At 37.9% G+C, this 144179-nt stretch overlaps 1 protein-coding gene across 2 annotated transcripts; it reads right to left on the bottom strand.

The window, feature by feature from the left end:
- Positions 1-36063: 36063 nt before the first annotated feature.
- Positions 36064-140417, bottom strand: LIPI (lipase I). Of its 2 annotated transcripts, XM_065541127.2 has the most exons (11): positions 140165-140417; positions 120906-120956; positions 118319-118704; positions 115305-115413; positions 112782-112883; positions 103852-103941; positions 102694-102861; positions 100858-100962; positions 90256-90367; positions 82277-82453; positions 36064-36831 (listed from the first exon to the last, which is right to left on the bottom strand). In XM_065541127.2, exons 1-11 carry the CDS (start codon positions 140208-140210, stop codon positions 36744-36746), a joined length of 1434 nt encoding a protein of 477 aa, XP_065397199.1. In that variant the 5' UTR covers positions 140211-140417; the 3' UTR covers positions 36064-36743. The 2 variants fall into 2 exon arrangements, with proteins under 2 accessions (XP_065397199.1, XP_005549000.3); XM_005548943.5 differs by lacking the exon at positions 120906-120956 and having other exon boundaries at positions 140165-140321.
- Between the last annotated feature and the right edge of the window lie 3762 nt (positions 140418-144179).

The following is a 144179-nucleotide window of genomic DNA, read 5'->3' as shown; positions in this document are numbered from 1 at the left end:
TTTTTAAAATTTGATTTATGTTTAATTTTTCATTTTTTTAGAGATGGGATCTTGCTCCATTACCCAGCCTGAATGAAGTGTGGTGGCACATTCATAGCTCACTGCTGCCTCGAGCTCCTGGGCTCAAGCAATCCTCCCATTTTAGCCTTCCAAGTAGCTGGGATTACAGGCATGCACCAATACAGCCAATTGAAAAAATTTATAGAAGTGACGTCTTGCTGTGTTGCCTAGGCTGGTCTCTAACTTCTGGCCTCAAGCAATCCTGCCTCGGCCTCCCAAAGTGCTGGTATCACAGGCGTGAGCCATGGTGCCTAGACTCCCCATCTTGATAAATTAGCAAATATGGTCCAACATAAATTACAACATGACTTCAAATAAATAAAACTTATTATATAAGACATAATTAATTAGTGAATGGGTGATTATCCTCACTGCTTCAACATTTAGCAGTAGAATTTGGTCTGTTCTTAAACCTGTAAATTACAAATGGTGTTTCACAGTGGATTGCTGTAATGTTAGTGCAGTGCTCCCATCCATTAAGGCCCCCATACCCAATGCCTAAGATCATTGTGGTTAATTTTTTTTTATTTCAATAGGTTTTTGGGAGATAAATTTTTTAATTATTATTTTGGTAGGTTTTTGGGGAACAGGTGGTGTTTGGTTTCATGAATAAGTTCTTTAATTGTGATTTCTGAGATTTTTGGTGCACCCGTCACCCAAGCAGTGTACACTGTACCCAATGTGTAGTGTTTTATCCCTCACCACACCCACCCCCCAAATCCCAGCCTTTCCCCTGAGTCCCTGAAGACCATTGTATCATTCTTGTGCCTTTGCATCCTCATAGCTTAGCTCCTGCTTATGAGTGAAAACATACAATGTGTGGTGCTCCATTCCTAAGTTACTTCACTTAGAATAATGGTGTCCAGTTTCATCCAGGTTGCTGTTAATGTGTTATTTCATTCCATCTTATGGCTGAGTAGTATTCCATGATAAATATATATACCACATTTTCTTTATCCATTTATTGATTGATGGGCATTTAGGCTGGTTTCAAATTCTTGCAATTGCATATTGTGCTGCTGTAAACATGTGTGTGCAAGTATCTTTTTCATATAATGACTTCTTTTCCTCTGGGTAGATACCCAGGAATGGGATTGCTGGATCAAATGATAGATCTGCATTTAGTTCTTCCGAAATCTCCTCACTGTTTTCCATAGCTGTTGTACTAGCTTACATTCCCTCCAAAAAGTGTAAAAGTGTTCCCTTTTTACCACATCCATGCCAACTTCTATTATTTTTTGATTTTTGATTATGACCATTCTTGCAGGAGTGAGGTGGTATCGTATTGTATTGTGGTTTTGATTTGCATTTCCCTGATAATTAGTTATGCTGAGCATTTTTTCATATGTTTTTTGGCCAGTTCTATGTCTTCGTTTGAGAATTGTCTGTTAATGTCCTTAGCCCATTTTTTGATGGGATTTTTTTTCTTGCTGGTTTGTTTGAGATCCTTGCAGATTCTGGATATTAGTCCTTTAATCAGAAGTATAGATTGCAAAGATTTTCTCCCACTCTATAGGTTATCTGTTTACTCTGCTGATTATTTATTTTACTGTGCAGAAGCTTTTTAGTTTAATTAAGTCCCACCTATTTATCTTTGTTTTAAGGAATTGGCTCATGTGGTTATGGAGGCTAAGAAGTCCAAGGACCTGCAGTCAGCAAGCTGGAGACCCAGGACTGCCAATAATGGAGTTCCAGTCCAAGTCTAAAGTCCTGAGAACCAGGAAAGCTGATGGCATAAGTTGAAGTCCAAGTCTGACTTCAAAGGCGAGAGAAGATCTACATCTCAGCTCTGAAATCATCAGACAAAGAGAGTGAATTCTGTCCTCCTCTACCTTTGTGTTTTATTTGGGTTTTTAATGGATTGGATGAGGCCCACTCACAATGGAGAGGGCAACTACTTTACTAAGTCTATATATTCGAATGTTCATCTCATCAAGGAGCACCCTCACAGACACATCCAGAATGTTTAACCAAATATCAGGCAACCCAACTTGGCAAATAAAATTAACCATCATAAGGTGAAAGATGTATATGATCTGAAGAGAGACCAGGGATGCAGGGACGGTTAAACATCCACAAGTCAATAAATGTGATACACCATATAAACGGAATTAAAAACAAAAATCACATGATCATCTCAATAGATGCACAAAAAGGATTTGACAAAACCCAACATGACTTCATGCTTAAAACCCTCAGCAAAATCGACATAGAAAGCACTTGACAAAATCCAGAATCCCTTTATGATTAAAACCCTCAGCAAAATCAACATAGAAGGGACATATCTTAAGGTAATAAAAGCCATATATGACAAACCCACAGCCAACATTATACTGAATGGGGAAAAGTTGAAAGCATTTCCCCTGAGAACTGGAACACGACAATGACGACCACTTTCACCACTTCCATTCAACACAGTACTAGAAGTCCTCACCAGAGCAATCAGATAAGAGAAATAAAGGGCATCCATATCGGTAAAGAGGAAGTTGAACTGTCGCTGTTTGCTGATGACATGATTGTGTACCTAGAAAACCCTAAAGACTCATCCCAAAAGCTACCAGAACTGGTAAATGAATTCAGCAAAGTTTCAGGATACAAAATTAATGTACACAAGTCAGTGGCTCTGCTATACACTAACAGTGACCAAGGTGAGAATCAAATCAAGAACTCACCCCCTTTTACAATAGCTGCAATAAAAACCTTAGGAATATTATAATTCCTATAATTATAATAGTATATTCCTATAATTGTCAATTGCATACAATCTTTGCAGACAAAAATCTTAATTATATCTGGAATACTTAACCAAAGAGGCAAAAGACCTCTACGAGGAAAACTACAAAACACTGCTGATAGATACAAACAAATGGAAACACATCCCATGCTCACGGATAGGTAAAATCAATATTGTAAAAATACCATACTGCCAAAAGCAATCTAAAAACTCAATGCAATCCCCATCAAAGTACCAACATCAGTCTTCACAGAACTAGAAAAATTCATATGGAACCAAAAAAGACATAGAAGTGACATACCTTAAGGTAATAAAAGCCTAGAACCATAAGAGTCTGGAAAAAATTATCGTATCATGGGGTTCAATGAAAATATCAAATCATAAATATAATAATCAAATCTGAAAGTGAATCTAATTTCAAAGAACTCAGAAGACACCGTGTAGGAAGCTCCTCTGAGATAGAGACAAGGGATTATTTGATTCCTTATCTCTAGTGTCTAGAACAATGTCCAGAACACAACAGATATTCCACATGCATAGTCACATCCTATGTATGTGTATTTCTTTGCCAGCAAGGACAAGGACTAGAGGTCCTAAGCTTTGTTTGTATGGTGAGTCAGTGCCCAAATGAGCAGTAGAATCTCAGCACAGTCACCTACACACTCATTTCGATGCTCTGACCCCTTATCCCAGCTAGTCAAAGTGTGGTCTACGGTTTTGCATTTTAAGGAGATCCACGGGTGAATCTTGTGACTGTCAAAGGAAGGGAAGCACTGCCCTCGAAATATAGAAAAGATGAACTAATTTATCTAGGCAGGCTGGCTATTTATTTATTTATTTATCTTGTTGATGGGAAGATTCAAATTGACATACACAATCACCCCCATAAGGATTTCAGGTAAAAAACAAAGGTTTAGATATTAGATGTGCTTTACAATTACCACACCATTCATTTTACTACAGCATCTAGTAGCACATTTCCAATAGATTTAGATGAAAATTCCTATCTCATGAGCCTTCTGTTAGTATTTTCAACATTGGATACTCAATAAATAGTGGCCAAATTGAACCTCTTACAGGCATCTCACTCAAACTACAGTCATACTTTCCAATAGGCCCCATAAAAATCATTGTTCTGGAGCAATCTAATATATATATCCACCTCTTTAGACACTTAGGTAAGTATAATAATACAAGTTTTGTATTGTGTGTGTGTGTATTGTGTGTGTGTATGTGTGTGTGTTGTGTGTGTATGTGTGTGTGTATTTTGTGTGTGTGTGTGTGTGTTGTGTACCTTGTGGCCTCTTGCCCAGTTTCTGCAACATCTGAAGCTGATGCAAAAGTTTAATGTAAATAACGTCCAGCAATGTTAGAAATGTGGACTTTTATGTGCCCATCAGGAAAAAAAGGTGAATGTTATTGTAGAGGACATTTTCATTCTGGAAAAAATGCATACTGTTTGAATATTACTTTCATGCTTTCCACAGATATTATACACAGATATTATATTCCAAGAGCTATGTTTCAAAGTCATCAAAAACAGAAAATGCATTTTGTATTTCTAGCTGAAAATAATAACAGTAATTAACATACCTTTGGGGAAATGTGATAAGAATGTTAATGACCATCACAACTCATTAAAAGCATAAAATGTGCAAAGATTTAAACTACATGTTATTCATATGAATCTGTGTAGAAATATAGACACATTTGATAAATGCTGTTTAAAGTCTGAGTGCTTTGGTAAATGATTCAGTCATCTGTAGGTTGAAGGGATTACTTTTATCTGCCTTCATAGTGAGAATTAGATTTCTATTCTTTATAAAGCAGGTAATATAGATTTTGCATGGAGTAAATGTGTTCACTCCTTACTGTCGGAGTAACGTATTCAGTTTTCCATCATAATCAGAGGTGTGTCAATCTCTGTTGAAGGCAGAATTAAAAACCCCTTCAACATTTTTAAAATAATAGATGAAAAACATATCAAAGTCACTTTTAAAATTTGAACTGACAATCCCATATAACAGGAAAGGGACCAAGAACATCTTAAAGAAATACTTCACGATGGAAGTGATGTTTTAAGTGCAATTTCATCAAGGAGAAGTTTTTCCAAAAAGTCTTTTGACCTCAGTAAGAATCTCATTAGTTTACTCTGGTAAATAGTTTCTAGTAAGATGAGAAAGACTTGATTTTTAAAAAACAATAAAAAATTTACATTGTTTAATCTAATGTTGTGATTTCGAAAGTGCCACTTGTGCCCTTGTGTTAAGCATGTGTATTTATCCACATTTTCTTGGCTCATTCAAATGCCAGTAAAATATTTTAATATCCAGGCTCCTCAAAAACCAAATTAAGTTCTAAAAGTGAGGATTGTATGTATGCTGTGAGGTGTGCGCAGATGTATGCGTGTGATGTGTATGTATGGTGTGTGTGTGGTCTGCATGTGTAGTAAGTGCATGGGGTATGTATATGTGTGTGTGGTGTGTATTATGAGTGTCATGTATGAATACTGTGGGTGGTGCATGGTGTGTGTATGTGCTGTGTTTGTGGTGTATGTGTGCATGGTGTGTATGTGTACTATGGGTGGTGTGGTGTGTGTGTGTGATGTGTGTGTGCAGTGTGTGTGGTGTATGTGACGTGTGTGTTTGTTTTGTGTATGGTGCTGTGTGTGTGCAGTGTGTGTAGTGTTTGACATGTGTGTTGAATGCATGTGGTGTATGTATGTGATGTGTGTGTGCACAGTGTGTGGTGTGTGTATGTGATATGTGTGTTTGCTCTGTGTGTGTAGTGCTATATGTACATGTGCAGTGTGTGGGGAGTATGTGTGGGGTGTGTGATGTGTGTGTGGTGTGTGTGTGGCGCTGTACATGTGTGATGTGTGTGTAGTAGGTTCTTGTGTGTGGTGTGGTGTATGCAGTGTATGTGGTGTGTGTGTGTAGTGGGTGTGGTGTGTGTGTGGTGCTGTCTGTGCATGGTATGTGTGTAGTAGGTTCGTGTGTGTGGTGTGTGTGCAGTGTGTGTGGTGTGTGTATGTGTGTGCACATGGTGTGGCGTGTGTAGTGGGTGTGGTGTGTGTGGTGCGTGCATGTGCACATGGTGTGTTGCAGTGTGTATGGTGTCTGGGGTGTGTGCGTGTGCACATGGTGTGGTGTGTGCAGCGTGTGTGTTATGAGTGTTTCCCTTGGCATGTGGACATCAGTCTTCCAGATCAGCTCTCTCCATGTGTCTGGGAACATAAGAAACAAGTTTCTGCAATAATTGTTACACAGCTGTTCCAGAGAGGGACCGAATCTCTGCCGTGAGTGGGTATCTGCGTCATTGCAAGAGGGAGTGTGAGGTCCCGGCTTGGCTCACACCCTTCATAAGTCTAGGCAGGGTTCAGGGTTTGGAGCCTGTCTGGGCTCAGGTTCCTGCTGGATCCTCCACTGTGACCAGAGAGGGAGGGCTCTGTTTCACCACCGGGCACCTGAAGAGGACTGGTGTGCGGGAAGACCAGATAATCATAATGGTATTAATAATAGCAGTAATCATACTGTTTTATACATTATATATATCGTAAGGATTTTAACTTTTATGTAACATAATTGTTGTAAAAATTTCCCGTTTGTTTTGTGCTATTTGCCTGGTGTTGAAATGTGTAAGAATTTACATTTTAGGTACATTAGGTTTATTATTCCTTTTTATATGGTTTCTGTTTGAAATTTTGATTTTAGAAGACATTCATTCTCAAGGTCATAAAACACACACACACAGCTAATTTTCTTTTCTCTCTCTCTCTCTCTCTCTTTTACATTTAATACTGGAATTAACTTTTATGCAAGATGCGGGACCGTGATTCAATTCTATCATTTTATATTTTCAAATCATTACCCAATATTTTAATACCATAAATGGAACAATAGCTCTTGTTTTGTGGATTTAAAATGCCACCCTGTTACGAGATAAAATTGTGCTCCATTTCTGTTTTTAATTCTCTTTCATTAATGTGTTTATTTTTGTGCCATTTCAAATTTGTTTAATTTTGAATGGTAATAATAATCTTTAATATCTTATAGTACATTTTATAATATTGGCTGTCGTGTGTGTTCAATAGATCAATTTAAAATCACATTTTCTTGTTCAAAAATATTTTTCTTGGTATTTTTATTGGAATTTGAGCATATTTTTAAATGATTTACAGCAAACTAAAGAGTTAATATTATCGAGCCCTCTCATCCAGAATGTGACACACAAACTCCTCAAACCTTCTTTAATGCCATTTAGTCAAAATTAATATGTTAAATCAACATAAATTAGTATAAATGAATATAACTAGTGATTAGGAAACTTAAATGCATGTTGCTAAGAGAAGAAGCCAATCCGAAAAGTCTACGTACTATTCGATTCCAATTATATGACATTCCAGAAACGGTGAAACTGTGGGAACAGTAGAAACATCAGTGGTTGCCATGGACCGAGGGGAAGGAAGAGGCAGATACACAGAACACAGAGAATCTTTGCAGCAGTAAAACCATTCTGTATGATACTATAATGGTAGATATATACATTTGTAAAAATCTACCTTAACTTTTAATCTTTTAAATTATGGTGTTTTGTTGCTGTTGTTGTTGTTTTTCTGATGGAGTCTTGCTCTGTCACCAAGCTGGAGTGCAGGGGCATGATCTCGGCTCACTGCAACCTCTGCCTCCTGGGTTCAAGAGATTCTCCTGCCTCAGCCTCCCTAGTAGCTGGAACTACAGGTGCCCGCCACTGCGCCCGGCTAATTTTTGTATTTTTAGTAGAGATTGGGTTCAGCATCTTGGCCAGGCTGGTCTCGAACTCCTGACCTCGTGATCCACCTGCCTTAGCCTCCCAAAGTGCTGGGATTACAGGCCTGAGCCACCGTACCCGGCCATTTTTGTTTTAAAAACTGCAGACAAGCTGGGTGCAGTGGCTCAAGCCTGTAATGGCTGCACTTTGGGACACTGAAGTGGCTGGATTGCTTGAGCCCAGGAGTTCAAGACCAGCTGGGCAACATAGTGAGACCCCGTCTCTACAAAAATATATATATATATATTTAAAAAAATAGCCAGGAATAGTGCTGCATGCCTGTAGTCCCAGCTGTTCCGGAGGCTGTGGTAGAAAAATCACTTGACCCAGCAGTTTGAGGCTGCAGTGAGCTATGATCATGCCACTGCACTCTAGCCTGAGCTACAGAGCGAAACCCCATCTCAAAACAAAGAACAAAAAACCTACAAGCACCCCTCAGAGATAGTGTGGGTTTGGTTCCAGACCATTGCAATAAGGCAAATGTTACAATCAAGTTAGTTGCACAAACATTTTGTTTCCCAGTGCTTATAAAAGTTATGCTTAAACTATATTGTCGTCTAATGACTATTTAATAATTAATTAGTAATTAATAGCATTATGTCTAAAAAGTGTGCACATAACTTAAAATACCTAATTGCTAAAAAATACTAATGAATATCTGAGCCTCACCAAGTCATAATGTTTTTCTGGTGGGGATCTTGCCTCTGTATTGACGGCTGCTGACTGATCAGCGTGGGGGTTGCCGAAGGTTGGGTGCCCATGTCAATTTCTTAAACTAAAACAATGAAGTTTGTTCCTTTCACAAAAGATTTCCCTGTAGCATGTGATGCTGTTTGATCGCATTTCATCCATAGTAGAACTTCCTTCAAAACTGGAATCAACCCTGTCAAACACTGCAGCTGCTTTCTCAACCAGGTTTAGGGAATATCCTAAATCCTTTGCTGTCATTTCAGCAATGTTCATAGCATCTCCACCTGGAGTAGGTTCCATCTCAAAAAAATATTTTCTTTCCTCATTCATAAGAAGCAACTCCCCATTTGTTCAAGTTTTATCATGAGTTTACAGCAATTTCATCTCATCTTAAGGCTCTAATTCTAATTCTAGTTGTCTTGCGATTTCTACCGCATCTGCAGGAACTTCCTCCACTGACATCCTGAGCCCTCAAAGTCATCCAGGGGGGCTGGAATCAACTTCTTCCAAGCTCCTGTTAATGTTGATATTTCAGTCTCCTCCCATGAATCACAAATGTCCTTAATGGCATTTAAGGATTGCTATTAAGGACATTTGTGATTCTTGGGAGGAGGTTGAAATATCATGAAAGGATTAATGGTGAATACTTTCCAAAAGATTTTCAATTCAGTTTATCCAGGTTCAACAAAGAAATCACTGTCTATGACAGCTATCCCTTTACAAAATGCATTTATTTATTTAATAATAAGATCTGAAAGTCAAAATCACTCCTTGATCCACAGGCTGAAGGATAGATAATTGTATTAGCAGCCATGAAAATAACATTAATTTCCAAGTACATCTCCATCTAAGCTTCTGGGTAGCTGGGTGAATTGTCAATAAGCAACAATCCTTTTTTTCTTTTTTCTTTTCTTTCCTTCTTTTTTTTTTTTTCAGTCTCGCTCTGTCGCCCAGGCTGGAGTGCAGTGGCGCGATCTCAGCACGCCGCAAGCTCCACCTCCTGAGTTCACGCCATTCTTCTGCCTCAGCCTCCCGAGTAGCTGGGACTACAGGAGCCTGCCACCACGCCCGGCTAATTTTTTTGGATTTTTAGTAGAGACGGGGTTTCACCGTGTTAGCCAGGATGGTCTCGATATCCTGACCTTGTGATCCACCCGCCTCGGCCTCCCAAAGTGGTGGCGTGAGTCATCGTGCCCGGCCCATCCTTTGAAGTTTTGAAGCCAAGCGTTGACTTCTCTCTAGCGGTGACAATTCTACATCTTCACCAAGCTTAATCATTTCTAGCTCTGGACTTACTCGAGAGACGTGCAATTCCTCCTTTCATTTGAGCTCTTTGAGGCCACTGTGGTTATTGATACCCCAGCAGGTGTCGCCCTCCTCCCTCTTCTATTGAGTTCACCCACACCCAGGCGTGGGGAACGCTGCTTCCCGCACCCCACATGCCCTGCACGCCTGGGGCTCTCCCACAGGGGGCTTTCGTGAGCCAGGGAGCAAAGGCCGTCCCCCTGCTGCAGCCCAGCCAGGCTGCGCGGGCAGAAGGAATCTCCCAACCTGCCCCTGCACTCGGGGCTTTGTGTTCGGTGCCCTGGCTCCTCCGGAAGTGGAACTGTCCCACCCTCAGACTCCTCGGTGGCCTCTGTACCCCCAACAAATGACAGGAAGACCAGGACCCACAGCACAGCAGCCTGTTGGGCGCGTGCTCAGTGGGACAGCCTGGGCCAGCTCAAGCTGAGTCACAGGACCAAGGTGCGCTTGCGCCACCCACGTCCCGGCGGAATCCCTGGTGGGGCTGGAGCCCCAGGTCTCCAGGGCGGCGTGGGAACCCGAAGACGGGGCACCTCGAAGTCCGGAGTCGCGACCCCGGAGGCCTCCGAGCGTCAAGCATACATTCAAGCCATCCAGGCGCCCTCTCAACCGCTCCAGGAGACTCAGCGCTCGTCTGCACTCCCCTGCAGCCTGTTAGATGAGCTCCTGTCGACTCTAGAATTTCAGCAAAAGGGACAACCTTTGCTAGATCCGGCGCCACTGGGGAAGCTGAAGGACGTGGAACAGCCCTGCTGTCCCACCCTCAGACGCCTGGGGGACCTCCGCACCCGAACAGATGGCAGGAGATTCAGGACCCGCAGCCCGGCGGCCTTCTGGGCGCCTGCTCAATGGGACAGCCTGGGCCCGCTCAGGCTGAGTCACAGGGCCAAGATGTACTAGCGCCGCACGCGTTCCACATGAGTCCGTATTGGGGCTGGACCCAGGGGCCACGGGTCGCCAGGGCGCGTGGGAATGCGAAGTCGAGGCACATCTACCTCCGCAGCCCGTGCCCACGGAGGCCTCTGCGTGGCAGAAGCAGATGCAAGCCATTCAGGCGCCCTCCCAACTGCTCCAGGAGCCGGAGCGTTCATCTGCACTCGCATCAGCCCTGTTATATAAGCTCCTGTCGACCCCAGAATTTCAGCAAAAGGCACAACCGTTTCTAGCAACGGAGCCACTGGCAGAGCTGAAGGACGTGGAAGAGCCCGCTCCGCTGGAACCACTCCTCAGCCAGGAAGAACACCGGGCTCTGCTGGAGGAGCTTTAGGACGCGGGGTTGGGACGGGGTGGGGGCAGGGCGGTGGCCCCTCTTTCGCGGTCAATCTCTGGCTCGGTATGGAGAGGCGTCTCTTCCCTTCCAGCTTACCTGTCTAGGATTCTGAGTTCCAGGTCCGGCGAGAGACTCCATACAGAGGAGGGCTGTCATTCTTTCCTGAGCATCCCGGGGATCAGAGCCCGCCCAGGTACCCAGAGATCGGCCATCTACTGCACTTACGTGGGTCCGCAGGCAGCCGGCTAGGCTTTGGGACCAGCCCAGGCAGAGCTCTCAGCCCATCCGCGCGCACCGTTCCTCAGTGGGGTAGGAGGAGACCTCCACCCCCGGAAACACAAGCCCGGGCAGCTTCCAGGCCTGCTCTCCTTTCCGCAGCTGGACTCCTCTGCCTCCCCGCTCCACCCTCACTCGCCCACCCGTGCCCCGCCAGCCTCCTCGGAATCACGTGGAGCGTCCGGCAACTAAATGTAGACCCCGAGATCTCGCGCAAACCGTGGTTCTGCCCTTTCTAGGCGGGAGGGAAGCCGGGCAGAGATGTAGAAAGGAACGGAGACAAAGTGGGAGGGAAGGACGGAGGGAGGAAAGCACGGATGAACGGAGGGACATTGGAAGGGATGGAGGTAGGGAAAGAAAGAAAAGGAGAGGAAGAGAGGGAGGGAAGGAAGGAGAAAGGGAGGTATGGATGGAGGGAGAGAGAAGGAGGGAAGAACAGAGGGAGGGAGGGAGAGAGGGAGAGAAGGAAGAACAGAGGGAAGGATGGACAGAGGGAGAAAAGGAGCAAGAAACAGAAAGGAAGGCAGAGAGAAAGGCGGTCTTCTGCCTCCAGGACCAACAGGACCCAGCACTCCGGGAAAATGTTGGGTGCCCAGTGCGGGCTGAGTGCCCGGCTCACAGCCATGTCGGCCTGCGGGGCGCTCACTGGCCCCTCCGGATCGCCAGCCCGGGTCACTTCATCCCGGAGCGATTCAAACGAATTTCGTCTCCCAAGGAATGAGCAAAATGCCCAGAGAGCAATGAGCCGAGACTCCGGTGGTTGCCTGTTTTTCATCCACATGGTTCACAGATGACACAGCCCCACGTCGAGCCTGCAACAGAGCGCGAGGCGGATAGTTCCAGCCACACAGGAGTCGCACTCAGGCCGACTGAAGCGTGGTTTCGGGTTCCACGTTCCTTTGCCCTCTGCAAGGGGGCCTGTTGCTCGCGTGTCTCCAGCCCCCGAAAGAGTGATCATGTTGACAGTTTGTTTCCTGAGCTCTGTGGGGACCCAGAAACCTCCAGGGAAGCGTGGAAAAGCAGCACCGTGTCTTCGCTCTCCTTTCCAGTTTCCAAACCGGCCACGGTGGAGACTCCTCTTGTTGCAGGAAACAAGAATCCGTCGTCAGGCCGTGATGCCTCCATCCCCTGCCCAGGCTCCGTGCTCTCCGGGCGGCCTCCCTTTCGCAGACGCTCCAGGCCTTCCCCGGCTCTCCAGCTCCCTAGCTTCCAATACATCGGGCCGGCCCAGGACCAAGTGTGCTCCGAGGCGTCAGGGCCCAAGGGTCACGGTCCTGGGATCCCCTCGGGTCCTCCGACTTGCCGCGGAAATAATGTTTTGGATCCCTCGCCGCCCCTCCTGCAAGGCCCCCCTCTTGCCCCACCCACCCCGAGCCGCCAGGGCTGTCCGGGGACGCCCAGCTGGCCCAGCCCCGCGGGATCTTTTTCTCACAACGCCCCCACCACCGTCGCTTGTCCCCAAGAGGACCCGGCCAGTGACCAGGGGGGTGGGGAGGCTCTGCTTTGCCCCGCACTGGCACTAGAGCCGGCAGCCTGATCCCGGGAGAGAGGGGCTGTGGGACACCCAGACATACCCCACCACCACCACCACTAGCAAACCCACCCCGACACACACACAGATATACACGGGCGCACGCGCGCGGGCACACACGCACGGACACACAAAGACACAGACACGGACATATGGACACACGCGGGCACACACACACGGACACACAAACACGGACACACACGGACATACAAAGACACAGACACAGCTTGAAAGAGAGCTAGGGAGACCGGGATGGAGAGATAGAAACGGAGGGGTGGGGGTGAGAGAGAGAGAGAGAGAGAGAGAGAGAGATGGATGGAGGGGTTGAGAGAGACAGAGGGTGACAGCAGAGCGCGAGGTGGAGGGGGAAGCAGAGAAAGGGAGAGGGTGGGGGAACTGGAGAGCGAGAGCGACAGAGCCTTGCAGAGGGAGGCTCTGCTCAGGTAGACAGCGCCCCATTGAGCAGGTCGGGGTAGGGTGGAGGGTGCTTGGGCCGGGCTAGAACAGGGGGGTAGGGCCCCCCATGCGGGAAAATCAACGGAGCCCTGAGACGTGTTTTTTTCTTGGATTCGTTGGTTGTTTTGGGGGTGCCTTTCATAGGGTCCTTCCTTTGTTTGCTTCTTTCTGTCTCCTTGGTGCTGTGGGCCCCGAGATTTGTAGAGTGCGCGCGTCTGTCTGGCGGGAGCCGTGGCGCTGAGCGCTTCCACAGCCCGAGGCCTGGGTCTCTCTCTTGTCCTCGGGACTGCAGTTTACACGAAGTCGGTGGCAATGGGAAACCGGGTGCACAGGGACGGATTTCCTCGTGGCGGGCGAAGACAATATCCTTCCCCCGGAAAGCAACCCACGGGTTCTGGAGCGCAGGTCTTGGCTGGCGTCTGTGGGACCCGCTGCCCCTTCCTCCGGTTTGGACGGTTGCGGGGGCGCTGGATGAATGAATTGAATTAGGTAATTTGGGAAGATACCCTGGACGGCAGGAAACCCACGCCTGCGCCTTCGGGGTCGAGTACCTGCCGCAGCGCCCCGGCTGGAGCCGGGCTCCTTGTGGGGCTGCAGCCAGGGGGAAGAGGTGGGATGCTGCCTGGCGGTGCTGCAGCTGCGGACCCCCACGAGGAGGCTTCATCTTGACATAAATCTTTTTCTTTCTTCAGTTGATCTGTATCCTTAATTTTAGGTTAGTGGTAACTTCAGAAATTTAGAGGCACAAAATATGGTTGTCCACACTTTATAATTGCATTACCACCTCCTATTACCACCACCTTCCCCGTTCCCCCTACCCCCCAGATTAGGTCTCCCCGTTTTGCCCAGGCTGGCCTCAAACTCCTGGGCTTAAGTGATTTGCCTGCCTCGGCCTCTCAAAGTGCTGGGATCAGAGGTGTGAGCCACAATGCCCAGCCAACCACCTCCAAGTTTTGATTCAGCAGCACTGGGTCGTGGAGCTAAGGACCCACAAATTTAGAAAGGTTTTTAAATATCATAACGTTTCTGTGAGGAAACAGAATTTGGTATTAAATTTTTAGACTATTTTATAATGTTCTGTTTTTTCCATTGAGCACAGTACTAAGTAGTAATTGGAAAATCACAGCAGAAGTCATATTACTTTTTCTAATACAGAGTTCTTGGCTGTTCTCTAAGCTAAACCTTATCACCTACCTTGAGAAAAAGAAAAAGCCCCAAACTGTGAGGAGACAGGAGATAGTAGCCAAACATCCAAATAGGTGGGAGTGAACAAAGCAGATGACACAGATGAGATGTCCAAAAGTCAAGGAGAAAGCCAGATAGATCTTAAAGTGTGGTTTGGGAAGCTATGCTCCAATGGAAATGGTTTCTGAGAAGCCCTGGTTTCTTTCTCTTGCTGTCATATAGAGACAGATATCTTCTGTCCCACTCTCTTCAATTCTCTAGGACTGGACTTCCCCTTCAGCGATCATTTTTCCAGGTTACAAACAAAATCAAAGCCCTTTGCATGGCTTACAAGGGACTGGAGGACCTGGCTGCTTGCTCTTTTATTGCTTTTGAGGACATGGGGCTGTCTGTGATTTTTAAGGAACTGTATGTTAAACATTTTCTAATTTCCATTTTGAGTCTTGTCTAAAATGTGTGAGAGTAGTGGAGATATTGGGATTTGGTTTAGAAATCCCAGAAACACCACATCCAGATGTTGTATATTTTCTACTTTATAATTTCATATCCTATGAAGGTTTCAATTGTGATTCTACAGGAATTCATACTCAAAAATTTTATCAGAACACTAAGCATCTGCCCCATATAATAAAACCTAATGTTATTTTACTTCAAAATTTTAAGTTTTTTGGTATGTATTAAGGCTAATACTGTAAACACTCTGTGCCTAATTCCTAAACTGTATTATGATTTAATGTATCTACTTTCTACATTTAAAACATGTACTTTGCCATTGAGGAAGTTAGAACATTGCTGAGCATGTATTAAATTCCCATTTGCTTCCTGATTTTTAAATAGTTATCATTTTATAATTTTCTCTTGTTTAGTTTGAAGCTTACTAGGACTGTGTCATTGATATGTATGTGTGTGTGTGTGTGTATATATATATACACACACAATTATATACATAACAACATATGTCATTGATATATATGTATATGTTTTACATACTTGTATATACACACTTATGTGTATATATGTATGTATACATAACATTAATTTTTTGACCAATAAAAATTGCATAATTATGTATTGTGTACATTATGATAATTTGATAGTTATATATTATAAAATGTTTAATACAATTAAGTTGATGAACATTTATGTCACCTCACATGGTTGTTTTTTGTAGTGACAGCACTTGAAGTCTCCTACTGTTGTAGCAAATTTTAAGCATACAAAACACTGTTATTAACTACATTTTAAAGCTATACATTAGAGCCCCAAAATTTATTTATCTTATAGCTGAAAGTTTGTACTCTTTGAGCACCTTATCATTTTTTCTACCTCCAGACCTGGTCATTACCATTGTACTCTCTGCTTCTATGAATTCAGGCTTTTTAGATTCTCCATTTAAGTGAGAACACACAGCATTTGTCTTTCTGTGTCTGGCTTATTTTGCTTAGCATAATGTACCCAGATCCATTCATGTTGTTGAAAGAGCAGAATTTCATTCTTTTTTATGGGTGAATAATGTTCGGTTGTCTATTTATACCACATTTTCCTAATCCATTTGGAATCTACAGATAAGTCATTTAAAAAAAAAAATATATCCTTGACAGTTGTGAATAATGCTGCATTGAACACAGGGGTGCAGATATTTCTTCGAGATACTGATTTTATTTTGGTTATAGACAGAAGTGGAATTTCTGGATTGTACAATAGTTCTATTTTTTTTTTAAATAACCTCCATGCTAATTTCCATAATGACCCTTCCAGTTTACAACTTATTAAGACTGTACAGAAATATTTTGTCACATCCTTGTTAACACTTGTCGTATTTCTTCTTTTTGATATTAGCCATTCTCACTGCTGTAAAGTGCTATCTCATTATGATTTTGATGTGCGATTTTCTGACGAATAGTAATGTTTAGCAGCTTTCTACACAACTGTTGGCCATTTGAATATGTTTGTTAAAAATATTTAGTCTTTTGCCTATTTTTTAGTTGGATATTATTATTATTATTGTTTTGCTTCTGATTTGTGTAACTTTCTGCTATATTTTGAATACTAACCTCTTATCATATATGGTTTGCAAATATTTTATCCCATCTTAAAGATTTTCTTATTTTTTGCTGTGCACAACAGTTTGATACACTACAACTTTGTTTGGTGTTATTGCTATACTTGTGATATCATATTTAAAAAAAAAATCATTGCCAAGGCCAGTATCATGGAGGCTTTTCATACACTTTTTTAAAGATTTTCTCTTAAGGATTTATTTATTAAATTTAAGTCTTTTTTAAGTCAATTTTTGTGTCTGGCATAAGAAATGTGATCTAATTTTATTATTGTGCTTGCGAGTGTCTAGTTTTCCCAGCACCAAGTATTGAAAAGGCTACACTGTATTGCGTATTCATAGTGCCCTTGTCAAAGATTAACTTTAGATGCATAGATTTACTTCTGGGCTCTGTATTCTGTTCCACTGGTTTTCGTGTTGGTTCCTATAAACATACCATTATCTTATGTTTACTATAGTTTTGAAATGTAGTTTTAAATAATAAAGTATAATGTCCCCAGATTTCATTTTATTCCTCCTGATTGCTTTGGTCATTCAATATTTCTTATAGTTTTATGTACATTGCAGACTTTATTTTCTATTACTGTAAAAAGTGGCACAGGAATTTTGATAGGAAGTTGAATTAATCTACAGATTGCTTTGGATAATATGGCACTTAGACAATATTCTTCTAATCCATAAACATGTAATATATTTACATTTATTTGTATCTTCTTTAATTTTTTTCATCAATATCTTTTATTTTTTATTGTTAAGATCTTTCACTCACCACACTGGTTAAATTTATTGCTAAGAAGTCTACTATTTTGTTGCTGTTGTAAAAGAGATTTTTATTCTTTTTTACTGGTTTGTTGCTAGTATATAGAAACAAAACTGATATTTGTATGTTAATTGTATATTCTGCTTCTTTACTGAGTGCATTTATTAGCTTAAATGCACTATTTAAATGTACTATTTATGTTTTTATGCATAACATTATGTCATCTACAAGCAGTGACTTTTTTTCTTCTTTTCCATTTGGATCTTTTAGATTTTCTTGCTTAATTATTTGATGTAGGACTTAATTATTCTATGCAGGACTTCCAGTTCTATGTTAAAATAGGACCATTAGAATGGGCATAATATAGACTTGCATTGGTGTTTGTGCATTTGAAGGAGCAAACACCTCTTTTCATTTTTATAAACTGGTTTTGGCAGGTAAAGATCTTCATCTGTTGGGTCTCAAGGCTGATGAGATCTTTACTCGGTTTGCAGTAAAAAGGCTTGTAGCTGGGTCACAAGGTGGCTACCGAATCTGGAGTGGGTTTTACCTTTAGTGGGCTTGTTACCAGGAGCACTTGTGGTTGTGAATCCTGTCATGTTTTTGGGCAGACTGGATTGTTTCAGGGCTTTGTTCTGTGGAGCAGGCACTAGGGCAGGCTTCTGCTGTATGGTGGGCCTAATAGCAGATGGGTGAGTGTGGCTCCACTGAGTACCTAGCAGGGTTTCCCCAGGTCATCTATCAACAGGGACTTTTGAACTGTTTTGTGTGGGTCACAGGGATGATGTCCCCAGCTTTTTTCTTATTCCTCATGATTGGTTTGGCCTTTCAGCCTACTTTGTAGACTTGCATTTTCTATTATTATAAAAAGTGAGACAGGGATTATGGTACGGATTTGAGTTAACTTACAGATTGCTTTGGATAATTTGACACCTTATTAACCAAAGGCCTTGCCTTCTCAAAATGACTCTTCTCAATCTTGGGTTTTAGCAAGGTTTTATAATGCCCTGTATCCTGAAGCTCACTATATTGCCCGGGCTGTTCTTGATCTCCTGGCCTGAAGCAGTCCTCCTGCCTCAGGCTCCTGAATGGAGGAGATACTGTCATGAGCCACTGTGCCTGGCTCTCTCATAAAGTTACTTTGGTAGATGGATGGCTGACTAGTTTTTATTCCTGCAGGGGGATATAAAAGTAGGGACCCCCTATTCCACCGTCTTGATAATGTCACTGTCTCCATACATTTATTCCTTATTTTGTTCTCTTGCATGTTTTTGTGTTATTTTAGGTTCAGACATTAAGAACAATAGGCTAGAATTTATACATTGCGTAAAAAGTAAATTAGATAGCTGGTAGGTACTCTATATATATTATAATGTTCACCTGTAAGATTAAGTTTAGTGCAGGCAAAAAGGGCTCATTAAAATTTTCATCCACTTTTTTCAACCTCTACCCAAACTATAATATAATTTATGCCCCAATTTTTATTTTATCAGAGATGACAGGGTATTGTCTTTCATGATTGCTCTGAGGATTTCCAAAAGCAAATGCACCTTACAGGATGCAAGATATTGGAGACAGTAATTATAGATGACTTTTCTCAGTCTTTTTATTGTGGTAAAATTACATAGCACTCTATTTTTAAGTGTATGGTTTGATGGCATTAAGTATGTTCACACTGTCATGCTGCAATCACCGCCATCCATCTCCAGAACTTCCTGGTCTCCCCACGCTTGAAACTCAGTCTACCAAACACTAGGTCTCCTCCTGCCCCAGCTCTGGTAAGCACAACAGATTGCTTGCAAAATAGGCTTTTTCAGTAAGAGAAGGGCAAGGAGAAGAGCTCTCAAGACTGTCTTGAGATTTGAGTAAGTGTTTTAGGTTTTGATCTCTGGTTTCCAGTGTAAAGGAGCTATTGAAGACGTGGGAAGGCGAAGGTCTATGATCTCAGGAAGTGCCGGGCTGGGCAGCTTTCCCACTGTGACGGGGGCACTTGCTCTCAAACCTGCCTGAGATAATCGCGTAAGGATGGTGCTGCATTGTGACAGCTCTGAACTTTGTCTCCTTGAACGTTGCCAAGTACATAAGCTTTGGCGGTTACCGTCTAGTGTCTGTGAGAGACCTAGAGTTTGAACACTGTTGACTTTAGAACACACTCATTTTTGTAACACTCTACCTGTTCTCATCAATAGGAAATGTGCTGTGTCTTTTTTTTTTTTTTTTTTGCCTTAATATTCTGTGTTGCAATAGCAGTAGAGCAGTAGTTGCAGCGGATGCTCCTTCTGGTTTCATGGTCATTGCCAAATACAAGCTTCTGGAAACCGTGTGAACAATGAAGTGGTTTTCTGCAAAGGGCTTTTTTGAACACCTTGTTTTTTTCTGGAATATCTGTTGTGGTGTAAAACATTTTCATATTTAGGGGTTTGTAACGTGTTTTATTACTGGTTAGCTTTGAAACCCCATGTTTTTGCATGTCATGGGACTGCTTTATCCTGTTATTCTATGATATAGCTGGTTTGCAAAACTATTGGCTATTTCACTTTAAAAACCAAAGCAGCTTACAGTATGAGTGTGATTCCTGTAAGAATTTAATTATAAAATTGATTTGTGTTCAATAAACTTACTGGAATGACTAGATCAGTGGACAAAAGATAAGAACATGTTAAGTCTCTGGGCCAGGAAGGACTTCTAAATAATACACATGATACACAGTAATTTCTTAAGAAAAGATTAGATTTAGTACATAACTGTTTAAAACCTCTATATTTTCTATTATAGCCATTCCACAGTGCCCATGGGGGTGGGCTGCAGGACTGCCTATGGAATCCAAGGTCTGTGGGCACTCAGGTCCCTGGTATAAAATGGCATCATGTTTGCGTATGACATACGCACATCCTCCTGCAGACTTTGTCACGTCAGGGTTGCCCGTAACAGCTATACCATGGACATGCCATGCGAGTAGTTGTTAAACTATATTGTTTAATGAATAATAAAGTCTGAATGCTTAGTACAAACACATTAAAAAAAATTCTTGATCTATGGTTGGTTGAATCCACAGGCCTGGAACCCAGGGATAGATTACAAACTCTAGAAGCAAAACAAACAAATAAAGAACTTGAGGTCAGCAGTGACAGATGTGGGATCACACTGAATCTCATGAGTTTTGCTGTCTGTGTCACTGCAGAGTGTAAACGGGAACACTGTATAGCTTAAGGTAAAATAGGTAACAGGAAACACTACGGAATGGGCACGAAGGCGTGTCCCTCATTACCACGTGTTACAGCCAAGCGTCTGCCTCCTGGTGAACGATCTGTTCTGTGGGGAGACTAGACGTTGATGATTTCCGGATGTGTGAAGGGAAATGCCCTCCGAGAAGCATAGCTTTGGCTGGAGCACGTCAGACGAGAGTTAGCATGGCATGGAGTTTCCACAGTGCCCCTCAGGCCTGCCTCTTCTCTCCTCTCACCATCCCTGGCCCTGACTCTTACCAAGGGAGGAAATTTCAGCTCCAGCTGAGCCCCGCACAGGGCTGTGGGTCTCTAGGGCAGGTGCCACCTTCGCCTGAATAGGTTGTGGCAGACGAGGGTCTGGCCGTACTTTAACTGTGATAGATGCTTTCAAAGATCCAGCATCCCGCAAACCCAGGTGCTGAAAGTTCCTCCTCCACTATCCTGCAGGGAGAGGGGTCTTTTCCTGCTTCCCCTCAACCCGAGTTGACTTCTTGTCTGTTCTGTACACCTAGCTCTTAAGAGCAGTTGTTGTTAATCATCTAGCAGACAAACACCATAAGGTGACAGCCTGGGAGGGTAGATGGGGCTTGGAAGGTGGTTTCCTGAATAACAGGGTTCAGTTCCCTGTTTTGGCGTCATTTGACCCAAGGACCCAAATAACTGAAATATTGTCAGCAAAACACCCATGTTGTGTCTGAGTTGTTTTTTTTTTTTTTTTAAAGGAATGGGTGCAAACTTCTAACAGGGGCCTGACAAAAGAGAAAGATTTCTTCTCTGCAATGTGAAGGTCGGGGCTGGCTGGCATTTGCCATCTGTGACTAGCAGGGACCCAGGCTGCTTCCCTCCTGCCGCCCGACTCCTGCTCCTCTAGCTCCTGCCCCTGTTCCCACCAGCAGGAAGAGGAGCAGAAAGGTGCCTTTTCTCCTTTAAGGGGATGAGGTGAGAGTTGCACCTGCCATTTCGCTAGTCCCTGGGGTGATTCTCCAGCATGGGTAGGAGTTGGGTTTGGAGGCCTGAGCCCCTTGAAGCTGGGGTTGCTGTTCCCTGAGCAGCAGGAGCCTGGACTCTGGGAAGTGGGGTCAAAGGGTAGCCTTTGCTGCATCCGCAGGAGGATCCCCTCGTCCCAGTTGACATCTTCATTGCAGAAGGGGGTGTGGGCTTCCTGGTCTATTGACAAACGTTACTTTTTCTTTTTTTTTTTTTTTTTAAGCACATCGAACCCTAATTCCTTCGCCCTTTATTAAAGTGGCATTTTGTAATTCCACATGATTTCATCGTTATACTCACAGGAGAGAACGCTTCCTGCAAACCAGAAGGGTCTCTGAGATGGTTCTCAGCCCATAGTGAGTTCATTTTCCTAAGGTTAAAGACACAGCCTCAGGAGGGGTTGAGGACACACTGTGACAGCCTCAGGAGGTCCTGGACATGTGCCCAAGGTGTTTGGGGCACAACTTGGTCTTACACATTTTAGGGGGACCTGAGACATCAATATATGTGAGATGTACGTTGGTTGTGTCCAGGATGGAGGGACAGCTCGAAGCGGGGAGGGGTTTCCAGGTCACAGGTAGATCAGACAAATGCGTTTCTGGTGAACCTTTCCAGAGGAAGCCATCAGATCCGCATTTATCTCCATGTGCAGATGGTGACTTTGAGTTCTGTCCTCTGTCCATGAGGAATTTCCTTGTGGACCGGTTGTGAGGGAGGTACGTGGCTTTTTTTCCCCCCTAGTAGCTGTCTCTGTTAGGAAGAGAATGGGAGGCAGGTTTGCCCTAAGCTGTTCCCCACCTTGACGTCCCTTTAGCTTAGTGATTTTGGTGTCCTGAGATGTATTTTCAACTTCAGGCTTCTGAATACACTGGCACTCTAAACAGTGTTGTAGGAGGCATCTAACTTACTTAGAAGAAGAATCTATTTGGAAGGGCTCTTGAGCACCTTCATCTTTGAGAGAACAAAGCCTTTGTTTAGTTTGCCCCAAGGCTGTTAGGCTGCCCCAGGCTATGTGGCCTTAGAAAGCTATGCCCCTCTGAGCTCCTGCCTGTGGAATCTGGTGACTTTGAAGTTAATCCAGCAGCTACATGTTTTGGAAAGCAGATTGCCTCTTAAAGTGTTGGTGATTATGATTCTAACACTAGAATTTCAGTGTGTATTTTCCACCCTTCTTACTTTGTCTCCTCATACCCTGAGCTGCTGCTGCATTTGCCCTTAGGCTTCATTGAGGGAGGGTCAGTTCTGAGCCTTTCTTAGATATTGACCTTGAACAGACAGAATCGAGATTCAGAAAAACCCTCGAGCTCTGAGAGTGTGCTGATGTCTACGTAAGTGAGGTTCATGTGTCAAATTCAGGTTTAAGAAATACCAGTTCTAGGCTGGGCATAGTGGCTCATACTTGTAATCCCAGCACCTTGGGAGGCTGAGGTGGGCAGTTTACTTTTGAGCTCAGGAATTCAAGACAAGTCTGGGCAACATAGCAAGACCCTGACTCTACAAAAAATTAAATAGGAGTGGTGATGTGCACCTGTGGTCCCAGCTACTTGGGAAGCTGAGGCTGGAGGATCACCCAAGCCTGGCAGGTTGAGGCTGCAGTGAACCATGATAGCACCACTGTACTTATGGTGCACTGTGCCTGAGTGACAGAACAAGAACCACCACACACATACACACACAAATAATATCAATTCAGGCAGTGGCCAGTTCTGCTGGGACCACCTGTTAAGGCTACTCTGGGCCTCATGGTTTGAGAAGGGTCTGTCCAGGGGAGAGAGCGAGTGGCTTGAGGGCCTAGAAGCCAGTTCCTGTGGTTCAGCGTGACTGCGGGTGTGGAGCTGGGGGCAGGGCTCTCCAGGGCATGAGTGGGTAAATGGATGGGCTTCTAGGATGAGCCCCTGTGACTTTGCCTGGTTTACATCCGTCCAGTAAAAATCCACAGGCTCTTATTCTAGAAGCTTCTGCCGGGGCTGATGGACTGGCCTGGGGACAGAGGGTGCCCTCAGAGCCTCAGGGTACCTTCTGGTTTAGGAAGAGCACTTAGTCACTAGATCTAGGATTTATGGCACTACAGGGGACTCGTCACACTCGGAGCAGCAGCCATCTGCACTCTAGACTTGGTTCTAGGCGAAGTATTTTGGAGCCTGTTGGTACCCTGTGTTCTGTTTATCTGTAAAACAAATTAGAGTTATAACTAGTTAAAATTTATTTTTAAAATTTTGCCACAGAATATGGCTGTTGTGGTGGAGCTTGGCCAGAGACCCCCACACTCAGACGCTGCTGCGTGCTGGGCTGCAAGCGTTGCCTGCATTGGCTGCCCCTCCCGGTGCGTCTGTGTTCTTGACACGGCGCTTGTCGAGGCTTGGCCTGTGGGACTCGTGCAGCCGTTTGTCCGTGTTCCTGAGGTTCCGCAGACTTCACGGTCCCGTGGCAGAGCGTGGGGTATCTGCTTGCATCCTGATTTCCCCAAACCCCAGAACAAGCCAAGAATTCTAACACACAACTGCAGAAGGCCCCGTGGTGTGGATTTGTGGGTGACACAGCCTTTCCCCAGCTCGGCCTTCATCTCCAGAGTTGGCTTTAGGGCGATAGAAGCTTCCTTCAGACTAGGGGACCCTGAAGTTTTGGTGCTAGGAATTCGGTGACCAGCACGGATGATACCCCATTTCTCTGCATTTGTAACAATAGTTGTTAACATGACCAGAGATGTACAGAGGAAGGAAAAAGGAGGTTTTATTTTCAGAATAACAGTCTGTGCTTTGGGAAATGTAGTCTTGGGGGAACTGTAAGCACGCACCCCTCAGGAGGGGAGGAGGCCGCGGCGTTGAACCTTCCGGGGTTTGTTCACTGTGTGTGTTCGTTGGGCTCATGGAATGTCTGAATGTTTACAGGGAAAGTGGGATTTCTTCATCCGGTTCGTGGATTGTCTGAACACTTACAGGGACAGTCTAGCACACGCACAGTGAGTTAACCTGTAACATCCATGTTCGCATTGGGGTGAGCGTAACATTTGAAATGAGGTGGACTCAGCGTGTCATGTACAAACGTGAGCCATTGGGCACAGACGTTTATGCGCAGCCTCAGTCACAGCCAGGACTGGCTCAGGGTCTGCAGCTTGTGGTGGGAAAGGACACTCACAAGGCCATTCTGTCCAGTCGGGGCTGCCAGCAGGGTCCCAGGGTGGGGCTGTCTGGTCAGCCGGCGTCGAGAGTCCACCCAGGTCCCGTGGGCAGCATTCCTCTAAACCCGGCTTCTGTCTGATTGCGGAGGAGACTTCATGCTGGTTAACAAACTGTACAGGAGTTAGTGCTGTGGGGCTTTGGGGTCGACCTTCTTCCCTGTGATGCCAGTTACATTTCTCTCCGGGCCTCATCGTAGCCACAGAGAGTGCACCTCGTCTGAGAGCAGGAGGTGCCATGTTGACATAGTAATTTATTGTATTAACCTTTTTGTTACTATTTTAATAATTTTTTTTCTTTTTAAAGAGATAGGGTATTGCTGTGTTATTCAAGCTAGTCTTGAACTCCTGGCCTCAAGCAATCCTCCCACCTCGGCCTCCCAAAGTGCTGGGCTTATAGACGTGAGCCAGTGCACCCAGCCTACAGCCATGTTTTTAAAACTCAGCAGTTTAAAAATCCTACTCCTTTCTCCCCGTCAAGCAGGCTGGTTGGCCTTGTGCAAACTGGGGTGTCACGATTTTGGCCCCCCTTTTATTTTTCCCTTTGGCCTCAAGTTCTGATGAGAACAGCAGTTACAAAGTGGGCATTAGGTGATTCTTCCGTTACTAAAGCCAGGATTCTCACCAGTTAGAGATGTTTGTTCCCAGGATCCCAGAAAGCTGTTTTGAATCAAGCCTATAGCAAATAAGGAACTAAACCCTTGGTCCTCTGCTTAGTACCTGGGGAATGTGTTAGTTGCTGACACCCTTTGTTCTGTGCTCACGGGCTGCATCTCATCACAGGAAGCAGAGTCGCCCTGTGGAATAAAGCCCGGCTTGCGGTGGAACGTTGGGATGCTCTGGGCTGTCAGTCCCTTAGACAGTGGCAGACTTGGAGACTAAGCATCGCATGCAGAGTCCAGGCAACCAGAGTGCATCCACCTTAGAGACCACACAGCCGGTCGGCAAGGTAGACATCCAGGCAGATGGCCCTGACAGGCCTGCCACGCAGTGAATTAGGAATTCATTAGCAAAGAAATCAAACTCACCTGTGGGTGCCAGCTACTTGGAAGGCTGAGGCGGGAGGATTGCTTGAGCCAGAAGGTCAAGGCCGCGATGAGCCATGATTGTAATACTGCACTCCAGCCTGGGTGACAGAGCGAGACTCTGATGCAAAAAAAAAAAAAAAAAAAAAAAAAAAAAAGCCATCTACCTTACTCTTCATAGCAGGAGGGATAATTTATCAAAGTAACTGCAACAAAACTTAGATGAGTAATTTCAGTGGCTAACTGAGCTGTCCAGCCCAAGTGGCTGGCTCACAACGGAACAGAGCCAGGTGCTGCTGCAGCTGCCCTCCCACCCAACCGCTTGTAGACACTTTCTGTTTTCCCATATCTCCCTTTTGGATACGTAGCTCGCTACTTTATAGCTAAGCATCAGTTAAACAGGTTGTTTATTTTGAAAAGTAACTATTGTGTCTTTTAAGGACAGAAAATGAAGCAGGTGACAGGAGCGTGGCGACGTGAATAGATTTAGAGGAATATTTAGTACTTGGCACCACTCTGATCCCTCCTTCTTCTCTCATGCTTAATTACAGCTGCCGCCTCCTAGGACAGAACACTTTCAGCTCTGTGAGTAGGAATTAAACATGTTCTAAATCAGAAGTTTTAGTTAAGCAGTATTTTACGTGAATGCCCAGTCCCTAAGTGCTCACTGTACTGGTGTGTGGTGTAGAAGAAGGAATGGGGGCTTGGGGCCGGGTCTATGGTGTAGTGTCCTGGTTTCCATCTGTGAGATGAGGGCCATGAGATGGCGTAGAAGGTTCAGACTGTGGGATTGAATGGATCTGACCACTCCTGGGAAGCCTCGAGTCTAAATCAACTTGGGCTGGTTTTGGGGAGACGCTGGCAGCGCTGTCCTCACAGGTCACTGGGAGGGGCTCTGGCACTGTCCCCGTCAGGTGTCTCATGATCAGCCCAGCTTGCTCATCTCAGAAGCTGCTGGTAGCATTCTCGCTCCTGTTGTTTGTTGCGTGTTATTTAGGTTCTGTTCATGTGGGGACCTAGGAAGTTCCACAGTAAGAGGAGAGCTGCTGAGCCGCCTTCCTGCCTGGACGCCAGCCCCACGGAGGACCGTATCTGCTTGAGGTTGGCTTCTGCCCCTGGCCTCACCTGTGGACGCATTGATGCAGTGGTACTTTCTAAGCTCCTGGGGCACACAGCGTGGTTGTATGGATTCACAGGACACTGTGGCATCCAAGCAGTGCTCCCGGAGGAGAAGACCCTGCGGGCGCTGATGCTGGGAGCTGGCCGAGAGTCCAGCGAGTGAATGAGACTCCCTGTGACGTGCCCAGCTGCCATCTGCGCAGCCCCTCCTGACGCCAAGATGGTCGTGCGATAAACACACAAAGCGCATCTCCAGCAAAATGCTGCTGAGTGTCCACATCCAGGATATCCGCCACGGTGGCTTTTTGGTGTTAATACAATGAATGTGAGCAGCAGGTGGTCTGCGTTCTGGGTGTGTGTGACTGTGCCACTGCAGTTTTGTTCTCATGTCTTGATGAGCATGAATGGCTCCTGATGAAGGTAGGTAAAGATGCTGTGACCAGAGACTCTGCAGTATTGTAGCTTGAGGAACCAAAGAGGTGTTCTCTCTTGCAAACCCATGAGGGAGGATGTTCCAGGCTGGTGACTGCTCCATGAGGTATTCAGGGATCCATGTTCCTTCCAGACCCCTGCTCTGCATTACCAAGGACACGGCCGTCTTTGCTGTGGTTGGGGCTGGGTGATTGCCACGCTGGCGGGAGGAGGCTTAAGGTGAGAGTGGCCATGATTTACCTAATCTACATAATGGCAGGGAACTGGGCGTAAAGTGTAGCCATGGCCTGGAGGATGGATGATGGATGTTGGTGAACGACTGGCTGCACTCACCGCAGCTAGCCCAGGGATGGGAAGGACCACTGATTATGTCATTCAACGGTACCTGGTTCTTTCAGATTTGACTTCCTTATGGATTTTCTGCTGTAAAAAGGAGAGAGCTTGTGGTCCTAGGCCAAGCATCTCACTCATCTCATAACATCTTATATCCCTTTGCCAACATTTATGTCAAGTTTTAGAAGTCCTACAAACTGGCGAGCATTTCTCAATTGGGTTTAACCATTGGATTTTACATCTGTGTCTGCATCTCTATTTTACATCTGTGTGGTTATTTGACACTCTGTAGTACATTTGTAATAGGTTCTATTTGGTGGAAGTTACTTTCAACAAACTCTTGCTGCTACTTGAATTTTCAAGGTTGCAAGTAGAAAGGAGAGAATAAAAACCACATCTTCGCTAATTTTAAAATTTGTTGTTCCTCAGATCACACCAGAAGTACAAATATTACAAATTACAAAAGCAGCCAGAATCAACATTAAGAGATTTCTGGGTGATTCTGGCTAATCAGCAGTATTTGCTGAGGTGTGTGCAGCAGAGCAACACGCCAAGCAGCCCGGGACGGGCGAGAGTTGGGAAGCCAGGCTGTGACTTCAGAGGTACTGTTGTGTCAGGGAGAGGAGCTAGACGCAGAGAGGATAAATGGCCACAGGTGCGACCACCACCATCCTTGCCACGGTACGGGGGCCTTTGTGAACTGAGTTATGAACCAGGTGAAGACCGTGCAGGCATCAGAGAATCCAGGCCAGACGCGACGGGTGGAGGTTTGGCGGAGGTGAGGAGCCAGACAGCCTTGCTAATTGTGCGGTGACTCACTGCAGACAGCGCCCATCAATCACCAGACAGATGCCCTTGATCTTCAGCCCCCACAACAGCTGCCCTTATCCTGTCTGCCTCCACCTTCTGAGGCCTATAGGCGTTGCAAATGTGTGGTTTTTAAACAGATTTGGATGAGTTGCTTTCTGCACAACACACCTGGACAGACGGAGGCTGGTTCTCCACAATGGCACCAGGGACCAAGGCTCTGTCAGGTGGGACAGAGCCTCAGAGCACAGCATGAGCTCCCTGGGAGAAGACGGTGCCCGTGGGATGGAAGAAAGAAGAGGTACACCGTGCTGAGGCGTGAACTCTAGTTTGCTCTTAGACATGACACACATGCCTTCCGGAAGTTTCCAGGAAGCACTGTTAAAGCCACCAGTGTGGACGGGTCCTGAGATCAGGAGACCCAGAACATACTTGTATTTGAAATCCTTCATGTGCTGCAGTCTCTTCAAAGAGGAACACAAGTTGTGTCTAATAACGTAAAATTAATTTTTTATTAATTGCCATGGCTTTTGTGTGTGTGTGGGGGGGGGGGGGGGTAGGGCTGGTGTGTGACAGTAAAACAGCAGATGCAGTGACACAGCTGGCGGGTGTTGGTTCTGGGCCCCAGCTGGGCAGTTGTGTGAAAAGAAACTGAAAAGTCTCCACAGTGGTATGAACCGAAACACCTGGATTATGTGTTTTCATGTATTTAACATAAATGCACACATTTGTATGCTAAACACACATTTTTCTATATGTAATAAAATTCACACCTTTAAGTATTTAGCATAGAAACAGCTGTGCTCTCCCTGCCCACAACCACCGGACGTTCCGAGTGGAAACTGCGCCGCTGTGGGCTTTGTGAGTGATGAGCCATGCACAGATATGTGCTGCGTTTGCTGTGTCCGCTGACGCAAGCCCCGGTCAGTCCTGTTTCAGGTGGATGCTTTCTCTTGTAGTTACCTTCGCTTTTTCTGTTCGTAAGCTCAGTAAACTCGGACCAGTTCAGTGAACTCGGGACCAATGGTGAGAGTAGGCGTAGAGGAGCGCTGTGTCGGCAATTAAGGAAAATCTACGCCAGGCGTTGCAGGAGGAGCAGGCGTGCGGAGTTCCACTGCCTGTGTGAGCCATGACTGGTGAGGGCCTCTGGGCAGCAGCTCACCTGGGCTACTTGGAAATGCAGATTCCTGGGCACAGACCTGAGAGGCCCTGGAGTGACCACCCTCCAGGGATTCCGCCCAAACTTGGCCATCTTGTCGCTTGGCAGGTCACCCGTGCCCGGCTGTCTCATTGAGATGCCCAGCCATCGCAGTTAGCTGAGTCATCTGCACAGCTGGTGTGGGTGTGCCGATGGGTGTACGGGGCTGGCCCGTCTTCCTTTCTCCCCCTGTGAAGCATTTGAAGGCCTGTTATCCCACCCTGTTCTCTCCCTGTCCTCAGTGGGCAAGCAGGAGGTTCATTTTCACTTGCAGATGAGGAAAATTCTGATAAAGCAGCCAGGATTTTCTTCAGAAGCTTCTTTGTTCCAATCAGCTTGGATATTTTCAGTTGGAAAGACTTTTCTTCAAACACTTTGCATTCATTCTGTATGAGAAGTGCTGTAGACTTTCCTGTTGTTTCAGTAACTAGTATATGTTCTGTTGTCCATCACAAATGTATGTATTTTCACTCTGAGACACGCTGAGTCAGCCTTTGCAGTCCAGAGGGATTTCATGTGCGTTCATAAAAGCTTCCATCAGAAACCACATTCCGAATAGCTGTGGACATACAACCTGCTTGTGACTTGGGAATTGCCAAAGTCAAATTCTATCTCAATTTGAGGCTTTAGGAGCTTTAGAAATTTTGAAATTATAAAATGAAAATGTGACAAAATTAAGTGTATTTAAAACAAAAGAGATATGCTATGGGTTTTTAAGGGCTGTGATGCATTATTTGGTTATCTTTAAGGATGTCATGTTCCACCCACATTTCAAATATATGAAATAATTTAAATATAAGGTGACACTTTCAGAATATCCTGGATTTGGTCTTGATCTTCTGCCCTTGAAAATGTGATTGTCTTAAACTGTGTTTCTAGACCATCTCGTCTGAATTGCTTTGGAAGCATCTGCACGGGCAGCTTTCTGTTCTTGAGTATAGAGAGAAAGACATCATTACACTTTAAAATAGCGAAAGTCCTGTAGAGCAGTTTTTCTTAATCAGTGGTTGTATTTAAAAACAAACTCCCTAATGCTTAAACTAATGAGCTGCTATTGTTGGAAATCTTCAAGGTGTAGCAAGTTATAGAATCAGTGAAAGTGATTATTTAAAATGGAAATTGAGAGAGTACAATGCGTTCTTAGTTTTTAAAGTAAAATGCTAATAGAGAACGTTTTATTTGTAAGAATGTAAAATGTTACATCTTTGTTTAGAATTTAAGGATAGTAATTTGCTTCTGAGATCTTTGTGACTGAGATTTGAAATCTTAACTATGGTTTACCATCCATGTTTTATACATATGCACGTATACACATATATGTAAGGTAAATAAAAGGAAAATAAGCATGTATGTATTTACATTTATATACACTTCTATAACGTGTATCCTTCCAGTCACACATAGGTCTAAGCGACTATGATTTTACTTGATAACCATGAGAGGGTAATTAAACAATTTTCCTGCTGTTAGCCTTGCTTTTACATCTGACCCAGGGACCCTGCGAAGTGCGCCTCCCGCGTTCCAGGCCTCACACAACCCGTGCCAGGTTTTGGAAGCAGGAGTTTGTCTGCAGCCACTTCGGGAAGCAGGTGGCTGCCAGGATTGCCTAGAGCTCCAGGCTGTCTCCAGTCCCAGCCTCTGTGGGGTAGAAGCTGCCCCACCAGGGGCCTGGACATGGAGGTTTGGAGCCAGAGACCGCTCCTGAATGGGGGGCTCCCCTCATGGCTGGGCATATGAACCGAGGACAGGAGGCAGAACCAGCCTCCAGCCAGTGCACGGCTTCCCAGGAGTGCTTGCGGGAAGCCCCAGCCGCCCTTTTCTGGCCCCACAGCCAGCACCAAACTCTGTGAGATCCCCTTGTCCCACCCCTCAGGTTCCTAAAATGGTTAGGGTTTCCTGGGCTGAGAATTTTTAGGTCTAGGCTAAAAAGTCCTGGAACAGACTCACGGAGTTCTTTATGTAAAATGACGAGTGTGCTGGTGACTCAGAGCAGGCACTGCACTCGCACTCCAGGGTCTTTTGCACCAGATGGAAAGGAGCAAGCGTGTGGGTCACGCAGAGTCCCTGCATCCTCGCTCCAGACACTGCTCTTTGGTTTCTTAATTAAAAGCCTAAAAGCCTTGATAATGAAAATGCATTCTCCCCAGAGAGTAGTCATTGTTCCTGGGAAGGCTTTAGAGATATTCAAAAGGACTTGGGTGTTGTGATCTAAGCTCTTTCTTCTTTAGGGGACATCTCAAGCCCAGTAACACTGTGGTTCTTGCGGGCTCACACAGGGACTACCTTGATGGTCTTGGACAACATGGTCTTCCAGAATTTTCTGAATTATCTAGCAGAGGCTCTTCTTCTTTTACTTTCTCCCAAACAAATGGAGTCTTTCTGTGTGTGTGTGTGTGTGTGTGTGTTCTGAGACACACGAAAGTGAAGTGGAGTGACACAAACATCTCTGTGGCCATGACCACTAAGACTGTACTGGGTCAGACCTGAATCTAGCAGAGGGCTTGATCTCACCCAAGGCCTGCCATCAGTTTCCTGGTTACTGTGTAATACCCAACCTTGTTTTAACCTGAATTGACTCCCCCTTAGCTGAGAGAGCCAGACAGACTCCATCTTGGCTCCTTCACTTACAGCCCCTTGCCCACCCCCTTCCTCAAAGACTTAACTTGTGCAAGCAGACTCCCAGCACATCCAAGGTTGCAATTAACTAATAAGATACTGTAGCAAGCTATATCTGCAGTTCCTAAGAATTCACCCAGTTGATAGCACCCAAAGTCCCTGCGTCTGTCACCTTGTAATAGATTTAAAGCCCCTTCACCTGGAACTGTTTGCTTTCCTGTAACCATTTATCCTTTTAACTTTTGCCTGCTTTACTTCTGTAAGATTGTTTTAACTAGACTCCCCCTGCTCTCCTTTCTAAACCAAAGTATAAAAGAAAATCTAACCCCTTCTTCAGGGCCGAGAGAATTTTGAGCACTAGCCATCTCTCCACTGCCAGCTAATAAAGGATTCCTGGATTCGTCTCAGCGTGTGGTGGTTTTCTGTAACTTGCTCAGTTACAACAGCTGTCTATGTTCATTCAAGGCACTGTGGCTCTGCAATCAGCAGATGAAAAAGTCAGCCAGGCCTCGATTACTGCCTTCAGTTTAGCAAGTTTCTTTAGGCCCTAGATTGGTTCAGAGGTGCTATACAGGAGTCAGGGACTAAAATAAAAAACTTCAGAAAGCTAAGGTTTTGGCAGTGAGAATTTGGCAGAAGAGTGTGGAATAGATCTTTAAAATGGCAAAAGTTTCTAAAAAAGATTGAAACCTGATGCAAAAAACAATAGAGAAATATACAAAAGATAAATTATGTTCATGCTCATTTTATTTATTTATTTATTTACTTATTTATTTATTTTTGAGACAGGATCTTGCTCTATCAGCCTGGCTGGAGTGTAGTGGCCTGAACTCTGCTCACTGCAAGCTCTGCCTCTCGGGTTCAAGTGATTATCCCACCACAGCCTCCCTAGTAGTTAGGAATACAGCCTCATGAAATGATATCTGGCTAATTTTTTGTATTTTTAGTAGAGACGGGGTTTCGCCATGTTGGCCAGGCTTGTCTTCACCTCTTGGCCTCAAGTGGTCCGCCCACCTTGGCTGGCCTCCCAAAGTACTGAGATCAAACTGGGAGGCGGAGGTAGCAGTGAGCCAAGATCATGCCACTGTACTCCAGTCCTGGTGACAGTGCGAGACTCCATCTAAAAAAAAATATATATATATATAAAATATATATATACTATACATAATATATATATTATATATATAAAATACATTCATACAGCCAACAGACACATGAAAAAATGCTCATCACTCACCATCAGAGAAATGCAGATCAAAACCACAATGAGATACCATCTCACACCAGTTAGAATGGCCATCATTAAAAAGTCCGGAAACAACAGGTGCTGGAGAGGATGTGGAGAAATAGGAACACTTTTACACTGTTGGTGGGACTGTAAACTGGTTCAACCATTGTGGAAAACAGTGTGGCAATTCTAGAACTAGAAATACCATTTGACCCAGCCATCCTGTTACTGGGAATATACCCAAAGGATTATAAGTCATGCTGCTATAAAGACACATGCACACATATGTTTATTGCGGCACTATTCACAATAGCAAAGACTTGGAATCAACCCAAATGTCCATCAGTGACAGACTGGATTAAGAAAATGTGGCACATATACACCATGGAATACTATGCAGCCATAAAAAAGGATGAGTTCATGTCCTTTGCAGGGACATGGATGCAGCTGGAAACCATCATTTTCAGCAAACTATCGCAAGAACAGAAAACCAAACACCGCATGTTCTCACTCATAGGTGAGAATTGAACAATGAGATCACTTGGACACAGGAAGGGGAACATCACACACCGGGCCTATTGTAGGGAGGGGCAGAGGCAGGAGGAATAACATTAGGAGATATACCTAATGTAAATGAGGAGTTAATGGGTGCAGCACACCAACATGGCACGTGTATACATATGTAACAAACCTGCACTTTGTGCACATGTACCCTAGAACTTAAAGTATAATAAAAGAAAAAGTAAAATAAATAAAATACATGTTTTCAGTCATGTAATGTATATGTGTGTATTCTTTTTATATGCTATATATTATGTGTATATTATTTATAATATATAGATAAAATATACATTATATATAGAAACAGACAAAATATACATTACAAACACTCATTCACACACATGTGCCATGTGGTCTAAGATATTGCAGTGTGGCAACACGTACACATTTCACAAGTTTACGTCTTTGAGTTATTCCGGAAGACTGTTATCACCTCTGGCAAGGAAGTTTCATTAGGAGGTTAACGGGTTCTAATATACATGAAACGGTTGACTACTGCCTTGTTTGTTACCCGGAGGCCCTAAGCAATCAGGAAGACAGGAAGAAAATTTCTGCTTTTGGTAACGTTTGCAGTGCATTTCATAAGTGTCATTAATGTCACAGGGTGAGATTGAAAAGCTTCTGGGGATATATGGAAAATCAATGGGGGGCACTAGAACAGTAAAATAGCATGAGGTTGTGTGTGTGTGTGTGTGTGTGTGTGTGTGTTAAATAATGTATGAAGATTGTGAGTAGATGCCCAAGTGCTGGAGAAGAGAGAAACAGTATCTCTGTGGACTGGAGAAAGGACTGTGGAGGGAAGGGCTGCAGTGTAAACTGAAGAAACTGTTTTAATGAAAATCTGTCAGACAGTAGAGGTACAGGCAGCACTGCTTAAATCCCAAGGGAAAAAGGAGAATGTATTTTTGTGTAGAACCTGTTTCTAATACCTGAAGCACCTTCACCTACTTCCAGGTGAGCACCAACAATGGCCCCAATTCATCTTCAAGTGGATTATTATCAAAATACATCATTATGATACTAACAGGTCATGGCAGGTGTTATAAATTGTGTCCCCACAAAAATTCATATTTTAAAACCCTAACCCTTCATTCCTCAGAATGTGACTATACTTGGAGATAGGGCCCTTCAGTGGGTGATTAAGTTAAAATGAGACTGCTAGAGTGGGCCCTAATCTAATCTGACTGGTCCCCTTAAAAGAAGAGGGAATATAGACTTACTGAGACACCAGGGATGTGCATATACAGAGGAAAGACCATGTGAGGTCACAGCAAGAGGGCAGCCATCTGCAAAGAAAAAAGAAGAGCTTCATAAGCGTGTTAGTCATTGTCGCAGTGCTATAAAGAAATACCCAAGACTGGTAATTTATAAAGGAAAGAGGTTTAATTGACTCACATGAGGAGGCCTCAGGAAACTTAGAATCATGGCAGAAGGGGAAGCAGGCACCTTTTTCACAAGTGGCAGGAGACAGAAGTGTGAAGTGTGAGCACAGGAAAACTCACTTTTAAAACCATCAGATTGTATGAGACTCACTATCGCAAGAACAGTATGGGAGAAACAGCCCCCATAATGCAACCACCTCTCACCAGGTTCCTCCCTTGACACATGAGGATTACAATTCAAGATGAGATTTGGGTGGGGACATAGAACCAAACCATGTCAATAAGAAACCGAGCCTGCTGACACCTTGACTTGGACTTCTGGCCTCTAGAATTGTGGGAAAATAAATTTTTGCTGCTTAAGCCACCTAGTTTGTGGTATTTTGTTATGGCAGCTCAAGCAAACTAATTCAACGGGCAATCAAAATACAAAGGCTGTGACTGTGGTTGGCAGAGTGTTAGAAACACACATAAATCCTTGGGGTATTCAGACACAAGTGAGAGAGAGCTCAGCACTAGAATTTACTGGACTGAACACGGGAATTAGAGAATGCTAAGAACATTTAGATTATGATTTTGAATGTGATCATTTGTAAATCAAGGTAACAGATAACACACATTGAACTTAGGGGATTCACTTAACATAGGAGTTAAGAATATGGACCCAGACATCTTAGTTTTGAATTCTGGTCCTGTGCATGATTCTGGATAAGTTGCTTGGCCTCTGTCTCTTGGCTTCTGCATCTGCGGAGATAATATGGCTAACTGCATATGGTTTTCATAAGGATTAAATAAATTAATATGTATAAAGCATTTAAACAGTTCCAGGAACACAGTGATATACATAAGAGTTAGCTATCATTTTATTATTGTCATTATGAACAGACACTGCTCAAAATACTTTATTAGAAACAATTTTCACAAAAATTACTTGGGCAACTGAGATATGGTGAGATAAATTAACTTACTCAAGATCACACCATTAATAAGTAATGGAACCAGTATTTCACCCATAGGTTATTTATTGTACTCCATAGAAACAAAGCCATTATTTACAAATGACTAAAAATGATGCCAAGTAGATGATTATATAAGTGTATATGTTTACTAGGTTCACATTAATGCAAGTGATTTCTCCAAATGAAAATTTACAAATAAAATAATGTGTTCATTATTTACCTTAGTAGTAAAATAAATTTTCTGTTTAAAACAGTGAAGTATTCACTAAACTTGCCTATTTTTCAAAAGACATTTATTCATTATTAGTAAATAGTCAATGATAAGTATTAAATGAGGAAGCAGAAAAAGTAGACAGAAAAAAACAACTTTCAGAATGTATTTGGAATGCTTAACTGTATGCATTTTTTATTTTCTTTATTTTTGATTCTCAATTTTTTTTTAAGAAATAGAAATACCTGAATCTCAAATTGAACAGTGCATTATTAAAGAAAGACTGATTGCATTGTTTTGTTTACAAGTCCGTTAATTCATAAACAAGTGCATTTGATAGAAGAAGGCATCTTATGTTTTCTTTGGTGTACACGCGTTTGGATAAAGAAACACTTCCTCTCTTTCTTTAAGTACAATATTATACCTGCAAAGAGGTGGTCTGAGAAAGAGAAAAAGGGAAAGAACAAAAAAATAACTATTAGTAAAAAACAGAGTTGATGTCCTTCTCTCATAAATATTAGAATAGTCCATGCCTGTAACTAGCTAGTTCCCAAAATGTAGGGAGTTGGAACAAATCTATGGGATCATTTCCATTCTATCTCATTTGGCTGTGTAGGGATGAAATAGACATAATGCTTATAAGAAAGAAAAAAATCTGTTTCAACTTCTTTTCTCACTGCCTTATTGGAAAACTCAATTGTATGAGAAAACTTAATTGTATGAGAGGTACAGTTAGATACTGATGCAGTTGAAACTTGAACTCAACTCAGTATCCAGGCCATTCCTTCCATCATGATGGTCACCAGAAGAGAGTCAGGGTGAATCGCATAGACAAAGTTTGCCGAAGCAACTTAATCAATCCTCTTATGCCACCTAGTAAAATGGAAATAATAAGTCCTAAAGTATTCTATATCTTGGACAGATTTTATATTTAATATTTCAAGCTTCCCAAGAAGCCAAGTCACTGCAGCACTGTTCACATATTTATAATAAAATAGTAAGACAAGTGTGTTTTCTTTTTTCTACAATTGACTAAAAGCTCATGACCTTATTAGCATAGCATTGAATTATCTTCTATTCATACATATATAATAAATACATATTTTTTGAAATATTCTATATTTTACAAAGCCTCTACAAGCTTTACAAAACAGCTTAGGCAGGTACACAAGGCCTATCAATGTTAAATTTTACCAAAACCTTTGAGAAAAAATAATTTGCTGTCCTTTTACATTGTAAAAGTTCATCTAGTGTCACTGTCATGAATTTTGATATATTTTTTATCTTATGTTTAATAGTTCCTTCTCCCAGGCAATAAAAATAAAAACACTATAATTTTGTGATATATTTTGAATTACCAAGGGAAAATAATATTATATATTTATCTTTCTAATTTCAAAATGCATGTTGAATTTGTACTTCTAATGCTATGCTTACCACACATTACCAAAAATGAGCACATTACATTGATAAAGTATAAGATTGATCTAAAATAATAAAAAAGAAATCAAGTAATAAAATTTTTTTAAATTCAAATACAATCTAGTTTTCTATTTTAATCCATATATATTATATCAAAGTACAAAAAATATATAAGCTTCTTTACTTCAAAAATCTCCTTAAGGCTTTTGCTCAACCTATCACCACATCTATCCATTTAGTATTCTCTTTTTTTTGCCATTAATATAGAGGCCCCTAAATTTGACTTCATTTTTTTTATTTATTTGCTTGTTTTAAATTCATAACATTATATGTATTCATTGTGTACATGGTGTTTTGAAGAATAAATACATTGTGGAATGGTTAAATATAGTTAATTAAAATACACATTTCTTAATATAGTTATTTTGCAGCAAGAGCATTCAACACCTACTCTGCATTTTTCAGGAATATAATATTTTGCAGCACGATAAATCACGATAAATCTCTTGAACTCATTCCTTCTATCTAACTGTAATTTTCTATCCTTTGACCAACATCTCCTTAACACCTTCCCCTCCCAACTGCCCAGCCTCTGGTAACCATGATTCTACTCTCTGCTTCTATGAGATCAACTTTTTCAGATTCCACATGTGAGTGAAATCCTACAGTCTTCGTCTTTCTGTGCCTGACTTATTATACTTAACATAATGTCCTTCAGGTTCATTCATGTTGTTGCCAATGATGGGATTTCCATCTTTATTATGTCTGAATAGTATTCCAATTTATAGATCTCTATCATCTATCTGTCTCTATATAGGTGATATATATATACACACACATATATACTATATTTTTCTTACTGCTTCATCCACTATTGAAATCTTAGGTTTATTTTTTATCTTGGTTATAGTGACTAATGCTGTAATAAGCATGGAAGTGCAGATATCTCTTCAACATACTGATTTAATTTCCTTTGATATATACCCAGCAGTGGAATTGCTGAATCATATATTTATTCTATTTTTAATGTTTTTAGGAACTTCCAAACTGTTTTTCCTAACAACTATACTACTTTACATTCTCATCAGTAGTTATCAACCATTCCTTTTTTCCATGTTCTCACCAACATTTATTATAACTTTTGTCTTTATGGTAATAGCCATTCTTACAGTAGTGAGGTGATACCTCTTTGTGGTTTTAATTTGCATTTCCCTCATGGTTAGTGACATTGAACACTTTTTCATATACCTGTTGGCCAATTGTATGTCTTCTTTTGAAAAATGTCTTTTCAGATCCTTTGCCCAATTTTTAATTAGGTTATTTGTTTTCTTGATATTGAGTTGTTTGAGTTCCTTATATATCTTGGAGATTCATCTCTTATCATATATATACTTTGCAAATAATTTCTCCCATTCTGTAGATTGTCTCTTACCTCTGTTAATTATTTCCTTTGATGAGCATAAGCTTTTTAGTTTAACGTAATCCTATTTGTCTATCTTTGCATTTGTTGCCTGTGCTTTTGAGGTCATATCCAAAATATCATTGTCCAGACTGATATCAAGAAGATTTTCCCTATATTTTCTTCTAGCAAGTTTATAGTTTCAAGTCTTAGATTTTAGTCTTTAGTACATTTGGAGTTGATTTTTTTTTTTTTTTTTTTTGTATAAGGTATGACATAAAGGTCTAATTTTATTCTTTTGAATGTGGATATACAGTTTTTCCAACACCATTTATTTTTATTTTGTTTTTTTAAAGTAGTAGATTCAGGGGGTACATGTGCAGGTTTGCTACAAGAATATATTGTGTAATGATGAAGTTTAGGTTTCCTGTGTACCCAATCACCCAAATAGTGAATGTTGTACTCAGTAGGTAATTTTTTTTTTTTTTTTTTGAGACGGAGTCTCGCTCTGTCGCCCAGGCTGGGGTGCAGTGGCCGGATCTCAGCTCACTGCAAGCTCCGCCTCCCGGGTTCACGCCATTCTCCTGCCTCAGCCTCCCGAGTAGCTGGGACTACAGGCGCCCGCCACCTCGCCCGGCTAGTTTTTTGTATTTTTTTAGTAGAGACGGGGTTTCACCGTGTTAGCCAGGATGGTCTCGATCTCCTGACCTCGTGATCCGCCCGTCTCGGCCTCCCAAACTGCTGGGATTACAGGAGTGAGCCACCGCGCCCGGCCAGGAGGTAATTTTTTAATCTACATCCTTCTCCCACTGTAATCTCTTTTAGAATCCCAGTATTGATTATTTCCCCCTGTATTTCCATGTGTACCCACTCCAACACTATTTATTGAAGAGACTGTCCTTTCTCCACTGTGTGCTCTTGGAACCTTTGTTGAAAATTAATTTTTAAATGCGTGAATTTATTTCTAGGCTCTCTATTCTGTTCCATTGGTCCACATCTCTGTTTTTATGCTAGTATTATACTACTTTGGTTACTATAGCTTTCTAATATATTTTGAAGTTATTTGGTGTGATGTCTCTAGCTTTGTTCTTTTTGCTCAAGATTGCTTTAGCTATTTAAAGTATTTTGTGGTTTCATAGAAATTTTAAGATTTTTTTTTCTATTTCACTGAAGAATTTCAATGGTATTTTGATGGAGATTTCATTAAACCTGTAGATCCCTTTGGTTATTATGGACATTTTTAACAATATTAACCCCTCCAAGCTACAAACATGGGATATCTTTCATTTATTTGTGTCTTCTTCAATTTATTTCATCACTGTTTTACAGTTTTCTGTGTAAGAATTGTTAACCTTTTTGGTTAAATTTATTCCTAGGTATCTTATCATCGTATAGCTATTGTAAATATATTTGTGTTCTTGATTTATTTTTCAGATACTTTGCTATATTGCATTTTCAAAGCTATCTTTGAGAATGTTATATTAGTATTTATACATATTCATGTATTTTGTTTTTAAAAATCGAATCATACTCTTATAAAACATCATGCTTTTCTCACCAGGCAATATCTTATGAATCTTTTCATGAATATAAAGAAACATTTAAATATATAAAAAAGAAAAATTAATTCTTGTATATTGATTTTGTATTCTGCAACGTAACTTATTCCTAATATTCTTTTAAAATATTACTTGGATAAGGTTTCCAGCAATAACCAGGGAAAGGAATAGTGCCTGTTTCCACCTGCCATGTGAGAAAACCCAATTCATAGTTCACTGGATAAGGCACACAGAAGGGTCTTCTCTAAGTAGTGGGAATCATTACACCTAGACTGAGCACTTATCCAAGTTAGCTTAATAAATTTTGAAAGCAGGACCTGAAAGGTGTAACCCCAGTAACATTTTGTAGGAATACAAAATATAGAACATTCAATAAGATACATTCACAGCATCTATGATGTAATTGAGAATTACTAAGCATTGCAAAGCTGGAAAATGGACCCATATAAGGTGAAAAATCAACCAATTGAAACCAACCCAGAACTAGCACAAATGTGAGACTCAGCAGATAAATGCATTAAAACAGTTATTATACCTTTACTTCAGATGTGGAGACATGAGAGATACGAAGAGGTGAGAACTATGATGTTTGAGATGAATAATACACTTACGAGATTAAAAGCAGATTAGATATTGCAGAAATAAATCAGTGAACTTAATAACATAGCAACAGAAACTATTCAAAATAAAATGCAAAGAGAAAATAGAATTTTAAAATTAACAAAGCTATCATCACACTGTTGTACTATGAAATATTAGATATTACTTCAAGTAGCCAAAAATACTTAAAATTGGAATCCTCAAAAGGAGAAGTTGTAGAGGAACACAGAAAAAAACTTTAAAAAATGGCTGGAAATTTAGATGAAACTTGATGAAAACTATAAACCCACTGTATTATTCTGTTCTCACACTGCTATACAGAACTGCCCAAGATTGGGTAATTTATAAAGGAAGAGGTATAATTGACTCACAGTTCAGCATGGCTTGGGAGGCCTCAGGAAATTTACAATCATGGCAGAAGGCCCCTCTTCACAGGGTAGAAGGAGAGAGAATGAGTGCCCAGCAAAGGGGAAGCCACTTTAAAAACTTTCAGATCTTGGCCGGGCTCAGTGGCTCACATCTGTAATCCCAACACTTTGGGAGGCCGAGGCAGGTAGATCATGAGGTCAGCAGATTGAGACCATCCTGGCTAACACAGTGAAACCCCGTCTCTACAAAAAATACAAAAAATTAGCCAGGCGTGGTGGCATGCACCTGTAGTCCCAGCTACTTGGGAGGGTGAGGCAGGAGAATCGCTTCAACCCAGAAGGCAGAGGTTGCAGTGAGCCGAGATCACGCCACTGCACTCCAGTCTTGGCAACAGAGCAAGACTCCGTCTCAAAAAAAAAAAAAAAAAAAAGTTCTGATCTCATGAGAACTAACTACCACAGGAACAGGATGAGGGAACCACCACAGTGAATCAATTATTCAATTATCTCCACCAGGTCCCTCCCACAACATGTGGGGATTATGGGAACTACAATCAGACCCATCCAAAATGGCTACAAGCCTGCTTTGAAGATTATTGTTAAGACTAGTGGCTCGAACAAAACAAGGAACCATAGAAAAGACCCATAAAGCACAGGCCCAGGAGAAAAAGCAAGGAAAACAGGAAAAACCTGTCCCACAGACCCTGCCAGAGGAGCTAGAGACTCCACTCCCTTATGTTCCAATTTACCCTTCTCTGGCAAGGCTTAGGCAGGAAGCTGCTCCAGCAGCTGCCTCCGGAGGGTCAGACTCAGAGGAGAGTACCCCCTGCACTTCACTATATAGGGAACAGCCAGGGCCACTGCCTGATAAATCAAAGGAGGAACTCAAGGATGAGGTTGGCCTTCTCTGGTCAGGACGTGCCTGAGTCATGCAGATGCCCCTCAGAGAAACTAGATTTGGGTGGGGACATGGGCAAACCATGTCACCCACAGTTCCAAGAAAGCCAACAAACTTCAAAAAACAAGAAGTATGAAGAAAAATACAGCATGGTACGTCATAATAAAATTGCTCAAAATCAGTGACAGAGAAAAATCTTAAAACGAGCCAAGCAGGAAAGTAGATTATCTTTGGAGCAACAAAGAAAGGATAGCAACAGATTTCTCATTAGGTTCAGTGCATGGTAGAAGATGGCAAAACAACATCCTTAAAGAATTGATAGACCAACCTGACCAACATGGTAGTGAAGAAGGAATTCATGAATTTTACAAGTATAATTAGAGACAAACAAGACATTTTTACTTTTTCCTTCAAAAGCTAAGTGTAGTGTGGCAATCTCCCTGCCCCCTCCCACCCGTAGTCTAAATTAGAGAAGAATACTAACTGCCTGTTTTTCCTTCTGTGCTCAACAAGCCTTATCTGTACTTGCTAGTTGCACATTCCTTGAGGCTCAGCGAGTTCCTGCTTCACCTCCCTAGACCAGCTGCAAAGTTACAAGGTTGATACAGAAACATGGTTTCCCAGGGATGTGGAACATATAGTATAAATAAATGTAAAAGACTGATCAACTGCCTTTGTTCTCACTTCTGTAAGTACGCTTCCTGCCTCACATAGCTCCCACCCACTGACTGCTTAAAAGGTGGTTGCTTTCTTTGCCCGGGGCTCAGACTTTCCCGGATGCCAGTCCAACTGAGCCAGTGATCACCTTTTAATAAAGACCTTTCCTGAACTCTGTTGGGTCTCTCTCATCTCTGATTGTCCCACAGCATTTCTGGGGGCTCATCTGGGATTGGAGATGGCAGGTTTTTGTCTCCTTTGACTATGGGTTATAGCCCCAGGATGTGGGAGATTTGGGACTCTTGGCACCACTGGGTAAGACTTAGCCCAGAAGGAGAACAGCTCTCCCGTGTCTTAGAGTCTTCCCTTGACAACGCAAACAGAACCCACTCAGGAGTTGCAGGAGAGTCACTGGAGCAGCGCGCAGGCAGACTACTGAACCACAGTAAGGGTGGTCCCTAGGAAAGTGTGTCCCATAAGGACAGAAGGGGAGCTTGATCACCTCCCAGGGAATGACCATTTATCCAACCCAGAGCAGCTGGGGGCGGCAGGAGTGGCTTGCCAATTTGGATGAACCTCGTGTCCCCACTCACTGGAACTGGAAAAAGGGAGAAAATGAGCCAAAAGAGTGGCAAGTGCAGCAAGGTAGAGCTTCCTGGCAGGGTGACAAGAGTGGCTTGCCACTCCAACTGGGTGTGGGTGTGTGTGAACCTACCCGGGACATGAGAGAGGCTTGTTTCATCCGATGAGGAGTCCTGGGGTAGGAGTGGTGTGTGTATGTGTGTGAATGTGGGAGCCTAACTAGGCTCACCTGGGACATGGGAGAGGCTCGTTTCATCCGATGAGGAGTCCTAGGGTAGGGGAGGTGTGTGACAGTGTGTGAAAGAGATGGTCTCAGGAGAGGCCAATGTGGGGAGTGATGGAGGAGATGCAGATCTCTTAGAGCAGACTGTGTCCTCCGAAGCAAGTGTGGGATGAGCCAGACCTAGGTCACTGTGTAAGGCCAACAGGATTAGTGTCATGGCTTCACAGCTGTACTTGGGTGTGACCTGACCAAGCAGGGCCCGGACCTCCCATAATAGGACTCGGTCTGGTGAATCTGAGAGTGAAAGTGAGAGTGAAAGTGTGTTGTGAGGGAGGAAATGGAAGAAAAAGCATTGAAGCCAACTCCATTAGAATGTATGTGGAAGAACTTTAAGAAAGGCTTTGATGGTGATTATGGAATGAAGTTAACATCGCAGAGGCTAAGAACCCTTTTTGAGATTGGCCCTCTAATGTAGGGTGGCCAGCTGAGGGAACCATAGATAGGGAAATAATTGGCCGAGTGTTTTGGGTGGTCACTGGGGTCAGACAATAGCCTGGGTACCCTGATCAGTTCCCATACATAGACTCCTGGCTGTGTGTGATTCAGACCTGTCCAAAATGACTACAGGCCTGCTTTGAAGATTACTGTAAGTCTCTAAGGGCTCAAACAAAACAAGGAACCATAGAAAAGACCCACAAAGCACAGGCCCAGGAGAAAGAGCAGCAAGGAAAACAGGAAAAACCTGTTCCTCCAGGCCAGCGGAACTAGAGACTCCACCCCCTATATTTTCCAATTTATCTATCTCCGGCAAGGCTTAGGCAGAAAGCCGCTCCAGCAGCTGCCTATAGAGGGTCAGACTCAGAGGAGAATACCCCCCAAACTTCACCACGTAAGGAAGAGCCAGGGCCACTGCCCGATAAAGCAAAGGAGGAACTCCAGGATGAGGTTGCCCGTCTCTGGCCAGGACGCACTCAAGCCATGCAGATGCCCCTCAGAGAAACTAGAGGACAGATCTATCTAGATGCACAAAATGAGGTTCAAAGAGGAGAACGACTTTATGAGGAGAACAGCTTTATGTTTATTAGTCCTTCTCTACTACAGACATTTTCAACTGTAAACAGCATACTCCCTCCTATACGGAAAAACCCCAGGCTCTTATTGATCTAATGCAGTCCATCTTCTTAACTCACAACCCAACCTGGGCTGACTGCAAGCAGCTCCTTCCGTCACTGTTCAATACAGAAAAATGCTGCAGAGTAATACAAGTGGCTAATAAGTGGCTAGAAAGCAACACCCCAGTAGGCATGGCAGATGTCAAACAGTATGCACAACAGACTTTACCAGTAGAAACTGATCTAGGTTTAGACTGAAATTAGGCCCAAGGACTGCTAAACTTTCTGAGATACTGAGAGACTCTGATACAAGGAATAAAGGATGGAGGGAAAAAGGCAACAAACATTGGAAAGGTTTCAGAGGTTCATTAGAAACCAGATGAAAGCCCCAGTGAGTTCCATGGGAGGCTTTGTGAGGCTTACTAACTCTACACACCTTTTGACCCAGAAGCAGCAGGGAATCAGTGCATGGTTAATGCAGCATTTGTGTGTCAAGCACAAGATGACATTAAGCAAAGTTGCAGAGGCTGGAGGGGTTTGAAGGTATGAACATTCCCCAGCTTACCCAGGTGGCAACCCAGGTGTTTGTAAATCAAGGTGAAAAAGCAAAGTGGGAGGCCAAGTGTAGAGTGAAGGAAAAGGCAGAGTTCTTGCCCACAGCCCTGGTTGAAAGAGACGCTGGATTTGCAAGAGGATGTGAACATGTCATGGATGTGGTCACAGTAGAGGACAAGCTAGGCCAGATCAGGAGACAAGGACAGGTAAAGAAGGTCGGCCTAGACTAGAGAGAGATCAATGTGCGAGATGCAAGCAAAGAGGGCATTGGAAAGATTAATGTCCAGAGAAAGAAAAGGATAAGGGCAACAACCAGAGACAGAATGACTGGACAGAGCCTCCTTCTGCCACCGGGCAAGGCAAAGTAAGATCCAACATGGATCTAATTGGGCTAGCAGAAGCCAATGACTACCTTGAAGACTGAGACAGACCGGGCTCCATCTCATTAGGCCCCAAGAAGCATATGGTCTCAATGGTAGTAGGGGGCTGAAAAATAGACTTTATGGTAGACAGAGGTGCAGAACACTCGGTTGTGACTCAAACAATTGGGCCATTGTCAAAAGACTATGCTAATATCAGAGCCACAGGTATCACAGAAAAGACACATTTTTTCAAATCAAAGAGATGTATGACTGGAGACTGAAAAGTCCAACAGAAATTCTTATATTTGTCAAACTGCCCAGTGCCACTACTAGGAAGAGACTTACTACAAAATCTGCAGGCTCAGATCTTCTTTAGTGGAGATATGACCTTAAGCCTAAGGCAAAGAAAGGTTATGGTATTAACACAATCCCCAAAACAGGAATGGAGACTTTATGAAAGTAGTTGCCAGGAGTATGGAAAAAGATACAGTGTAGCTGAAGGAGAAAAACTCTCCACAGACTTAATTCTTAAGTTACCAGGAGTCTGGGCAGAGGACAATCCCCCAGGGCTGGCAGAAAATCAAGCACCTGTCATAGTAGAGCTACTATGAGGAACCTACCTGGTGCAGATCTGTCAGTATAACGTTCCCAAAGAGGCTAACCAAGGGATTGCAAAGCACTTAAAATGGCTCCTTGAATTTGGAATAATAGAGAGGTGTCTCTCCTCATGGAATACTCCCATATTGCTGGTGTTAAAACCTTCTACTGACTGCTGGCCTGTACAAGACTTAAGGGCAGTCAACAAGATGGTGGCTACACTGCATGCTATTATGCCTAACCTATATGCTATGCTTGGACAAGTACCTGCTAGTGCTGCTTGGTTCACATGCTTAGACATAAAAGATGTGTTCTTCTGCATCCAATTAGCCCCTGTAAGCCGAGACATTTTTGCCTTTGAGTGACAGAGAGAGACTTCCCTAAGGATTTAAAAACTCTCCAACTATCTTTGAAGAGGCACTAGCCTCACACTTAAAGGCTTTCTTGCCACCTAGCGACCGATGAGTCTTACTGCACTACATAGACGATTTGTTGCTATCCGCACCCACCAGAAAGGAATGTATCCAAGGAACAGAGAGTCTCCTTTGAGTGCTGTGGAAAGTTGGCTATAAAAATGTCCAAAGAAAAGGCACAGATCTGTGGCCAAGAAGTTCAGTACCTTGGCTTTTTCATCTCACAAGGGCAGCATGAGGTTGGGCGGGAGCAAAAGGAGACTGTAGCATTCCTCAGCCAGACACAAGGCGGCAAATTCAGGAATTCCTAGGGGCAGCTGGTTTCTGCCGCACATGGATCCCCAGCTACTGGGTCCTAGCAAAACCTTTACATGAGGCAATGAAAGGCGGGGGAAAGGAGCCCCTCCCTTGGGGAAAAGAACAGGATATGGCTTTCAAGGAAATCAAGAAAGCTTTAATCCAGGAACAAGCACTAGGGCTGCCAGACATGACAAAGCCCTTTTACCTCTATGTTCATGAAAGAAAAGGAATGGCTACAGTAGTCTTAGTGCAAACGCTGGGGTCATGGAATTGGCCGGTAGCATATTTGTCCAAGCAACTAGACTTTGTGGCTAAGGGATGGCCACCCTGTTTCAAGGCACTGGCCACCACTGCCTTGTTAGCTGAGGATGCTAACAAGCTCACATCTGGACAGAAGCTGATAATTCAGGTGCCCCACACAGTTGTCACCCTGATGGAACAGAGAGGACATCGTTGGCTCTCTAACGGTAGGATGCTGAGATACCAAGGGCTCCTATGTGAGAATCCATACATCACCTTAGAGACTGTGAATACCCTAAATCTGGCCACACTGTTACCAATAGAATATGTGGAACATGGGAAGCCCCCATTATGTGCCCCAGGGTACCACTGCTATGGAGAAACAGTGGATGAAGTCTTTTCAAGCCAGAAAGACTTAAAGGATCAACCCTTAAAAGACCCAGATGTTGAATATTCTACTGATGGAAGCAGCTTCACATCCAAGGGTGTCAGAAAGGCCAGATGTGCCATAGTCACATTAAGCTCGGTGGCCAAGGCCCGCCCCCTAGCGGTAGGAACCTCAGCACAGAAGTCATAATAGCTCTCCCAAGACTGCTACTTCTAGCAAAGGGAAAGTCAGTGAATATCTATACTGACTCAAGATATGCTTTTGCCACCTTGCATGCTCATGGAGCCATTTACAAAGAAAGAGAACTGTTGACTACTGAAGAAAAGGAAATAAAGAACAAGAAGGAAATACAGCAGGTCCTAGAGGCTGTATGGGCTCCAAAGGAAGTAGCAGTCATCCACTGTAAGGGACATCAAACAGGAGGAAGTGATGAGGCTACAGGAAACAGAAAAACAGACAAAGAAGTGAAAAGGGCTGCAATGACAGAAATAACAAAGGAAGAAGAGACTTATGCTATGCCCTTATTAGAGCCTCCCTTTGCAGAGACTCCTAACTACTCATCCAAAGAGAAGGTGTGGTTCACACAGGAAAATGGGAGTTATCAAAAAGGAGACTGGTGGAAGTTGTCAGACGGGAGGCCTGCCATTCCAGAAGCCATTGCCCCCCAATTTATAAAGCAGTTTCACCAAGGAACACACATGGGGAAGACAGCTTTAGAAATTCTCATAGGGCGATATTTCTATGTGCCATACCTAACCGCCATCACTCGAGCCATCTGTGAGCAGTGTGTTACTTGCACCCAGAATAACCTAAAGCAAGGGCCTACTCAGACCCAGGAATTCAGGAAACAGGAGCAGTGCCATGTGAAAACCTACTTGTAAACTTTACCAAGCTGCCTCAGGCTGGAGACTATGATACATGTTAGCGTTTGCACCTTTTCAGGGTGGGTCAAGGCATTCCCCACCAGGACAGAAAAGGCATGAGAAATAACCAGGATATTATTAAAAGACATTATTCCTAGATTTGGACTGCCTCTAACTTTAGGCTCAGACAACAGACCAGCGTTTGTGGCAGAAGTAGTACAGCAACGGACTCAGATGTTAAAGATTAAATGAAAACTGCATACAGCCTATCACCCACAAAGTTCTGGAAAGGTTGAGAGAATGAACCAGAAACTGAAACAACTGTTGAAGAAGTTTTGCCAAGAGACTCATTTAACGTGGGACCAGGTATTACCCATGGTCCTTCTCTGAGTCAGGTGTACCCCTACTAAATTAAACGGGTATTCACCATTCACCCTGTGAGACAGTGTACAGCCGACCACCCCCACTTACATCTCAGGTAAAAGGAAATTTAAAGGAAATTGGAGAACTGACCCTAAGAAGACAAATGCAGGCATTAGGTGAGGGAATGCAAGAAGTTCAAGGGTGCGTAAGAGAAAGAATACCTGTTAGCCTTACAGATGCAACACATCCCTTTAAACCTGGTAACTCTGAATGGGTTAAACGCTGGAATCCTACCACCCTCGGGCCCTTATGGGATGGCCCCTATATTGTAATCATGTCTCACCCTACCACTGTTAAAGTTGCAAGTATTACACCTTGAATCCATCATAGCCGACTAAAACCTGCAGCCTCAGTTCAAGATCAGTGGACGAGTCAGCAAGATCCAGATCATCCAACTGGACTGACCTTGTGGAGGAACCAAGGCACAGCAGGAAAAGATGACTGCCCTGCTCCAACCACACCAGAGGCTGGTCGATCAATGCACGGATGAAGCTTGAGGAAACGTCAAGCCCTGTGCTAGTCACACAACTAGAAGCTGACTAGTCTACACATGGCTGAAGCCTGAGGAAGTTGGTGCCAGGTAAGTAAATGTGAATTAAATTTGCAAGTGTAGTTATACTATCGCTTATACTGATTGTTTTGCTGTCATGCTATCTTTGCAATTGCTATCAAACTTGTTGCCCAGGAGGATGCCCGTGCATAGTGTAAACTTGATCACACTAGTGACAATAATGCTAAAAGGCACAGGAGGAAACCAAGATAATTGTCATCATTATATAGTGGAAGGTTGGTCTGGTAAAGGTATAACAAAAACCCTGTTATATCAAACTTATTATTAGTGTACAGGAACTCCCCTGGGGACTTGTGTTTATAAGCAAACCAGCTACTCTGTCTGTGACCCAGGTCATGGGCAACCACAAGTATGTTATGATCCAGGCCTCCTACCCTACAACTTCTGGTTTGAAATACAAATAGGGAAACCTTTGTTACCCACATATGCCAATCCTAATGACGTTGGAACTGGGAAACTCAAAAGCATAACACAGGTATTCCTTTATTCACATAAAGAATCTGTTTCTATATATTTTGATGACTGTCAGGCTGCACACCTCAGCAACCTAATCTAGGAGAAGTTTGCAAGAACTTAGGACAAGAAAGAGTCAGCACTAAGGCTGCTAAGACCATAATAGGAGAACCAGAAGAAGAATGTCCTGATTGTAACTTTCAATGGACCACACATGAGTTCAACCAACACCTATATACAGGGAGAGTAGCTCTGCTTGCCAGCCAAAAAGTAAAGATTTGTTGTGTGACTAACACATGCAACCCCCTTAATCTGACCATATTAAAGTCAAACATGCCTTTTTGGACAAAAGGACATCAAGGAGAGCTAAGCTTTGATCGAGAAAGAGCAAACCTAGGTGTTACATTGGTCATTATTAAAAAGACTCAGTGAGCTAAAGTTCAAGTCAGTCCAATGTCACGGTTCAGATTTTTCAAATCTTTCAATAAATATTTTAACCCCAAGGAGCCAAAAGTTCAGATTCCACCAATGTTAGCCAAGAACCTGTTCGCTCAGCTAGCTGAAAGTATTGCTACTAATCTTGGAGTCACCTCATGTTATGTATGTGAAGATACCAGTATAGGTAACCAATGGCCCTGGAGGCTAGAAAACTAATGCCACAAAATAACTTTACCATACTGGAATTTGTTACAAGGTTCAATGCAAACCCAAGTGTCTGGCTATTAGAAACCGCTATCATTGGAAGATGCTGCATAGCATGATAGAAAAAGACTTTCAAACTCCAGTAGGAGATACAACCTGTTTAGGTCAGCAATATTTTGAAGAGTCTAAGAACAAGATCCAGTGGAGAAGCTTCATAGATAATTCCTCTGTACCAGATTTTAATCCTCTCTCTCAGTTTCCAACGCTGAATCAGTTGTAGTATCAACTAGACACTCCAACTGTTTGGAGAGCACCAGCAGGACTATATTGGATCTGTAAGACAAAAGTCTACCAACTATTGCCCGAGAAGTGGACCAAAGCCTGTGTGTTAGGGACAATAAGACCATCCTTCTTCTTGCTCCCACTGAAACAAGGGGAAGATTTAAGTTACCCGGTCTATACTGAAGAAAGAAAAAGGACCAGAAGAAACATCTTTACTCAGATAAGTACTGTAGAAAAGATAACCACAAACATAAAGAAGGACATTAAGATAGGTAGCTGAAAAGATAACGAATGGCCTCCTGAAAGAATTATCAAATACTATGGGCCAGCTGCATGGGCCCAAGATGGATCATGAGGCTACAGCACCCCTATTTACATGTAAAACTCAATTGTAAGATTGCAAAGCAGTACTAGAGATCATAGTTAATGAGACAGCCCGAGTCTTGGATCTGTTAGCCATACAAGTCACTCAAATGAGAGATGTTTTATACCAAAATAGGCTAGCATTAGACTACCTCCTAGCCGCAGAAGGAGGAGTTGTGGCAAGCTTAATTTTACCAACCGTTGCTTACAAATCAATGATAATGGAAGAGCTGTTATGGAAATTACTGCCAGAATGCGGAGATTGGCCCATGTCCCAATCCAGACTTGGTCCAAGTGGAGCCCAGACTCATTTTTTGGAGGATGGTTCTCGTGGTTTGGAGGCTTTAAAACTTTGATAATTGGTTTTGTAGCTTTAATTGGAGGAGGTCTCATACTGCCTTGTCTTTTACCTCTCCTTATCAGAAGCATTCAGTCTACTGTTGAAGCAATAGTAGACCAAAAAACTACCACCAAAATGATGGCACTACAAAAATACCAACCAATCCCCTGGGAAGAATATGTGCCTACACAGAAAGAGATAAACGACTGTGGTGCTCTTCATTAATCTACGTTTACAGTGAGCACCAAAGGGGGGGATGAAAAAGGAATTCAGGAATTTTACAAGTATAATCAAAGACCAACAAGACATTTTTACTTTTTCCTTCAAAAGCTAAGTGTAGTGTAGCAACCTTCCTCCACCGCCAGTAGAATACTAACTGCCTGTTTTTCCTTCTGTGCTCAGCGAGGCTTATCTGTACTTGCTAGTTTCACATTCCTTGAGGCTCAGTGAGTTCCTGTTTCACCTCCCTAGTGCAGCTACAAAGTTACAAGGTTGATACAGAAACATGGTTTCCCAGGGATGTGTAACACGTTAGTATAAACAAATGTAAAAGACTGATCAACTGCCTACCTACCTTCTTGCATCCAGTAGCTCCTGGCCACTGACTGCTTAAAAGGTGGCTGCTTTGTTTTTCTGGGGCTCAGACTTTTCTGGACACTAGTCCAACTGAGCCAGGTGATCACCTTTTAATAAAGACCTTTCTTGAACTCTGTTCAATCTCTCTTATCTCTGATTGTCCTGCAACAGTGAAACCCGTCTCTACTAAAAATACAAAAATTAGCTAGGCATGGTGGCACGCACATGCCTGTAATCCCAGCTACTTGGGATGTTGAGGCAGAATTGCTTAAACCTGGGAGGTGGAGGTTGCAGTGAGCCAAGATGATTGCACTCCAGCCTGGGAAACAAGAGTGAAACTCTGCCTCAAAAAAAAACCAAAACAGGCCGGGCGCGGTGGCTCAAGCCTGTAATCCCAGCGCTTTGGGAGGCCGAGACGGGTGGATCACGAGGTCAGGAGATCGAGACCATGCTGGCTAACAGGGTGAAACCCCGTCTCTACTAAAAAATACAAAAAACTAGCCGGGCGAGGTGGCGGGCGCCTGTAGTCCCAGCTACTCGGGAGGCTGAGGCAGGAGAATGGCGTAAACCCGGGAGGCGGAGCTTGCAGTGAGCTGAGATCCGGCCACTGCACTCCAGCCTGGGCGGCAGAGCCAGACTCTGTCTCAAAAAAAACAAACAAACAAACAAACAAACAAAAAAACCCCCAAAAAAAATGTCAAACTAGAATTATATACCCAGAGAAATTATCTTTCAAAGTGAAGATAACTTGAAGACATTTTTAGGCATTAAATGTTGAAAAATTCACTACCAGCACTATACTACAAAAAAACAAGTTTGAGAAACTCCTTCAATCAGAAGTTAAATTATACCAGATGAAAATACACATGTACATAAGAGTTTGAAAAGCACTAGAAATGGTAACTCCTTGGGCAAATAAATAAGCGTTCACTTAATTATTTATATCTCTTCAATAGAACAGCACAAAACCTGGGATGAGAGAAATGTTAAGTATACTACTGTAAAGTTCTCATCTTTTATGTGAAGAGGTAAAACTCACATGAAGTTAGACTGTAATAAAGTAAAGTTATAAACCCTAAATAAATCACTAAAATAATAAAACAAAGAATAATAATTAGCAAACTGACAAAAGAGAAAAAATTTAATCATGAAACTACTTGGTTCATCCGAAAAGGCAGACGATGAGGAAAAATGGAACAAAAAACTGATGGACCAAACAGAAAACAAAACAGCAAGATGATAGTGTTTTGTTTTGTTTTGTTTTGTTTTGCTTTGCTTTGCTTTGACACGGAGTCTCACTCTGTCACCCAGGCTGGAGAGCAGTGGCGTGATCTCAGCTCACTGCAACCTCCGCCTCCCAGGTTCAAGCAATTCTCCTGCCTCAGCCTCCCGAGTAGCTGGGACTACAGGCACGTGCCACCATGCTTGTAGTGTGTGTCTGTGTGTCTGTGTGTCTGTGTGTGTGTGTTTTGTGTTTTTAGTAGAGACAGGTCTTCACCGTGTTAGCCAGGATGGTCTCCCTCTGACCTCATGATCCTCCCGCCTCAGCCTCCCAAAGTGCTGGGATAGCAGACATAAGCCACTGTGCCCGGCCAAGATGATAGTTTTAAACCCAACTATATCAGTAGTGAAATTACATTAAAAGATGTAAATATTCTCAATTAAATGGCAGAGATCATCATCATTTTTCATTTGAGACATGAAAATTTTAAGAAAAATGAGATACCTCTACACACCTATTAGAAAAGATAAAATGAAAACCAAACATTTTTTTTAAAAAAAGGCTGGTGAATGTGCGGTTTGGGTTTAGGAGACCATGGAGCTCTTACATTTTGCTGGTAGGAATGCAAAATGTACAGTCACTTTGGAAAAGAGTCTGGCAGTTTCTTATAAAGTTCAACGCACATTTACCTTATGACCCAGATATTCCAATTCTAAATATCTATCCAAGACAAATGAAAACTTACGTTCACTTAAAAACCTATATGTCCAATATTAACAGCAGCATTATTTATAAACATCAAAAACTGCAAGCAAACCATATGTCCTCTTACTGGTGGATGGATAAACAAACTGTAGTATATCTATACAATAGAATACTATTCATCAATAACATGCCATTGACATAAGTAACAACATAGATAAATGTTATGTGTATATGGTTAAGTGAAATAAACAATATTTAAAAGACCTCATGCTATACAGTCAACCCTCTGTATCTATGGATTCTACATCCATGGATTCAACCAATAGCAGATCAAAAATATTTGGAGGAAAAATAGATGGTTGTGCCAGTATTGAACATGTACAGACTGTTTTCCTTGTCATTATCCTCTAAATAATTTAGTATAGCAACTATTTAAATATCATTTATATTGCATTAAATATTGTAAGTAATCTATAGATAATTTAAAGTATAAGGGAGGATATGCATAAACTATATGGAAATAGTACATAATTTTATATCAGTACTTGAGGACCTGTGGATTTTTATATACACATGGTTCCTGAAACCAACCTGCCACAGATACTGAGGAGCAACTCTAATTCTATGTGTATGCCTGGAGAAGTCAAAATTGGGCACAGTGGTTGCCAGCAGGTGGACTTGAAACACAAAAAGCAGCATGAGGAAGTTTTTGTGATTGATGAAAATGTAAATTTTGATTGGGATGGTGATTATATAACTCTCTGTATATATGAAAATCCATAGAACTATACAACAGAAGAATAAATTTTACTATTACATAAAATTTTTGAAAGTAACTTTAACCCACTATTTCTAGAAGTCATCTCAGGTCATCTCTGTCATGCATAATCCCTCTCAGCCTAAGGTCAGAGGTCCTACTCTACTGGAAGCACCTAGAAGGAGAGCTCTGTTGTTGTCTCTATCACAGTTTGTTATGGAAAGATAATTACTGGTTGAGTGCACGCATAGTTTAATCTGGACCATAAGGCATCACATTTTTATAACTCACATGCCCAATAATTAGAAGTACTAAATCTCACTAATTGCACATTATCTGTATGGACAGATCTAAATAGGAAAAGCAGATAGATGGTTTCAGCAATGATGTAGGTAATTAAACTTAAGCATACATTCATCCAAACATCTGTTAGCATCTCCAGCCAGCACGGAATGTAGAGAGTTTTGCTCAACAACTACGAAATGTATTTTAGTACTTTTCTCCCCAGAGTAGAAACAAGTGCATCCAGATCTCATAAATTTAATAAATTTTCATAGTTTATCCATGTTTAAATTTTACATAAAAATTAAAATTACATACTTGTTCTGTTTTATTTTGCTCTGTTGCATATCCAAATGACTTCACCTTTTTTTACCTAACATAGGAATCAGTAAAATATAATATTTCTCTATGTAAAAATGATTAAGAAGACAGTAAGACAACTAAAATATGGACAGACCTGTTTGTCTCTTCCCTTTCCTTTCTCTTTCTAAGTGGCTAAGAAAAAGAAATGTATGCAGAGAACAATGATTGTGTGCTCACCAACATTTTGTACCAAGGTGTAAATATCATAACCCGAGATAGAAGATGCAAAAATGTTCCTCCTCCTTGATGTCTCTTCTATGCATATATAAAAATGAAATTGTCTAAAATGAAGATAGTTACATATGCATAGATATTAACTGTTTATGGTAAAACAAACTTTGGGAAAATGAAGGATCCAATAATAAAGGACTAATTAAATTTAATAATACACAAAAGATAGAATACAATGCAGCCATTAACTTAGAAAAAAATGCTTACGACCCAGTTCGTGATATAACATAGCACAAATAACGTTGTGTTCACCTTGTTTTCTATGTGAATAATGAGCCTTGAAGATACTGCAGTGTCAGCTGAATGATGTATACACACAGACACTGTGTCATATAATGTAAAAAATTAAATGCATGCTTCAACTGTAACGTGTGTTTATGAGTAAATATAACAAAATATTAACAATTACTATCTCTTAGTTGTAGAATTACATATGAATTAAAATTTCCAAATCTTCCACAATGGGAATAATTGACTATATTTCTTATTGAAAAACCTATGTTATTTTTAAAATAATAATAACTAAAAACAAAAGAAAAATAAAACAAGGACAAATTAAAAACTCCAAGGAAGGTTTTAGTTTCAAATCATTGCAAAGGTGCTTCTGAGCTGAGAAACCTTAGCCTATGTATCAACTCTGGATTTCTATTTCTTAAACTAATAGAGAGGATAGCTCATAGATTTGTTGCAAGGACTGAAAAAAATAGCATTTGTAATGTAGTATACACTAATTAAATGTTTCTACTGTTACTCATCTAGAAAGCAGTTCACTAATATAAAATAATTATCAAGGATATATCCTTAAAGATGCCTAAATAGTCAAAGAAATCATCAATGTTAGGTACACAATATATCTTAAATCATGTATGTCATCCAAGGCATGCATCTTGGAGAAAACTAAAAATTCCTTGCTTACATATTAGTTCTCTATAGGAAATAATTAAATTCACTTTGGGGCAGATAACTGTAAAGATAAATTCTACTTTAAGAGGTAAAATTGCAATCAACACAGATTTTATTATATAACTTTCTTAGTCAACTGTACTCAAAGCCTTCCTATATCCTCAACAACTCTCCTGGGTGAGAGTATTGATCATTGTAGTTCTCAGACTGAGAAGGGTAGAAGAAGTGAATAAAGAGTTTGAACAAGATGTTTAGAAAGTAGTAATAATATATTTTTTCAAGAATCTAGGAGTATTTATATAGTTAGAAAAGGAGGCATAGTTTCATAGAATTATTTGGAATAAGGAATTTTGTTGATGAATTGTTTCAACAAAATAGACAAGTATGTTTTATGTAAGTATGACATGGTCAGTCTGTTCATTGAGCTGTGTATTTATAGATAAGAGAAGGCATAATGAAAGTCAAATTGGGGACCAATCAGGGAAGGGAAGAAAAATGAGAAGAAATGATTTAGCACCTAATATTAACTGAACACTTTACATATATTATGCCACTGAAAATAAATATACAGAATGGCAAGACAAATATAGAAAGAAAAGCAACCATTTTATGAATGAGAATTATTGAAGGTATTTTTATATATTTGCAATATATCTTAATCAAATTTTGTTAAGATGTGTATTGATTATTGAATACTTGAGTAATAACTATAATTGTGTCCCACAACAGTTAGTGAAAATATATGTGTTGTAATTTTCAGGATTTCAAACTAAAAAATTCTTAATTAAGTTGTGTACCCAATTATACAATTACCACCTAGAATTATGTCATGACAACTTTTAGGCAAACTAAAGAGAGAATCATTTATTTTAATTATTTGTATTTTAAAATTCTTACATAATGTAACTGTAGAAAAAAATATTAATAAAAACAGTTTAGTGTGATGGAAGAATGAAGTAAGAAAAAAGAAAAAATCATAATTTTAAAAGTTGATTGTGAATTAAAATATCCCTTAATATAAGTAAAATGTTGATTTTTTAAAAATACCTAAGTATAATAATCTTTATTTTCAATAATGACTCTAATTGTATTTTTTTTAAAAAGCTTATTTCTCACCTTCCTTAAATAACTTGTTTCTTCTTAAGTGAGCCACAACTCACACAACATAGAAAAACATACATATACTACTCTCACTGTTGATTTGGTTTGAAGTTCCTGTTCCTTATTTGTATCACTTTTCAACATTTATCTGAACCTGGACAGCATCATCTGAGGACCCAGGAAAAATTGGGGAGGGGGGTGGTGGAGAGTGACAGTGGAGGAAAAATTTTAGGATGGATGAACAAACTTTGTAAAATTGTAAAGTTAGTTTTTTAAAAAATTGCTACTTTTAAACACTCTTCAGAGTTCTAGAGTCCCAATCCCCACATTCTCACAAAGTTTAGCCATAATGTTTAAGACAGAAGTGAAAGTTAGACCGGTGTGGTGGTGTGCACCTGTAACCCCAGCTACTTGGGAGGCTGAGGCAGGAGAATTGTGTGAACCCGGGATGCAGAGGTTGCAGTGAGCCGAGGTTGTGCTATTGTACTCCAGCCTGGGCAACAGTGCAAGACTCTGTCTAAGAAAAAGAGAGAGAGGGAGAGGAAAAAAAAAAGTGAAATATGAAATATTTTAGCATCTGTGGACCAAGTTCAAGTTGACATTGCTACAACCACCACCTAACCAAGGAGGGAAGAGGAAACCAGACTCTCTCTGCTCCATGTATCTAGAATAATACCCACTACCATGCTATGGGCTGCTGAGAGACCAAGATTTGAGCAGACTGCACTGCCCAGTTTCATGCTCATTCTGCACTCCTGAGTAGAGCCCCTCCCTCTCTGGTCACAAGCCCACACCTGGCATCATTTTGAGAGTTTAATGATATGCTGTGCCTGACCCTTGGGCCAAGTTTGAGGGGATGCAGCTGCAGCTGCTAACCAGCCAGAGGAGGGATGGAGAGATCAAGCTCTTCGAAGCACACTTAAGACAATAACTACTGCCCTAATGCCAGCAGCTGTGGGACTGAGGTCTAGCCTGCCCAACCCATCACAGCTACCAGGAACACCAACATGGACCAATTGTGTCCCAGTGCATTGCTCCACCACCACTATTGTCATCATCCACATGCCTTCAGAGATCTGAGAGTCTTCCCACAAAGCTGGTTCACCACTTCCACTACTAACTTTTAAACAAGCGACTTGGAGGCACCAAAATCAGCCCTCTAGGACCAACTAGCACTGGGGCCAGTATAAGCTGTTCTGGGGCCTAAAAACAGGCACATTTACCCCACTCTGCCACCACCGGGGTCTGAAACCTCATTCATTTAGCATCCAAGTCCCCATCAAAACTTTGCCACAACATCAACTAATAACTACCTTAAATCACTGAGGAAATCTGACACCACCAAAGGACCACAACAGTACTCAAGCAATAGATACCAACCAGAAAGAATTCCTCAAAATGCCAGGTAAATAATTCAAAATATAGATTTTAAAGAAGCTCAATGAGATGTAAGAGAAATCTGAAAACTCAAACAAAGACATCAGAAAATCAATTCAGGATATTAATGAGAAATTTACAAAGTTTTTTGAAAGAAAAAAAGCATACATTCTAGAAGTAAAAATTTCATTTAAGGGAATACAAAATACCTCCAAAAGCTTCAATAAGCTTCAACAATAAATTAGACCAAGAGGAAGAAAGAATCTCAGAACTCAAAGATAGGTTTTTAAAATAATCCAGTCAGGCAAAAAAAAAAAAAAAAAAAAAAAAAAAAAGAAAAAAGAAAAAAAAGACAAGAACAGAGACTTTAACATCTTTTACTACATGAAGTGACCAAACTTATTAATTATTGGTATTCCAAAGGAGGAAGAGAGATAACAAAGCTTAGAAAACCTACTTAAGGAAAGTGGATAAAAACTTCTCAAGTCCAACAGGAGAGTCAGACATGCAAATACAGGAGTCCCACTATTTCCCAGGCAAATACATTGCAAATAGGACTTCACTGTGGCATATTACCTTTAGGAGGCCTAAAGGCAAACTGAAAGAATTTTTAAATTAGCAAGTGAAATGTGTCTAGTTACCTATAAAGGAAGCCCCATCAGAATAACAGCAGACTTTTTAGCAGAAACCTTATGAGCCAGAAGAGAATTGAATGACATTTTCAAAGTGCTGAAAACACACACACACACACACACACACACACACACACACAAACAACTTTTAGCCAAAATATTTATATTCTGCCAGAATAAGCTGCATAAATGAAGGAGAAGTAAATTATTTCCCAGACAAGCAAATGCAAAGAAAATTTTTCACCAATCAACAGGTCCTACAGGAAATGCTCAAAGGGGTCCTAAACATGGAAACAAAAAGTCAATATTCACCATTACAAAAACACACAAACATAAAACTCACAGTTCTTATAAAACAGTCACAGAAAGGAAGAAGATACAGGAATAAAATGGCAACACTACAGAATCTCATAAAACTACAAAGTTCTGCAAAAAGATAAATAAAATTGATATACCACTAGCTAGGCTAACCAAAAACAGAGAAGATCCAAATAAACACAATCTGTAAAGAAAAAAGGGATATTACAACTGACACCACAGAAATACAAAAGATCTTGACAGACTATTATGAACAAATATATGCTCACAAACTAGGAAACCTAGAGGAAGTGAGTAAATTCCTAGAAACATACAACCTCCCAAGACTGAACCTAGAAGAAATAAAACACCTAAACAGACCAAAAATGAGTAGCAAGATTGAATCAATAACGAAATCTAACAACAACAACAAAAAGCCCAGGACCAGATGGATTCCAGCCAAATTCTACCAAACACACAAGAAACTAATATATATCCTCCTGAAACAACTCCAAAAATTAAGGAGGGGAGAATTCTATCATTTATAATTCATTCTAAGAGGCCAAGTATCACCCTCATGAAAACCAGATAAAGACACAACAAAACTAACAGATTAATATTGCTGAAGAAAATAGATGCAAAAATAGCAAATCAAATGCCATAGCACATTAAAAAGATAATACACTGTGATCATGTGGAATTTATCACGGGGATGCAAGGACAGTTCAACATGTGCAAATTAATAAATATGACACATCACATAAATAGAATGAAAGACATCATCTCAATAGATGTAGAAAAAGCATTTGATAAAATTCCACACCTTTTCATGAGAAAAATTCTCAACAAACTAGACATAGAAGGAACATATCTCAGCATAATAAAGACAATAAATGACAGACCCACAGCCAGCATCAAACTTCATGGGGAAAAGTTGAAAGCATTTCCTTTAAAAATTGGAAAAATATAAGGATGCTCACTTTCACCACTCTTATTCAACACAGTACGTAAGTTCTCACCCAGATAAATCAAGCAAGAAAACAAAATAAAAGGCACAGAAATTGGAAACGAGGAAGTAAAATTTATTTGTTTGCTGATATTTTCTTATATCTCAAAAACTCTAAAGACTCCACCAAAAAAACTCTTAGATTTAATAAATGAATTCAGAAAAATTTCAGTATAGAAAATAAACATAAAAAAATCAGTAGTGTTTCTATACACCAATAATGATCTAGCCAAGGACAAAACTAAAAAGATAATTTCATTTTACAATGCTACAACACATTAAAATACCTAGGAATGTACTTAATCAAGGAGATAAATCATTTCTTGGCCAAGCACAGTGGCTAATGCCACTGTGAGAGGCTATGAGCTCTTTGGAAGGCTGAAGCTGGAGGAGTGCTTGAGCTCGAGTTCAAGATCAGCCTGGGCAACATAGGGAGAACCTATTTCTACAGGGCAACATAGGGAGAACGCATTTCTACAAAAATAATTTTAAAAAATAGTCAGGCATGGTGGTGCATGCCTGTGGTCCAGACTACTTGTGAGGCTGAGGTGGGAGGATCACTTGAGCCCAGGAAGTCAAGACTGTAGTGAACTGTGGTCATGCCAGTGTACTTCAGCCTGGATGATAGCATGATATTCTGTCAAAAAACAAAACAAAAACAAAAACAAAACTCTGTAAGGAGAACAACAAAATACTGTTGAGATAAATCATAGATGACACAAACAAATGGAAAATGGCCCATGCTCATGGATTGGAAAAATAAATATCATTAAAATGACCATATTGCCCAAAGCAATCTGTAGATCCAATACAATTTCTGTTGGGTTACCAAAGTCACTTTCTATAGAATTAGAAAAAAATCTAAAATTTGTATGGAATCAGAAGAGAGCCCAAATAATCAAAGCAATCCTAAGCAAAAGAACAAAGTTGGAGGCATCATATTACCTGACTTCAAATTATACTACAAGACTAGAGTAGCCAAAACAGCATGGTACCGGTATAAAAACAGACACACAGATCAATGAAACACAATAGAGAACACAGTAATAAGGCCATACCCCTACAACCAACTGATCTCCAACAAAGTCAACAAAATAATACACTGATAAAAGGACACCCAATTCAATAAATAGTAGAGGAAAATTGAATAGCCATAGGCAGAATAATGAAACTGGACCCCTGTCTCCTACCATATACAAAAGTTAAATCAAGATAAATTGAACACATAAACATAAGACCAGAAACAAACAAACAAACAAAAAATCTTAGAAGAAAACCTAGGAAAAACTCTTCTGGTCATTGGCAAAGAATATATGGTCAAATCCTCAAAAGCAAATGCAAAGAAACAAATAGACAGATAGGACTTAATTAAACTAAAAAGCTTCTACACAGAAAAAAATATCAACTGAGTAAACAAAACTTACAGGATGGGAAAAAATTATATGTAAAGTATGCACCTGAAAAAGGGTTAATACTCAGAATCTATAAGTAACTCAAACAGCTCAACAAGAAAAAGAGTAAGAATAATCCAATTAAAAAGTGGGCGAGGACATGAACATACATTTTTGTAAAGAAGACATACAAGCAACCAAGAAATATATGAAAAAACACTTGACATCACTAATCATCAGAGAAATGCAAATCAAAAGCATAGTGGGATTTTGGGAGGCAGGGTAAGATGGTGGAATAGAAAGCTCCACCATTCCCCACTGCAGAGACATCAAGTTAACAAGTATCTACACGGAAAAAAAAACCTTCATAACCAAAAAATCAGATGAGCACTCATAGTACCTAGTTTTAACTTCTTCTTACTAAAAGAGGAATTGAGGAGTTAGAAAAACCAGTCCTGAGTCACTGACACCTCTCCTCCCCCATCCCCAGGAGTGGCAGCATGGTGCAGAGACCCTATCTGGGTGTTAGGGGAAGGAGAACACAGCAATTGGGAGGCATTGAATTCTGTGCTGTTCTGTTAGGACAAAAGGAAAAACCAGACCAAACTCAGCTGACACCAGCCCACGGAGGGAGCATTTAAACCACGCCTTGCCAGAGGGGAAACAGCAACCCCAGTGGTCTAAACTTGAGTGTCATGACCTCACCACTGAGGGCCAAAGTACTCTTTGCCTCTAAGTAAACGTGAAAGGCAATCTAGGCCTTCAGGACTGCAACTTGTAGGCGAGTCCTAGGGCTGAACTGGGCCCAGAGGCAATAGATTGAGGGGCCACATGACATACTGAGAAATCAGTTAGGGAAGTTAAGGGAGTTCTGGCATTACCCCTTCCCTAACCCCAGACTGCACAACTCCTGGCTCCAAAAAAATACCCCTTCTTCCCACTTGAAGAAAAGAGAGGTAAGAGTGGGGAGGACTTTTTCTTGCATCTAGCATAGCAGCTCAGACACAACAGGATAAGGCAACAGTCAGAGTCCTAAGGCCCCCTCTGCCCCATTCCAGGCCCTGGCTCCTAGAAAACATGTCTAGACATGCTCTGGCCCAGAAGGGATCCCACTGCCTTTGAGGAAAGAAACCAGTCCTGGCAGCATTCATCATCTGCTAACTGAAGAGCCCTTGGGCCCTGAATAACCAACAGCAATACCCAGATACTACATGAAGGGTCTTGGTGAGCCTTGGAGATTTGCTGGCTTCAAGGACCAAAACTGCCACAGGAGGTTAGAGCACCAAGTGGGCTCATGGGGTTCACAATTCCAGGACTTGATTCTTGGATGGCATTTCTGGACCTGCCCTGATCCAGAGGGAGCCCACTGCCCTGAATGGTGAGTCCCAGGCTAGTTAGCATTCACCACCAGCTGACTGTAAAGGCGTTGGGACTTAAGGGAAAATCAGTGGTAGTCTGGCAGTACTTCTTCTATCCAAGGGTGGTGGTGCCTATGGGGTGAGGCTCCCCTGTCTTTGGAAAGGGGAGGGAATAGGGGAAGGACTGTGTCTTGTAATTTGAGTGCCAGCTCAACTGCAATACAGTAGAATACCAGGTAGCCTTCTAAGGTTTTTTACTGCAGTCACTGACTCCTGGACAGTACTTCTGGATCCACTCAGGGCCTGGGGGACCTCACCACCCTAAAAGGAAAAACACAGGTCTGAATGGCTTGGCCACCTGCTGACTGTAGAACACCAATGCCTTGAGTGGACATAGGCAGTTTACAGCAAGGGGTTACAGTAGGTCTTGGGCAAGACCCAGTGCTCTACTGGCTTCAGGTCTGACCCAACACAGTCATAGTGGTGGTGGCAGCCACAGGTGTGCTTGTGTCACTCCACCCCCAGATTTAGGTGGCTCAGAGCAGAGAGAGACTCTGTATGTATGGGAAAATATAAGGAAAGAGAACAAGAGTCTCCACTGGTAATCCAGATATTTCTCCTGGATCTTGTCCAAGACCATCAAGGTGGTACCTCTATGAGTCTCCAAGAACCACAGGATTACTGGGCCTGGGGTGCTCCCTAAAGCAGGAACAGCTTAGATCACGACACTCAAGTTGTGACCCAATTCCTTTAAAATATCTGGAATGCTCTCCTAAGAAAGATGACCAGAAATAAGCCCAGAAAGTGAGGACTACAATAAACACCTAACTCTTCAATACTCAGACACCGAAGAGTGTCTACTAGCATCAACACCATCCAGGACAACATGACATCAACAAAAGAATTAGATAAGGCACCAGTAAACAATCCTGGAGAAACAGAACTATGTGACCTTTTAGACAAAGAATTCAAAATATCAGTGTCAAGGAAGCTAAAATGAATTCAAAATAACACAGAGAAGAAATTCAGAATTCTATCAGATGTCATTAACAAAGAGATTGAAATAATTAAAAAGAATCAAGCAGAATCTCTGATGCTAAAAAAAATGCAGTTGGCACACTAACAAAAGCATCACAGCCCTTTAATAGCAGAATGGATATAGCAGAAAGAAGAATTCGTGAACTTAAAGACAGGCTATTTAAAAATACAGTCAGAAGAGAAAAAAGAATATAAAGCAATGTAGCATGCTTACGTGATCTAGAAAATAGCCTTAAAAGGGGCAATATAAGATTTATTCACCTTAAAAAGGAGGTAGAGAAAGAGATAGGGGTAGAAAGTTTATTCAAAGGGATAATAACAGATCCCAGATAATAACAAAAAACAGGGATAACACCAAAACCTAGAGAAATATATCAGTATCCAAGTACAAGAAAGTTATAGAATATCAAGCAGATTTAACCAAAAGACTACCTCGAGGCATTTAATAATCAAACTCCCAAAGGTCAAGGATAAAAAAGGATCCTAAGAGCAGCAAAAGAAACAAATAAAATGTAAATGGAGCTCCGGTCCACCTGGCAGTAGACTTTCAGTGGAAACCTTGTAGGCCAGGAGAGAGTGGCACGACATATTTAAAGTGCTGAGGGAAAAAATAAGTTTACCATACAGTAGTATATCCAGGGAAAATACTTTTCAGACCTGAAGAAGAAATAAAGACTTTCCCAGAGAAACAAAACCTGAGGGATTTCATAGATATCAGACCCTATTGATTACAATGTTCATTATTGAGGTTTTGGGCACATTAATAGCCCAGTCTTCACCACTCCACAATATATTCATGTGAGAAATCTGCACCAGAACCCTCTAAACATATATTAAAAAATAAAAATAAAGACTAAAAAATGTAAAAAAGATTTCAGGACAAATAATATAACTGGATAGATAGATGATAGGTAGATAGAAAAATAAAAGATTTCAGGACAAATAATATAACTGTATATTGGCTTGTCTGAGTTTATTCTCTAATTTAAAGACAGCTTTTTGGCTGTTCTTCAGTGAATATGTGCTCTCATTTATCTAAAGAACAGCGTAATATTTTTAAAAGAATCTGGAAATGATTGAATTAAATCCAATTAAAGCTGAATAACTACAGGAGTTAAAACAAGTGTGCAAGGCACTCAAACTAAAGCTGCAAAATTTTGGTATCCATATACATTTTACTAATTTTTTTATCAAGATATTTTTATAAGAAAAAGTAACTTAATTTTCTCCATTTATGGAATATTTATATATTTATTATATATTTGGAAAATATTGTCCTTAGCCATTATTATGTTGTGATAATTCTGTAATTTTAATGATTATGTAACATTTAATATTACAGCTATTCCATAATCATTTATAAATTACCCTATTATTGAGCAACTTATTTATAATTTTAGTATGTCAAATTGTAAATGTCTTCTACAGAACGACATACGTGCATTTTAGATCATTCCTTTTATTTATTTAACAAACATTTGCATAACACTTATTATATGCCAGGCAATATATTACATTCTTTATAAATATTACATTATTTAATCTTCTTAACAATTTTGCAAAATAAACTATAATTATTCCCATTTTACAGGTAAGGAAAATGAGGCACAGACAGGTTAATCATATTTTCAAGGTGATAAAGCTAGTAATTACCTGAACTGAAATTTGATCCAGGATACTCTGGTTCCAAAGCTGATACTCTTAAATGTTACTTTCTGTTGTGTCTGTGAAGTATAAATTCCAGAAGAGGATAGGGCCAGAAGTATTAACACTTGGGGATTATTAGAGTATTTTATTTACTTATTTCCAAATTGTATACTGTATCCAGTATAAAATTTATTGTATACAATAAATTATAATATTAATGTATTTTATTATTAGTGGGGATTATTAATGTATTTTATTCCCTTATTTCCAGCATATGTATACAATTTTATATACCTACAATTGGAGAAGCAAGATGGCAATTTCACTATAACTTCAACAAAATACTTTTTTTCCAATTTGGGAAGAGATATATTATGTCTCATTGTCTTAATTTTAATTTATTTCAATACTATTGAGTTAAGCATTTAAAAACATGTCTATTCATCATTTTTTCTTTCTTTTTAAAATTGTTCCATGCCAATGTATTTATTTCTGCATTTATTCATTCAACAACTATTCATTTAGTGCTCAATATGTACCAGGCACAGTTCAACGCACTTGAAATAAGTCTTTGAAGAAAATACATAGACTCAATATCCTCAAGAAGCTTACCTTCTACCTGCAGAGATACAAGCAATAAGCAGCAAACATAAGTACAGAGGACAGTACCGATAATAACTCCTATGAAAACTAAGGGAGGAGACCATGGCTCATATTGTCTTATGCACAATTTCTGCCTCCAAAGAAAGAAAAAGTAAAAACTGAAAGGCAGAAATGAAATCCACAAGCAGACAGCCTGGCACGGCACCCTGGACCTGGTAGTTAAAGATCGGTCCCTGATCTAATCGGTTATGTTATCTATAGATTACAGACATTGTATAGAAATGTGTTGTGAAAATCCCTATCCTGTTTTGTTCTGATCTAATTACCGGTGCAAGCAGTCCCCAGTCAAGTACCCACTGCTTGCTCAATTGATCACGACCCTCTCATGTGCACCCGCTTAGAGTTGTAAGCCCTTAATAGGTACAGGAATTGCTCACTCAGGGAGCTCGGCTCTTGAGACAGGAGTCTTGCCGATGCCCCCGGCCAAATAAAGCCCTTCCTTCTTTAACTCGGTGTCTGAGGAGTTTTGTCTCCGGCTTGTCCTGCTGCATTTCTTGGTTCCCTGACTGGGAAGCCAGGTGAATGGCAGATGGCCGAGGCACCTCCTTAGGTGGCTTAAGCCTGGCCTGTGGAACATCCCTGCAGGGAACTCTGACCAGCCCCATTGAAGCAGATCCTGAGAGCGCTCTGGGGTAGGCATTTGCCCTGGTAGGACACCTCTCCAGGGCAGTGAGTGTCAGGCCCCCATGGAGGATCAACGCAGTGGCTGAACACTGGGCAGGAACGGGCACTTGGAGTCTGGACATCTAAAACTTGGTAAGATTAGTCTTTGAAACTTGGCCACTCCATTTGAGTGGAAGCCTGGGCTGATCACCCATGGCGTGCCTTTATCGGCACTTTGGTTTTAGTTTTGGTTTTGACTTGGTTTGAATTGCTGGACAGGACTGGTCTTAGGAACTTGCCCACTCCATTTGAGTGGAAGCATGGCCTGATCACCTATGGCATGCCTTTATCAGCACTTTGGTTTTGGCTTGGTTTGAATTGCTTGACAGGATTGGTCTTGGGAACTTGCCTACTCCATTTGAGTGGAAGCATGGCCTGATCACCCACTGTGTTCCTGTACTGGAACGTTGGTTTTTGTTTTTGACTTGATTTGGATTGCTTGATACTTTGGTTTTGGTTTTGACTTGGCTTGGATTTCTGGATATTCTGATTGTGGTTTTGATTTTGGTTTGGTACAAACTGCAAAAGTGTGTGTGTGTGCCCTTTTTACCCGTTTTTTTTTTTTTTTTTTTTTTTTTTTTTTTTGTGGTGTGCGTGTGGTATGAGCATGGTGTTTTGTCTTGAAGAAGCATGGGCCAGGCACAAATAAGCCCACGCTACTAGAAACTATGTTGAAAATTTTCAAAAAAAAAAAACAGAATTTAAGGGATACTATGCAGTACTATGACACCAGGAAAACTTAAAACTTTGTGTAAGATAGACTGGCCAGCATTAGAGGTAGGTTGACCATTAGAAGGAAGCCTGGACAGGCCCCTTGTTTCAAAGGTAAGGCACAAGGTAACCTGTAAGGCAGGGAACTCAGACCAATTCCCATACATAGACACTTGGTTACAGCTGGTTTTAGGCCCCCCGCCCCCAACAAACAGTGGTTGAGAGAACAGCAGCATAAGCAGCTGTCGGAGGCAAGTAAAGACCAGCAGAAAGAGAGAAAGGAAAGACACAAAGAGGAAATGAGGCAAAGAGAGAGAAGAGACAGAGAGGAAAAGACAGATAAAGGAGTCAAAGAGAGAGAGAGAAAGAAGGAGAGAGGCAGAGAGAAGAAGAGACAAAGGCAAAAGGAAAGTCAAAGAGAGACAAAAAGAGAGAAAGAAAGAGAGAGATACACAAGTAGTTAAGAAAAAAAAAAAGTGTACCCTATTCCTTTAAAAGCCAAGGTAAATTTAAAACCTATAGTTGATAACTGAAGGTGTTGTCCTTACCCCTGTAAGACTCCAATACCGCTTTGTTGTCAGTGAAAACAAGGGTGTTTCCCGAAAACACTGAGGCCTTCCTATCAAAAATCCTTAACCCAGTAACCCACAGATGTCCCAAATGCATTCTAGCAGCAACTGCTTTGCTAACAACAACAACAACAAAGTAAAAAAAAAAAAAAAAAAAAAAAAACTTTTACAGGAAACCTCATTGTAAGCACCCCTCACCAGTTCAGAAGTATCCTAAGGAAAAAAAAAAGAAAAAAGGGGGGGGGGGGGAAAAGAAGGGGTGGAATTTATAGAAAAACAGTATTATATTGTAAATTCTTGTCCTGAAATAAATTAACTTGTTGTTTAAAGAAAGAAATAATTGTAATAATTCAGAAAGTTAAGGCATGTCAAAGAATTGTCTGTGAAAGTCATGAAAGAGAAAAATGCTATAAAAAAGAATGCATGCAAAAAATTGTATAATTTGAAAGTAACTAGGCCTCCTGAATGTAAAACTATTGAAAAAAAAAAACACAGTTTATGTTCAAGATGTATAAGAAAAGTAAAATATACCTTTGGTAAAAGGATTATAAGGAAGCATAAGAATGTACATTTTCGCCTACATTAAAAATACTATAAACACCTCTACGCATGTAAACTAGAAAACCTAGAAGAAATGGATAATTTCCTGGACACTTACACTCTCCCAAGACTAAACCAGGAAGAATTTGAATCCCTGAATAGACCAATAGCAGGTTCTGAAATTGAGGCAATAATTAATAGCCTACCAACCAAAAAAAGTCCAGAACTAGACGGATTCACAGCTGAATTCTACCAGAGGTACAAGGAGGAGTTGGTACAATTCTTTCTGAAACTATTCCAATCAATAGAAAAAGAAGGAATCCTCCCTAACTCATTTTACAAGGCCAATATCATCTTGATACCAAAGCCTGACAGAGATACAACAAAAAAAGAGAAGTTTAGACCAATATTCCTGATGAACATCGATGCAAAAATCCTCAATAAAATACTGGCAAACCGAATCCAGCAGCACATCAAAAAGCATATCCACCATGATCAAGTGGGCTTCATCCCTGGGATGCAAGGCTGGTTCAACATATGCAAATCAATAAACGTAATCCAGCATATAAACAGAACCAAAGACAAAAACCACATGATTATCTCAATAGATGCAGAAAAGGCCTTGGACAAAATTCAACAGCCCTTGATGCTAAAAACTCTCAATAAATTCGGTATTGATGGAACGTATCTCAAAATAATAAGGGCTATTTATGACAAACCCACGGCCAATATCATACTGAATAGGCAAAAACTGGAAGCATTCCCTTTGAAAACTGACACAAGACAGGGATGCCCTCTCTCACTACTCCTATTCAACATAGTGTTGGAAGTTCTGGCTAGGGCAATCAGGCAAGAGAAAGAAATATAGGGTATTCAGTTAGGAAAAGAAGAAGTCAAATTGTCCCTGTTTGCTGATGACATGATTGTATATTTAGAAAACCCCATTGTCTCAGCCCAAAATCTCCTAAAGCTGATAAGCAACTTCAGCAAAGTCTCAGGATACAATATCAATGTGCAAAAATCACAAGCATTCTTATACACCAGTAACAGACAAACAGAGAGCCAAATCATGAATGAACTCCCATTCATAATAACTTCAAAGAGAATAAAATACCTAGGAATCCAACTTACAAGGGATGTAAAGGACCTTTTCAAGGAGAACTACAAATCACTGCTCAGTGAAATAAAAGAGGACACAAACAAATGGAAGAACATACCATGCTCATGGATAGGAAGAATCAATATTGTGAAAATGGCCATACTGCCCATTTATAGATTCAATGCCATCCCCATTAAGCTACCAATGACTTTCTTTCACAGAATTGGAAAAAACTGCTTTAAAGTTCATATGGAACCAAAAGAGACCCTGCATTGCCAACACAATCCTAAGCCAAAAGAACAAAGCTGGAGGCATCACGCTACCTGACTTCAAACTATACTACAAGGCTACAGTAACCAAAACAGCATGGTACTAGTACCAAAACAGAGATATAGACCAATGGAACAGAACAGAGCCCTCAGAAATAATACCACACATCTACAGCCATCTGATCTTTGACAAACCTGACAAAAACAAGAAATGGGGAAAGGATTCCCTATTTAATAAATGGTACTAGGAAAATTGGCTAACTATACTTAGAAAGCTAAAACTGGATCCTTTCCTTACTCCTTATACAAAAATTAATTCAAGATGGATTACAGACTTAAATGTTAGACCTAAAACCATAAAAACCCTAGAAGAAAACCTAGGTTATACCATTCAGGACATAGGCATGGGCAAGAACTTCATGTCTAAAACACCAAAAGCAATGGCAACAAAAGCCAAAATTGACAAATGGGATCTAATTAAACTAAAGAGTTTCTGCACAGCAAAAGAAACTACCATCAGAGTGAACAGACAACCTACAGAATGGGAGAAAATTTTTGCAATCTACTCATCTGACAAAGGGCTAATATCCAGAACCTATAAAGAACTCAATCAAATTTACAAGAAAAAAACAAACAACCCCATCAAAAAGTGGGCAAAGGATATGAACAGACACTTCTCAAAAGAAGACATTCATACAGCCAACAGACACATGAAAAAATGCTCATCATCACTCACCATCAGAGAAATGCAAATCAAAACCACAATGAGATACCATCTCACACCAATTAGAATGGCAATCATTAAAAAATCAGGAAACAACAGGTGCTGGAGAGGATGTGGAGAAATAGGAACACTTTTACACTGTTGGTGGGACTGAAAACTAGTTCAACCATTGTGGAAAATAGTGTGGCGATTCCTCAAGGATCTAGAACTAGAAATACCATTTGACCCAGTGATCCCATTACTGGGGATATACCCAAAGGATTATAAGTCATGCTGCTATAAAGACACATGCACACATATGTTTATTGCGGCACTATTCACAATAGCAAAGACTTGGAATCAACCCAAATGTCCATCAGTGACAGACTGGATTAAGAAAATGTGGCACATATACACCATGGAATACTATGCAGCCATAAAAAAGGATGAGTTCATGTCCTTTGTAGGGACATGGATGCAGCTGGAAACCATCATTCTCAGCAAACTATCGCAAGAACAGAAAACCAAATACTGCACGTTCTCACTCATAGGTGGGAATTGAACAATGAGATCACTTGGACACAGGAAGGGGAACATCACACACCGGGTCCTATTGTGGCATGGGGGAGAGGCGGGAGGGATAGCATTAGGAGATATACCTAATATAAATGACGAGTTAATGGGTGCAGCACACCAACATAGCACATGTATACATATGTAACAAACCTGCACTTTGTGCGCATGTACCCTGGAACTTAAAGTATAAAAAAAAAAAAAAAAAAAAAAAAAAAAAAAAAAAGAAGCTGGAGGCATCATGCTAAAAAAAATAAATAAATAAATAAATAAATTTTTAAAAGTTAAAAAATTATTGTTTTGAAGGTTTAAGCAAGTTTTAAAACGTTAATTGTAAAAAAATTCTGTGTATAAACGTATTAGCTAAAGTTAAAGAAGTATCATCCAGTTTTTCTGTGAACTGGACATTAAAGTAAAAGCATAACAAGTTTTTCTTAAAGCACGAACCTGCTCTTTAGCAAAAATTATAAAAGGTTAAAAAGTGTCTACAAAATCTTACCTTATAGTCAAACATTAAAAATTAGATAAATATATCTACAAGGCTTTATTCAAATTAGGTTTAACATTAATACCACACTAATATAAAATTTAGATTATCTGATATAAAAATCATATGAGAAATTGTTAAATGTAAAATGATATTTAGCTTTCTTTGGTTTAAAAACTAATAAAATTAGGTGCTAAAGGAAATTTCTCAGTAAAAAGGCACTAAGGACTATCAAATCCACTGCCAAGGTCCCCACATTTAAAACAAAAGGTCAATTTCTTAAAAATTATATACTTGGTTTGTCTTCCGCTTTCCTTTCTCTCAAAAACTAAAAGTCTTTTAGCACATGTACCACCCCTAGAATTTCCGATAAACCAGCACCAGCTTGAAGATCACGTTCTCATCAAAGGGTGGAAAGAAGAAAAACTCAAGCCAGCCTGGGAAGGACCCTACCTTGTTCTGCTAACCACCAAGATTGCTGTTTGTACAGGAAAAAAAAAAAAAAAAAAAAAAAAAGAGGATGGACTTATCACACCCAAGTCAAGAAAGTGCCATCCCCTCCAGAGTCATGCACCATATAGTCCCAGGGGAAAACCCTACCAAACTAAAGCTAAGAAAAATTTAATTCTTTTATCTGTTCTATTACTCTTTCTTCTTTCCTCGTTCTATTGCTGACCATCTGGTTATTAACATAACGAAGTCAATTTTGCCTCAAGCTATTGCATTTAATGCTTTCTTTGTTATACCATGTAAGGACTTGCCAAGTCAAAGATAGCTTTCTACTTCAGAAAAGTACTTCTGTCCCTCCTGACTCTCCTCAGACTGGGCATTAGTAAACTAGGACCATTTAATCCTGGGAGATTTTGATAAATACCCCTGTGCCAACCAGGAGTCTTGCCCCCCGATGTAGAGCTTTCATGTCAAAGTTAGTCCAATGTTCTGTGGACCACTAAAGAGCAAGGATGGACTGCCCCAACTGGTTTTTGTAATTTCCTAAAATCATATATTCACTTTACTAGAGGATCATAGAAGTTAAAGACTTAAAACAAACTTTAGCAGTTAAGACAGGATACCATGATGCAAATGCCTGGTGAAAATGGATCAAGTATTCCATCTGCACATTAAACAAAAGCAATTGTTATGCTTGTGCACATGGCAGGCCAGAGGCCCAGATTGTCCCCTTTCCACTAAGGTGGTCCTGCAGTCGACCAGGTGTGGGCTGCATGGTAGCTGTTTTCCAGGATTCTACAGCACGGAGTAATAAGTCATGCCAAGCTCTCTGTTATATCCCAAAGTCCGGCACCCTGCGGGTCAGCCCCCGAGGGCCATCCAGCCTCTAGCTCCCAACATTAAGTTCACTTCATGTCTCTCATGACAGAGAGGAAACTTAGCGTTCCTTAGAGACCTGAAAGGATGCAGTGACCTTAAGAATTTTCAAGAGCTTATCAATCAGTCAGCCCTTGTTCATCCCTGAGTGGATGTGTGGTGGTATTGTGGTGGACCTTTAGTAGGCACTCTGCCGAATAACTGGAGTGGCACTTGGACTTTAGTCCAATTGGCTATCCCTTTCACTCTGGCATTTCATTAACCAGAAGGAAAAAAATAAGACATCGTAAAGTGAGAGAAGCCCCTTATGGGTCTTTCAACTCTCATGTCTATTTAGACACAACTGGAGTCCCACTAGGAATACCAGATCAATTTACAGCTTGAAATCAAAGAGCTGCAGGATTTGAGTCAATATTTTGGTAGGTAACAGTTAATAAAAATGTAGATTAGATAAACTACATCTATTACAACCAACAGCAACGAGCTTTTCATGAATTAAAAGGAAAACTCATGTCGGCCCCAGTCCTAAGGCTACCTGACCTGACAAAACTCTTTACACTCTATGTGTCAGAAAGAGAAAAAATGGCAGTTGGAGTTTTAACCCAGACTGTGGGGCCCTGGCCAAGGCCAGTGGCCTATCTCTCAAAACAACTAGACAGGGTTTCCAAAGGCTGGCCCCCAGGTCTAAGGACCCTAGCAGCAATGGCCCTGTTAGCACAAGAAGCAGATAAACTAACCCTTAGGCAAAACCTGAATATAAAGGCCCCCCATGCTATGGTAACTTTAATGACTACCAAAGGACATCATTGGTTAACAAATGCTAGATTAACCAAGTACCAAAGCTTGCCATGTGAAAATCCCCACATAACCATTGAAGTTTGCCACACCCTAAACCCCACCACTTTGCTCCCAGTATCAGAGAGCCCAGTTGAACATAACTGTGTAGAGGTTTTGGACTCAGTTTATTCTAGCAGGCCCAACCTCCAAGACCATCCTTAAACATCACTAGACTGTGAGTGGTACATGGATGGGAGCAGCTTCGCCAGTCCCTGCAAAGTGACTCGGAAGAAGACGACAAGCCCTGCTCCTGTCACATCCGGAAGCTGACTGGTCCACTCACGGCCCAAGCATGAGGAGACTCATCGCGGGACTCATTTTCCTTAAAATTTGGAGTTTTGCAGTAAGGACTTTGACTGACCTTCCTCAGACTGAGGACTATTCTCAGTGTATACATCAAGTTACTGAGGTAGGACAAAAGGTTGCTACAGTCCTATTATTTTATGGTTATTATAAGTGTACTGGAACTGTAAAAATAACTTGCTTGTATAACGTTATTCTACGCAAGGTATGTAGCCCATGAAATGACCAACCTGATGTGTGTTTTGACCCATCTGAGCCTCCCATGACCACAGTTTTTAAAATAAGATTAAGGACTGAGGACAGGTGGGAGCTCATAAATGATATGAGCTAAAGTGTTAGCCATAACAGAAGACAAAGAGGTGCCCAAACAAGTTACCTTAAAATTTGATGCCTGTGCTGTCATTAATAGTAATAAATAAGATGTGGTTCTCTTAATTAGAAAAGAGACTATATGGCAGAAAATAAATACATCTGTCATAAATTAAGACCGTGTGGAAATAAATGTAAATACTAGTCTTGTGTCATTTAGGCCACTTGGATTAAAAAAAAGTGAAAAGGATCCAGTCCACCTTCAGAAAGGAAAAAATGGCCCTTCCTGTACTAAAGGACAATGTAACCCATTAGAGCTAGTAATAATCAATTCCCTTGATCCTTGCTGGAAAAAAGAGGAGCGTGTGACCTTAGGAATCGATGGGGCCAGACTGGATCCTCGAGTAAATATTTTGGTTCGAGGAGAAGCTTACAAAAGCTCTCCTGAGCCAGTGTTTCAAACTTTCTATGATGAACTAAATGTGCCAGTACCAGAAATTCCAGGAAAAACAAGAAATTTGTTTTTGCAATTAGCCGAGCATGTAGCCCAGTCTCTCAATATCACTTCATGTTATGTATGTGGAGGAACTGTAGTAGGAGATCAATGGCCATGGGAAGCCAGAGAATTAGTACCTACAGACCCAGTTCCTGATGAATTCCTGGCTCAAAAGAATGACCCTGATAATTTCTGGGTCCTAAAAGCCTCAATTATTGGACAATATTGCATAGCTAGAGAAGGAAAATAATTCACTCACCCAGTAGGATGACTTAGTTGTCTGAGACAGAAGTTGTATAATGGTACCAAAAAACAGTCACTTGCTGGAGTTCAAATCACACAGAAAGAAATCCATTTAGTAAATTCCCAAAGTTGCAAACTGTGTGGACCCACTCGGAGTCCCACTGGTACTGGACAGTCCCCACTGGATTATACTGGATATGTGGACATAGAACTTATGCCAAATTACCTGACCAGTGGGCAGGTAGTTGTGTTATTAGCACTATTAAACCATCTTTCTTCCTACTGCCCATAAAAACAGGCAAATTCCTGAGCTTCCCTGTCCGTGCTTCCCGCGAAAAGAGAAGCATAGCTATAGGCAATTGATAAAATGATAAACGGCACCCTGAGAGAATCATACAATATTATAGGCCTGCTACTTAGGCACAAGACGGCTCATGGGGATACCAGACCCCCATTTACATGATCAACTGAATCATACGGTTACAAGCTGCCTTAAAAATAATCACTAATAAAGCCAGCAGAGTTTTGTCTATTCTGGTCTGGCAAGAAACTCAGATAAGAAATGCTATCTATCAAAATAGATTAGCTCTCAACTACTTGGTAGCAGCTGAAGGAGACGTCTGTAAGAAATTTAACCTTACTAATTGCTGCCTACACATAGATAATCAAGGGCAAGTAGTTGAAGACATAGTTAGAGATATGACAAAACTGGCACATGTGACTGTGCAAGTGTGGCATGGATTTCATCCTGGGGCCCTGCTTGGAAAATGGTTTCCAGCGCTAGGAGGATTTAAAACTCTTATAATAAGAGTTATAATAGTAACAGGAACTTGCTTACTCCCTTGTTTGCTACCTGTACTTCTTCAAATGATAAAAAGCCTCACTGCTACCTTAGTTCACCAAAATGCTTCAGCACAAGTGTACTATGTGAATCACTATCGATCTGTCTTGCTAGAAGACATGGGTAGTAAAAATGAAAGTGAGAACTTCCACTATTGAGTGAGCGTCTCAAAGGTGGGGGAATAAGGGAGGAGACCATCCTTCATATTGTCTTATGCCCAATTTCTGCCTCCAAAGAAAGAAAAAGTAAAAACTAAAAGGCAGAAATGAAATCCACAAGCAGACAGCCTGGTGCCACACCCTGGGCCTGGTAGTTAAAGATCGACCCCTGACCTAATCGGTTATGTTATCTATAGATTACAGACATTGTATAGAAATGCGTTGTGAAAATCCCTATCTTGTTTTGTTCTGATCTAATTACCGGTGCATGCAGCCCCAAGTCACGTACCCCCTGCTTGCTCAATTGATCATGACCCTCTCATGCGCACCCCCTTATAGTTGTGAGCCCTTAAAAGGGACAGGAATTGCTCACTTGGGGAGCTCGGCTCTTGAGACAGGAGTCTTGCTGATGCCCCCGGCCGAATAAACCCCTTCTTTCTTTAACTTGGTGTCTGAGGAGTTTTGTCTGCAGCTCGTCCTGCTATAGAACAACAACAAAAAATTCCAGGTAAGACGATTGAGAGTGGTAGAGCTGCTGCTCACAACTGTAAACAGGATGATAAACGTAGGCTTCATTGAAAAAATGGCATTTGAGCAAAAGCTTGGAGGTGAGAAAGTTGGCCATCGGCGCTTCAAGGGGAAGAAATTTCTAGGCAGAGGGAACATCCAGTGCAAAGGTTCTAAGGAGAATACTACCTGGTGTGTTCAAGGAACAGCAAAGAAGGCTGTTGGGATATAGCTAAGTTTACAAGTACAGTAGTCAAGGCATTGAGATTGGGAGGTATCAGGCAGTGGAGATACTAGCTAGGTCATGTGGAGTTTGTAAGCTATTGTGAAGACTTTGGCTTTTATTTGAAGTGTGAAGGCAAGACTTTTGAGATTGTTGAGCAGAGGTGTGACATAACCCACTTTTAAAAGGGTCACTCTGGACACTTGTACTGACAACAAATTATAGGACACAAAGCTAAAAGCAAGAGAACACTTAAGAGGCTATTTTAATAATTCAAGGAGAGACGATAAAACTTAGTGAGTTTGTAGTAATACAGGTGGTGAAGAATTCTGGATATTTTCAGAAGGTAGGAACAAAGAGATTTCATGATTGGATGATGAGTGAGAAGAAAAAGATGAACCCAGGTTTCTTGGCTTAAACAACTGGAAGGATATTTCTTTCCATGTTTCAACTAGAATGTATTTTAAAAATATTTTTGTAAAAGTTATTTATATATAAATAATTTAAATCAATCTATGTCATATACATTACAAAAGTTTTTTCAGTTTAATTTTGTTAATTCTGTTTGTGACACACAGTTTTAATTTTGTATATTTATAGGCAACCGTAATATTTTCCTTTCAGTTTTCTGTCTTGGCTTTCATTATTGTGCAAATATAAACATTTGCCTAGATTTTCTTCCATTTTTTTTGTTTACCAGTATACATTTATTACTTTACCATATCTAAAATTAATCTTGATATAATGCATATCAAAGTCTTTTTCACTTGCCATTTATTCTGGCATCATTTTCTGTAATGCTATTCTTATCTACAAAATTCTATTTTGGAATTTTCCATTTATTCCATTATATTCTTCCTCAAGTATCAAATATCTTTATTGTTGTTTTGGAATATTACTGTTTCATAAAGCTGTAAACAACATTCATTATTCAGACCATTTGGCTCATCTTATTATTTGTAACTCCAAATTGATTAGGAAGAACCATGCAATATCTACCTTAGATTTTGACTGGAGTCATGTGAATCTTGTAGGTGCATTTAACAAGAGTTGCTATTGCTACAACATTGAATCTTCTACTCCCTTGATAATTTTTTGAATATTTGCAGAATTCTCTTCATCATCAAAGTTTTAAAATAAAATTTATAAGAACAGGCCTAAATATTTGTTTTTTTAGTTCTTTTAGTTCCCGGTTTTTGGTTCATCCTTTCCATTTGAGATCTGTGTCTTCTTTTCCTCAGTTGAAGGGGAATTTTTTTCATTACGTCTGCAGTTAGTTCTTCTGTTGTGTCTCCTCTTCAGCAACATTAGGTATCCACAATATTGCATTTCAGTTATTTCACCCTAAGACCCTATTTTCTCTATTTTTGTATCTCCTTATTCCATAAGTTATCAATAAATATATTTTCTACATTATTGGTCAAATCTATTATTTACTACTTTGATGTTGATACCAAATAACTTTAGTTGTTTGTTTTTTTTTTTTAAACTCAGTCAACCTTCTTTTAACGGCAATCAGTTGTCTCATCATCTCACTCTTCATCAGTTCTTACATGGATTTTTGTTTTGTTAAATACCATTGAGAACACTGAGCAATGCTTTATGGAACTTTCTTCTGTTTCCTGTTGTAAATCTTTTAAAAAGTCAACCATATTTCTAAATCTTGATTGTTATGCTTTTTCTTCTTGCATTGCTATGCTGCATTAGGCCTCATTTTGTTGTTGTTTTGTTGTGTTTTTCCTGTTCACTTCTGCTTAAATGATGAAAGTGGCAGCTGACCTGGCATTTGCCCATGTACACAGAGGGTGGATTATCCTTGGTTCTTTTTACTGTCCACATGAATGGAACTAAATTTCTCTTTCTCATCTTGAGCTTACAGGTTGTTTTATATGCAAATATTTTAGCTAAATTTCTGATGTCTGGCCAAGATTTACAACGTGTGCCGCCTCTGGACTGAGAAGGAAATTCTCTTGTATTTATGATACCATAGGGAGGAAACTTTATCCCTGGATAATATAAATTCTTTACATTTAAATCCCAGGAAGAAAGCATGCACTATAACTTCTAGACATCTCTATTTATACTCCAACTTTACATTTAGAAGGTTTTAATAAGGCAACTAGGGAACAACAACCCCTGTTACAATGATGCAAAACTCCTGGCCCCTTTACAGCCTAGCCTTAGTAGACTACAAATACAATTTCCATTCTTATGTGTAGTGGAGGCTTTGTATCTTCAAAATAATAGTCAGGGCTCGGGGGGCTAGGGAAGGGATAGCATTAGGAGAAATACCTAATGTAGATGACAGGTTGATGGGTGCAGCAAACCACCATCGTATGTGCATACCTATGTAACAAACCTGCACGTTCTGCATGTGTATCCCAGAACTTAAATTATAATTAAAAAATAGAACAAATTGAAACAACAAATAAATGAATACATAAACTAACCTAAAGGAAATAAGCAAAAATATCAGCATATTAGGTCAATGGTTTAATTATAGATTATAATAATTGTGTATTATATAAGTATAGTTATAGATTATAGATAATCTAAGTATTTCAATCAAAGGCATGGAACAATACAATTACTCCTAGATTTTTGCCATTTTAGTGACATCTGATTTACTGACTTTTCAGTAACTAAATAGTATCACAACAAAAGTTATAAAATGACTTCCCAACTCTCTTCTATTGATACAGGCCTCATCTAAATGTATATTATTATCATTTATTATTTTTATTTTTACTCTCCACAGGTTTTTGTGTACTATGTTCAACATTGACAAGAAGATAACTGGGAAATAAATATATATAAATACAGGAACATAAAGAGAAATAAAGAGGAAGCACCACAGTCAACTAAAAAAAAGAGATTCCCAACAATCTACACACCCATTTCTATAGGCTCTCAGCTGATGCTTACTGTTTGGACAACTCATACATGCAGATTGACAGATGACCAACTTATAAAAGAGATTTTTAATAGTTCTTAATGATTTCACAGGGTGTTGTCAATGGAAATATAGATTTTTCTACAGCAAACATGTACATCTATACCATGTGGAACAAGGATAGTGGGAAAACCTCTGTGAGGATGTAGAACTGAGAAGAGCATATTAAATGTGATAAGAAAAACACTTCTAGAGCATATCGCCTTCAAGAAAATGGTGCCCAGTCAGGATTGTGTTACATTTTAATAGGAATGGAGATATTTGTGATATACTGACAAACCAAGACATGTGACTATAAAACGGCAATGTAAAGTGTCAGCTTCTCCTCGCGCTGTTATAGTAAACATCTGAGAATCTCACTCCTGTCAGTGTATTCTTGGGGTTGAATCTCAAGTGATCCACAGGATCTTAGATGCAGCAGATTAAAGTGGGCTTTTCTGTCTTCCTAAGTAAACAGCAATGAAGTTAAGAGAAAGAAGATATTGCTGGAAGTCACGATAAAGTCTATCTTCTGTCACCATATGTTTTCTTAGAGAGTTTTAGACATCGACCCTCATCTAAAAAATTGTGGAAAAGGACTCTCACCACTCTGTTAATATGTATGTATATGAAAGAAATTACTGGTAAACTTCTAAGGCAGGCATAGGTGTTACTTGTTTTTTATCTTTATTGTGTCTATGAAATGATTGTGTGTGTTTTTTCTTTAATTAGACAATGAGATTCCCAAATAAATTTTATTAAAGCCAAAAAAAACCTTTAAACCTTTTTGAGATTCTAATATTTATGTAAAATATAGTCTGAAATACACAATAAACAGATATTTGAATACATGAATTCTTAAACCATTACTTAACAAAGCAATATTTTCAAGTTTAAAAGATAACACGTTGAAATCAAAATTTAATTTTCTTACCTTTCTGGATATGTAAGTGATTTTAACATGAGACTCTGGATCTTGTATGTGCATGTGGAACACTCCATATTTGAGCTCTGGAAATACGTCAAACCAATGCTTGAAATATTTGCAAAGTCATTGTAAAATTGAGCAAGAATCTTGATTTCTTGAAGTTTACAAAGTGGTTTGTTCTTTCTAGAGAAAAAATTTGATACACTTAGCATATTAATAATTTGAAACATAATTCAATTCTAAAATCAATATAATCCTAATAAGGGAGGCCACAGAGAACAATACTATGGGGAGAAGGCCAAACAAAATATTATTGGATATTTATTAAAATAATTAAAACTAATTTATAACAGAACAAAATAATAAATGCAAAATAATAATAAATGCATTCCCTCATAGAACTATTTTGAAAATGCTTCTTTTGGGAAAAAGTGACATGTCTTTCTGAGTAGATGTCTAGATTGTACATTTGACTAGAATTAGAGAAGTCATCCTATATGTGTTTTTTAGACCGTTTAACAACTATCGTAGTTCCTTAAATAGACTAGATGATTAAAAGATAACTTAAAAATATTTTATCAAATATTTTTGATCTAGAACAATAACTTATAAAGGCCTGAGATTCAAAACAGAAATACAGTGTTTAATAAGTACAATTTTCTGTGCATTTACAATATAATTAAGCTTTACAAACTTAACCTCATTTAACTACCTGAAAGACTCTTTTATTAGGTACTATGAGTATTACCATTTTACAGATAAGAAAACTGAACATCAGAGCATATAAAAGTCTTTCCCAAAGCCACAAAGCTAATAACGCTCCTCACTGCTCTGCTCAATTTCTCATCCCTATGTGCCAGAAATGTGGGTCCCTGGACTCATTTATCTCAATATGGGCTTTCGTGACCCCAAGAGGAACTCCAGCTACTCTATTGCACTTTTTCTCACTAGACAAAACTGATGGCAAAGGCGAGAAAAAGAAGGAGAAGGAGGAAGGAGAGGTGTAGGAGGAGGAGATGAAGGAATAGGAAGAAAAGAAGGTGGAGGTGGAGGAGAAGAAGGAGGAGAAAGGGAAGGGACTAAAGAAGAGGACAGAAGTGAAGGAAACAAAAGTTCTTTTAAAAATCAGTTTAAGGAAGTTTCTCTTTTGAGTCAAGAACAACTTGGTTAATCAAAGGTGACAATCACACAGAGAACAGCTGAAGAGCAACCAGTGGGGCACCCAGCACTCCCTGCCATCTCATATTTTTTTCTGCTCTCTTTCTGATTCCTTGCAGCAGCTAGACACCAAAAAGAGGACATGATCATTCTGCTCAAAGCCCATCTCTGCTACCTCCTGGCAGGGTTACCACTTTCTATTTCACAGACTACAATGTCATTAGATGTATCACTAATGTCTTTCCATGAACGTATCTAAATTTTTCAGAGATAATTCAAATTCAGCATATCCAGACAGGAATGTGTTATCTTCCCATACAAACTCACACCCACAGCAGTGGTTTCAATTACCAACAGTTTGCTCATGACTACAAAATCTCTACATTAAGCTAAGGCCTGTATGCTAAGTTTTAGTTACATGTATCCACTGTCATTCACCATGTCCATTTGGATATCAGAAGGATGCCTGAAGTTCACTAGGTTCAAATCTAAATGACTTATCTTCTCCAACACTTTCTCCAACAAAAAAACAAAAACAAACAAACAAAAAAACCTAAAACTAAAACTTACATTGTCTCAGAGTATTAAATGGCACCACCACCTATTACCCAAGTCAAATAAATAGGATTCACCCTTGATAGCACCCTTCTTTCAACCTCCACATTCAATCTATCAGAAATTTCTATTGACTTTACCTCTGAAATATCAAAACTGATTTGAATCCCTCATTTTTCCATTTCAACGATAAACCTTCAAGCCCAGCACACCATTGTGTCATGTCTATATTCCTGCAACAGCATCTTGCTTTGTATCTCTCCAATCCACTGTGGTTAAATTGTTTTTCCAAAAGAAAAATCCAACTGTGGCCTCAACCTGACCACCACAACTAAAATACTTCAGTGGTTTTCATGTGCCCAGTGAACAAAATATAAATTCTGGAACATGGCCTATGAGTTCTAATTTCTATGATATATCTAAGTGTTCTCTACATTTCTCCTTTCTCTCTTGCTTTCCCAGTCTCTATTCTATTCTTTTTTTCTTTTTTTTTTTTTTTTGAGATGGAGTCTCGCTCTGTCACCCAGGCTGGAGTGCAGTGGCGCAAACTCGGCTCACTGCAACTCCCAGGTTCAAGCGATTCTCCTGCCTCAGCCCCTGAGCAGCTGGGACTACAGGTGCGTCCCACCACACCCAGCTAATTTTTGTATTTTTAGTAGAGACAGGGTTTCACCATATTGGCCAGGATGGCCTCAAACTCCTGACCTTGTGATCTACCCACTTTGGACTACCACAGTGCTGAGGTTACAAGTGTGAGCCACCATGCCTGGCCCCAACCTCTATTCTTAAACATACTAAATGGCCTTCAGCTCCTGAAGTCGGTCATGCTTCTCTACGCTTCAGATTTTCTGTATTTATTGGTCCTTCTGCCTGGAATGCAGAAGGGCAATGACTCCTGTTCACCATTTAGGACTCGACCAATATAAGCATCAATAGAGAAACTTTTAGTCACCCCACTAATTTACATCCCCTATTTTAATTTTCTATATACACTATGATTTATGTCAAGACATTTTTTCATGAGCAGATTTTACTTATATAATTTTATAATTATTTGACTATCCTTATATGTCTCATTATGCTACGGGCTTAATGAAGGTAAGACTATGACTGATTTTCTCACCACAGTATCCCCAGCAATTCACACAGTGCCTGGCTCAGTGTAGATGCTCATTAAAAATTCTTTGAATAGTAGAATGATGGGCATCATTGTTTTATTTTTATTATTATTTAAAAATCTATCTGCTACAGACATCTAATTTATATAACAGCAGACATCTAATTTGTCCAGAATTGTATCCCCCATTCCTAGCACAGATCCTGGTCTATAGAAGAACTCAATAATTTGTAATGAATGGATTAAATTGGATTCTCTTCATGTACCTTTTAGCTCAGTATAGAATAGCATTATACTTTTTAAATAGTCACAAAGCTCAAAACTTGAAGTCACTCTAGATTGGTTTCTTTCCTTAATGTTCACTTATTCAATTAACCATGCAAACACACGTCTGTTCTACAGCCCCAAAACCTCTAGAATCCCCCTTAGCCTGTTTTTTTATTCCCACTGACTTGGATCCAGGCTCACATTATCTTTCATATGAATGATCAAAGTAACTACTTCTGTAGCCTCCTATCTCATGTCTTGTTCCCTCTAATCTCTGCATTACTCATATGTCTGAGCCTGAGAATATCCAATATTAATATTTCCCATTTAGCATCCTATACTGGCATATTAATATGCCTGGTCCAGTGAATCATTAGTATCACAGAAAAAATAACATTCAGTATAAAAAATCAGGATGCAGAACACATTTCAATCAGATCCTAATTTTGCTAAATAAAAAAATAATGTGTCTATACATAGGGGCATGTACAAGAAGGAGGAAGGGGAAGAATGATTATAAACCAAATGCAAAGTGTAGGCATTCCTGGATGGTATAATTATAGGTGATTCCTATTTTATATAATATTATACATTTTCTACAGTGAGTAAATATTCCTGTTTCCATTTTACCAAGGAAAATAAAAGATCATTTAAAATTCTTTGATTCCTGTAGCATCTTAAAGACAATTTAAATCCCAAAACATAATTAAATGTATACTCGTGCTGCATAATGATGTTTTTGTAAACAAAAGACTTAATATATGATAGCGGTCCCGTAAGATTATGACACTATATTTTCACTGTACCTTTTCCTATGCTTAGGTATTTTTACATAGACAAATATGTACCATTGTGTTATAATTGCTTCCAGTATTCAATACTGTAGCATGCTGTACAGGTTTGTGACTTATTGCTTCTAGGTTATAAACCTATACTACATTCCATATAGCCTACATGTGTAGCAGGCTATACCATCTAAGTTTGTGTAAATACACTCTATAATGTCCAAGCAATGACAAAATCGCCTAACCATGCATTTCTCAGAGGATACTCCCATTGTTAAATGATGAATGACTGTATTAGCAAATAATTATTAACAGAAAAACAGTAAACCCATTAGCCAAGATTAGGTGGACAGATTATAACACATGTGTATATGTTCCCATATTTTACATTCCTTCATGACAATGCACTAATCCAAGTATCTGAATAAAAATCACTATTTCATGCTGTTCCACATAGAGTATAATGTTTGTAAATTAACTCAAGACCAACAGTTTCTTTGCCTTCTGAACAAATTTGAAACATCTGTTCTAGGCCTGTGTTCATGTGCAATTTTTGAATTTAGATACTGTATTAGTCTGTTCTCATGTGGCTACAGAGAAATACCAAAGACTTGGTAATTTATGAAGAAAAGAGGTTTAGCTGACTCAACAGTTCTGCATTGCTGGAGAGGCCTCAGGAAACTTACAAACATGGCGGAAGGGAAAGCAACATGACCTACTTCGTATGGTGGCAGGAGAGAGAAGAATGAGAATCAAGCAAATAGAGAAGCCCCATATAAAACCGTCAGATCTCTTGAGAACTTACTCACTATCAAGAGAATAATATGGGGGAAACCACCCCTGTGATTCAACCAGGATTCCACCTGGTCCTGCCCTTGACACATGGGGATTATTACAATTCAAGGTGAGATTTGGGTAGGAACACAGAGCTATACCATATCATTCCACCATGGTCTTCCCAAATCTCATTTTCTCACATTTCAAAACACAATTATGCCCTTCTGACAGTCCCCCAAAGTCTTAACTCATTCCAATATTAACCCAAAAGTCCAAGTCCAAAGTCTCACTTGAGACAAGGTTAGTCCCTTCCACCTATGAGCCTGTAAAATCAAAAGCAAGTTAGTTACTTCCTAGATACAATGGGGGTACAAGCATTGGGTAAATACACCCATTCCAAATGAAAGCAATTGGCCAAAACAAAGGGGCTACAGGCCCCATCCAAGTCTGAAATCCAATAGGACAGTCATTAAACCTTAAAGTTCCAAAATGATCCCCTTTAACTCACGTCTCACATCCAGCACACACTGATGCAACAGGTGAGCTCACATGGCCTTGGCAGCTCCACCCCATGGCTTTGCAGGGTACAGCCCCTCTTCCAGCTGCTTTCATGGCTAGCATTGGGTGTCTGCAGGTTTTCCAGGTGCACAGTGCAAGCTGTCAGTGGATCTACCAATCTGGAGTCTGGAGGAATGCAGCCCTTTTTTCACAGCTCCACGAGGCAGTGCCCCAGTGGGAACTCTGTATAGGGCTCCAATCCCACATTTCCCTTCCCCACTGCCCTAGCAGAGGTTCTCCATGAGGGCTCTGCCCCTGCACCAGATTTCTGCTTGGAACTCCAGGCATTTCCACACATCCTCTGAAATCTAGGTGGAGGTTCTCAAACCCTAATTCTTGTCTTCTGCAACCTACAGGACCAACGAGAATAGTATGGGGGAAACCACTCCCATGATTCAATTATCTCAACCTGGTCCAATCCTTGACACGTGGGGATTACTACAATTCAAGGTGAGATTTGCGTGGGGACAAACAGCCAAACTATATCAGGTACTCTCATATCTCTAGGTTTTTGTTACATCCTTTCTGTTCCTTGACTGTTTTGCCTTGCTTTCAAATACTTCCTTGATTCTTCTCTGTGCTCCAACAGTACATTAAGTGATCTTCTTTTATAAAACATTTTACTAAACGCTGCAATTATGCATGAGTCTCCAGTATTCTGTGACTTTCTTGGGAACAAAATGCTGTCTGTATCAGTTTGGATTCTCATTATTTTGAGAAATACCTGAATAAGTTTGATGCTGAATAACTTGAATAAGTAATTGAATCAATTTAATAGCCAAAAATCATGTTTTTTATAAGAACAAACAATAGATATTGTGTGAATGTATATGTATATACATACATAAATACAATTGTAAGCAATTTAGAGTAATGAACAATTATGGAATAATGTCAGTTATTATTTTAAAACATTCAGTGTTCAAAATTAGGTGAAAAGGGCCAAAAAGTTTCTCTCAATAAAAGATGGGTCTTGACGAAAGTCAAGAATTTGGATTGGAATTTTTGTTTAATTTATTTTATCTTCTTTGGGTGACTGAAGGTTAGTTTAAAAAGGGAAAGGAAAACGGATAATTGTTACTCTTTCACTACCAGTTCTATACAACTGTTAAATCATCTGCAATGTCTTTATTAACTTTAAGAAAATTACATTTACACAATCTAATATTAAACATATGTTTATCCAAAATTTTAAAAATTTTGCAGGACTTGTAACCCAGGATATTATTGCTAAGGATAATCATGGCATCCCATGATGGAATGGTCTTTATGTTACTTCAGTACACAGGTATTTTATATTTTCGTTATGGAGAACTCATCATTAGTTTTTTTGTGGATTCCAACGTTCGAAAGGTTTACCTACTGTTACGAGCTATGGCTACTTTTTATATTTTAATATCGTTTCAGATTTTACCTGTGCTAATAATACTGTAACATTAAATATTTTCACTGCCATTGTTGGTGAATGTGCAAATAAATAAGTAGTCAGGGACTTTCTCCTGGCTCACAGAGTTTGGATGTCACTGTATTCTCAAGGTCCAAGGTCCATCACACAATAATTTAGTTTTTAGCTAATTCATGCACTGTAACTACCTATACTGTGACAGCAGTAAATGCTGGAAATACCAACCATGCTTCCTGAAATCCTAATGTGTTCAATAACCAGTCAAAACTTAAGCCAAATTGCTCTATCCACAACAAAATACACTTTGATATTTCTTTTAATCACTAGATATGGTGCCTGTGAGCCTTTTGAAAATCATTTCATTGTTTAATGGCTAGTTAGAAGTCTAGCACAGCAGGTTGGAAACCACAACTATATAGTAGTGTGCCAGTTTATATCATTCTTTTATTTAAGAAAAAAAAATAATTTTCTAGTTTAAGAATTTATTAAACACAGAAATATATATTCAACCAGCTGAAACCAAGAACATTCTTTTATATAATTATATAACCTTAAAAATATGCATACACACTTGCACATACATATGTACATACATAAAAAGTTAAATAAAAGATGGAGAAAAAAAACAAAACCCTCCCCTATTATTTGGGAGCCTTGTAGGTGGGAATAGTTCCCTGAAACACTAAAATTGTGTCACTTTATTTACAGAAGTCGCTAAACATTTATTCACATCACTGTGAACATGATATTGCCTGAAAACTGGAGAGAGTTAGAAGGCCATACGGTTAGGAAAAACACTGCAATGAGAGTTAAAAGAGAGAGAAAGAAACAAAGTCGTCTTTTACTCTTTAACTTTTTATTTATTTATTTATTTATTTATTTATTTATTTATTTATTCATTTATTTTTGGAGACGGATTCTTGCTCTGTCACCTAGTCTGGAGTGCAGTGGCATGATCGTGGCTCACTGCAACCTCCACCTCCTGGGTTCAAGCGATTATCTTGCTTCAGCCTCCTGAGTAGCTGGAACTACAGGTGTGTGCCACCATGCCCAGCTAATGTTTTTGAATTTTTAGTAGAGATGGGGTTTCGCCATGTTAGCCAGGATGGTCTCCATCTCCTGATACTCCTATAACTTTTAAAGTCACTAGTTGTTTAGAGTAAGGGAGCGTCTTTAACATATGTTATCTTTCTTTGTAAAATAAAGGAATTAGAATATAACACATGAGATCCTTTTAATATTTAGCATTTTAAGACTCTCTGGATTAAAAATAAACTATACTCTTTAAATTATCTGTTGGATGGGATACTGAAGAAAGCAAACATTGAATACATGAGAGAGGAAAATAGTAAATTTTACTTACTTATAAAACCTTGCCTCTTCAATCATTCCAAGCTGGTTTAATAATTTAAATGAAAAAAAGCCATCCATCACAGTTTTATCCGGAACAGTTATACTGAGAATGAAATAATAGGCTACAAAATAAAAATGTAGAATGCAACTCACATTATTTTTTAATTTTTTGGTTTTGGTACATATTCAGATATATATATATATATGTGTGTGTGTGTGTGTGTATAAATATGTGTGTGTATGTATAGACAGATATATAATCTAGGCTCATATTACATATGCAAATAATATTATTGAGAGGACTCATTTGGTAAATGGGTAATATATTTTACCTTTTGCTTGTCAATTTTTGATTACTCTTAAACATGAGAGATGAAAAAGCCTGCTGGCCAGTAATGGTTATGGTGAAGTATTGAACAAATAGCTCCTAAATACTAGCTGGTCTGAAAACCAAAACTTTCCAGAAATTAGGCCAATTAAGCAACTTTTACTTTTCAATAGCAGATCTAAGGTAAATATGATGATTTCTTAATTATCTGATTAATAGTACCAGCTATTGCTTGCCAAACGTAATTCCTAATTTCACTGGCTGTTCAAGAATGACTGTGAAATATATACATATATAAGGTAAGTTCATAGCAATTCTTATTCAAATTGCCTTTACTAAACTTTGGTATAGTATGTCTTTCACAGGCAAGGATGCTGAACTCACTTCTATATGTTGCCAGGCCTGTACAGGAAATTTTGACTATGGGAGTTATCCCAAGTTTGGTGCACCCACCTCCTAGAACACAATGGATTTATAATTGGATTTTCCCCATTTCTGACACAAGAGGTATAAATAAGCACTTCTCACTTTGAAGTTACTTCACAGCCTTAGGCAAGGTACTTTGATTCACCTTGCCCATAAAAATGGGCATTCAGGCTTGCTCAGATGATTTCTGACAGCATAGAATATTGAGATGTTACAGATTAAGCCACCCTCCCACTATAAGTACATGAAAATGCTACGTGTACAATCCATGTTTCAATATGCAACCAACTCAGAAGAAGGAAGGGGAAGTGTCAGAAAGCAGAAACAAAGAGAAATTAGCACCAAGGCCAGAAGAACTGAAGCCCTGGACCCCTCTGGGACTTCAGAGCCTGTTGTGGCACAAAGATGGAGGCTGAACTGTCAACCTCCATGCAGGAACAGGAGACATGATGTTAAAGGACAAAGCTGAAATGGAGCTCCCTGCACAGAGCCATGAACCTTATAATTGAAATTCCCTGACCCACCATTGAAAGAGGAACTAGGAAAATTCTTCCTACTTTTTCAGTGTGAGTCTTAGGTGAAAACATAAATTGTTTCTTGAGATTAAATAAAACTCCAGGAAACATGAAATTTAAGTTTACACTAGTTACATGTTAAAAGACTCCCACAAATTTACATTAAAATGCTTCAGGATTGTGGTAATATGGTTCTGAAAAAAGAAAATCTGACTTGCTCTGAAGGGGAACTTTGAAGAAGAGCTGATTTCTGAGAGTTTTCTATATCAAAGATAGACATGAATCTCTATTTTGAAATAGCACAAATAGTTTTTTTAAATTAATTTTTAATCCAGACTCGAACAAACCATTGAGACTGGAAAATAACAATATAAAAAAAAAATCAATGAATACATTCAGTCTGATGAAATGATAGATTATCTTCATGGAAAAATTAGATTGAAGATAAATGAAAAAAATGTATCTGAAAACAAGAGAATTCATATTTTCAATGTGCTGAACATATAAACTTTCAATATAGAATTCTGTCCTAAACTATCTTTTCATTCCTGAGTGAGGGAAGGATAAGGACATTTTCAGGAAAGGCAAAAAAAAAAGAAAAAAGAAAAGAAAAAGAAAAAGACTGAGAGAGACTACTATTGAAAAGCTACTACTAGGATATACCTCGGCAAGAAAATAGTTAAACCCAGAAGGAAGGAGTTGAATGAAAGGATAAGACAAAACGTAGACAACTGAAATTGGTAAATATAAGGAAGTATTTGATGATACTATTTATAATTAATATGTATTATTAAATGAGAAATGGAAGTAAAATACTACAGGATATAATATTGAAGATAGAAAAGAAGAAAAAAGATTCAAAGGCTCTATGAGATAACTTGTAGCTGTGACAGAGTCCGATAAAAGTTTGTGAAGCAAGATCTATATTCATGTATAAATGCATAAAAAGCAAAAAAAAAAGTTACTGAGAAAATATGATAGCCCCGAAAGTTTTACGCAACTAAAAATCATAGCCTTAGACTATCTAAAGCCAACACCTAACAGGGGAACTGCCTGCTAAAATAAAAGATTTAAATAGAACTCAGATTTTGACACAAGAGATACAATGTCCAGGATATGATCAAAAATTGCCCAAAATACCAAGAACAAAGAAAATCATAACATTGTTAAGAAAATTACCTGATGCTAACCCTGAGATAAATTCAATGCTGAGATTATCTGACATTTATTTTAAAGGAGCCATCACAATAATGATTCAAAGTTAACATGTCTCTTGAAAAAATGAGAAAAGAATTAAAACCTCAGCAAAGAAAAAAAAGTTGTAAAAGAAAAAATGAAATTACAGAAGCAAAGGTGGCTCCATTGTGCAATGAATAGTGCATTGGACTTCTAAAATTACAGAAACAAAAAATATAATTGCAGATACAAAACTCACAGGATATACTCAATAGTGAGTGGAGATAATAAAAGAAAAAATCAGTGAACTTGAGGGCCAATCAATCTTAATGACAGAGAGAAAAAGATGGAGAAAAATAAATGAACAAAGCCTCAGGGATCTGTGGGACTATAATAAAAGATGTAATATTTGTGCTATTAGAGTGTCAGAGAGAGAAGAGAGTGATGGCTGAAAACTTTCTAAATTTGGTGAAAAAAACAACCCACAGATTGAAAAAGCTAAGTGAACCTGAAATATAATAAACCTCATGAAATTCTAACCAAGACACATCATAATAAAACTGCAAAAGTAAAAACAAAGAAATAAAAGTCTTGAAAGCAGCCAGAAGAAAATGATGCATTACCTACAGAACACCAATTTGAATCATATGGATTTCACATCTGAAAGTTATAGAGGTCAAAAGAAAATATTACATTTTTCAAGTGCTGAAAGAAAATAACTGCCAACCTCAAATCTTACATCCAACAAAACTGTCCTTTGAGAATGAAGGAGAAACAGAGACATTCTTAGACAAAGAAACAGTAAAAAACAAATCTTACTAGCAGAATTATCCTTAGAGATTTTCAGAAGTAATTTCTTCATACAGAAAGGAATTGCTGAAATAATCATGAATCATTATGAAGAAAGAATGAACAATGGGAAAAGAATAAATATGGGTACATACAATAGGTTTTTTTCTCATTGATTTTGTAAATGTTAAGGAATGAAACAAAAACTATTACACAATCTGATATTCAAAATCATGATAATTAAAAGCGGGGAATGTAAACGGGCCTACATGGAAGTGAGGTTTCCACATTTTACTTGAAATGGTTAAATGTTGGAATCGCTAAACAGTGATAAATAATGTATGCATATTGTAATTGTTGTAGGCCTCCCCAAATATATCCTTGTCCTAATCCCTGGAACCTACAAGTATGTTATCTTATATAGCAAAGGATAATTAAGATTGCAAATAAAATTAGAGTTGCTAACCAGCTGTTCTTAAAATAGTGATATTATATTGAATTACCCAGGTGGACCCAATGTAATCACAAGGGGCCTTAAAAGAGGAAGAGGAAGACAAAAGAAGAGAATCAGAAAAAGAGATGTGGTGCCGAGGAAGGGTCAAAATGATATAACATAAAGACTCAGTCCACTTACGTGAATGAAAAGGCCACAAGCCAAGGAATGCGAACGATTTCTAGAGCTGGAAAAGTTAAGAAAGTATATTCTCCCCTGAGCCTCCAGAAAGGAATGCACCTGCTAACACCTTGACTTTAGCACAGTTCCATCTGTATTAGACTTCTGGACTACCGAACTTTAAGATAATACATTTGTGTTGTTTTAAGCCACCAAATTTGTGGTAATTTGTTAGGGTCATTATAGGAAATCAATATACATTTTGATGCAAATGATGTGATATAGCTATAAAAAAATGTACAAGTGGACAAGTGGCTTCTAAATTAGAAATGAGAAGAAGCTGGGAGAATTGTTAGGAACATAATAGGAAAACCTAGATTTCCTTGAATAAACTGTTAGTAGAAATGTACTAGTAAGGACACAGGAGGAAATAAGGAACATGGCAGAGAAAATCCACATTGCAAAAAGGCTGTTGGTGAGAAATATGGATGTCTAATGGAATGAACAAGGATGTTAATCTTGCTGTTGTTGAGGACTCAGATGGAAATTAGAAATATATTATTGGAAACTGGTAGAAAAAGAATCCTCACTACATCATGGCAGGTAGCTTAGTGGAATTACATACTGCAATTTATGTGGGAAGCAGAAATTGTAAATGAAGAAATCGGAAATTGAACCAAGGGGATTTATAAGTCAGGGGTTGAAAGTGTGGCCAGATTTCTCCTTGGTGCTCATCATGAATTGTGTGAGGAAAGACAGAAATTGAGATGAAACTGTTAAATTAAAAAGAATCCTGACTTGAGGAGATCCTCAGCCTAGCGAGTTTACTAAAGACGCTCAAGTTAAGAAATTTATTATTGGGAAATGAAGCTCTAGAGAAAAAGCTGAGGGTATAGCTGGGACAACCTTTTCCCTCAGAAAGATTTTTAAAATCAGAGCATTTAGTCACACAAAAGGGTCTTTGAAAATATTAGGCATATAACTCACAGATTCCTTTAGCCATCTCAGCAGAGGCCAATAATAGAGGCAGGATCATCTAGAAATGATATGAGGAGTCTCTTTTTTAATGAATGACTCTCTGTGACATATACAGAGATCCACCAGACTTTGGTGAAGGTTATAGTGGTATAAATAGTGCCAACTTGGACTATAAGCAACAGAGTATAAAATGAGGGAAAGTTTTGAGGCCTGGAAAATTTCTACAAACAAGAAGCAAGATGAAAAAACTACTCAGATGCAAGCATATGCTACCATTTATACATTTAAAGAAGAAGGGGCTGAAAGAGAGAGGGAAGGACTCTAAGAGATCAACATGTGAAGCCATGAACCCAGGGAGCAGAGCCAAGAACCACAGGGAATTATTCCCAGGTCTTTAAATCAAATGGAGCTTGCCTGGCTGAATTTAAAAATTGCATGGAGTGTTGACTCTATTTTTCTTCTATTTTTCTTCTCTTTGAACAAGAATGCCTATAACTGGTATTGTATCCCTGTCTCATCATTGTATTTGAGGAGGAGGTAATTTGATTCCTGAGATTCACGGGTTCACAGATGAAGAAAAATTATGTCCAAATACTTATATCCACAGCTTTAGCCAAATCTGATTTAGATGAATTAGACAACAAGATTTAGAACTTTGGACCTGTTGAGTTTAGAGGAGAATTTTTTACTTTAAGTTGATGCTGTAATGACGATGATGTCTGAGATCAGCCAACAAAATATTATTTTATACCCAAAAATGCGAATGGGTATTGCCAGTACCCATGAAGCATGAGCCTAAAGAAATCAATCCTTTACTACTAAAAATACCTCAGGACATTGTTAAAAAATTTATACAGAGTTTGATTTTTAGCCATAATAAAATTAAACTAAAGATCAGTAACAGAAAGACAAAAGGAAAATTTCTAAACAGTGGAAATTAAACAGCATGATTATAAACAACCCATGGTCAAAGAAGAGTTCTCTAAAAAATACATAGAACAGAATAAAAAAGATACAATATATCAAAACACATAAGACACAGCTCAAGCAGTACAAGAGGAAATTTCATAGACTAAATGATTGCATTAGAAATGAAGAAATATCTGAGGCCAATAGTTTGTTTCTGCCTCAAGAAAATAGAAAAAGAATAAAATAAACCCAAATAGAGTAGAAGAAAAGATGTGTATGTAGAAATATATATGTGTGTGTAGAAATATATATATATAGAGAGAGAGAGAGAGAGAGAGAACAAAGCAGAAATTAATGAAATTTAATAAAAGAACATGATAGAAAATTAAATAAAAATCTGATTCTTGAATAAAAAACAATAAAATCAATAAACCGTGTTGTCTAGCAAGACAGACAAAATAAAAAGAATCAAGACACAAATCACTGTTAGGAATAAAACAAAAGGCATTATTAAAGATAATGCAATCATTAAAAAGATAATTTTAAAAACCTGCTGCTCATAATTCAACACCTTAAAATAAATGGACCAATTCCCCAAAAACCACAAACTACAAAACTTCAACCAAGCTGAAATAGATAATCCAAGTAGTCCTAAAGTTATTAAATAAATTAAATTTGTAGTAAAACTTCCTCCCAAAAAATCTCCAGACCCAAATGGTTTCACTGGAAAATTCTGCCAAACATTTAAAGAATTAACAGAAATCTTGCATGATCTCTTCCAGAACAGACAATAGAGAAGGGAAAACTTGCTCACTTTTTTTTATGACGTTGTATTACTATAGTAATATGAATACACTATTACTCTTATGCCAAAATCAGACAAAGACAATAAGAAAGGAACACTACTAACAAATACTTCTTATGGACTTAGTAAAATTCTCAACAATATATTAACAAATGAAATTCAACAATGTATTTAAAAATATGCACTAAGACCAAGTAGAATTTATTACTGGAATGCAAAGCTTGTTCAACATTCTAGAATCAATTAATGTAGTTCAACATATCAACAAACTAAAGAAAAAAATTATATGATCATAATCAATTATGCATAAAAAGCATATGGCAAAATCCAACACATATTTATGAGGTAAAATTCTTGGCAAGTTAGGAATAGAGGGGAACTAACTCAATTTTATAGTGTACCTACAAAAAAAACTATAAGTCACATCACGCTTTAATGGCAAAAGATTGGATTTTTTTTTTTCTCTAAGGCAAAGGTATCTGTGCTTACTACTGTTATTCAAAATAGCACTGGAAGTTCTAGCCACTGCAGTAAGTAGATTTAAAAAAATTAAATGCAAACAGATTGTAATAGAAGAAATAAGGGCATTCTTATTTGCAGAAAACATAATTGCTTACATAGAAAATTCCAATGAATCTATTTTTTTAACCTAGAAACAATAAATGAATTCAGCAAGTTCCCAGGAAACAAATTCAACACAACAGATGCAATCTCATTTCTATATACTAACAATGAATGTGGAGATACCAAAATTTAGAAATACATTTTAGAATTACTACCAAAATGAATATGTGGTATACACATAACAAAAGATGCACAGGATCTGTATGTTGAAAATTATAAAATGCTGACTGAAGAAATCAAAGAATCAAAGTATATGGAAAGACATATCATATTCATGAATTAGAATATTCAGCATGGTAAAGATATCAGCTCTCCCCAAACTGAAAGATATGTTTAATGTAATTTCTGTTGAAACCTCAGACAAATTTTTGCAGATATACACAAGGTTATGCTAAAATTTATATTGAAATGCACATACACTAGAAGATCTAAAATAATCATGACAAAGAAGAATGAAGAGGAAATAATCAGTCTACGTGATGTTAATGCTTACTATATAGCTACATTAATTAAATGCTATGTGGTACTAGAAAAAGAAATGAACACATACATAAATGAAAAAAGTATATAGATCAAAATATAGACCCAACACAAACAGGTACAAAAAATATGTCAATAAATATATCGATACATACTGATATCTATATTATATATCTCTATCAGAGATATATTTTAACCAATTGTTGATAAAGATGCAAAAGCACTTAATAAAAGAGAACCTGTCAACAAATGATGCTGGAGCTATAAAAAAACTAAATAGAAATAGATTTCAGATGTAAATGTAACACATAGAACTATATTATTTTTAGAAAAAAAGTTATAGGAGAAAACTCTCAGGACCTAGGGCTCAACACAGAGTTCTTAGACTTGACACCTAAAGCATGATACATACCAAAAGAAAATAATGATCAATTACTCCTCATCAAAACTAATACTTTTTCTCTGCCAATGCTTTTGTGAAACAGATAAGAAGACAAGTTACAAACTGTAAGAAAATATTTGTAGATCAAATATTGACAAGGACTAGTTTAGAAATTATATAAAGAATTATCAAAAGTCAACAGCTTAGAAAAAAAGCCCAATTGAAAAATGTCCAAAAGACATGAATACACATTTCACCAAAGATGATAAGAAGAAATAGTCAACATTCGTAGTCATCAGGGCAATGAATACTAAAACCACTGAAGTATTACTGTATGCTTATCAGAATGCATAAGAATTTTTAAAATAATGACACCAAATTCAAAAAAAAATCAGAAAAATTAGATCACTTATATTTTAATTGGGATAATGTAAAGAGGTACAGTCACTCCAAAAAAAAAGGTCAAATTTTTTCAAAGCTAAATGTGCAATTAGTTTCTGTTCCAGCAATAACACTCCTGGGAATTCATGACAGATAATGAAGACATATTCACACAAAAACTAATACACAATATTCAAGCAGCTTGATTTGTCATAGCCAAAATCTAAAAACATCCCAGCTGCTCTTCAACAGGTGACTGGTTAAACAAATGGTGGTACATCCTATATCTATGGAAATGTATATGTATATTCCATAAATAGTATCTATATATAGATATATATCCCTATAGATATATATGTAATATATAGTTATATATAATATACATTAATATATGTAGATAGTAATATCTTTATCTATAGATATATAATATCTATTATATGATATATTATATATGTTATATATGTATATTATATATACATAGACATATCTATATATTACACATTACATATAGAAATAGGTCTACTATATAGATATCGATAATATATAGATGCAATATAGATATATTCTATATTTATATATTACATATTATATATAATTACATATAATATATTAATATAATATAGATATATAATATAGAGATATATGTATTTCTCTATTTATATATATAGAGAGAGATATATTATCTCACTCAGCATAATTCCCTGGAGGTTCATCCCTGTAGCATGTATCAATGATTCACTATACCTTTAGTCACTGAGTAGTATTCCATGGGAATATATCTCTATCCCTAAGGATAGATAGATCGATATATAGTGATATCTATATCATATCTCTGGATATATTACTGTGGAATACTACTCAGTGACTAAAAGTATAGTGAATCATTGATACATGCTACAGGGATGAACCGCTAGGGTATTATGCTGAATGAAAAAATAAGTCAATTAAAAAGGTTACATGCTGGATGATTCTCTTTATATAACAATCTTGAAATAACAAAGTTCTAGAAATGTATGAATGGATGCCAGGGATTGGAAACCAATAGGTGGGGGATGGGGTACGTAGTTATAAAGGCACAACACAAAGATTCCTTGGGGTGATGAACTGTTCAGCATCTTCACTGTGGTGGTAGATACAGAGCCCTAGAAATGTGACTATTTTGTATGGAGCCAAATACACATATAGCCACACACACAGGCAGATGTATAGAGAAATCCGATTAAGATGGGTGGATTGTACCAATGTCTACTACTCTATGGCATTGCAAAATGTTATCATTTAAGGAAATTAAAGTACATACAGTATCTCTGTGTATTATTTCTTATGTCAACATGTAAATCTAAAATTAACTCAATAAAATTAACTCAATAAAATTTTTAATTTGAAAAATGGACAGCTCCAATTCTGTTTGATAGGACACATCACTAATGTTTGAAGAATAATATATTGAAGTTGGTAGTGACTGTGACTGGAAGACACTAAAAATGACTGACCTAAAATATTTTATGAGAATCTATTTTAAGTACTTATCTCTCAGTAATCAAAATTAATGACAGTCATTCGAAACTTCCTCCATAAGATTCTTCACATAAAAGGACTCATTTTATTTGCAAACCACTTCTAGTTTTTCATTTCCAAACAGAATAATTTTGCTTTAATACTTCCTTATAAATCTAATGATTTATTATATTTCTATGAGATTCTCTCTTGTTCTACAAGTTTTCTCCTCTTGTCTAACTCTGAATGTATTATGAGGATTACTACTTTCTTGTCCTTTTTTTATATTTATATATTAATAATCTAGTTTTGGTTTCCAAATAGGTGTTCATACTATATATATATATATATATATATATATATATATATAATATATATATATATATATATATATAATATATATATATGGCTCCTTAAAATGTTATATGCCAAAATAACTCTAGAGGTGAAAAGGGCAATATGTAAATTTAGGATGAAGGAGTGCAACCTTGATTGTTTCTTTGTGAAAATATTACCCAAGCGTCTCTCCATTTTATCTAAAAAAAGATCAAGTCCTTAGTTGAATTTGTCCCACTGGCTATAGCAAATTTTAAATTTGCCTGAAAGAACATGATGGAATTTGAGTGGGTGCAAAGAACACTTTGAATCAAATGTAGATTAGTGTAAAAAAAACTAAAAATGTGTTTATTTGTTGAAAGTGTTAACTTACTACAGAATGGATATATGCCACTAGTATCCAAAAACACAGTGGTCCTAACAGGTCCTCCTTTTATCCTTTCTTTCAAAACATCTTTAAATAGCTTGGCTTGATAACCTGAGATTTGAGAAATAGAACATTAGAAATTGGATTTCCATCAAGTAACAAAAATGTCAAATCACTAAAGTAACTAAAAGATCAGTGTGTATAATCATCATCATGATCATCGTGGATTTTGATAGCTTAAAAAGCATTTTTTCAAATAATGCAGCATTCCATTTATTTTAATTACAATAACAACTCTTAAATTCAGGATTCACAAATAAATTTGCTCCCTCAAAATCTTATCAGAGCTTAGCATACTCCATCCATATGGCTATAGTCCATTTGTAGAAGTTTTACTGTTATAAATTCAGAATTTTATCTGTAATTCTTTCTAATAAATTCAGCAGAGTAAATTGACTACATAAAACTTAAACATACAATATAGCTCCATGAGTATAGCTCCCTAATTCTCCAATACGTATAATACATACAGATATGGCATGCGTGTGCATACATTATATATATAATATATATATGTATAGGTATACTTTACATGTACTATATATTGTGCATATAATATACATATTTCAGATAAATATATTATGTGTACATGTAGCATATTTATTATAATATGTTGATATATTGATAAAAAATACTTATAAAATAAACTTTATATTAATATATATTTAATATGCTTCATGTATTTCTTTGTTCCCATATTGCTACCTCCAAATTTGAGATTTGAATATGGTAGAAAGAATAGTAAATTAAGAATTCAGAGGTTTTACTCAAGTTCTAACTTATGCCTTTACGTAATTTATATATTCACTCTGGGTTACAATTTTCTCATTACATGGAAGAAGGATGGGACCAGAAAAGCAATCCACAACAGGAGGTCTGAAGAAAACTAATCCCACATGATGTCTTACAGACAGAAAGGTCTATGAGAAAAATCAAATTGGCAATGCCTGAACGGTGCATCCCCTTCCTAGGGTGTTCTCAATGTGTGCTAATCGTGCTTCAGAGTTTGGTTTAATTTAGCCTTTGTAATCACTACCCATTCCTTGAACCCCTTTGGCTTTGGAAACATCTCTGGAGAATTCTGCCACGATACTGACCAGATGTTTACATGCTCACGACATGCTTGGATCTGGTGCTCTCTTTGAAAAACCCTGAGTAAACAGCCTCTGAAATTCTTTCCAGTTCCAATATTATATTTTTATGTGGATTTTTTTCTCTATAATTTCCTATTGGCAGGTTTTAGTTATCAGAAGTAGCAATACTGAACTGCTCTTAGCAAGCTTTATCCATTTAGAAGGTGTGAACCCTGTAACCATGTTTCATGTCTACTTGCTGATAGCAAATAAGAAGCTAACCATGGCTCATACCTCTTCACTTGTTCCTAAGACCTCCAAAAAACAAAACAAAAACAAACAAACAAACAAAAAAACCACACCTCGGTGTTGCCAAGACTGTGCAAGTTTCTTTCTTTAAGTGAAAATATAGTTGGATGATAGTTAGATGTACATCAGAAACAAGGATCATTATAAAGCCACCTAATCTGCCCACTATACTGAACATAAAAAGGCAGTTGATTATGTTCCTTTCATTAAATATATTAAAAATGTTTAGTAGGAAATGATATATTTACTCTGTACCACATCTCTACAGATAATTTTTCCATAAAATGGTCGTGTATTAACAAGTAAACAGAGTACACAGTTTAGCTTCCAGCAGAAAATACTAAAAATTATGTTATTCATATTAAATAAGAGTGATAGTAACTATAATAATCTCTCTTACCCAGCCAAGGACATGATTTTTCCTTAAAACTGTCACAGTCCACACATAAGCTAGTCTTGTAATCTTTGTATGAATGACAAGGAAATGAAATAAAATTGCAGTTTGTTTCCAAAGATGCCATGAACAAGTGAACTGCTCTCTCGTGGTTGCATTTAATGAATTTAATTCCTTAAGAGTTAAAAAAAAAAAAAAAAGCAAAGAACTGTAGATGTATTAATCCATGTTCAAGTACATTTAAAAACAAAGTAAAGATGAAGTTTTGCTAAATACTATGTACCTTATGAATATTACTGACTATAATACAGTTTTATGTCAAACCACTAAACAAATAGTACCAATGAAAACTTAAATGTAGTATGTCTTTTGCATGAGATTTATAATAAAATTTTAAAGTAATAATTAACACAGCAAAAATGTTTCATTTCAGTGTTTCACAAGCTCTACACAGTGCTACTATACTTAATCACTAGTGTACACATCTTTTCCTTCTAATCCTGTACTCCTAACGTTTCCACCTAATGACAAAGATGACCATGAAACCAGGTGACATTAAAACTTTATTACCTTTCTTTTCTTTTCCAACCCCTTTTCCAACCTTGCACATCCTCATGCTTTTCACCAAACTTCTTTAGCTACAGTGGCCTTTGGTCACGTGTTGTTTGACCAGCTGCCGTTGTGGACCTGAGAACATTTCTTGCAATGGCTCTGACATGAACCAAATTCCACACCTGGGGAAGCTGCTCGGCTATCTTTATGTACAGAACAATCAAGTGTCAAGAGATTTTAAATTTGTCTTTGTACAGTAATATTGTGATGGTTAAGATTAAATCCTGAGATCAAAGTGTTATTATATGATACTTTAGCTACGTGTGCTTCCTCACAGTGACTTACAACTTCTCCTAATGTTCAAAATGATGAACTAAAATTATTAAAAATATAATATAAGAGGTCTCATCCATGACCAAATGGACGTCTACTGGTAACCTTTATGAACTAAGCATGGTCAAATTAAACCACTGTTAACCAATAACTCTCCTGAGTCATGGGCAATGGTGATGAAATCAAAACACTGCCTACAGATGAAGAGGGGGAAAGTAAGTTATTTTCTTTCGTCATTTCAAATATTATATAATTCATTCAAAAATACTATCAGTATACCTGAGAAAATTGATTTAGGACAGCCAGGTTGTTTCCTTCCTCCATTTGGATAAAAATCTATATGTCCCAAGGGCTCTCGAATGCCTAAACCTGAGAAGAAAAGCACCAAGGATCATCATGTGTATATAATCGGGTGACTAGCTTGCACAAAACAAAATATCCTATAAAATCCATTCAAAGTTATTCTTTAAATATTAGAATTGAAAATAAGTGTTTTTATAAAGAGAAGGTTTACTTCTATAAATTCTTCATGAAAAGTATATTTCATTAATGTAACATGTTTGCCAGTCACCAGTTTACTATGGGTCAGTCACAGTTTTTTGTGGTATGAACACATAAGTGAAAAAAGAGATAGAGCAAAATGACTTGCAGTGACAAATACTTTATAGTGGAAGGAAACCATAATAAACAAGTAAATACAGAGTATGTCAAACAATAATACGTGCTACGGAGAACAGTTCAGTAGAACAAGAGGACAGGAAGGGTCTAGTGAGGGTGGTAGTTGCATGTTTAAGTTATTTGGTTAAGGAATTTGCTACTTGAAGAAGGTGGAGTGGAGCAAAAATGTGAAGGATGTGAGGCGGTGAGCCCAGTGGATATTTGTGTGAATATGCTCGGGGAAGAAGCCAGCGTGGCTGAAGCCTAATGTGTAACAGGGAGCTTCGGAGCAAAGGAAGCCAAGTCCTACAGAGCCTTTTCAATCAGTGTGATGATTTGCTTTCACTTTGGGTCATAATTTTTAAGATCTGCTGGTGCTGGATGCACTAACTGGAAAAAAATCTAAAAACTAAGCTGCCTCTCGGCTGGAGCAGTTTGAGTCAGAGTGACATGAAACTCAAAGCTTTGATTCAAGGGCTTGTGTAGCCCTGTAGATCATTGGGGCACCGGCGAATGTACTGATTCTGAGCCTGTTACCAGCATATAACTCAGAGAAGCCTTAACAGTGAAAAGGGCTAGCAAGCCCAGAATACTCAGGACTGTGATTTGATATAAAATTGTGCTGCCAAATAAGATTACAATGCTTTAATCTGGGGCACAAAAGATTTCCTACAACACAGTGAACTCATGAAAGAGATCAGTCATAGATTTAGTATAAAACAAAGATAAATAGATGATTCTGACAATAAGGGTTTAGATGCTGCAACTCGACTTAGTTCTAGGATGTAACAGAACCTCTGATGAGTTGTTAGTAGCACGTTAGAACACTGGGCATGTACACTGAGGCTGGGGAGAGGGGAGTTTTAAAAACAAGAAAAAAAAAATTAACAGTGTTAGAGATCTGTGAAATTTCCTCATATTTGAACTCCACATGGATTTCCAAGACTAGGGGTTTCCAGTTTGGAACTGTCATTTTCTCCAATCTGCCAATGAAGGAGACTCAAACCAACAGCGCTCCTTAGAAATCAGAGGGAAAAAAAAGAAATTTGTCATTAACTTACAAGCAGCCCTTGATTCAGGCATGCTATTTCCCTTTTATCAGATGGGTGGGGGGCAGCTTGGTCTGTTTAGATCATTCATTTTCTTGGTTTCAAGAAGGGTGGGGAGAGCAGCTATGACTTTTTAATTTTCCTTTTATTGTAAAATATAAGGCACATGCAGAAAAAGAACATTCAACGTAAATCTATAGGCTAATTATTATAAAGCAAACAGCCATGGGGCTACCACACTCATGTAAAGAAATAGCACCTAGAAGCCTCCATTGTGCCCTTACCCAGTCACAAGTTTCTTTCTGTCCCCTAATCGCTAACCCATCCTCTTTTTTAAAATAAAATCATTTGTTGATATTATTTTATTTTATTTTATTTTATTTTATTTTATTTTATTTTATTTTTTGAGACGGAGTCTGACTCTGTCGCTCAGGCTGAAGTACAATGGCATGATCTCCGCTCACTGTGACCTCTGCCTACCGGGTTCAAGCAATTCTCCTGCCTCAGCCTCCCGAGTAGCTGGGACTACGGGCACGTGCCACCATGCCCAGCTAATTTTTGGTATTTTTAGCAGAGATGTGGTTTCACCATGCTGGCCAGGCTGGTCTCGAACTCCTGACCTCGTGATCCCCCCGCCTCGGCCTCCCAAAGTGCTGGGATTACAGGTGTGAGCCACCGCACCCAGCCTGTTTTTCTTCTTTACCTTCTAAGGATGACTCCCAAAACCCTATAGTTTAGATTTCCCCTTTGAAAAAATATATGAACTTACTCATATTTTATGTATGATTTTGTTTCTGGCTTTTTAGATTATTACTATGTTTGCGCTATTAATCCACATTGTCAGGTGTAAAAACAGTAATTTATGGTCATATAGTATTTCATTGTATGAACGTATCACAATTTATTTTTCCATTCTCCTATTGTGGTACATTTGTGTTGTTTCCAATTTGGGGCTAATGTGTTCAAACTGTGAACATTTTGAACACATATATTAAAGCATATGTGAAGGTACATCAGTTGGTTATATACCTAGGAGTGGAATTGTTATAGAATATGAGTATCTTTGATTTAATACACAATGCTGAATAGTTGTACCATATCTTTGCCAATAAATGCTCTTGTCAAACTTTTGAATTTTAAGCATGTGGCTTCTTATTTGGGTTTTAATTTATATTTGTTTCTAACTTTAAGAACTTTTTATACGTTTATTGCCTATTCAGATGTATCCTTCCTAATGTCCTGACTTTTTCTTAACGAGGTTATCTTTGTCTTTATTATTGACTGATAGTGGGTCTTTATCTCTTTTCCTGCTTTTTTTTATGGCTTGCTGTTCACATTCTTAAAGTATTTATAACATTCTCAATTTTTATATAATCTGACATTTTAATGTTTTCATTTGGGTTAGAGATTTTTGTGTACTTTGGGAAAATATTATTCATTATCCCAGTGTTATGAAGGCTTTAAAAATAATTGCTCATAAACCATTTATTTTCCTTTCACATTTATGCATACCACAAGGAAATAATTTTTGTGTTTTACATGAGTGCAAGGTTTTTTTTCAGCTTCAGAATCCAGTTGACGGAAACAGAACCACGTAATTACTGATACTAGCTGTGTCTTCTCTTTTTGTTCTTTCTGTTTTTTCTCTCCAAGAATTTATTTTTAGAAGAGACGTATGAAGTTCAAGCATTCTATGTTCCTTTCATTGTATGGAAAGAAGGCAAAAGTGATATAAATAAATTTTAAAATAATAATTAATTTTTATCTTTTCTAAAGTGCAAATTTTGGCTTTTTAAAGCATCTGCAATTCATAATTTTTATTCCATTAATTTCTTTGGTATGTTTAATATTTGCTTCTTTCTTCATTTCTGTGTGTTTATGTTGTTTAATTCTTAATTTTTCAAGATTATTAGATTAGTGATTGATTTTCAGCCTTTTAAAATAGCTGTACTCAAAACTATACATTAACTTCTAGACGTGACTTTTGCTGAATCCAAAAAGTTTTAATATGCAATAATGTGAATATTCAATTCAAAATATTTCATATTTATGTTATTTATTATTGTATTCATTAGTTATTTTTAAGTGTGATTTTTCACTTTCAAAAATGTATGGATTTTAGTTATATTTTTGTTATTTATTTGGATTAAGTGCATTAAAGAGAGAGAAGATTACTCTATGATTTCTACACTTTGAAATGTTTGAGAATATTGTTTTTTTTCAGATCCAAACATTTTTATTTGCTTTCAATTCTTTTTTGTTTGTTTGTTACATTTGGCTAATGCCCTCATATCTCTGATTATATTTATTTATGTATTCTTTTTTCTTTTTTTATTATTATACTTTAAGTTCTATGGTACATGTGCACTACATGCGGGTTTGTTACATATGTATACATGTGCCATGTTGGTGTGCTGCACCCTTTAACTTGTCATTTACATTAGGTATATCAAAATGTTTCAGCATTTTTTTAAGGCTCGGTATATGGTGAACTTTAGGTAAAATATCCATGTGTGTTTCAGAAGACTGTAAATTCTGCAGTTCTCAAGTGTAATGTTCTATAAATGTCTATGAGATCAACTGTGTTAATTAAAATTATTCACTATGATTATGCGGTTGCCTTTTTTTTGTAATGTGTTATTGTTAATAATGCATTACGTGTTTGAAGCTGTGTTATTAGATGGATACAAACTAGAATTGTTATATCTTCTTTGTGAGTTCAAAGTTTTATTATTTTAAAGTCCATCCATATTTTTATTAGTTTGTATGATAAAATCAATTTTGTCTAATATAGATTTACCACCATTTGGAGGATAATATTTGCATATATTTTATCACCCTTCTACTTTCAAATATTTTGCTTCCTTGCTTTTATATATGTCTTTAATAAATAAGAGTTGGATTTTGTCTTTTTAATCAAGTTTGACAACCACAATATTTTAATTAGAGCATAAGTCCATTTATATTAATTGTATAGTTGTGTTTAATTTTACTATCTTATTATCTACCTTCTATTTGCTTTAGCTGTTTTATGCATTCTTTCTTTCTTTTCTTACCTTCTTTTGACTTCATAAAAAGTTTATTCAATTTTTGTCCTTCATTAGCTTGGAAGTACTCTTTTATTCTTTTCTTGCTAGATACCCTAAAGATTCAACATGAATACTATACTTATGAACCTCAGTTATTGAAGGTCACTTTCACCTTCTTTCTATACAATGAAAGGAACACAGAAAGCTTGAAATTCATTTATTGCCCAAAATCATATGCTATTTTAGCTTATTTTAATTTTCTCTATATTTCAAATCCATAAAAAAATTATTAACAGTATTTTATGCCATCAGCATATGCTTAGATTTAACTAGTTAAATTTACCTGAAACAAAATACATTTATTCTTGAAACAGATTGGGATACTATCTTAGCAGTTGTTTCCTTTCACCATATGGAAGCAACCATTCTGTTGTTTCCTATATTCCATTGTTTCTGATGAGAACTCAGTTGTAACTCTGGTCAATCTTATTCACCTTATTTAAATAAACTTGTATGGTTTGATGATGGCCTTTTCTGCAATTCACTATCATTCATCTAAATGGAGATTAATCTTTATTATTTTTCTTAATTGGGCATTTTGAACTTGTGGATTGATTATATTACTCAGTTTGGGAAAATTATGAGAAAATATCTCTTTAAATATAACCTCTGTTCCATTTTTCTGCAGTTTTATTCCAGAATTCTAAGACAATGTAATATACCATCTCATTGCCTATCCTATGCATCTCTTAACTGTTGGTCTATATTGTCTATTCTTTGGTACCCATTTGCTTCAGTCTAGAAATTTACTTTTCACCTACTTTTTAGTTCACTTGCTCACTCTCTCTTTACCCATTTCTAATTTTCTGTTAAACCCATTTAATGGAAGTCAATTATTTTACTTTTTAGGGTAAGAATAATTTCATTATTTTCGTCAAATATAATTGATCAAATTTATACTTACTAATTTTCTGTTAAATTTTTCGATCTTATCTTCTACCTTTTTGAAAATATTAATAGCAAAACTACAATTACTTTGCACCAACTTAATAAGCACTTTTTTATAGCCAGTGTATAATAATCCCAATATCTGGAGGCCTATGGGTCTTGTCTATTTACTGTTGTTTCTGCTTTTTCTCATTCATGCTGTCTTGCTTCAAGTGTGCCTGGCTATCTTGGATGCTAAACATTTATTTTAAACTGTTTTTGTAAAATTAATTTGACACTGAATTATGTGAATTTCCTACAAAGAAGGCTATTGTTTGCTTCTGTCAGATAACTAGGAGCTTTAACAATTCAGAATCTACTTAAACAAAAACTCAGTAAATGTGATTTTGGCGGAGGCAACTCAGATAACTAGAAGCTTCCTGCCGACCATAAGAAGGCTGGTTTGTTCAGCTTTACCTATGATTCTGTAATGTCCTTTCGAGTTCCAGACAAGAATAACAGATGAGATGTTTTGCAAACCCAATATGAAGGTTTCAAAAGCATCTATCTTTTGGATATTGGACTCATAATTTTCCCCAATATCTCAACAAGAATGTATGCCCTAATTATCTAATCCACAAATTTGAAAGGCCACATGGCTTTTTGAACACTCACAACTGAGTAAAAATGAGGATTATTGGCAAGTAGAAGATGTGGTCATTGTCTAGTATTCAAGGAAAAGGCAGTTCACCAGGTATGTGCTGAGTCCACGCATATCATTCAGAAATTCCTCAGGACAGGTACATATGCAGCATCAAAAATCTGTGTTTCTTATTTGTGATAGTCATAAAGATCAATCCAATGTTCCAACTATGTGGCCTCTAGTGGCAGGTTAGATCTGATAGGTTGCATCATCAAAAGATGTTGAGAATATAAGAAAATCCAAAACAGTTCATTAGGATAAGTAAAAAATACAAACAAAAATAATAAGAAGTATGAAGAACTAAGTCAAAAGGCCATAGGCAGAATTGAAGTTAGTGTTGTGGGAAGTCAGGGACCCCAAATGGAGGGACCGGCTGGAGCTGTGGCAGAGGAACATAAATTGTGAAGATTTCAGGGACATTTATCAGTTCCCAAATAATACTTTTATAATTTCTCATGCCTGTCTTTACTTTAATCACTTAATCCTGTTATCTTCATAAGTTGAGGATATACGTCACCTCAGGACCACTGTGATCATTGTGTTAACTGTATAAATTGATTGTAAAACATGTGTGTTTGAACAATATGAAATCAGTGCACCTTGAAAAAGAACAGAATAACAGTGACTTTTAGGGAACAAGGGAAGACAACCATAAGTTCTGACTGCCTGTGGGGTTGGGCAAAAAGAGTCATATTTTTCTTCTTGCAGAGAGCCTATAAACGGATGTGCAAGTAGGAGAGATATTGCTAAATTCTTTTCTTAGCAAAGAATATTAATACTCTGGTAAAGGAATGCATTCCTGGGGGGAGGTCTATAAACGGCCACTCTGGGAATGTCTGTCTTATGTGGTTGAGATAAGGACTGAGATATGCCCTGGTCTCCTGCAGTACTCTCAGACTTACTAAGGTGGGGAAAAACTCCGCCCTGGTAATTTGTGGTCAGACCAGTTCTCTGCTCTCAAACCCTGTTTTCTGTTGTTTAAGATGTTTATCAAGAAAATACGTGCTCCGCTGAACACAGAAACTTATCAGTAGTTCTGCTTTTTGCCCTTTGAAGCATGTGATCTTTGTACCTACTCCTTGTTCTTATACTCTTTCCCCCTTTTTTTTTGAGATGGAGTCTTGCTCTGTTGCCCAGGCTGCAGTGCAGTGGTGCAATCTCGGCTTACTGCAAGCTCCGCCTCCCGGGTCCACACCATTCTCCTGCCTCAGCCTCCTAAGTATCTGGGTCTATAGGCACCCGCCACCACGCCTGGCTAATTTTTTGCATTTTTAGTAGAGATGGGGTTTCACCGTGTTAGCCAGGATGGTCTCAATCTCCTGACCTTGTGATCTGCCCGCCTCCACCTCCCAAAGTGCTGGGGTTACAGGCGTGAGCCACTGCGCTTGGCTTCTTTCCCCTTTTTAAAACCCTTAATAAAAACTTGCTGGTTTGAGGTTCAGGCGGGCATCATAGTCCTACCGACATGTGATGTCACCCCCGGTAGACCAGCTGTAAAATTCCTCTCGTTATACTGTCTCTCTTTATTTCTCAGCCGGCCGACACTTATGGAAAATAGAAAGAACTTACGTTGAAATATTGGGGGTGGGTTCTCCCAATAAGTTAGAGTTTCAGAAAAAATTCAGACAAGAGATTACAGATTAATTGGCCAATAGGTGTATTGTATGTGGATGTGCCAAGCTGATATAAAGAGTTAGAGATAATAAAGACATGAGAGGTTTGGATAACACTACAACTATGACTCCTTTGGTTTTGACTGCTTATAGAAGTAGGTGAACATAGATTCCAAATAAGGAGCAGAATTGTTACCACTGGAGTCTCAGTCTATTGACATGTAGTCATGGGGGTTGAAAAATTGCGTCTATGGCATTTACGTATTTCACACACACACACACACACACACACACCCACCCACCCACCCACCCTAGTATGGTAGTATAGATTACCACAAGATTAATTCAGAGGAGCAATCTTAGTGTCACTGCCCTTGTCTCTATCTCAGCACCATATCCTCTCCTGATTCAGTTTATAAGAATAATATACTGGTTAAGTGCATCATCTGGAATCAAAACATATGATTTCAAATTCTGACTCTGCCACTTACTGACCTTACAACCTTTATTCTGGCTTCCTCAACTGTAAAGGGAATGATAGTTGTTATCTATCTAATGGAAATTTAGTAGGATTCACTAATTAATTCATACAAGCACTCAAAACACTGCCTAATGTATAGGAAGTGCTCAATAAATATTAGTATCAACAAATTCAAATCAGGAAAGGCATGAGGACAGTCTGTTTCTTAAAAGTGTCTGTTCAATTGTACTCTGGCCAAAAATCCAATACCCTGTTAGAGATTTTCAGCTAAGATAATTTAAAAACAACAGAAAAATTATTTCCTTACATTTAAGGAAGACTATTCTTTATTTTTGGCTGAAATGCTGTGTTCAGTTCTAGTTGATATATATCACAGCAAGAAAATAAGTGGGGAGAATGGTATCCTAAATACATCAGGAACATTAAACATGGGGGAAAATGTGATCAAATCAATAAAACTGTCAACAGCATGAACAGAATGAACTCTTCGTTATTTATTTCAGTGTTTTAGGATGACATGACACATCTTGAAACCTGAAGGAGGCAAACTGAAGTCAAAGAGTGCCATTTGACAATGCAGGAAATCACTAACCCTAAGAAATATTACTTGGGAAATATTATCATTCTATAATTACAGATTTAAAATCATTTTATCCATGATGTTTTTTCTTCTTATGCTCTCCCCTTGCCCAGGGTCTACATTTTCCTTTTCATTTTCAAATAATTAGGTAATAAATCCTGATTTGTTACCATTGGAGTTAGAATGGATGACATCCACAAACTTTGCATCATTGTAATCCAATCTTCTATATGGTGGTTTTCTGGAGAACTTTGGCCCAGCAGGGTCAAGACCTGGAAAGCAAGAAAGAAACTACCAGTCTAATCAAGTCTACAGAGCTCCTTACATTGCATACTTCCATTATTACTACATTATAAACATAAAAAGCATTTATACTTTTAGTTTAAACCTATCCAAAAACATATCTAAAAACAAATGAAAGTGGATGAATAGCAGGTAACTTCATTATTTGAATAATAATACTAACCTTCAGAACTTTTCAAGTTAAGCCACAACAAAATATTGTAGGATTTTTTGGAGAATTTTTATGTGAGACTGAATTAGGAGTAATACAGTAGTTTACATTTAATAATAACTACAACTATTTCTCCTGAAGGAAAAAAATAATGAATACCATCTGGTTCTCTCTTGAACTCTGTACCTTACTAGCTCACTCTGGATTCATCTGTAGACAGACCTGAAAAGCTTTTTCAGGTGCCAAATATAATTTGGGCTATGGGATAAACCATGTTATCCTATCCATTTCTCATAAGACTTTCTCACACACTCTTAAGAAAAGGAAAATATATTTTAAATTCTGTGGAGTGTGAATATTATTTCTGGGATATCCTAATTTCTAAATAAAAATTCTAGGCTCATGAGTTTCTGGGAACTGTCAAAAAGCGGAGAGAGAAGATAAAATTCAGTTTCTTGAGAACATCTATACAATGAAGAAACAATCATCTTAAAAAGATATTTGAAAGTAAAATATAATGTTTTTCATTTCAAACACCTCTATTATCCCCATTTTATTTAACCCACTTGACTGAATGAGACAGAATCATCTATCTTCCTATAAATTATTCTGATGTAGAACTTCCATGTTTGGTGGCCTTTTAGTCCCTGATGATTGCCTGGTATTTGGGGCCATTCAAACTAGACTAATATGTGTAAACACAATTTAAGTACAAATTGAGCAAGTGTGGTTTTTGAAATAGAATGGGCTTTAAGCACTAGGGAACTTTGTAGAAATAAATCCTGGCTAAACTGCTACTTCTTGACCCTCCTACATTCATTCAGTTAATGTTTTCACACATGTTTGTTAACATTAAAACTAATCAGAGTAAGGATATGCTTAAGGTTTGCAAAGATAACTATCTATATGTTATTCACCTCTCTCCTCCTTCTTTGAAACTTAACTAAAGACACTATTTTCTTTTATCAACACTTAAAGTTATTATAAGTCTTTTATGGCCATATATATGAATAATTGCTTTTTTTTTTCAAAATAAAAAAGGTAAATTGGTTGAAAGGAATATTATCCTCCTATTCCTAAAATCACTACCACTCATAGAGGAAAGAATGAAAATCCATGTCAGCCTTATTAGATGACCGAGTTTTCTGGATGCAGTAACTTTGTTATAGAAATATGAAGGGGGACCCAGAGCCCCTCAAATTGGATACAACCCCTGTTTCCTTTGTAGCATTCAAGTAAAAATTTTTAGAGAGTTGAAATGCATCAGTTTGTAATAACTAAGTAAATAGTTATATTCTTAGCTAATACATAAAGTATTTTTGTTCAATGGGTCACATTTACTTCTGTATTCTTAGGATAGTATGTCCTTAAAATTTAGCTGGGACTACAGAAATAGGTATTTTTCTCCCATTTCCATTTGGGTAACTTAAGCTCTGTTGAGAGCTTAACAAAACTTCAGAGTCTAACTAAAACAAAGCCAATATTTAAATATAACATAGAAAATAATAAATGTTTGTACATAATTTCTATTGAGTAATTATTGTACCCACTAAATTTTAAGTGGCTGGGCACAGTGGCTCACGCCTGTAATCCAAGCACTTTGGAAGGCCGAGGTGGGCAGATTTCTTGAGGTCAGGAGATCGAGTCCAGTCTGGCCAACATGGTGAAACACTGTCTCTATTAAGAAAAACAAAAATTAGCTGGTGTGGTAGCAGGTGCCTTTAATCCCAGCTACTCGGGAGGCTGAGGCAGGCGAATCACTTGAGCCCAGAAGGCAGAGGTTGCAGTGAGCCAAGATTGTACCACTGCACTCCAGCCTGGGCAACAGAGTGAGACTCTGTCTCAAAAAAAAAAAAAAGAAGGCTGGGCGCGGTGGCTCAAGCCTGTAATCCCAGCACTTTGGGAGGCCGAGACGGGCGGATCACGAGGTCAGGAGATCCAGACCATCCTGGCTAACACGGTGAAACGCCGTCTCTACTAAAAAATACAAAAAACTAGCCGGGCAAGGTGGGTGCCTGTAGTCCCAGCTACTCGGGAGGCTGAGGCAGGAGAATGGCGTGAACCCGGGAGGCGGAGCTTGCAGTGAGCTGAGATCCGGCCACTGCACTCCAGCCTGGGCGACAGAGTGAGACTCCATCTCAAAAAAAAAAAAAAAAAAGGAAAAAGAAAAAAAATTAGCAAAGTAACTTCTGAGACTTAAAAGTATGCTAAAGCAATAATTTTATAAAAATAATTTTACCTGTTATTCTTCCAAGTTGACCATTAAATATCTTTCCAACAAATCCACTGATATGAGCCCCTAGGCTCATACCTATGAAATGAAAATTGTCAAGAGATGCACCATGCTTCTGCAATTAAAAAGGCAATATTACAGTATTCATTTCAAGTAATAACAAATCATGCCTCCCTCATATATCAACATTTTAAAATTCATTATTTTTTCTGGCTTAATTCATTTTGAGGATATAGGGAAAGAGACTTTACAATTTCAAAACAACTATATCTTTGTTCAGTTTTTGCCTAAAATATTTGATTTTTCTTTATTCATTTTCAATATTAATTTTTTATTTTAAAATTGTATCATCTCATGCAGAACAGTATATGCAAAATACAATTAATTAGCAAAGTGTTTTATAATAATCAACATTACTAGGTGTTTACTTTCTGTTAGCTACCTCGATATGGGCCTTATAAAGTTCATATTTAATACTTCCAACTTCATTATGAGTTATTCATTTTTATCCTAATGCCTAAAACTGTCAGCAGCACCTATTAAATGCTAAATAAATAACATTGGATCAATTCCTATTTTATTAAGGAAACAGTGTCAGAAGTAATGACTTTCCCAAAGCCACATAGATTCATAAGACGAAAAGATAGATTCTGAATGTTTGTGTCTCCCTAAAATTCATATGTTGGAATTCTAATCCTCAAGGTGATGATATTTGGAGGTGAGGCCTTCTTGTGGGTTGGGAGAATTATGTCATGAATGTGGAACCCTCATGAAAGGGATTAGTGCCCAGATAGAAGACACCTGAGGGATCTCCTTAGACTCTTCCACCATGTGAGGACACAGTGAAAAGGCATAATCTATGAACCAGGAACTGGGCCCTCACCAGACACTGAATCTGCTGATGCCTTCTTCTTGGATGTCTCAGACCCTGGAACTCTGAGAAATACATTTTTGTTGTTTATAAGCTACCTAGCCTATGGTATTTTGTTATAGCGGCCCAAATGGACTAAAACACAAGCCTAGGTCTCACTCCAAAATTTACGCTAATTTGCTTTCTTGTTTTATCTGATCAGGTTGTGTCAAAAACCTTAGGAAGATTCACAAAAGTTGAATAATGATTCTCACTTCAGAGATGATAAAATTAATTTCATGGATTTTAGGTGACTTCCCCTGATCACCAGCTAAGGAGTGATGCGTCCAATCTTCCAAGGCCGACCTCTGAATACCTCTTAGTCTCAGCTCCAGGAAGGGAATTAGGAGACTACATGAGAGTGTACTTTCACCACACTCTTCGGGAGCTAGTGTGAGACTTGTGGGCAGATCATGGTCCAGCCCACACAGTGACACGTCTGATGGCTTACAGAAAGATGTGGAGCACTTGCCACTAATGAAAAACTACACTCAGGCTTTCAAGGCACAAGGTTATGATTTCCTTCAGATCTCACAGCCATGCCCCAAAATAGGAGGGAGTATCTCTCAAGACTCCAGTGCTGCTGGTCATTTAAATCTTCCTCTGTAATACGAAGCCTCTGTAAGCAAAGGCACTGTTAGAATTTTACCTAATATTACAAATTTTCCTAAATATTTCTATTTAACATTCACATTCTCCACACTTTGAGGCATATATTTATTAGTTGAGAAAACACCAGTAACATCAGGAAAAATCAGTGATGTAATTAAGTCTGTTGGTGGGGATGGTTGAATCAATTATCTCCTCTGTCTACAGCAACGGTATTGTTTTGTCCAAATTTGGGGGTGTAAAAATAATAATGAAAGTTGATCTTACTCAACGATGACTCAATGTCACCCACTGATTAAGCACATATATATTAATTCAATATTCATATAAATATTTTGGTAACATTTTGTTATTCTATATTTACAAATAAGGAAATGCAGCACAGAGAGGCTATGTAATTGTTCAAAATTACAGATGATAAAAGATGGACATATACTTTGAACTCATCCAGTCTGACCCCTGGCCACTACACATAACTCTTGGAAATGTTGTTATTTGTTCAGTTTTTAGCAGAGTCTGGAAAGTTCAGCACAACACAACTCAAGTTCAAATTTCAAGCCCAATAATGCCCCCAAACCAGATAGCACCCTTCCTTCTCTCAAGTACCCACGACTACCTACTTTCTTTTAGGATAGACATGGATCTCCCAAAGGGTTGACTTTGTAAACAAAAATCATTCACAATACAGATAACATAGAACTGGCCTGAACTTTATTTGATCCATTCAAATCCTGAGCAGACTCGAATGAATCTGAGGTCTGCCTCCAAAGGTGACAGAAGTATGCTACTTTTCGAAATGATTTTTTGCCCGTAATCCCACCAATTTGGGAGGCCAAGGTGGGTGGATCACCTGAGGTCAGGAGTTTGAGACCAGCCTGTCCAACATGGTGAAACCTTGTCTCTACTAAAAATACAAAAATTAGCTGGGCATTGTGGTGGGCACCTGTAATCCCAGCTACTCAGGAAAACCACTTGAACTTGGGAGGTGTAGGCTGCAGTGAGCCGAGATCGTGCCACTGCACTCCAGCTTGGGTGACAGAGTGAGACTCTGTCTCAAAAAAAAAAGAAAAAAAAAAAGGATTTTTTCTTTACTTTTACCGATTCACACTTAATTATATGCCAATATTTTAGCCATATATTTTTAAAGATACTTTAAGAATGTAATAATTGTAAAGTTTATTTCCTCCACCCACATAGGATAACTATTTTATTCTGAGGTTGGTATAGGTAGTGTTAAAAGAAATCTCAGAAGATTTTTAAATAAAACATAATAACTACTAAATTTTAATATAATGTTTTACAAATAACACAAGATATTTCTAGGTATGGAATTATTCATTTAGGCAGACAAAGAAAAGATGGCTGCATACATTAGTATATTAAACCAGTAATTGTTAATGCTTATGGGGAAAAGTATATCGTTTATTATCACTTTGGGGTATTGAATGTAGCACACTGTATATTGTATAGCATGTATAATACATAAAATTCCAAGACTTACCAAAAGATTTTTAATGTGCCCACTCAAACTCACAGCAACTTTTCTGGTGTTTTTAACCGCTCTATCATAAATAAAAGTTGTAGCACCTCGGTTCCAGTCAACTACAATTACATTCATATCTTCTTCATTCAGCAAAATGCTTACGAAGTTCTGAAGCCATGATGGGATGGAGCCCATTGGTCTGTATCCATGAATAAGCCAGACTGTTTTCTTTTGTGTGTTGAAATTAACATTAAGTGAGTTATTGTGTTCAAACAGTGGCTTAGCACAATTTAGGTTGTTCCTTGTATACATCATCAGAATTATCTCTATTCTTGGAATAAATAAATCTCTGAAGGAATCCTTTATACTTAGATGAGAGAATTCAAGGCATGGTCTTTCATTCTCTGAAATAAGAAAATGTCAATCAAGTTAAGTACTGGAATAATATTTTACTCATGTTGCTGTTGCAAAGAACAGAATTAAATGTGGAGTGTAGGGAAGACTTCATTTCATTAGCCCTTTAACATAATTTACTGAGCAACTGCAATGTTTAAGGTAATGCATTAATTATCTAAAAAGATTTTCTGAACTAAAAGTAATGGAAAATACAAATGTGATTGGTTAAAAATTTAAGAAGAGATTTTTATCTGTACAAAATGTAACAATAATGGTGTGAGTGAAAACAGTAAGATTGTTAATAAAGTGCAATGGGTACTAATCAAAGTCGATAAATTGATCATAAACTTTAACAAAAGTTTTACAGAATAGTCCTTGTATAATAAGCATTAGAATAAAATATATTTAACCTAACTGGTCATCAATACAAAACAATAAAGTAATATTTTCCTCATAAAATTTAAAATGTTTTAGAAAATTAAATAATAAATATTAATATAACATGAATGTTGAGATCATAAGTTGATACAACATTCCTTTGAAATTTTACATGTGTGTGTTTACTATACACATAAACTTAACAAATCTTTTTCTTAATTTTCTTTCTAGGACTTACCATTTGTAATAAGTGTAAAGACATTAATCACTGGGTTATGTATAATGGGACAAAAATGTAAAACATCTTAAATCTCATCCTTATAGTATTTTCATCCATGTGTACATTCTATCACTATTAACTATCTGTCTACATATTGCTCTATATACTTATCTATCTACCCTAGAAAGAACTAGGACAGAAAATAAAATAACTAAACCAGATTTATAGTAAGAGTCATTGGTAGACAATGAAATGATGACTGCCTTTTGTTTTCTTTTTCACAGATTTTTGTGATTCTATTTTTTTTTTCACAATAAGCAAATAATCCCCATAGTGTTTTTTTTTCCAGATGATAGTATATGTTCATACTGCTTCTAGCACTTTAATTTGATAAGAATATTTAGGAAATAATTTTTCAATCCATACCAAAAATTAACAAAAGTATTAGTGCACTTTATGCCAGTCATTCCACTTTAAAGAATCTATCCCAGAAAAACTTAATACTGAGATAATATGCATTTCCTACAATAATTCTAGTTTTCAAGTATATTCACAATATTGTCACAATTGATTAGATGAAGAAAAATAAGGAAGGCAATAAAGGAGAAGCAAGACTTGCATTCCATTCCTATATTAACAGCTGAGAGATATTTGGAAAAATTATTTCATTTGTTGTAAATATCAGAGAATGAGGAAGAGAAATATATTGAAACACAATACAATATGAAAGCAAGCTACACTGTGCAAATTGTGTGGGAAATCTATACATCCACCTTCCCACCACCTGGAATTCTGACAAGAATTTAATACATATCAGTACCAATCAATACATCCAAAGTCCTGGTCCACTCCAAGCTAAAGTCAATTTTACCTGGCCCTAGAAAGAGTAATGAGGAATAAACCAGTAGGATCCTGGTGATAAATATAACAGAAATAAATCATCACCTAATACAATCAACAAAGATATCTATTATCTATTAACAGATACACAAGTATTTTTCATTAGAATGCAAGAAAAATGACATCTCAAAAACCGGAGCAGGAGTGAAAAATACAAAAATTAGCTGGGCATGGTGGTGCATGCCTGTAATCCCAGCTACTCGGGAGGCTGAGGCAGCAGAATCCATTGAACCAGGGAGGCGGAGGTTGCAGTGAGCCGAGATTGTGCCACTGCACTCCAGCCTGAGCAACAGAGTGAGATCCGTCTCAAAAAAAAAAAAAAAAAAAAAAAAAAAAAAAAAAAAAATTAAGAAAACAACAATAGGATCAGATGAAAAACACAGTAATGAAATATTCCAATTCAGAAAAAGTAAAAATGCAATTGCAAAATTAAAATCTGCATTATAAATGCTATAACAAACCATGGAAAGCTCTTCTTATAGTAAGAACTGAAGAAAGAAAGATATTAAAATTATTAAGGGAAACACAGATAGAGGACAGGGTCTGCTTATTCAAATTAAAAATGATTGCTGTTTCCCTGAGGTGGGGTGGTAATCATTTGAGGGTAAGAGAAAGTAGCAGCTACAACAACTAAGGAAATAATTGTATACAGGGATTTGCACATGGAAAAGGCTCACCATAATCTAGATAAAATCGGTAAATCAGACTCACCAAGAGACTTCCTAGAAACTGGTTTGGATTTCGATGAAAGAGAAAAATACCCTAAAAATATCAAGGCAGAAAATCCAAGTTACAAATTTCTATTGTATGAAGGAATAAAGTTCTAATGACTTCATAATTCTCTTTTTTAAAATAAAACATGAGATAGATAAAAATGTCATCAAGTGGAATGTTTTGTGCCCTAATAATTTTATACCTTTCCTAAAGTACACCACTCATAAAAAGCATAGTAAAGTCCCTGACATTGTCACTATTAAATAAATGTAGATTTATCAAAGACAAGATCCAGAGAAACTTTCGGTATACAAAGATTCGAAGTGAGTATGGAATAAAATTAGATATTGATTTTAAATTTATGTAACTGGGTAAAACATGAATGCGGTATCAAAAATCATTCTTGTACAGTATTTCCAAATTATACTAACAAGATGAGATGTAAGTTAAAAATACAGAGGAAGTAAGCTTGTTGCAAAAATTCATCAACTGAGGGATTTGCAAGATTATTATTTTTTGACTTTCATAGATACATAAGTAGAGGTTTAAAAAAGATATTAAAAACCTTAAATGTTAAATGCTGTGCTATGTAAGATAGTACACATAAATTTCTACACACTAGAAAATATTAAGTTATAGCAAACAGTACATATATATATATAAGAAGAAGTGAAAATGGAAATATATAAAGCAGAATGAAACAAAATGATGATATTACACTAGAGAAAAGAATATATATGATATGTGAGCAGTTCTGTACCCTATTAAAAAGCAAAAAATAAAAATAAACATTTTTTTAAAAAAGTAACAAGATATTTAAAGGAGGTACACAGGCAATTTTAAATAAATAGAGAACTAAATGTATTCTATATAAAATAAAAATAAAATAGGTTGGTGTGTTATAGTGCAGTAATGGCACCAATTTACCACTCCTGAATCCTTCTCATTTCTCTTGGAAATTTTAGTTACATCATAAGTGGGGTGACTTGTTCCACTCCTTGATATGGACACAAATGTAGGGCTTGCCCTAGAAAATAGAACCTTAGGAAACTTAATGCAAGCAGAGGCTTAAAATCAGCTTGTGCATGTGGGTTTGGACATTCTAACCTCTGCTATCACCACAAAAGCATCCCTAGTCTGGCCTGTTAGAAAAGGAAAGACAGGTGTAATAGTGTAAAGTTCTCCAGTGTGCTAGGTTCTAGTCACCCCAGCTGACTGACAGTCATTCAATAGCCAGACATGAACTGAACCAGGAAAAACAGAGTTACCTAACCACCTCCCATATGACTCCACAAGTGTGAGTAATAGCTGCTTAACATCAAATCCCACTGAAGGTTAAGAGTTTTATTTTATTTTGGCATCACTGTGACATCATATAGTCGATTTCATCAGCAAAATTAATATCAAGTAAAGAGAATAAAAACAAGTCATCAACTGATACAGTGAGTGTGGTGGCTAATGCTTATAATCCCACCACTTTGGGAGACCGAGCTGGGTGGGTCACCTGAGACCAGCCTGGCCAACATGGTAAAACCTCGTTTCTACTAAAAATACAAAAATTAGCTGGGTATGGCAGTGGGCGCCTGTAATCCCAGCTACTTGGGAGGCTGAGGCAGGAGACTCGCTTGAACCTGGGAGGTGGAGGCTGCAGTGACCGAGATCACACCACTGCACTCCAGCCTGGGTAACAGAGCAAGACTCTGTCTCAAAACAAACAAACAAACAAACAACAACAAAACAGTTATCAAATGATACAAAAAAAGGTAAACTAATGTATTGTCAAACTCTTGAACATTAAATTGATTCAATTCTGCTAGATTTAGGAATAGAAAGAAAAATAAGATTCTAGACAACAAAACCTTACAGGAATCCCTGATAAGATTGTAAGTGGACTCTTCAGCAGAAACTTTGCAGGGCAGAAGGCAATGGAAATATATATTTTAAATGTTGAAAGAAAAAAACTGTCAACCTAGAATCCCATATCCAACAAAATTATCCTTTAAAAATGAGGAAGAAATTAAAACATCCCAACATTCCTACACGAGCATAAGCTGGGAATTCCTTACCTCTAGACCCACTCTACATGAAATGTTAATGCAAGTCCTTCACATTTAAATGAAAGTACACTAGACAAGTAACTAGAAGTCATACAAAAATATAAAAATATAAGGTTCTCTGGTAAAGACAAATATATGACAAATAAAAAGTTTTGCTTTGTAACTTTACTTTTTATTTTCTACAAGACTTAAAAGACAAATGCATAAAAATAATTATGAATGCATGTTAATGTTAATGAGTACACAATATATAATGATGTAATCTGTGTCATCGGTAAAATTAAGTAGGGGAGGGTGGAACTGTAAAGAAGTAGAGAATTTTGTTATGGTATTGGAGTTAAGTCAGTATCAATTTTAAAAAGATAATGACTTTTGGCTATTATGTGTAATCCTCAATGTAATCAGAAAGAAAACATCTATAGAATATTTAAGAAAATGAGAAGAGAATCAAAACACACTGCTACCAAAAAAAAAAAAATCGATTAAACACAAAGAAAGGCAGTAGTGGAGGAAATGAGGGACAAAAAGCGTTAAGTCATACAGAAAACTAATAACAAAGTGGTAAAAATAAGTGCTTTGCTATCAATGATAATTTTAAATGTAGGTAGACTAAACAACCCCCCCAACTGGAAACATATTGGCAGAATGAATAAAAATCAGGATCAAACTATATGTTATCTACAAGAGACTCAGTTTAGATTTAAAGACATATACATTGAAACTTAAAGAATGAAAAAAGATATTCAATGCAAAATGTAACAAAAAGTGATCAGAAATGCTGCACTAATATCAAGCAAATTAACTAAGTTAAAATCTGTTACAAGAGACAAATATATTAAAATGCTGAATCAGTAAAAATTCTTAGAAGAAAACAAGGGTGAAACCTTCATACGTTGGATTTGGCAATGATTTCTTGAAGGCTACAAGAACAGAACCACAGGTGACAACCAAAAAAAATGAGTAAATTGGACTTAATCAAAATTAAAACTTTTATGCATCAAAGGACATTATCAACAAAGTAAAAAGGCAACCCACTGAATGTGAGAAAATATTTATTAATCATATATCTGATATGGGATTAATTCCAGAATATTATAATGAACTTCTATAACTCAACAACGAAAACACAAACAATCCAATTAAAACTGGGCAAAGAACTTAAATAGACATATCATTGAAGATATCCAAAAGTTCCCTAAGCTTATGAAAAGAAGCTCAATATCACTATCACTAATAATTGGGGAAACATAAATCAAACTTATAATGAGATGCCACTTCCTACCTATTATGATAACTTGCTAAAAATACACACACACAAAAAAAATGGAAAATAACAACTGTTGGTAAGGATGTACAGAAATTGGAACCATTGTGCATTCTTGATGGGGATATAAAATGGCTTAGCTGCTGTGGAAAATGGTATGGTGGCTCCTCAAAAGTTGAAAATAAAATTAACATTTTATCCAGCAATTCCACTTCTGTATATACACCCAAAAGAATTGAAAACAGTAACTGGAAAAGATATTTGTATACCCATGTTTATAGAAGCATTATTTGCAATAGCTAAAAGATGGAAGCCACACAAGTATCCATCAACAGGTGAATGAATAAACAAAACCTGGTAGATATCTAGAATGGAATATTGTTCAGCTTTGAAAAGGTTAAATTGACACATACTACAATAAGAATAACTTTGAAGACATTATGTCAAGTGCAAATAAACTGGACATAAAAGGACAAATACCATATAATTCAATTTAAATGAGATACCGAGAGCAGTCAAATTTATAGAGAAAGAAAGTAGGACTGTGGTTGCTCTGGGCTGAGGGAAAACGGGAAATGAGGAATCATTTAATAGGCATAGAGTTGATGTGTACAGAATTTGAGTTTGAAAAGTTAAAAAATTCTGGCGATGGGTGATGATCATGGTTGCATGACAGTGTGCATGCAGTTAATGCCACTAACCTATAAACTTTAAAATGGCTAAAATCATAATTTTTTCTCTGTGTTTGACCACAATTGAAAGAAAAAATAACAAAACATTCAGAATCCAATTTCTGTCATTACAGATATCTCATCCCCTCATCCCAGATTTGCCTTACTGCTGTAAACAACGAGAACAGTGGTAAAATATATGCGAACAAAATTAGACACTGGACAACAAAAAACATAGAATTGTGATTGCTGAAAGGGAAGCAATTTATTTGAACCCTATAAACGCACAACATTCTGCTTGGAGGTCGTTTCCAGACTGCTGCGTAAAAAGGGCTCAGTTAATCAGAGTATAGCAGTCTTGTCAAGTTGGGGAGAAACATCAGAGTCTGGGAAGTCTGAGACAACTAGAATTTGAAAGGCAAAGTGCCAGAGAGGAAGGAACCAGGCAGAAGAAAAGCTCTGAAATCTGCACAGGGGTCGCTTATATCTGGATGTTACTGGATCCATATGTTGCTGGATTGATCCTTTGCATACATGGGATAGAACCACAAAGAGCTGAAAGCTGAACAATTTTCGAGGTTACATTAGACTAGGAGAGATTGAAGTTCCAACTAGGCAAAGTAGGAAGACCTTAATAAACAGTAGGAACATTCAGCAGAATCCCTAGAATGGTCAGACTTTAGTTTAAATGGCACTAAACCAGGTCTAGAATAAAAGAGAATGTAGAGCCATCCTCCTTCTCTTATTCTCCAAGCTCTGCTTGCTTTCATTCAGCCTCATTCTCCAACAAAGGACAGGCTATGTATATAATATTTAAGGAAAATGTTAACAATCTTGGGATAGGCAAAGGACTCTAATATAAGATACACAGTAAGCATGAAACAGAAAAAAGTGATAAATTAGAGTTTTACATAATAATACGTATCTTCCAAAAGGACATTGTTAAAAATATGAATATGCAGAGTTATGTATCTGAAAAACACTTGTATCTAGACTAACATGTATACGTATTATAAGAAAATTCAATGTTTCAATTGGCAAAATAGTTAAAGACATTTTACAAAAGATGGCATAATGTCTAAGAAGCTGAAGAAATGATACTCAACATCACTAGTCATCAAAACAACGTGATTTAAAACCAAAATAATCTACCACTACATATCCAGGAGAATGGCTAACATTAAAAACTGACAAAACCAACTAGGATGTAAAACAACTGAAACCATTGTACATTGCTGGGGAAAATGACAAAATGATACAATTATTGTTAATTTCTTATAATGTTCTATGCACTTACATGATCCCAAAAATTAACTTGCGGATGTTAACGCATGAGAAATAAAAACGTGTCCTTACTACATTTACAAGTTCATAGTGTTTTTTTGTTTTGTTTTGTTTTGTTTTTATATAACGACACTAAATTGTAAAAAAAAGGTCAATCAAGAAGTACAAGACGTATACGGGTAATTAAATTGTAATAAATTAATACTACCCAGCAATAAAAAGAAATAAACTTCTTATGCATGCAAAAACTTGGATGAATCACAAAAGCATTATGCTGAGCAAAAGACTCCAGAAACAAAAAAGCACATATTTTAAATTTTCATGTATATGAAATTCTACAAAAGAAATATTTAATATAGTGTCATAAAGAAGGTCTGGGTTATATAGAACCAGAGGTGTGGAAGGGATTAATTGCAAAAAGCTAAATTTTAAGGGTGCAGGAAATGTTTTATATCTTGACTTTATGGTTGTTATATACCATAAGAAGTACGATGCACCTATTTTTTTTTTTTCCAAAACTCATTAGGCCTGGTGCAGTGGCTCACATCTGTAATTCCAGAACTCTGAGAGGTCAAGGCAGGAGGATTGCTGGAGGCTAGGAGTTCAAGACCAGTCTAAGCAAGGTAGTAAGACGATGTCTCTACAAAAAAAAAAAAAAAAAAAAAGTGAAAAATAAACCAGGTCTGGTAGTACACACCTGTGGTCCTACCTACTCAGGAGGCTGAGGTAGGAGGATTGCCTGAACCCAGAAGATCAAGGCTTAGTGAGCCATGGTAGCACCACTGCACTACAGCCTGGGCAACAGAAGAAGAACCTATCTCAGCATCAACAACAAAAAATAATCAAAGTACATTTAAATGTGTGTACATTTTATTGTATTTATACTCAACATCAATAAAATTAATTTTTAGAAACTTAAAGATCCAAAACTTTTTCAAATAATAGAAAAATATAAAGTTCAACAAATAATTCTTAAAAGCTAGAATAATCCTAATGTCAAACATAAAGATAGGACAAATACACACACACACACACACACACCCCCAGATAAATTAGATATGTCATTCCGACCCATACAACAATCTAAAGGCAAAATTCCCAAATCACAAAAATACAGAGCATAAGAACAAAAAATTAATTTATACTATTTTAAATATAAGTTAGAATAGAAATATAACTTAATAAAATAACAGAATGCTTTTTTATTTTATGCCAATTGGAATAATCATACTAATGATAAAACACTAGTGCATATTTCCATTAAAATTAAAAAGTATAAAAAGTGTCTGCTATCACACTATGTATTATTTTTTAATATTCTAATGTAGCATTAAGATTTGAAAAGTAGGAAGCTAAATATCATGATAAAATGTTGCAGGTGCTGACAGACAAAATAGCCAATATAGATGATAATGTAACTGACTGGCTAGAACTGAAAAACACACTACTTGTGATTGAATTTCATAATGCAATCACAGGTATTAACAGCAGAATAGACCAAGCAAAGGAAAGAATCTCAGGGCTAGAAGACTGCCTTTCTGAAATAAGACAGGTAGACAAGAGTAGAGAGAAAAGAATGAAAAGGAAGAATCTCAGAGAAATATGGGATCATGTAAAGATACCAAATAAATCTATGACTCATTGGTGTACCTGAAAGAGATGGGGAGAATAGAACAAAATTGGAAAATATATTTTAGGATATCATCCAGAAGAATTTCCCCAACCTACCTAGAGAGGGCAACGTTCAAATTCAGGAAATGCAAAGAACCCCAGTAAGATACTTTAAAAGAAGATCATCCCCAAGACACAAAATCATCAGATTCTACAAGGTTGAAGTGAAAGAAAAATGTTAAAGGCAGCAAGAGAGAAAAACCAGGTCATCCACAAAGGGGAGCCATCAGACTAACAGAAGACCTTTCAGCAGAAACCCTACAAGCCAGAAGAGATTGGGAGCCACTATTCAAGATTCTTAAAGAAAAGAAATTCCAGGCTAGAATTTCATATCTGGGCAAACTAAGCTTCATAAGCAAAAGAGATATAAGATCTTTTTCAGACAAGCAAATGCTGAGGGAATTTGTTACCACCAGACCTGCCTTACAAGAGCTCTGGAATAAAGCACTAGATAGGGAAAGGAAAGATCATTACCAGTCATTACAAAAATATACTGAAGTACACAGACTGCTGACACTATAAAACAACCACATACACAAGTCTGCAAAGTAACGAGCTAATATCATGATGACAGGGTCGAATCCACATATATCCATACTAACCTTACATGTCAATGGGTTAAATGCCTCAATTAAAAGACACAGGGTGGCAAACTGGATAAAGTACCAAGACCCATTTGTATGCTGTCTTCAAAAAACCCATCTCACATACAGTGACAAACATGGGCTCAAAATAAAGGGGTGGAAAAGAATCTACCAAGCAAATATAAAACAGAAAAAAACACAGGGGTTGCAATTCTAGTTTCTGACAAAATAGATTTTAAATCAACAAAGATCAGAAAAGACAAAGACATTACATAATCATAGAGGGTTCCATTCAACAAGAAAATCTACCTGCCCTAAATATGTATGTACCCAACACAGGAGCACCCAGGTTTGTAAAGCATGCTCTTTCTCAGAGACCTTCCAAGGGACTTAGAATCCCACACAATAATAATGGGGACTTCAACAATCCACTGACAATATGAGATATATTACTGAGACAGAAAATTAATAAAGATATCCAGTACCAGAACTCAGCACTGGATCAAATGGACCTGATAGCTCCACATAAAACAATAGAATATACATTTTTCTCAAGGCCACATGGCAAATACTCTAAAATCAGACACACAATTGAAAGTAAAACACTCCTCAGCAAAGCAAAAGAAATGAAATCATAACAAAAAGTCTCTCATACCACAGTGTAATCAAATTAGAAATTAAGGCTAAGAAATTCACTCAAAATGATATAATTACATGAAATAGAATAACCTACTCCTAAGTGAATCCTGGGTAAAATTAACGTTTCGAGAAATTATTTGAAACTAATGAGAAAAAAGATGCAACATACCAGAATCTTTGGGATACAGCTAGGGCAGTGATAAGAGAGAAATTGATAACACTAAATGACTACATCAAAAAGTTAGAAAGATCTCAAGTTAACAATCTAACATCACAACTAAAATAACTAGGGAACCACGAGCAAACAAATTACAAACTAGCAGAAGACAACAAATAACCAAAATCAGAGCTGAACTGAAGGAGACTGAGAAATGAAATACTATTCAAGAGATCAATGAATCAAGGAGATGGTTTTCTGGAAAAAATTAATACAATAAATAGCCTGCTGGCTAGACTAATAAAGAAGAAAAGAAGAGTCACATAAACAGAACCAGTAACAATAAGGGTGATATTACTACTTAACCCACAGAAACACAATCATCAGAGAATATTATAGACACTTCTATGCATATTAACCAGAAAACCTAAAAGAAATTGATAAATTCCTGGACAAATACATGCTCCCAAGACAGACGTCAGGAAGTACTGGTATCCCTGAACATACCAATGATGAGCTCTGAAATTTAGGAAGTAATAAACAGCCTACCAACCAAAAAAAGAAAAAAACCTGGGAAAAGCCTGGGACCAGATGCATTCACAGATGAATTCTACTAGATGTACAAAGAAGAGCTGGTACCATTCCTACTGAAACTATTCCTGAAAAAATGAGGAGGAGGGACTCCTCCCTAACTCATTCTATGAGGCCATCATCATCCTGATACCAAAATCTGGCAGAGATTTAACAACAACACAAAAAACTTCAGGCCAATATCCTTGATGAGTATCAATGCAAAAATCCTTAACAAATACTGGCAAACCGAATCCAGTAGCACATCAACAAGCTTATCCACCATGATCAAGTAGGCTTCATCTCTGGGATGCAAGGTTGGTTCAACATACACAAATCAATAAATGTGACTCATCACATAAACAGAACTAAAGACAAAAACCACGTGATTATCTCAATAGATGCAGAAAAGGCCTTCAATAAAATTCAACATTGCTCCATGCTAAAAACTCTCAATAAACTATGTATTGAAGGAACATGCCTCAAGATAATAAGAGCCATATATGACAAACCCACAGCCAACATCATACTAAATGGATAAAAGCTGAAAGCATTCCCCTTGAAAACAGCCAAGAAAAGGATACCCTTTCTCACCATTCCTATTCAACATAGTATTGGAAGTCCTGACCCAGGCAATCAGGCAAGATTTGAAAGAAATAAAAGGCATCCAAATAGGGAGAGAGGAAGTCGAACTACTGCTGTTTGCAGACAACATGATCCTATCTCTAGAAAACCGTATAGTCTCTGCCCAAATGCCTCTTAAATTGATAAAGAAGAACTTCAGCAAAGTCTCAGGATACATAATCAGTATGCAAAAATCACTAGTATTCCTATACACCAACAAAGTCAAGCCTTGAGCCAAATCAGGAATTAACTCTCATTCACAATTGCCACAAAAAGAATAAAATACCTAGGAATACATCTAACTAGGGTAGTGAAAGATCTCTACTAGGAGAACAACAAAACACTGCTCAGATAAATCAGAGATGACACACACAAAAAATAGAGAAACATACCACGCTTATGGATAGAAAGAATCAGTATCATTAAAATGATAATACTGCCCAAAGCAATTTATAGATTCAATGCTATTACTATTAAACTACCACTGAGATTACTCACAGAACAAGAAAAAAACTATTTTAATATTCACATGGAACCAAAAAAGGGCCCAAATAGCCAAGGCAATCCTAAGCACAAAGAACAAAGCTGGAGGCATCACACTACCTGACTTCAAACTATACTACAGGGCTACAGTAACCAAAACAGCATGATCCTAGTACAAAAACAGACACATAAACCAATGGAACAGAGTAGAGAACCCAGACATAATGCTGCACACCTACAACTATCTGATCTTCAACAAACCTGCCAAAAACGATGGGAAAGGATTCCCTATTGAATAAGTGGTGCTGGGATAACTGATTAGCCTTATAAAGAAGATTGAAACTGGACTCCTTCCTTACATCATATACAAAAATTAACTGAAGTGGGATTAAAAACATAAAATGTAAAACCCAACACTACAAAAACCCTGAAAGACAACTTAGGCAATGCCATTCAGAACACAGACACAGGCTAAGATTTCATGACAAAAACACCAAGGCAACTGCAACTAAAACAAAAATTAACAAGTGGGATCTAATTAAACTAAAGAGCTTCTGCACAGCAAAAGTAACTATCAACAGACTAAACAACCTACAGAATGGGAGAAAATTTCTGCAAACTATGCATCTGACAAAGGTTTAATATCCAGAATCTATAAGGAACTTAAACAAATTTACAAGAATAAAAACTAATAACTCCATTAAAAAGTGGGCAAATGACATGAGCACTTTTCAAAAGAAGACATACATGTGGCTAACAATTACATGAAAATAAAACCTCAACATCGCTGATGAGTAGATAAATGTCAATCAAAACCGAATGAGATATCATCTCACACCATTCAGAATGGCTCTTAAAAAGTCAAAAAATAACAGACACTGACAAGGTTGTGGAGAAAAAGGAACACTTACATGTTATCAGTGGGAACATAAATTAGTTCAACCATTGTGGAAGACAGTGTGGCAATTCCTCAAAGAGCTAAAAAACAGAACAACTATTCAGCTTAGCAATCCAATTACTGGGTATATACCCAAAGGGATATAAATCATTCTATTAAAAAAACACATGTTCACTGCAGCACGATTCACAGTTGCAAAGACATTGAATCAACCTAAACGCCCATCAGTGATAGACTGGATAAAGAAAATGTGGTACACATACACCATGGAATACTATACAGCCTTAAAAATGAATGAGATCATAGCCTTCGCAGGGACATGAATGGAGCTAAAGGCCATTATCCTTAGCAAATTAACACAGAAACAGAAAACCAAATGCCACATGTTCTCACTTTTAAGTGGGAGCTAAACGCTGAGATCACATGGACACATGGGGGAGAACAACACACACTGGGCCCTGTTCATGGGGGTTAGGGGCAGCGACAGCACCAGGAAGAATAGCTAATGGATGCTAGGCTTAATACGTGCAGTGGTATAAATAAATGTAGTAGTATTTAATTCAAAATTTTTCAGTTATATGATATAATAAATTCCTATTTTTTGAAGGGTGAGTGGGTTTAAGCTGGTTTAAACTAGGTTCCTATGATTTGCAAATTAACTAGTTTTTTTAAAAAAAGATGTGGAAAGATTGGGGAGGAGAGAGAGAAAAGAAGGAAAAGAAAACAGAAAGAAGAGGAAAAGAGAAAAAAGGAAAAAATGAAAAAAGAAATTTTTAAAAATACAGTACTGAAATACATCATGATTGAATATAAGCATTAATATCATGAAGTAAGTTCTGCTCAAATTAATGTATATCTGCAGTGCAATTCTAAAATAACGTCTCAATACTATAACTAAGGAGAGGCAGAAAGTGTATAAGAAAAATAAATGATATTTTGAAGATAATAGGACCATGATTAAAATTATGTTTACATAATAAACCAATTAAAAAGAGGCCTGTGAAACAGAACCAAAAATTGATAGACAGTTTAATGAAATAGAATGGGGACACCCAGAAATACACCATTTTAGCTAGAATAATTATGGCAATTAAAAGCAGTCAAAGGTGATGGATTTTTAAATAAAAAATGTTAGGATAATTATTTGATTCTAGTTATATTAAAGTAGTCCATGTAAAAGTAAAATTATACAAACTAGAAGAAGGATACAGTTAATATATATATGATCTCAGATTGAAGAATAATTTTTCAGCATAAAAACAAAGAAACCATGAAGCCAATAGGTTTCATAGCACATACATTTAAAACATCTGTACATAAAGAAACACTATAAACTAGACAAAAGACAAAAAATGAACTATGGAAGTGTTTTCAATATAAGGTAGGAAAGGAACTAATACAGATATACAAAACTGTAAATGAGAAAAAAGAAAAAGAATACTATAGTTGAACACCAGGTGAGGGATATAAACCGACATTTTCTAAAAATGTTCAGAGAGGTCATAAATGTATTAACATATGCTTAGTCTCCTTAAAAAAATCACTAAATTTTAATTAAAGTAAAATTACCATATCATTTTTACCTTTATACTCATTGACTACTAACATCAATGTATATTGCAACATTTCAATACAGAATATTTAGGATTCAATTAAATCCATGGAAATTAGAGACTGGAAAAATAAATTATCATGTATTTCTAAGATGGGGACTATACAGCATTTAAGAAATTATGAAGATGGATTAGAGACTTAAATGTTAGACCTAATACCATAAAAATCCTAGAGGAAAACCTAGGTAGTACCATTCAGGACATAGGCATGGGCAAAGACTTCATGTCTAAAACACCAAAAGCAATGGCAGCAAAAGCCAAAATTGACAAATGGGATCTCATTAAACTAAAGAGCTTCTGCACAGCAAAAGAAACTACCATCAGAGTGAACAGGCAACCTACAGAATGGGAGAAAATTTTTGCAATCTACTCATCTGACAAAGGGCTAATATCCAGAACCTACAAAGAACTCAAACAAATTTACAAGAAAAAAACAACCCCATCAAAAAGTGGGCAAAGGATATGAACAGACATTTCTCAAAAGAAGACATTCATACAGCCAACAGACACATGAAAAAATGCTCATCATCACTGGCCATCAGAGAAATGCAAATCAAAACCACAATGAGATACCATCTCACACCAGTTAGAATGGCGATCATTAAAAAGTCAGGAAACAACAGGTGCTGGAGAGGATGTGGAGAAATAGGAACACTTTTACACTGTTGGTGGGATTGTAAACCAGTTCAACCATTATGGAAAACAGTATGGCGATTCCTCAAGGATCTAGAACTAGATGTACCATATGACCCAGCCATCCCATTACTGGGTATATACCCAAAGGATTATAAATTATGCTGCTATAAAGACACATGCACACGTATGTTTACTGCGGCACTATTCACAATAGCAAAGACTTGGAACCAACCCAAATGTCCATCAGTGACAGATTGGATTAAGAAAATGTGGCACATATACACCATGGAATACTATGCAGCCATCAAAAAGGATGAGTTTGTGTCCTTTGTAGGGACATGGATGCAGCTGGAAACCATCATTCTTAGCAAACTATCACAAGAACAGAAAACCAAACACCGCATGTTCTCACTCATAGGTGGGAACTGAACAATGAGATCACTTGGACTCAGGAAGGGGAACATCACACACCGGGGCCTATCATGGGGAGGGGGGAGGGGGGAGGGATTGCATTGGGAGTTATACCTGATGTAAATGACGAGTTGATGGGTGCTGACGAGTTGATGGGTGCAGCACACCAACATGGCACAAGTATACATATGTAACAAACCTGCACGTTATGCACATGTACCCTAGAACTTAAAGTATAATAATAATAAAAAAAAAAGAAATTATGTTTCTGAAAACTAAAGATAACATCAGAAAACATGTATTATGTAAAATGAAATACAATAAGAAGATAATGAAAACCATACACACTAACCACATGAATATCTATTTCTATATATACAGCCCATATTTACATAATATTTCATCCGTGATATAGCATATATATAATACACTGTAAACACATGCATATATTTGTACACACACCCCCCCACACACACACACATATTTATTGGGTAAGATATTAACCAACACAAATATAGTTTGCAGTGATGCTGATTAAATTGTGTTCTCTATCTGTATTTCTCTGCGTGATTTCTATTGTCTCTATTTTAATATTTTTTAGTTTTCTATATCTAAAATATTCATTTCTTAGTTTTTTAATGAGAGAAAATAGATTTAATAGACTTCAGTTAATTAAAAATAAAAATTGCCAAAATGAATGGTATCAGCAAAAAACTGAATATATCTAAAACAGAAAGATTAGTATTAATTTTTGTACCTGTTTGAAAAATTAACAAATTGAGGATCTGAGAAATAGACTAAGTAACTCTATTGTGATTCAAAATTCACTAGCAGGTACATAATATAGTGCTTTATTTCCAAAGATGTAGGAAGATAATGACTCTAGCAGTAACCTCAACAGAGAGGTAAGCTGAGAAGTAATACTGAAAATCTTGTTAGGTTTCAAATTATAGAAGCAGCAAAAATGTTAAAAATGCCAAAGACACATGGGGAAGTTATAAATAGTCATTGTAGGTTGTCCAGCATTCTCTCTGAAACATATTTCCATTACAGTTACAATGCCTGTGAAATTGAGAGCAAGGAGATTAAAACAGACAGTCCAGAGGCAGGCATAGTGCCTTGCACGTGAACAGCTGACTCAAGTACCTCTAGCCTCTCTCAAAAATCTCTTGTGACTCTGAGCAAGTTATTTACCTCTCATCTCTGAGCCTCAGTTTTCTCATGTTTAAATGGAAGGAGTTGAAAGAAATGATCTCCTGTTACTGCAACATTCTTTGATTTCAAATGCTTTTTCATGCTGGGCAAGCTGCTGAGACAAGTTTGTTTTGCAATTTTCAGTGTTTTCATTATTGATTTTATGGTGTATAAAGAATTTAGTTTGTAATCAAAATGAACAAAAAAAAACACTAGTTTTGCTGACTCAAGTCAAGAACAGAGAGCCTTAAAACTTAGTCATAAAAAGCTACAATCCCTATACATCTTAGAAAGATTTAACCCTTTTTTTCTGATAATCTAAACCCCCATTCTCATCCCAAAAATCCTACATGAAAACCTCCTTCCTTCTCTTTCCTCATTTCTGGAAAAACATGGATTTGTGAACAACAACAATATTAATCATATGATAATAGTTTATATTTAGCTATCACTTCATGGCAAGTCCAGTGTTGTTTTATATTTCCTATTCTTTTCTTCATTTTATATATGAAGAAAGTGAAGTTAAAAGAGATTAAATGATCTCAGGCACACAACTAGAAGCCACAGGACATTTCTGGGTGACAACTGAAAAGCATGAGCACTATATTTTTGGCACAAGTTATTATGTAAACATTTGAGTAACATAAATAAGACCCTATCAGAAGTTCACTAGCTCTCTGTTTATTCATCTGTAATAAGAAAGAAGACCCTTTTGGGCCAGCAGAAATCCAAGCACGAAACAATTGACCCACTTGATGCTACAAAGACAGTGGCTTCTATGGCCACAGAGCCAGTTAAGACACAACACTGTAGGCAAAACGTTAAAATCCCTGAACGCTAGTGGCAGAAGGCAAAATAAAAGGCAAATATATCATTAATTATGTAGTCATGAACCAATCAAAAACACACATTTAAAAAGAATGCAAAATTATAGTTAGATAGGAGAAATAAGTTCTAGTGTTCTACATCATGTAGAATGACTATAGTTAACAATTATATATAGTTTCAAACAGCTAGGGGGATACTGAGTGTTCCCAGCACAAAGAAATAACTGTGTGAGATATCAATACACTAATTACTTGGATATAATCTTTATGCATTATATCTATCAAAATATTACTATGTACTCTAGAAATAATAGGCACAACTATGTTGATTAATTTTTAATGAAAAAACAAGATATTCAGTCAGCAACTCATGTATGCAAATGTTAGGAAAGCTGTTGAAAATGAATCGGACTACACAAGCAAAATAAAGTAGGGTGTCTAACAAGTCTTTATACCAGGAATTCTCAAGAATGATTTTAAAAATGGATGTAAAAAAAAAATGACTGGGAACAGCAGAATTTTCAGAATGTAATTTCCTGGGGCCATCCCCAGAAATTCTGATTTGGTAGATATATTGGCACTCTTTAAGTGGGTAACCCAGAGAATTCTCATATGGTAGTTCATGAACCACACATGGAGAAGTCTTATATCTGGAAATTATCTAAAAGAATTAAAGAGAAAATGAACACGGAAGAAAACACAGTGGATTATTCTAACCTAATTAATATTGCTTTCTACGTGACCAAATCAACATTCATATTACCTTCTTCGAGCTTCACGATAGAGTGAGATAGTATTACAGGTATTAACTGCATTTAGAAATGAGGAAACAGGTTCATAGAGGTTGAGTGACTTGGCACAAGATAACATGCCACCAGGACATGAAACTGGGTCTTTTAGTTCCAAATTTCATGTTCTTTCACATGATCCTTGTTTAAAGAGATTGTAGTACAATAAATTAAAATTCCTTGAGGGCATCTGATTTTAGTAAGTCAAGAAAAATTAATCACAGATCATACCAGAAAAATACTGACACAATTTAGAGAAAAATAATGATTTTGTTGAGGCAGTCAGCTCAGGATCCCATGGGTTCTAGAAAGATTACTGCCCTACAAACAGGCTTCCACGGTTCTATAACTTCCTTATAGAAGGTGGTCTGCGTACCCATGGGCATCACGTGAGAGCTTAGTAGAATTGCTAATCTTGGGCTTCACCTCCAGCCTATGGATAAGAATTTGCATTTTTACCACATACTCCAAGTTGTGTGACTTTACAAAAATAACTCCATTTTATTCTGCATTTCACTTTCCTCGACTGTGAAATGAGAAACCTGAATTAATCTGTCTTTAACATCTCTTTCAAAGCACACAGGAGTGGGAAACTATGTCCTGTGGTCAGGTCTGGTTGACAAGCTAAGAATGTGTTTTACATGTTTAAATGGTTGGGAGAAAATCAAAATTATAATATTTGGTGACATGAAAGTTACAACAAATTCAAATGTGAGTGTCCATAAATAAAGTTGTATTAGCACACATGCACATTTACTTGTTTATGCATTATCTACTGCTGCTTTCTTGCTTTGGTGACAAAGCTGAGTAGATGCAAAAGGGACTGTATGGCCCACAAAACCTAAAATATTTACTATCTGGTCATTTACAAAAATATTTCCTGGCCAGCTCAGTGGCTCACGCCTATAATCCCAGCACTTTGGGAGGCTGAGACGGGCAGATCACTTGAGACCAAGAGTTGGAGACCAGCCTGGGTAATATAGTGAAATGCTGTCTCTCCAAAAATTACAAAATTAGCAGGCGTGGTGGTGTGTGCCTGTAGCCCTAGCTACCCTGGAGGCTGAAGCCAGAGGATTGCTTGAAACTAGGAGGTCGAGGCTGTAGTGAGCCATGACCTTCACACTATACTCCAGCCTGGGTGACAGAATGAGACCCTGTCCAAAGAAAAAAAGAATTTCTGACCCTTGCAATATAATAATAGCAACAACAAAAATTTCAATGTAAATAGTTACAATAAGTTGGCAACTGTACTAAGAATAAATATGCATATATGCATATAATTTGAACATGTAGATACACAAATGTACTGTATATTTGTATAAAGTTTTTTGACCTATCTCTCCCCTCCCATTTTATTCTACTTACAATTTTTAAAAACACCTGACTAATTTGCTTTTCAGAATATCATTTCTTTATTAAAGGCAGATGTAATCAATGATTTTCATGTTGAGAAACATGAAACATGCCCTCCTGGAGGTATATATCAGAATCTCTAGTGGAGAAGAAAGGAGCATGTGTAATAAATAAAACACACTTGTATGAAATAAACTACTGAAAATCAACAAAATTTTTTAATGAAGTAGAGATTCAAGGAAAATGAGAGAAAGCATAGAGTCTACATGGGGTAAAAATGAATTTGAGGATCAGTAAACTTTTTAAATCACTTATTTTCTATTTACTACTGTTAATATCTAAAAGTTCTACTATTGTATTTTAATCACCATTATACAAGAATTAGCAGACAGAAACATACAAAGCAATTACGTTTGAATTTTCCCAACTGAAAATGTAGGCAACTGACTAAATACTAATCAAAACAATAATATCAGAAAGTCTGCCAAATAACTTTTTAATGTAAACTATGATATTAAAATGTTTATAACTGCATTAAAAATGACACATAAGATTGGGGCCTAGACTTCAAATTTCTCTGGCTTTCAACTTAAGATGCCACTATTATACATTATAATAACATAAAATCCCTATCAAGAAACTTCAGAGTAATAATATAAATTATAAACTGCATATCAGTATTATTTAGATTCTATATTTAAATATAAAATTCAAATAGTTCCACAATTTATGGTTATCTCAAATAGCCAATTAAAAACATAAGAAATAACGTTAATTTCTAGTTAATTTTTAAAGTTATTCAAGTATGCATTAACAAATTTCAAATAAATTTAAAACATAAAGGAAATAATCTGCTCTCATAAAACCCCTATGGAAAACTATTCATCTTCAATTTTAAATTTGTCACTGTTATTACCATAAAGCAGAACAAATTATCAAGTTGAACAAGTAATTCTACTTTATCATAAAGTAGAAAACGAGTCTTAATATTGATAAACTTTATTACTATACACCAATAAACCAGAATAAAGTTCTACCTTATTACCATAAAACAGCTTTGTTTTTTGTCATACTGAATGAGAGCAAAAGTTGTAGTATATGTTTATTTTGTTTTGCAATCAATAATTTATCCAAGTAAGAATTTTCTTCAAAAGTAGAGCTAGTGAAACAAATAAAATTGAAACAAGATATTTAAGGCATAATTTTAAATACCGAATTAATTTCTCCATTACCGAATTTTTTTTCTCTTGAGTATTTCTATTTAGTCTCTAGTTACATCTTTTTTTAAAAAAAAAAAGGTTTTCTAGTTACTAATTATCTGGCAAGTAAATAAAATGCAAAATGTCAACTTATTAAACAAACACATGCACACACACACAGAAGTTTTCTTGATAGTAATGTTTGTTATAATCAGTACCAATAATCATAGCATATTTTTATCCCATTATATCATAACATTCTTTATCCCAGAATATAGACCACACTATTTTATATGCAATTTTTAAAGATAAATCAAATTATTAATATCTTACCAGACTTTACCCAGCACATCAAACAAAGAAAAATGTATACTCTCATTTGGAATCTGAGAAAAGCAAAAGCAGCACTCAATTCACCAAAAAGGAAATTCCGTAACTCACTGAGGTTTCTTTTTGGTAGGATCGTCACAGGCTGGCAGGTTCTACTGTAAAAGTTCACTGATTTTTGCTCCTCCCTCTTGGTTGAAAAGGTGAGGTAGTTTGTTTTCTCCCATTTTAGCTTGTGGTTGTGGGAAGGATTTTTAAGTCACAGGCTCTGTAATAAGTCACAAACAAACCTTCAGCTACACAAGTTGAATTTAAGGGAATGATAAATCTAATTACATCTTTCTGTATCCTTTTAACCTCAGGATTTCAGAAGCGGTCAGGAAAAATATGCAAATGTGATGTTAGAAAATGCTAGAAATGGAAAGAGTCAGAAAAAGTTGTGGTTTATATTCACTTTGATTACAAACTAAGATATCTTTACATACCATAAATCAGTAATGAAATCCATATCCACCAAGCTCTGTCAAGTATAAAATATGAGCTTTTCATATTTATGTTATTTTACATCCCCAAAGCAGAGGCTATTTTAAAATTCAAAATTTTGGCTCATCACTTGAGGCTAAAAGGTGAAAATTATATTAAAAAAAGTCTTTAATATGATGACCATTTTAAAATTAGCGTGCATTTTCTTTTTACATGTTTACATAATTATCTTCTTTTCTTACCAGCAGTGGACTTTTAGTAAGCAAGAAAAATTGGGAGTTGTTCTAAGTACGTAAATTACAAGTTTAAAAATTAAATTCATTTTTCAAAAATTCAAGTTTCTCTAAAGCTCCAAAAGCACAGTAAGAACAGGAGTGCTTTTTATATGTTATAAATCTGCATAAACTAATCTGAGGTCTGGGGAAGTATTTGAGAAAATTCACAAACAAAATGAGGTATTAGTTTAAAAATAATCACGAAAATTTAACTGCTGAGGAAATTGCATCATTATTTTGAACCGTTTGATCTCTGGGTGTTTTACACGAGATTTCCATTTTTAAAACAATACCACCACTACAATTTGTTTGGAGACCAAAACTAATCTAGGTCCTTCCACAGCGCTTAGCTGTAAGAGTTGCACCTCTCTAACAAAGATGTAAATAAGCCACATCATTTCAGAATATGGGAAGAAAGATAATGTGTCGTACCTCCTAAAACAAATTTTTCCTAACAAGCTTTACTTAATAAATTAAAATACAAATCTTTCCTCCGTCACTTATAATTTCCTTTTTTCTTTGTGCTTTCGACGCAGCACTATGAGTCTTGCACATTTACTTTCATCTTTACAATTCTAAAGAGTTCATACTGAAAAATACTGGCATATCAGGCAGTATAATACAGAGTTTCAAAATTTAAAATTATGCTTCTTCATTATCATGTATTTTACATACTGCTAATATGAGAAAGATGAGGTTATTAATGTTTATTGCCTTAAACAGGAAAATATTGGGGGATGACAAAGTTACAAAATTCCAATAGTTTAGTAAGACATAATCTATTTAAGCACTTGTTTAGTCCTCCTTGGATATAAAAAATGATTGTAAGTAGCTTACATACACACTCACAATAAACATTAACTCAAAGGGGATGTTCATGATGATGATGTGATGATGACGATGAAGATTTAAAATTTATTGAGTCCTATGCACCAGGCGTTCTTCAAGCACTTTACAAGTAAGTTAATTAGTGTTTATTGAGATGGAAAATCACTGTTTATCACAATATATTTTGTCACAACCTTTTATTAATTTGTCAGTGTGTCAAAATGTTTAACAGTCTTACCCTTTGATTCAGCAATTAAGCATCAAAGATACTTCCTACAGAAATCCAAGACACTTTCCTACAGACACATCCAAGGTCCTTATATGTGGCAAATGGCCCACATGTGCACAAATATATGAGCAAAGACGTTCATCTCACCATTCCAATAACAGTCAAAAAATGAAAGCAATATAAAATCTAACAATGAGAGATTAGTCTAATTGGGTATCTACTATGGATTAAAACTAATGATACAGATAGATCAGTATTTATTGGTGTAAAAGGCCTCATTACAGTTTTAGAGGGCAGAGGGCAAGCTGAAAAACAGTATTATATAGCGTGGTCTATTTTCCTAAAGTGTGATATATATTTCAAAGTCTGGAAGGTTTTCCTCTGAAATAGTTATCTCTGCATGATAAATCTGTCAGTATTTTTACTTTATTTCCTTAAATTTTAAAAATATTTATTTACAATAAACATCTAATACATGTAAAACAATTTAAAAACTGTATTTACTTGACAAAAAGATGGTTAGGAAAAAATCAGAATAAAGACAAAATAAGGGTTTAAAAAAGTGAAGACAAAAATGAGTTCAATTTAAAAAAGCATCCAATAAAATCCCTTAATAGTAATTGGCCACCTTCCTTCCCTCCCTCCCTCCCTCCCTCCTTCCCTTCCATTTCAGTTGTTCATTCATTTGTTCATTCAGTTGTTCCATTTCAGTTGTTCATTCATTTATGCTTTTATTAAGTACCTATTGATTTCCAGGCACAGACTTTGTTGTTGGGGATACAAAGTAAAGACGTTCATTTATTTAATCTTAATTATTTCAACAGCTATTTATTATACAGCTGTAATTACAGCTACTTGGAGGCTGAGGCAGGAGAATCACTTGAACCTGGGAGGCAGAGGTTGCAGTGAGCTGAGATTGCGGCATTGCACTCCAGCCTGAGCGACAAGAGCAAAACTCCATCTCAAAATAAAAGAAAAAAAAAAAAAAAAGAGTTGGCTGGGCAAAAGAAGATAAAGAAGCTCTAATTATACATATATAGACATACAGAGGTATACATGTACATATACATATATTTTCATTTATTATATGTTCATTCAGTTAGGGACATCAGACATCCTGATATAAATGAAGAAAGGCTAGCTCTTTATAGAGTGTTACATGTATTTAACCCATTAAAACCTGATATATGACTAACGGTCCAGTAAATACTGAAAGTGAAGTGAATTATTTTTAACCTACTAGATTTATTACCATGCATGCATTCAATATGAGTTAAGAAACACAGTATGCTTACATTAGAAAAATGATATATTGAGATCATATTCTGAGAAAATTGCTAACTACAGGAGCTGACTTTCAGAGTTCATAATATTAACTAAGTACTCTAGAATTATAAGCACTATAAACTTATGTACAGCTAGAAGAGGATATTAGAACACCAAAATTATGCACATTTGTAGACAAATAAGGATGCAAATTTCAATAGAACAATATAATATGAACATTAATTACAAGTGTAGTTAAAGGTTTGTAGCATACACACTCATATGCATGCAGTGGTTTAAAGTGAAACCTGAAGATACAGCTCCCATATAAGAAATGTCTGAGGTAAATTTAAGGAAGAAATCTGTTGGTTTGATAAGATTTATGAAGCAAATGAATACTAATAAATCGAGAGGTCTACACATAACAGAGACTTGCAAGTATCCATTTATTTGATCAACATATATTTATTTGCCTACAATATGAGTGTTTCCTTAACTCCTTCTTACTGTACCACAACTATACTGATGATAAGCAAAGAAAAAGGAAAAAAAAATGGAGACAGGACTTTTATCAGTTGAAGGTAACTACCGAAGTCACTAGCATTTATATTATATTTGTGAGGGTAGAAAGGCTGTCTTTCCCACAATATAAGCTTTAGGAGGTCAGATTTTTATATTTACCTTTGTTTTTTTTTTTTTTGAGACGGAGTCTCGCTGTGTCGCCCAGGCTGGAGTGCAGTGGCCGGATCTCAGCTCACTGCAAGCTCTGCCTCCTGGGTTTTTACGCCATTCTCCTGCCTCAGCCTCCCGAGTAGCCGGGACTACAGGCGCCCGCCACCTCGCCCGGCTAGTTTTTTGTATTTTTTAGTAGAGACGGGGTTTCACCGTGTTAGCCAGGATGGTCTGGAACTCCTGACCTCGTGATCCGCCCGTCTCGGCC

This window comes from Macaca fascicularis, chromosome 3 (genome assembly GCF_037993035.2).
Source record: "Macaca fascicularis isolate 582-1 chromosome 3, T2T-MFA8v1.1".
Taxonomy (NCBI): Eukaryota; Metazoa; Chordata; class Mammalia; order Primates; family Cercopithecidae; genus Macaca; species Macaca fascicularis.
Note: the sequence above shows the minus strand (reverse complement) of the source record. Positions and strands in the feature narration are given on the sequence as shown.

What these genes read in the sequence shown, in the direction of transcription:
- LIPI (XM_065541127.2), bottom strand. Translation starts at nt 140,210, where the DNA reads ATGAGAGTATACATTTTTCTTTGTTTGATGTGCTGGGTAAAGTCTG. An exon ending in GATGTGCTGGGTAAAGTCTG is followed by an intron (nt 120,957 to 140,164) that starts GTAAGATATTAA and finishes TGATATTTTTAG; the next exon opens with GGTATTTTTCTCTTTCATCG. An exon ending in GGCACATTAAAAATCTTTTG is followed by an intron (nt 115,414 to 118,318) that starts GTAAGTCTTGGA and finishes TTTTAATTGCAG; the next exon opens with AAGCATGGTGCATCTCTTGA.